At 34.8% G+C, this 117439-nt stretch overlaps 6 protein-coding genes and 1 long non-coding RNA gene across 7 annotated transcripts in view; 4 read left to right on the forward strand and 3 right to left on the reverse strand.

Moving 5' to 3' along the window:
- The window catches only part of LOC123667755 (cytosolic carboxypeptidase 6), a 5799-nt gene extending 2387 nt beyond the window's left edge, over positions 1 to 3412 (reverse strand). The window contains 6 exon segments of the mRNA XM_045601595.1: positions 34 to 101; positions 1463 to 1628; positions 1712 to 1928; positions 2461 to 2555; positions 3040 to 3287; positions 3355 to 3412. Coding sequence (XP_045457551.1) covers positions 34 to 101; positions 1463 to 1628; positions 1712 to 1928; positions 2461 to 2555; positions 3040 to 3287; positions 3355 to 3412 — 852 coding nt within the window.
- A 23439-nt stretch (positions 3413 to 26851) lies between these two features.
- LOC123669208 (probable G-protein coupled receptor 158) lies at positions 26852 to 38708 on the reverse strand. The gene is made up of 10 exons (XM_045602834.1): positions 38562 to 38708; positions 37320 to 37838; positions 33727 to 33957; positions 33256 to 33324; positions 32866 to 33033; positions 32188 to 32391; positions 30984 to 31187; positions 29343 to 29540; positions 27468 to 27488; positions 26852 to 27004 (listed from the first exon to the last, which is right to left on the reverse strand). Exons 1-10 carry the CDS (start codon positions 38706 to 38708, stop codon positions 26852 to 26854), a joined length of 1914 nt encoding a protein of 637 aa, XP_045458790.1.
- Positions 38709 to 44005: 5297 nt separating this feature from the next.
- On the forward strand, positions 44006 to 49136 carry LOC123667764 (myrosinase 1-like). The gene is made up of 6 exons (XM_045601606.1): positions 44006 to 44025; positions 45375 to 45514; positions 45874 to 46538; positions 46942 to 47241; positions 48448 to 48686; positions 48974 to 49136. The coding sequence occupies exons 1-6, from the start codon at positions 44006 to 44008 to the stop codon at positions 49134 to 49136; spliced, it is 1527 nt and encodes a 508-aa protein (XP_045457562.1).
- A 657-nt stretch (positions 49137 to 49793) lies between these two features.
- Positions 49794 to 51329, reverse strand: LOC123667774. Its single transcript, XM_045601616.1, has 3 exons — positions 51068 to 51329; positions 50549 to 50614; positions 49794 to 50251 (listed from the first exon to the last, which is right to left on the reverse strand). The coding sequence occupies exons 1-3, from the start codon at positions 51327 to 51329 to the stop codon at positions 49794 to 49796; spliced, it is 786 nt and encodes a 261-aa protein (XP_045457572.1).
- Positions 51330 to 51926: 597 nt separating this feature from the next.
- Positions 51927 to 68317, forward strand: LOC123669547. The gene is made up of 3 exons (XR_006745771.1): positions 51927 to 51938; positions 59781 to 59784; positions 68206 to 68317. It is a non-coding gene; the product is annotated as an uncharacterized LOC123669547 (long non-coding RNA).
- Positions 68318 to 71602: 3285 nt separating this feature from the next.
- On the forward strand, positions 71603 to 77762 carry LOC123667785 (myrosinase 1-like). Its single transcript, XM_045601627.1, has 6 exons — positions 71603 to 71622; positions 73644 to 73783; positions 74145 to 74809; positions 75211 to 75510; positions 76949 to 77187; positions 77475 to 77762. Exons 1-6 carry the CDS (start codon positions 71603 to 71605, stop codon positions 77635 to 77637), a joined length of 1527 nt encoding a protein of 508 aa, XP_045457583.1. The 3' UTR covers positions 77638 to 77762.
- Positions 77763 to 83260: 5498 nt separating this feature from the next.
- On the forward strand, positions 83261 to 106754 carry LOC123667795 (lactase-phlorizin hydrolase-like). Its single transcript, XM_045601636.1, has 13 exons — positions 83261 to 83286; positions 84528 to 84661; positions 85041 to 85079; positions 87452 to 88125; positions 88222 to 88530; positions 88603 to 88841; positions 90500 to 90632; positions 102632 to 102696; positions 103106 to 103239; positions 104033 to 104460; positions 104795 to 105103; positions 105176 to 105414; positions 106522 to 106754. The coding sequence occupies exons 1-13, from the start codon at positions 83261 to 83263 to the stop codon at positions 106682 to 106684; spliced, it is 2892 nt and encodes a 963-aa protein (XP_045457592.1). The 3' UTR covers positions 106685 to 106754.
- The last annotated feature ends 10685 nt before the right edge of the window (positions 106755 to 117439 follow it).

Genomic DNA, 117439 nt, shown 5'->3' on the forward strand with positions numbered 1-117439 from the left:
ACATATAAGGACATACTTATATTTATGTTGTACCTGGATGACAATTCCATTTCGTAGGGCGATTGCTTTTTCTGAAGAACTTACGATGTAGTCTAAAAAACCTGAAACGTATGTTAATATTATAGAAGTATATTTATAACTAGCTATAACCGCAACTTCATCCGCGTGGAATTTAACAAAATAGTTATTATTCAGTTGGCAGTGTTTAAAAAATCTAAAATAAAAGTAGCCTATGTTACTCATTACACCAGTTATCTGCCAGTGAAAGTCCCGTCAAAATCGATCCAGTCGTTTCAGAGATTAGCCGGAACAAATAGACAGACGGACAGATAGACAGACAAAAATGATAAAAAAAATGTTATTTTGGTATATGTACCGTGTTAACATACATATGAATTTAGTAAAAAGCGGTTATTTTAATATTACAAACAGACACTCCAATTTTATTTATTTGTATAGATATAGATAGTTTACATGATATACGGATCCATATAATGTGTGTACCTACATATAATGTGTTTTTAGGACACCTTAAAAGTTAATGACTATGAATTTTTCCTGAGGAAGAATCTTTGAGATTTATCTCAATATATATATATATATTTTGAGGGGATATACATTTTGGGAGTTTGTTTTATAATACACTAACTATTGCCCGCGACTAGGTCCGCGTGGTTATGAAGATATGCATTACTATCAAGATGTTTAACGCAAATTATTTTTTTACTTCAGTCACTTGAAATGACTATCACACTGAGTAACTTTTTAAAAGGCACTATTTAGTATAATTTAATTTAAACCCCCTTAGCAGTGGAATATCGCAAAAGTCGTTCATAGCGGACATCTACTAACTTTAATTTACCTCCCTGCTAAATTTCACCTTTGTCCACCCTGGATAAATGGACCATCCAGCGGTTATTGAGTTCTCGTGATGAGTGAGTCAGTGACCTTACTAGCTGTGCACCGCGGTTTCACCCGCGTTAATTTGAGGAAAGTAGTTGCCTATAACCTTCATCACTATATCTTCTAATGATTGTCCCATAAAAATTCAACACAATTATCTAAACAAAAAGAATTTGATCGCAATAAATTGTCGTGTTTTATAAAAAAATGTTTGGGTATTTCATATCTATCTGGGCGTTAGGTACTCGGACACGGTAAACATGCTTTTTCCCGCGTAAAACCCCGATTTAGCGGAAATTTCGGGATAAAAAGGAGCGTATGTTTTGCCCCCCAACCTTTTTTGTCTTCTAATGACTATTCCATAAAAATCGATTCAGCCGCTCCAAAGATAAGCCAACAGAAAGACAGACAAAAATTAGAGACTACGGTACAGTACGTGAAATGATGATTATAATAATAATAGTAACTACGAAAATGAAAAGAACGGATCGTCAGAGAATGCACAAACACCGCGACACGAGAATTTTATATATTAGATATATAGATATATGAATTTTACCTTGGCAGATAAATGAAGCTGGCTGTTCTCCGCCATGAGCTCTCACTAAAACAAGAACAACACGCCTCTTTGTTTCGCCCAGTCTTCCTTTCGTTACGATTTCTTCTTTACTTTCTTCTTTTGGAGCACATTCTCCTATAGTTATTAAATCTATTCGACGTTTTTGCTATAAAATGAAATGACATTAAAAACGACATAGAACTTAATAATAATGCTTAGTAAATAAAAAATATCAATAAGTTGGTTGACCGTTGTTTGAGCAATGCTTTCTCTAGTAGCAAAAGTCTGTGCTTTTTTTTCCCACAAACTCAGATGTTTTTGCAATCTTGAATAAGAATAAGGAGCAGCTGCTGCGAACTGGTATATATCCTCTTCTTTATCAAATCCAAAGGCTAGACTAAGTATCTTTCGACCTCGGTGAACTAGCGACCGATGGTAAAATAGTAGCCGACGTGGAATACGTTGCCTAGAATAAATTGAAATATTTCAAGTTATTTACTGATTTTAATGTTACAATTACTAAAAAAATTATTTACAAATAAGTACTACAAATAAAAAAAAAGAAAAACAGTGTACCCTCACTTCATCACTTCGGCCTATCGCAGTCCACTGCTGGTCATAGGGTTCACGCCATTTTTGGCGCGAGCCTGTGGAGACAGGCTCGCGCCAAAAATGGCGTGAACTCAAGTGTGTTGCTAATAGTTACCACGCTGGGCAGGCGGGTTGGTGACTGCAGGGCTTGTTTTGTCGCACCGAAGACGCTCTGCCCATCTTCGGCCTGTGTATTTCAAAGTCAGCAGTTGGATGGTTATCCCGCCATCGATCGGCTTTTTAAGTTCTAAGGTGGTAGTGGAACTGTGTTATCCCTTAGTCGCCTCTTACGACCACCAAGCTAAGATAGGGGGTAAAACATTGTAGAGGTAAGTTCAATTAATATAAATATTTAATAATAAGTTTATTCAGCAAAAGTAATTACAAGGTATTTATACCTATCTCACCATTTCGGTCTGGAAGATGATCGTACTAACGGAGTCATGTTTTCGTTGAAAAGAGTATATTCTTTTCCTAAATTCACTATATTGAATATAACACGCTGAAAATATCAGTTACATATCAGTAAGGCATTGTTATTATCTATACAAATAAATAAAATTGGAGTGTCTGTTTGTAATATTAAAATAACCGCTTTTTACTAAAAGCATATGGATGTATACATGGTACATGTACCAAAATAACATTTTTTTAAATTTTTGTCTTTCTGTCTGTCTGTTTGTTCCGGCTAATCTCTGAAACAACTTGGCCGATTTTGACAGGACTTTCGCTGGCAGATAGCTGATGTAATAAGGAGTAACTTAGGTTACTTTTATTTAAGAAAATTATTTACTTTATAACTGCGAACTGAACAATAACTTTTTTGTTAAATTCCATGTGGACGAAGTCGGGGTACAGCTAGTAAAAGAATAAAAAATTGTATTAAGTATTTTCGTTACGGTGCAGAAAGGTCAATTACCTATTATTTTAAAAGATAAAATATGCGATTGCAATGAGTAAGGAAAAATAAAATTAATATTATTTACCTGATCTTGTTTGACGTTTTCAACAGTAAAATTAAACCAGAAACGTGAGCGAGGTCTACACGTATCAGGTCTGATAAACAAATCATACTCGAGCTCGGTGATATGATCAGCGCGCCCTAGGTTTCCACACTCGAACGCTGCGTCGAAACACAAATGACCCCGCTTAGCTTTTCCGCTGTGGCCAGGAGGGCGGACGATAAGGCGATTGAGATTTCCTAGTCCACCCTCTCCATCACTTTCTTCGCTATCTGTAAAGTTTGCTATCCTTTGAACTTATTGCAAAATGAAGTATGAAGTTTTTTTAATTAAAAATACCGTTTCTGGGTCGATAATATATCGTAGTGTGTTCAAGATCCTCAATTAATGCTTCCATTAGTTTTTATTTTATTTTATTTTAACGATAATAATTCAAAAAATATTCAATATTGATATATCAATTAATAATATTATTATTGAAAGTGTATTGAGTATGTAGTTTCCACTCGAATGCTCTGAAGAGAGTATACTGAATTTCTAGCGAACCAACATAGAAAACCGTTTACCTCACACGCCATCAGCTAATATTAAAAACCTACATTCAATTTATAGTACTTCAGGAAAACTAAGCACATTTAAATATAAATCAATTACCCATATATAATACATTTAAAGATATGTACCAAAAAATACTTTAATTTAATAAAATTAGTCTACGGAACTATTAAACATTAAATACCTTAAAATTTCAAGTGTCCATGCAAAGTAGGTACCTACTTATATACACAATTGAACATTACGTCAAAATATTTTTTCCTGTCAATGTTGACGTAAAAAACCCGTTTTCAAAGAATACATTCACCCACAATATTTAAATCGGTATCCCATAGCCGTAGCTCATTACATTATGGAATAACCTGAGTCTCTAAGTTTGGGCTGCCAAATGGGAACGCATTGATGTCTTTAATCCAAATTATGCCTATGACTATCCGCGTCTTTATATACTTCTAAATAATTTAGGATGCCATTATATAAATACAACATCATCATTACTTATAGGTTACATTAAATAAAAAAACCCGTTGCATTTTTTCGGCGTTTAAAATCAAGTTGATTGTTAAGCTTTTTTTGTACTCATTACAATAAAGCACCGCAAACGTCGTTATCATTTAAGTTTTCCTATCAATTTCAAACTAAGGGATCCCTATCAATCAATTCCGAAGTTGCTGTTCCGAGACACTCTTCCTAATGGTTTTCTTAAAAATCAATACAGCATAATAATCGTAATTTTTCTTTTTCCAAATTAAACATTAACGACAATGGGTTCATAGAATTATCATTGCAGCAGGACAACAATAACCTGGGTTTCTTTATAAACATAACTTATTCACAAATCATTTTATTAAAACGTTAACAACAGATAGGTACAATTTGTTTACACTTTTATTATGGTAATGATTGCAGTCGGTTGGTGGAAATGCTGCTACCACCCGGTGATCACTATGATTTGTCACAGGATATGTAAATACTTAATTCAATAATTTTTCTATAAAAGTTCATTAATCATAATTATAATATACCAACCAGATTCTACCTTACGATTAGAAACAAGTTCAGTTACGAACAAATAATTAGTATCACTAAAATTTAACCGTAGGTATTTAATAATTTGTTATTCTTTGTACCAACCAATGAGAATAGAGACAAACTAAACAAATATTCAAAAAATAGTTAGCATAAGTATGCTACCTATTTTTTTAATATTTGTTTAGTATGCTCCATATTTTGAGCAGGAAATTCCTGCTCAAAGCCCGACAAGGGTAGTACCTCGACCTTACTGAAGATCACAGCAAAATAATACTGTTTTCAAGCAGTATTGTGTTCCTGTTGGTGAGTATGGTGACCAGAGGTCCTGGGGGATTGGGGATTGGGTCGGCAACGGGCTTACGATGCTTCTGGTGTTGCGGGTGTCTATAAGATACGGTAATCGCTTACCATCAGGTGAGCCGTATGCTTGTTTGCCGACCTAGTGACATAAAAATAAATAAAAAAAACCTCTTTTTTTAGCAAAAGTTAGCACCTATATACTTAAAGTTGGCAGCAAGTAAACCTAAATTGATTTTCAATGATACTGCACAGTTGTGTGTTACGAGTAAATTGAATTCCATTTTACGACTGACAACCATAATCTTGTTCCAATATCTTTTCTAAAATTGAAATAAAACTGCTGATGTCCGATGAAGTCTTAATCTACATTTTAGAATTAAAAAATAGAAATATAAGGTGAGTATTGCCTATTTAACCCAAGTCACATTTGTGGTGATGAACATCTTAAGTTTTATATTCATAAGATATTAAGGGACACGATAAGACTAAAAATCATTGTGTCCTTCAGAATTTTTTTCGCGTTTTTACTACCTTCAAATCAGTCATAGGTACTAAACATAGGGTCTAAGTTCTACCTGTACTTACCTACTCTTAGAAAATTAATAACGTTTTGGAGTTTTTTAACCGCAGTAGAATACTGATGATCTTCAAAATTCGATACCTAAATTTATATTCTGTCTAAAATGTTATAAGAATCTACAGTTTAGTGTAATATTAAAATTTATCGTATAAGGAGCTAATTTCGTACTGTATCGTATTTCCGCCTTACACCCTACGTATTTCACGTAAACGATAAAGGTATTTCTTATAAAGAACTTTAGTCACGCAATCTTCACATGCATTTTCCTTACAAAATATCCGATAGTAACCACATATAAGTACTGCAAATTCAACCAATGTTTATTACTATAGCTTTCATTTTAAATTTCTATACCACTTATATTCATTTGTGCGTAACCATTTAGTCGAATGAATTGTACCAAGTAGGTACTACTTAAAAAAATATTTATAGAAAAACTAGCTGACCATGCAAACGTTGTTTTACCATATATGTTATTAACACCCTTAATCGCCTCCCCTCTTATAAAGAATAGATGTTGTCCGATTCTCAGAGCTACCCGATATGTAGACACAATTTCATAAAAATCGGTCCAGTCGTTTCGGAGGAGTATTTTAACTAACATTGTGACACGAGAATTTTATATCATTTACTTTCTATTTACTAAATTATCAAAAAGAACACAGTTTAGGAAGATAAATTAGAAAAAAACTTTTACATTTATTATAAATTTTTATTGTAAAAAAATGTGTGACCGGTGCGACACGCGACTTCAGTGAATTTACTCCTCAAGTAAAAGAAGAAGAAGAAGTACGATTACCGTGATATTTAAAAATTAAATAAATCAAATTATAATTAAGGGAGGACGAGGAAAGTTGAAACAATTTTTAACATTAAGACATATAACTTTAAAAATAAACGATAGTGACGACGCGTTGGCGCAACGTTCACAGCACTGGTTTGTGGCTGTTGCGCTGGCGATTGCGGATTCGATCCCCACACATAACAAATATTTATTGTATTGTTTGTATTGGATTGTTTATACAGATGTTTACCGTGGTCTGGGTGTTTGTGCAGTCTCCCCACCGTGCCTCGAAGAGCACGTTAAGCCGTCGGTCCTGGTTGTTATCGTCGGTGTTACACTTGTTAGCGATCATTACTCCTAGTTTGGAATATATCCGCCAACCCGCATTGGAGTAGCATGGTGGATTAAGCTCTGATCCTTCTCCTACATGGGGAAAGAAGCCCATGCCCAGCAGTGAGATAATACAGGCTGAAGCGGTAGTAAGTATTTTATATGTTGTATACTAAATAAAACTTTATTTAATTAAGTAAACAAATTGGTCCAACAAACAATGCCATTATTTCCTATAAAAAGTCAACTTAAAGGCAACTGGTAATTATGGTTTAACTCTCCTACTAGTGAGGTAAGTTGAAACAGTGGTCTAGGAGCGGTGAAACTTATATTTCCTTTATTGTTAGATAAAACAAATTTAAAAATAAATATTACAATAAAGCGCACGTAACCTTTTTTTTTGTTTCAACTGCTGCTAATATTTTTATATAAAAAATTTGTCTTTCACTGGCATATCAGTTATTATAGCATTTATAACCGACTTAACCTTTCATCCATTTTGAGCACTATTACAAACTGCACTTTAGTACAAACTGCACTGGTTGCAGTAAAAGCATCCTCCAAAGCTATATTTAGAATATCTCGAGTTTTATAATCGTTAAGAGCTTTAGTTAATGTAATATTGCGATAATCTAATGTCACCACGTTGAGACAATCATTATCGAGAGTGTTGCCGTGAATATTAGACGGACGTGTGCAGTCATATTCATACATTCATTGTCAAATGGATGTTTTGATAAATTCTGTGTATATTAATACGCTAAGGTTAAGATGTTTGCCTCCCTTCTTAGAAAAAACCTCACAATTACTCCACATAAATTATACCTATATCATTTTATTGAATGGAATGAATTTGGAATAAAAGTAATATAGGGGAACACCGGGCAAGACGGGGTGGTGGGCAAGACGGGGCATCAGGCTTTTCAGGTGATTTAAATTGATCAATCTCATTCGCTCTGCCATCTCGCTATTAGCCGCCACGAGAGCTCTTAGTCACACGAGTACTAACACGGCGGCTATTCATTTGTTTTAGTTATCGTCGAAAAGTAGATTTCGTTTGTTCGTATTAAAATTTCTTATATATACGTTTCGTAGTGCATGAAACTTGTATTTGGTGAATTTTAAGCGGCACCTCGGTTAATTCTATTTACAGTACATTGCAGTAACAGGTAATAACTTGTTTTGTTATGAAACACTATTCAATTTTTTTTTGTTTTAATATTAATTTTGAAACGAATCAACGGGCAAGATGGGGTATCTGATACCCATCTTGCCTGACACGATTTTGATTATTTATATTTTTTTTATATATTGTTTTAGGATGGTTTATATTTAAAAAAAGTCATATATGTTTATAAAAGAAACTCAGGAAGAGGAAAACGGTCAAGGGAAGCACTGAATAAGGCGATAGAAGTTGTTTTGAAGCGAGAAATGGGATATATGTTGGCTGCAAAATCTTTCTTAGTCCCACAAACTACATTAGAATGAAAGGTAAAAAAGGCTAAAAAAGAATGTAAAGGTATCTTTGGGTACCAGTATTCTCGCAAAAAGAAGAAGAAGAGGATGAGCTTGATGGATTATTTACTAGACATAGAGAGCGGGTTTTATTAAACTGTAGATACTGTGGCAGCACCTCTTACAACAACTGCAACGAGCACTGCAGTTGTTGTTACAGATCCTGCTACTTCAACAGTTGTGACAACTAGTACAACTGAAATTAACACATATTTAAATTTGAGTCCTTCCCCTAGATTTTCTTATTGGCCTAATTTAGTGCATTACCCAACCCAAAGCAACTATTACCTCTTCTAGTGACCAAAAAGACATTAAAAGTGACGAAAAAACGCGGTAAAACTACTATCATAACTTTTTCAGCCCATAAACAGAAGTTGTTAGAGTTAAGTTAGAAGAGTTTATTTAAAAAAAAATGTGACAGAAAAGCTAAAAAAGCAAAACAAGAAATCAGACAGAGAAAAAAGGAGCGAAAACAGAAAAAGGAAGGGAAACAAAACCTATTTCAAGACCAAAGCCACAAAAAAATATAATCGAAAGAAACGTACTAGACAGTCGTCTTCTGAAAATAGTGATGTTGATACCGAAAACACTCCATGCCTATATTCAACAGGGTTATATTTCGACTCCAAGAAAGGTTGGATTGCTTATTCTTCTTGTGGTAATTGGTTACATTATGGCTGCGCAGGGGTGGATGATAATGATGCCGAAGCAACATTCATTTGCGAGTTCTGCACTCCTGAATAGTCGAGAGAATGGCTATACCCCATCTTGCCCATTAGGCCCACCCCATCTTACCCGACCTATCGGGCATGATGGGGTGATATGTCATATTTTACATTTTGTTATATTATTAACAATTCTATGGTGCTGTGTTCCTGATTTCAATTTAATATGTAAGATTGATAACTACAAGCCTGATTAAGAATAAATATGATTATGAAACCATGAACCCCTACGATTTCTGGAGCTTTAAACCTTAACTACCCCATCTTGCCCGGTGTTCCCCTACCTATATTTAGCTCTCAGATACCTATTTTCTTGTTAATTTAACAGTGACTTTTGTTAATTTTTGGTGAGATTTTAGAGTAAATAATAAAAGACTGCCTAACAGTACAAATAAACGAGTGGAAATGTCTTTTGCATTTTTTTTTCAGTAGATGCAGTGTGCTCCACATGATTCTGTGTAACCCCAGAGATGATCCAAAGTGACCCACCCCCAGGTCATAGTGGATCATTTCATATTTTTTAAAAAAGTTGTTATTACTTGTAAGTTTATGTAGTAATTGATGACGAGGATTGCGGAAAACCGGGATATCTGACGCGAACTTGGGGAGGCCTCTGTCCAGCAGTGGACTGCAATAGGCTGAACTGACTGACTGACTTATGTAGTAATTGCCAATCAGTACAATTTTCTTTAAAGATTAGGTACCCGTACTATGATAAATTATTATCAGAGATTAGTTAACGTGGCATGATTTGCAGATTTACGGGGCTTTGAAAAAAAATGATCCACTGTTACCCAATCTCGCCTACTATTCAAATCTTGAAATAGAAAAGTTATGATAAAATAGCAAATGAAACAAAATTGAGGTGAAGCTATTATAAGAGTTAAAACTTGCTTCTATCGATTTTTGATCGAAAATATAAATTTTGGCGCGTAAGCGACTACTGAGAGGGCTGGCGGCAAATAAATATCAGATTATAAAATAAAAAAACATTCCAATACATTATACAAATTCTTTTAAATTTATGTTATATCGTCAGTCAAATGGTAATATTACATTTTAAAACACATAATAATAATTAAGAAACATATTTTTTGTAATTACATACTCCGACAGTTATGTCAACGATATTTCAGATTAAAAGTGTAGTATAACGCTATTAATATAACAAAGAAGGTACTTACCCGACATTTTTATAGTATTTATAAGATAGCCTTTTCTTGGTTATCCTTATGGTTATGTTATGAATGGAAATTCAGGGGATAAAATATGATTTGCTCTTACTTATATGCACAGTTAAATTGTAGTAATGCGAAATTGGTTGTATGTGTATGGTGTGGTTCCACTTGTTGTTGCCATGATACGACCCAATGCGACATTTTGTTCCCTAATAATAAAAATAATAAAAAGTATTTGTAGATAAATTATCATCATTCATAGTTGCTAGGTAACAGTATTCGTTCCATTCAGAGCCCTAGAGACCATCAGTTGAAATTAACAATAATCACGCGTTCAGCAATTGTAGGTGTTTGTTTCAAATGCTATTTCAATTGATATTCATATAATTGATGGACATGGAATAAAATTTTCGTTTATATTTATTGACGCGCGAAAGTAAAGGTTCTGAGAGATCGTTTAATGCACATTCATTGCCTAATTGTACATACTCAAATGACTGAAACAAAATGCCGCTGGAGCTAATAAGATTGATTATGGTTACTTCAGTGTGATTGATGTAGACGTAGGCTATAGCAGGAAATATTTTGCTCAAAAGCTGGACGATCTCCGACTGGGTAGTACAATACGTACTACCCAGTCGGAGATCGTACAGAAAGTCACAATTAAATACTGCAACAAGTAGTATTGTCTTTCTGTTGTTAGCAAGATAACCAGAGCTTTTGCTGAGGGTCCGGGGTAAAAGATCAACATCGCGTTTGCAATGTTTCCGGAATCGCAGTTGTATAAAAATTACTTAACTTTCCATCAGGTTAGCTGTACGCTTGTTTGCCTCCCTAATGATACAAACATTCTACATTTTACTTCTTTTGCTATTACCATTAATGTAATGTTATGGTCATTCGCAAATTAATATTTTCAACTAAGGTACGGCACAGCAACTAAGGTAGAGCACAGCAGGAAATTTCCTGGTCAAAAAAATGGAACAACCCGCCTGGGGCAGTACCTCGACCTTACAGATCACAGCTAAATAATACTGCTTTCAAGCAGTGTTTGTGTTCCTGTTGGTTAGTAAGATGACCAGAGCTCCTGGGGAGAATTGGGATTTGGATGCTTCTGGTGTTACAGACTTTAATAAGCTACGGTAATCGATTACCACCAGGTGAGTCGTACGCTTGTTTGCCGACTTAGTTATTTAAAAGAATATATTAATTAATTCATTAATTTATTAATTTATTTATTTAATGCATAAAAACTTAAAACTAACATTACAGTGAACCCAATGCGTTAGTTAAGTTGACTACAAATTCTACATCTGTCTAGAGATTTTTGCATACAAATAACATTATCATTAACAATTAATTTAAACAAATCGATAAAATCAATTAAAAATAATAATAAAATTTGAAGTCTAATTAATTAAATATTCAAATTTAAAAAAAATCATAAAACAAACATTCAATAATAATTTATGTTAACAAATTAGTACATTTGTATGAATTAAACTAGCTGCGCCTGCGATTTTGTGCGCGTGGGATTTAACAAAAAAGTTATTGTTCAGTTCGCAGAGTTATAAAATAAATAAATTTATAAAATAAAAGTAGCCTAAGTTACTCCATACTACATCAGCTATCTGCCAGTGAAAGTCCCGTCAAAATCGATCCGGCCGTTTCAGATTAGCCGGAACAAACAGACAGACAGACAAAATTGTAATAAATGTAATTTTGGTATATGTACCGTGTATACATCCATATTTATTTAATGAAAAGCGGACACTCTTTTCATTTATTTGCATAGATTAAAATCAATTTCAGTATGTCAGATTGAATAAAAAATGTCCATACTTAATAAAATTTTAAAGACTAAACCATTACCGAAACAATTACATACGTACACATTTTATAACAAACACTAGTGAACTCATCCAGTGTACAACCAAACAGATCCACATGGCATGCCGCCGCGTTGAGCACTCGCACCGCCCGCGTCAGCGGCGTGTCTCGCAGCACCCAGCAAGTTGGAGAGCACTGGCGTCAGCGGCAGCGCCACCAGCGGCGGCCGCCGCTGCAAAGCTCGACACTGCCAGGTGGCGCGAGGAGCCTCAACTCTTCCAGAATTGGCGAACTGTCTAACACACCGCGTCTACCTTTATCAGGTATTTGGTGAGAGCGACTTCGCACCGTGTTTCCAAGTCCTCCAGAGATCCCACCATACCTATAACGATACAGCAAGGGATAGCCTGGGTACACTCTATACATTTTAAGGTAGAGAAACCTAGTGAACTTATGTTGGATCCGTTCCATCATAAGTTTATACTTGAACTCACCCGGAGACCATACAACCGAGTTAAACTCCAAATGACTCCTCACCAGTGCCTTATTTTGGATGCGTTCCATCATAAGTTTATACTTGAACTCATCCGGAGACCATACAACCGAGTTACACTCTAAATGACTCCTTACCAGTGCCTCGTATAATGCACGAAAAGCGGTTACATTGGTAAAGCTTCCCGCTTGCCTCAGTATGAAACCGAGGTTTCGGTACGCCTTTTCGCATACCTCGGCTATATGCCTCTGAAAGTTGAGATCAGAGGTAAATCAGACACCTAGATCCCTCACCTCTGTGACAAATATAAAGGAAATAAATTTTTGTTGTAATATCTAACATTATAAGGTTTGTTACAAAGTTCGTCCATTACAACTTTTTTTTTGGTTCATTTAACGATTTGGCTTATACGAAGTTGACTTTAAAATCCCGGAGCGAGCACACACGCCTCAAAAGTCTGCCTACCTGTACATAGGTATAAAGAGATCGCGCGCACGCAGACTGGTCACTGGACCACAACTATGAACCAGAAATAAGTGTACCACTCTCTATCGATGTGGGACATTAAAGTTGTTAAAATACCATATTTAGGTAAGGCTTTAAATTAAGAACCGTCGAATTATCTAAGCTCAAAATTAACCGTTTACGGCATAATTTCGTTACAAAAAAAATATAACCCTGACCTATCTAACTACCAAATTAGACTGTTTATCGACATAATTTAGTTACAAAAAAAAGTAACCCTAACCTATCTAACTTCGAAATGCGCTTCTTAATCTAAAGCCTAGCCCATATTTACTTTAAAAATTACATTATTATTATATACATACTAGCTGTGCCCGTAACTTCGTCCGCGTAGAATCTAACAAAAAAGTTATTGTTCAGATCGCAGTTATAAAGTAAACTTCTAAAATAAAAGTAGCCTAAGTTACTCCTTATTACATTAGCTATTTGCTTATGTAACGAAAAAATTAACAATAAAATGTATTGACTTAATCAGTTATAGTTTTTTAACTTAAATTTCTTCTTTACTCTTTACTTACTTTACTTGACTTTGGGGAGTGAGCTGGTAAATGCGTGACGAGAACGAGCATGGGAGATATAAGTTAGACGGAGCTAAAGAAGTTTTACTTCAGTCGTGTGTTCTAAAGCACAGTATGTACTCGTTTTATTATCTATCTTTTATTTTTCTGACTACACATGACATATAAAGAAGCTAAAACAATTATTAATCAATTCTCTCAACAAAAACAAAAAAAAACTTAAACAAAAAAAAAACATTTTTTTTAAGAAACACCTCACACTTGACGGTACTAACCAGGATTTACTCCTGTGCCGTGGATCCGAAAACACACAATACCTAAGCACAAAGCCCTAGACTACGGCAAACATCTGTATGATCAATACGAACATATGCCATGTGCGGGAATCGAAACCGCGACCGATAGTGCAACAGCCATAAGTTAGAGCCATTATTTAACAATTTGTCAAATCTCGCTCAAATTTAACTGACATGACAAGCACCACTTTCAAATAAAAAACAGTTATCAAAGCATGATACGGCACACTATTAAAATTTATGAAACAAATAAAAAATACAACGAATTTAAATAATTGTGTTTGCAGGCAACCGAAAAACAACCGACCTCAATTATATCGTTACTTGTCGATAACGTAGGTAGATGAAAAATTAGTCAAATAAATACGCATTATCAAAGATTGCTCCAAAAGTTGTAATCAGATCTCGGTGCAATTTAAATGTGGCAACATGATAAACATCGGCTTTCGATTAAATTAAAAATTATCAAAATCGGTACACCCAGTAAAAAGTTAAGCAGATTTTCGAGTTTCCCTCGATTTCTCGGAGATCCCATCATCAAATCCTGGTTTCCTTATCATGGTACCACACTTATGATATATCATTTCCAACAATTCCCAAATTCATACAATTAGGCACAAATATCGGTGGAAATCAAACCCAAGGTCGGTCTTACATGCACTACTTCACCAGAATAGTTGTTTTATTAGAATATAAGTAAATAACAAATATAAATCTTATCAGTAGTATTATGATTCCATAACCATTAACATAAAATAAAATATAGACATTCGCCAAATATTCGTATCGTTTCGCGCGAATGAGAATATTCGTACATTACTAGCTAGGTACGTACTCATCACCACAGCCTATTGCAGTCCACTGCCGGACATAGGCCTCCACAAGTTCGCGCCAAAAATGACGCAAACTCATGTGTGTTGCCCATAGTCACCACGCTGGGCAGGCGGGTTGGTGACCGCAGGGCTGGATTTGTCGTACCGAAGACGCTGCTGCCCGTCTTCGGCCTGTGTATTTCAAGCCAGCAGTTGGATGGTTATCCCGCTATCGGTCGGCTTTATAAGTTCCAAGGTGGTAGTGGAACTGTGTTATCCCTTAGTCGCCTCTTACGACACTCACGGGAAGAGAGGGGGTGGCTATGTGCTTTAATGCCGTAGCCACACTCATCATATGACCCTATTGTTGTAGCAAAGGCATTTAATACGCAACTTACCGCTAACGAATTGATGCAGGAAAAGAATCGTGCAAAATTCGCATTCAAAAATTAAGTCAAATAGATATATTTTAAATTCATATTTTTCCAAAGTATATTTACTTTTCTAAAGATTTATTGTAATTATACTTTTACATTTAAAATTAAAAAGGGGTTGTGTACAAATTATTCAACTGCTATTCGGTATAATAAAATAAATAGTGAACAACTCTAAAGCTACTAAATAAGTAACTAGTACCTGTAGGGTATCATTTAAATAAAATATATCTATATGTATATAGTTTCTTTATTTAACAAATATATTTGTAATAATATTAAAATCTTTCTGTCATCACAACGCCTCACGCATCGCAAACATATAATAAATAAGCTCAAAATAACTATAAAATAATATACATACACATTTCCGTTTTACTTACATACTCATAACTATCTAATATTTACAGTCTTTTTATTTTAATACGTTCTTATTTATTACACAAATTTAGGTAACAACAATGTTTTTAATAAAAGGAAGAAATTGGTTTGGGGCGAAAAGAAGATTGATCGAAGATATACAATTAAGTGTTACATGCAAAGACAAGTTACCGAAACAATTTGCTTTGGCCAAACTATTAAAAGCGCAAAGTATTTCTGGCATTATGAAAATTAAATATATCAACGCATATAAAATTCTAGTAACTTTTAACTCGGAAGATTCAGCAAATAAGTTTTTGAATTGCGACGGACTTAGAAGTATGGGTTGGAAGAGTCAAAAAACATGGGAGGTGGGGACGTCTTATGGGATAGTTAAAGACATCGACTTAGATTTATCGGAGGAAAATCTGATGGAATATTTACGAAGTGATATCGAAATTGTATCAGTTAAGAGGCTTAGTCGTAGAAGTGGTAACGAGTGGACGCCCAGTGAATCTATCAGGGTTGGGTTTAAAGGCTCTTCTTTACCTTCACACATATTTATATTGGATTTGAGAATTAAAGTTGAACCTTTCATATTTCCGGTCACTCAATGCTCCAACTGTTGGAGATATGGACATACAAAAACCTTATGCCCATCTAATAAAACTATATGCCCAAAGTGCAGTGGCCACCATGAAAATTGCGAAGTTACTACATTCAAATGCGTCAACTGTGGGGAGAATCATTTGGCCCTGTCAAAATCGTGTCAAAAATATAAAAAAGAAAAAAGAATCAGAGAGCTCATGTCTGAATTTAATGTTACGTATAGAAAGGCGTTGTTACTATATGTGCCTCCTACTCCTCAACGAATCTCAATGAATGATAACCCTAGTGCTAATTTAGAAATAGTTAATGTAAGTGAACCTTCGATTTCTTCGCGACCTACTTTTGCTGAAGCAGTGATATCGGGCCCTCTTACGAAAAAAAAAGAGATTCCCAAAAAAAGGGCGGCAAAAATAAATACTAAGAAGCATACTGGACAAGATTTAATAGAAGAAGTCACGCTTATGGAAGTTTCTCAGGATACGAACACAGAAGAAGAGGTAGAAGGTTCTCACTCTTCAGAATCAGACGAAGAAACTCATAACGAACCTGAAACTGAAGAGCGCCCAGTGTCTTTGGTTGAGCTCATCCAGAAAATTCGTAAGATTTTTATTTTAAAGAAATTGAGTGTTTTTTCTAAAATTAAAAAGTCTTTACAAGTTATAGTGGACTGGGTTATGACATTTGTTTCAAAGTGTGTCAAATTTATCAGACTTTTTCAAAAATATATCTTTATTTATAAATGGATAGTAGTTCTGTAAAACAATTAAATTTAAATATAGTTCAGTGGAATGCACGTAGTATTAGACCTAAGTTACTGTCTTTTAAGAATTTGCTGATCCAAGAGAGGATTCATGTTGCAGCTGTTACAGAGACATGGTTGGACTCAGAATACAGATTTAATATTAGAGATTATAATATATATAGACTAGATAGAAATGTTGCATACGGAGGTGTGGCTCTAATAGTACATAAATCTATCTCTTCACAAATTGTTAATTTTCAAAATAACCATATAGGCATGGAAATTATTTGGATTAAAGTGTCTAATTGCGACCAGTTGGAAAATATTATAGGAATTTATTGTCCCCATGAAATCAGTACGGCGCAGGCTGACTGGGATTTCTTATTCAATCTTTCAACAACGAAAACAATTATTTTAGGCGACTTCAACGGTCATCATACAACTTGGTCTCACAGGACTGACAATCGTGGTCTTCAAATCGTTAATTCATTTTTAGATTCTAATTTCGTTGTTTTAAATGATGGTTCTCCCACAAGGTTTCAACTGGTTGAAGGTATCTTAAGAGAGTCGTCTCCAGACATAACTTTCGTGTCTTCGGATATTTCGCTACACTTTGACTGGCAGGTTTTAAGTGAATCACTAGGAAGTGACCATTTATTTATTAAAATTACTACTAGTATATTTGTAATTACTAATCATCGTAAAAAAAGAAATTTTAAATCAGCAAATTGGCAGTTCTATTCTTTATATTTAGAAAAAGCATTCTCTGACCTCATTTTACCAAATAATATTCAGACTGCTTACGATGTTTTTATTAATTTAATCAATGAAGCAGCAGATTTGTTTATTCCTTTTATAAAAATTTGTCAAAAACCTGAAAGCAAGTTTACTCCAAAACCTTACTGGAATGCAAAATTATCTAAAGCTGTTGCTATTCCTAGACTTTATCTTAGTATTTTCAGGCGTAATCCCACTCCAGATAACCTAAATAAGTTCTTAGACGCTGTTAGGGAATCACAAAGGCTCATAAGGCACGCAGAGAGGAACGGATGGTCAAGCTTCTGCAATTCGGTTAGTGAAAATACTTCTGCTAATCAGATGTGGAGTAAGATGAAGTGGATGAAAGGGCGGAAACAATCTTCCCTAACCATTGATAAAGTCAAAGCCAATAGTCTCCTATGCAAGCTATGTCCTGATTTTGTTTCTCCGTCGAAACCTGTCTTCCGGTCTACTAATCCTTCTTTAGAAATTCCCATTACGATTTTTGAATTAAGCAATTGCATGAAATCAAAAGATACAGCTCCCGGAGAAGACGAAATTTATATATTTAATAATTATGTTAAAACATCTTCCTGAAAATGCAAAATTATTCATGTTAAAATTATTCAATAGCATCTTAGATTCTGGTATTGTACCTTCTCAATGGAGACAAATACGTGTTATTCCAATCTCAAAACCGGGACGTGATCCCCAATCCGACTTGGCTTTTCGTCCAATTTCATTAATATCATGTATTTGCAAAATATTTTATATTTTATTAAAGAATAGAATTGAGTGGTTTTTAGAAAAAAATCATTTACTTTCAGACAATACTTTTGGATTCAGAAAGTCTAGGTCATGCTTGGATAGTCTAGTCCGTTTAGTCTCTATAATTCAAATTGGGTTTGCAACAGGTTATTCGACTATAGGATGTTTTGTGGATATAGACAATGCCTACAATAATGTTGACCTCTTGTTTTTGGTGGAGACAATGGATCGTCTTCAGATCGGTACACAAATATGTTTGTACATTTGGAACTTTCTCATTGAAAGACGTATTCAGATTATTGCTGATAATACAAACTTTGTTAGGACTTGCAGTCGTGGCCTTGCACAAGGCGACCCACTGTCACCGCTTTTGTTTAATATAGCCACTATTGATATATGCAAACGAATCAAGTCAGCAATGATTATGCAATACGCGGATGACTTTGTTTTATTTAGCTCAGGAAACGATATTTTACAAGCTTCGACCAACTTACAGTCTGACTTGGACTTATTATGTATTCTTTTGTCCGATATTGGTTTGAATCTGTCTCCATCCAAGAGCAAGGTTTGTATTTTTAAAAAACGACCATTTAGGGGTACGGTTGAACTTAAAGTAAGCAATATAATTCTGGATACAGTGGAGAGCGTTAAGTATTTAGGGTTGTGGCTTGACCGTTCTCTTAGATGGGGTAAACATGTGAGCGAGACTAAAGATAAATGCATAAAATTTTTAAATATATGTAAAGTTTTGGCTGGTTCAGGTTGGGGAATACATCCTAAGCACCTTCGTAGAATATATATTTCAATCATCCGCAGTCGTATGGATTATGCTAGCTTTTTATATAATGATAGTGCCCAGTTACACGTAAGAAAACTTGACTGCATTCAAAATCAAGCTATGCGTATAATAGGTGGATTTATCAAAAGCACTCCTATCCATGTCATGGAAAGTGAGCTTTCATTACAGCCATTATGTCTTCGTAGAGAGTATTTGGGCCATAAGTTTTATCTTAAAAATAAATCTTTTAAAATAAATTCAATTGTTACATTACTAAATCATTTAAACGATTCAATGGCATCTATTCGTTGGAACAGAAAGAAAAAACCCTTACTGGTCTCCATTCATAATTATCTCAAAAATACCTCTATTAATATCAGTTCACAGTTGGAAATGTTTTCTTTAAACATATGGATAACCGGAATTAATTTACAGAATTTTATAAAATCAAATATTAATGATATCCATAATCCTAAACGTACTTTCTCTAATTTACAATTAAATTCATTTTACCGTAAGATGTCTTCAGAGAGTTACAATGGGTTCTATAAGGTTTTTACGGATGGGTCCAAAGATAGTTACGGAGGTGGGGCGGCGTTTTACGATTCTCAAATTAATTTTAAAGCCAAATTCCAAATTAACCATGATCTGTCTATAATGCACATAGAATTAATAGCTATAGCAGATGCCTTGTCTTATATCAAATCTATCAATGGGAATAATTTCGTCATATTTACAGATGCTAAAAGCGCATTGCAACATTTAGCTCGGTGTACCTCGACTTTTCGAGGAATCCCTGTAGCTTACGATATAATAAAATTAATTTCGGAACTAAACACCTCCACTAAATCTGTATATCTTCAATGGATCCCTTCGCATTGTGGTATTGTTGAAAATGAAATTGTTGATGAGCTTGCAAAACAAGCATGTACAGAAGGCGTTGTAGTCAATACTAAACCTAGTTATAATTACGACTCGTCCATCCGCTCTAGATTAGGTAGAACATAGGATACGTTACAATGTATAAGATTCATAGAAATAAGCAAGAGACGCAAACTCAGCGTCTGGTCGGCCCACCCTGACATCCGCTGGGCACAAGACTGTAGTAGTTAAGACAGAGACATTAAAGCCTCCAAATCGGTTACATGTCTTTCATTTTTTTATTTAAATTAAGTTAGTTAATAGTAAATTAATATAAATTGTTTCCAAACGCTCCGAAACCAAAAGTGGCGCAGCCGGTGAGGATTCTCTTATAGACTCCGTAGTTTTCGTGTTTTTCGACGTCGAAATTCGTCTACAAAAATTACGCGAATATTCTACGTGAGCAGAGATCCTTCGAACCAAATAAATATTCTTTTGTGTCTCGAGAAGCAAAGAAGACAGAATATGGGAGTAGCGGTCATTTGGTGAGTCAATCTTTTCGCCAATCCTTGTTCCCGTAATCCTCCTATATTTTTCATATAAGTTATTAAGTTATTGTTATTCTTGAGATCAAACCTTGCTCATTATAACGTTGTGAAATTGATATCTCCGTATGAAATTATTCGGTCTTATCTTTCTTAGAATAGGAATATAGAGTAGTAAGGAACATAGATACTTCATTAAATTAAATATTAAAGTTCGAATTGTATTAAAGAAATTAAATAATATTAAATTTTTATAATATTAATGTTAGCATATTTCATTTTATAGAATTAAATTTTGAATTGAATTAAATAAAAATTAATTAATAAATTGTTATAACATTAGGTTTATGATATTTTTTTTAAGAAAATAAAATTGAAATTGAATGAAATAAATTAAATTAATAAAATTTTATTATATTAAAGTGTTATGATATTTTATTTAAGAGAATAAAATTAAAATTGAATTGAATAAATCAAATTAATAAATTGTTATAATATTAAAGTGTTATGATATTTCATTTAAGAAAATAAAATGTAAAATTGAATTAAATAAATTAAATTAATAAACTGTTATAATATTAAAGTATTATGATACATAATTTTATAAAATTAAATTTTGAATTGAATTAAATTAATTAAATAATATTAAATTGTTATATAATTACATATAATAAGTTTAAATTTATATTAAAAGTTTAAATTTTAATAAATACTTAAATGATTTTACAATACATTATTTTATAAATTTACAAATTATATTTTACAATTTTTGTTTAATTTCTAAATTTGATTTTTATTATCATTTTATTTTATTGTGTGTTTTTATTGTATGAGTGATTTTTTTTTTCTCTTTTGAAAGTGTTTTATATTTAAGACAGTTGCATCCTCTGATCATTTCATTACTCTATAATCATGACAACCACAGCCGTATCACTAATACCAAAAGAAATTTTAGATCTAATTCCGCTATATAGTGGTGATAAAAGACAGTTAAATCTTTATTTACAAAGATGTCAATACGTGATTGAACGTTATAATGGTAACGAGGAACAAAATCTTTACGTTTTTCATGCTTTAACGAGTAGACTAAGAGATGATGCAGCTGCGCTTTTATCTGAACGAGAGGACATTGTAACATGGTCCACTTTAAAAACTCTGTTAATCCAACATTTTGGAGACCCTCGCAGTGAAGAGTGCATTAATATTGAGTTAGAATCTTTAAAAATTAATCCAGGTGAAACCTTTCTCGAATTTTGTAATAGAATACAAGGTGTTCGTTCATTATTAATGTCGAAGGTCAATTCAATCCATGATCCAGATTTAAAACTTGCGAAGTCGGTTATTTATAATAATACAGCTTTAAATGTGTTTTTATATAACCTCCCGGAAAATATGGTGCGTATAGTTAGGCTTAAATCACCCACAACTTTAGAAGCAGCCTTAAGTATTGTTCTCGAGGAAATAAACTTCTTAGAGCAATATAAAATGCGTAATCGTATACATGGTAATAGCCAAATTATGGGTTCAAGGCCATCAATGACACAACAATTTGATCACAAGCCCAGCTTACCTTTTTATCCTAAATTCAATTTCAATAATTCTCAAAAGACACCTCAAATTCAGGGTCAAGGTCAACTACCAAGGCCATCGTTCGGTTATAGACCTCAGTTAGGTTTCCAATCGCAGGAATTGGGGTACAGACCGTCGCAACAATTTGGGTACAGACCTTCGAAACAATTTGGATACAGGTCTCCGCAACAATTTGGATACAGGCCTCCGCAAGAACTTGGATACAGATCTCCGCAACATTTTGGATACAAACCTCCACAGCAATTCGGGTATAAGCCCCCACAACAACTAGGGTACGAACTCCCTCAGCAATTCGGCTACAAGCCACCACAACCTCAACAACAAACCAATGATGTATCTATGAGGACAGCTCAGCCAAAAATGCAACAAGAATTTAATTTAAATAAATTAACCATGACTAACTATGAAAAGAATTTTCCCTGTGATGAACATTATTATTACGACAATGAATGTTCAAATGATATCAATTACAGTTATGATGCTGATGCTCTGTCTAGGATAAAAATTAACGCCTTAAATTCAGATGAAGAAAATCAGTCACAACTAGTTAATGTTGATCAAAGCCTAGATTGCGGTGATTTACCAACAATCACTATATCAAATTTAAGTCAAACAGCAACAGCTAGTTCTGTAGAAATTCCTAATGAAAATGTAAATGAAAATGTAAATGAAAATGGCTATCCTGTGCGATCAGAGTCTAGTAGATCGGAAACGATTCATTCAGACTTGAATCCAGGGCTATCTGGAATACCAATTTTGAATGAGGCCATAGACACCAAACCTAACCAGATTTTAGTTTTTCCATGGCTCAAAAACGATATGCAAGTAACAGATCTATTGCGTGATAAACAGAAGGTCTTACAAGTTTTCTTACCAACAGGCAAACCTAAGTTAATAAAAGAATTTTTAAAACCCATTAAACCTGTTCTGCAGCTGACAAAAACCCAGGATGCCCCGTTTCAGGAAATGGTTAAGGAACATGCAAAACGGATCAGAGTATTGTTAACGGATAAGATGGTAGCAAAAAGGAAAAGGGTTAGGAAAAAGAGAAGTGATGAAGCTAACATTGAGTTTCCTGAAGGAGAAATTGTTTTTGCAAAGGACGTTAACAAGCGTAAAGGCAAAGATAAACCAAGATATGTGAAAGCAAGAGTTATAGGACGTGCCGAGGGAAATATCTTACCCCTAAAAGTTGGAGACAGAAACACCAAAACTCCTATTAACGTTAAACGTCCTCCACAGGTTCTGCTGCACCATGGTAAAGGAAGGGAAAGCAAACATTCAAACCGACCACTGGACTATAGTTAAGCTTGTAAGATTAGAACAAACTAGTAATGATTTAAATCACATTTTCATAAATTACCAACAAATGTGTGGGATAATTGATTTGAATGCATCATACTCTTAAGAACTAACAAGCACTAAGATCCATAGACTTTTTACGCGATATAACAATAGAAAAATACAGACAACTAGTACCATAGAAACGTTCTAAGAGAGGTTTTATAAATCCTTTTGGTTCCGTAATAAAAATAATAATAATTACTAATCTGGATCATAATGATGCGGTTAAATACGATGAACTTATCTCAAATCTAAATACCTAACAACCAAATTATTATTTCAAAGAAACTGACAACAGTCTCTAAAATGTTTGATCGTTTTATTAATATAACTGAAAGATGTATCTGTGAAGCAGAATAATTGAATTTTTGTAACTTATCTTACGGAACTATTTATTGTATTTACAAGCAACTTTCGTACTATATTTGTTAGACTAAGTGAGATGGAAATAGCATTAGTATTAAGTCTCTATATTACATCAACCAATTATAGATAACTCCGATTATAATTATTTTAAGATTATTCATTACCAATATTTCATGAACCACAAAACAAATCTGTAACCATTATTCCCAAATATCCTTACCTTTTGGCGAAAGGAATAAAGTACTTACCGCTTGTAAAACCGTACTGTTCATTGTCGACCAGCGACCAATACCTATGCACCAACGAGCTCTAATAGAATCAAATGTCGCTAAGAAGATCCGAATTAAAAATGCATATGACTCTATCTAGTGCAAGAGTACTCAACATGAAAGGAATAAGTTTAGATGAAGTGAAATATATGGCCTTTTCGTTGAAACATAGTGCAGTGATTAAAAGTGTTTTGAATGATAAGAAAGACAATAACTTCAGTGAAATTTTAGGATATGTTACATTAGTTCTAGTAATTTTAAGTCTTTTGTTTTTTTTATTTTATATAATATGGCTCAAATCGCCAAAATGTTTATCATTTAAGCAAAATCATCGGAATGAATCTCAAATCGATCCTTCCGATAATTTTCCTCTTAGGGATGGAGGAGTTATAATTACGACTCGTCCATCCGCTCTAGATTAGGTAGAACATAGGATACGTTACAATGTATAAGATTCATAGAAATAAGCAAGAGACGCAAACTCAGCGTCTGGTCGGCCCACCCTGACATCCGCTGGGCACAAGACTGTAGTAGTTAAGACAGAGACATTAAAGCCTCCAAATCGGTTACATGTCTTTCATTTTTTTATTTAAATTAAGTTAGTTAATAGTAAATTAATATAAATTGTTTCCAAACGCTCCGAAACCAAAAGTACCTTTTTATAGCGAGTGTTTATTTACCTCTAAAAATCGTTGTTTGGAATTGTGGAAGGAATATTTTGATGAAAGGTCTACCAAAAAGGGTATTTGGTACAAAACCATACAGCCTGAACCGATGAGTTCTCCTTGGATCAGCAATAGTTTAAGCAGATTAGATATAGTAATAGCCTTAAGAATGCGCTCCGGACACATCCCATTGAACAAGTTTGCTTATTTGATGAATAAAACTAATAGTCCGAATTGTGAGGAGTGTGATAAAATTGAAGACGTTTATCATATTGTTATGGAATGTATCCGGAATGAACCATTACGAAATGAAATATTTATGTCTCATAATATTATAAGAGAAGTCGGTGGAATAAACTGCGTCTTGGCATTCCCTTTATCCAAGGAGGCCAGGGCTCTGTATAAACTGGTTAGATTGGGTTTGAGAGTGAGATGAGCGATCATCTTCTCTCAAGACCAGTTTCTAGTTTAAGAAGACGTATAGAGTGTCATAGTCGCTTTTTGTGACCAAGCTCTTTAAAATAAAGATTAAAAAAAAAAAAAAGAAATTGGTTTCGATCGATCTTTTTTTTATATATTCAATGTGTAATCTACACCAATCAAGTTACTAATTTTTATAGACAGACTGAAATTTCATAAACCTAGGGGTAGTAAGGGTAAGTTTGATAGCAAGTAAAGACGTAAGTAGGTAGGAGTGCTAATCATCATTACAGAAAATATTTTTTCTATCACAATGCTAGACGGGCTGTTGTTGAAATTTTAGCTTAAATAGATTGTTTTAATAATATGAAAATAATTCGTTTATAATTATTCATGCTGGGCTATGAAAAAAATTCTCTTCAGGTTACCTGTACAATAATAATTTTCTTTATCATATAACTCTTAGAACTGGTTTTCGCCTACCAGTGGCGTAGCGGCTTTTATATTATTTATCGCACATAAAAACAACATCAAAATATTGTTTTAGACAAAATAAAGTAATTCAGTATATAATCCCTTTTTAAATTTTGTATAATTTAAAGTATATTTTAGACCACCAGATATATATGTGAGTAATGAGAATAATATTATGATAGAAAAAAAATAGCACGTACAATTTATGACCGGTGTAGGCTGGATGAGGATCGCGAAAAACCGGGATGTCTGGCGCGAACTTGGGGAGGCCTATGTCCAGCAGTGGACTGCAATAGGCTGAACTGAATTGTACAATTTATATTTCTTTACCTATTTTTTTTATAAATAGTAGCTGCATATATAAGTAATATATAAGTAAATACGGTAAAAATATATAATAGTTACAAACGTTAAAAACAACATCAAAGGCTTAAAGACAGTCTGTATAATTAAGTAGCAAACAGATAGTATAAGATAGTTAATAATGGACTCATATTACTTTACGGTACGGAAACAACAATAACACATACAGACGTAGATACATTACAGACGTAATACATTAAGTATATAGTTATATGTTCTAAATATGTATGGGTACATAAAATATTCGAAGATTAACAGATACTGAGACACAATATTATTTACATCATAACATAGATAAAACATTGTTTCAAACGACAATATATTTAAACAACACAGAGAAGTAGCTTGATCTAATTTAAACCCTATAATTTTATTGCAGTAATTATCAAATTATTTTATTTCTATTAAGTAATACGAAGAATTAACAACTAAAATTAACAAATATAATAAAATACAGGTGATATAGATGAAAATATATAAAAAAATATATTGAAATATAATATATTTATTTATAAATATATTGAAATTAAGAACCAGTAATAAATACTGTTTAAATATATATTTGAGATAATATTTTATGTATTTATTTTATAATGAAACAAATTAAGCGACAAATTGCAATACAAACTAAAAAAAGAGAGCCATATAAAAAGCTTTATTTTATTAGACAATGTTATTGAGACAAGAAATATTTGTAACATTTAGATCACAAAGTATGTAAACATCGATTTTTAAGAATATATTTTAACATAAGACTATCAAGTTATACACATATAGATGAGGACCTGATTTGTATAACAATTCAATTCCGTTTTTATTTTAACAAGAAAACTCCACCGGAGTTTATTAAAAGGTTCATTTTCATTTACACTTTTTAGTTTGAACTCTTAAGCCATGAATGGACTACTCGTTCAGGTGACAGGACATACGTGTAGTCTTGCAACGTTTACGTGCGTAAATGTGTGTGACACTCACAACGGGAACGTTCAGTCCGCATGGCTTTACATGAAATAAAATCACGCCTGTGTGTCTCCGTCCGTGTAGTGCGATGGGCCCTCAGCGGAACACACCGAGTCCTCCGGAGTACGTGACCCGTCTCCCACCTCACTCGCCTCCACCGCGCTTGCGCTGCCTCCTTTGTTCTTCCCCCCACGACGAGCTTGTAGAGCCTGAACAGTAAAAACTCTATAATATAACCATATATTTAACACGTATATGTATAAATAATACGTTTTAAGGTACATATATACGTATATATTTTCCTTTAAATATAGCGGGATATAGCAAACACGTGTACGAAAGCCTTCGTGTAAATATGTATGTGAATATGTGAATTCTGTTTTGTTTCGTAACAATTTTGTTTCGCTAAGGAATATAAAGAAATAGCGTGTGTGGGAAAGGAAGCTTATCTTTCAGCGGAAACTGTTTTATGTTTTTGTTTAGGTTTGAATTTTTTACGTTTATTCCGCAAAACAGATAAAGCGTATACTTTACGAATAAATAAATATATAGAGCGTTGTGATTCGTTACATAACTGAGTGCGGGGGCCACTGTTGCGAGGGTCGCAGACGACATCAAGGGGCATGCGGGTGCTTCAATTGTGCACATGCGATATACTTCACTTATCCTTACCTTTTCACGACTGCCTTTTTTCTAAAGTCGGAAGGAATATGAAACATTGTATTAATGAGAGTGATTGTACACCATGATAACAAGAATGCCTAATTCACATCAATCATATCATTTCAGGTTTTAAGGGGAGAGGTTATTTCATATATGGTTGTTTACAGGGTAACACAGTAATAAAGGCTTAAATATAGTAAAAAACTATCAAAGGAAGGTAACAAAATCTAGAGAGAGGTACCTAGAACCTACTCGGACAAGGAAGTGAAACAGAAAACAATTAATGAATTCCTACTTGATTTATTAAAATATGAGGTCATATTAAAAATCTTGTAAAAATATATATTAATATAGGTTGTAATATTAGTATTGGTAATTACATTTTTTACTTTTATAAATATAGATACTTTTGTATTCACAAACACTTCAAATACAACCATTCAAATACAAAAATAAAACCATTTTTGGCACAGAAAATTTGTCATTGCATGCGTTGCGTATTATAGAACTACCCTTGACTACTTGAGCTACTTATTCCAAAGACAGTTAAGCAAATACTCGCGTTTTTACTTTATCATCATCATCACTTCAGCCCATCGCAGTCCACTGCTGGACATAGGCCTCCACAAGTTCGCGCCAAAAAGGGCGTGAACTCGTGTGTGTTGCCCATAGTCACCACGCCGGGCAGGCGGATTGGTGACCGCAGGGCTGACTTTGTAGCACCGAAGACGCCGCTGCCTGTCTTCGGCCTGTGTATTTCAAAGCCAGCAGTTGGGTGGCTATCCCGCCATCGGTCGGCTTTTTGAGTTCTAAGGTGGTAGTGGAACTGTGTTATCTGTTAGTCGCCTCTTACGACGCACACGGGAAAAGAGGGGGTGGCTATATTCTTCATTGCTATAACCACACAGCACTTTTACTTTATACTGGCTAGTTTTTGGTATATATAGGAGACACAATAAATATAGACAAAACTCACTGCAGATTTAAAGATAGAAGAAGAGAAGAAGATTTTTAGGAACACAAGTGTATAAATTACCATGGTGAGTTTCGCATGATGCGGAAACAATTATAGAGAAATAAAAACAATAAGAAGGTAGAGTTTCTATTTCTGTTGTATAAATTATATTTTATCCATATGTCATATATATTAATACGCTAAAGATTAAGATGTTCGCCTCTCTTTTAAGAAAAACACCTCATAATTACTCCACAAAAATTATATAACTTACATAGAAAATTATTTTTATTTTTATTTTATTTATATTAAATTCTTGTGTCACAATGTTACTTACAGTACTCCTCCGAAACGGGTGGACAGATTTTTATGAAATTTTGTGTGCATATCGGGTAGGTCTGAGAATCGGCCAACATCTATTTTTCATACCTCTAAGTTATAAGGGGGGAGTGATTCCGGGGGCTAATAGCATATATGGCAAAACAACGTTTGCCGGGGTTAGCTAGTTATTTTATAGATAGTTGCTTGCTCTACCGGCATCCACAACTAAAAATGTATTATTGCTTTTGTTTTTGTAAATTATATTTATATATATACATTGAGACAATACAGCAATGCTGCCATATGACGGCTTTAATTTTTAAATAACGTCAACATAACATATTGTTTATCAAGAAGTTTTCCAATAAATAATAAAAAATTAAATATTTTTTGTAATTTTGTAAAGGATAATTATTATACCTACTTATTTAGCGAATTATTCGCGCAGGTATTGATAGTTTATTTATAAATACGTCTATTTGAAAACATAAGCCGATTACAATTATATTATATACAATTTCAAATAACGTTATTAGATACTTTTTTTATAATAATTTAGTAGTTTATCCTTTACAATCTGTCAGTGTATTTTATTTTAGGATTTATACCTGCAACGAGAACCGCCTGTGAGGCGGTTTCCGCCCCCCGCGTCGTTTGCTGATATGCGGGTTGTCGCGCCGTAACGTCTGGTTGCGCAATATTTCCAGCTGCATATACAACCGCTTCAGCTCTGCACGTACTTCCTCAGACGTGGGTTCCTCTTCGCCCTCCACACCGAACCCCTCAGCTGGGCCGCGGCGTGATACCTGTAGCGTTTTACTCTCATAATATTATTAATAAACTCACGAGATAAAGTTCTAGACTAAAAAAAATCCAAATATTCAACAAACGCTTACAGGATTTAATAACGTAAATTATTAGTAAGCCTGCAGACAGTTTGCTTCATGTTTAGTTTTGTTTCCACTTATAAACACTTGCACTATCAGTGGAGGTGAAAATGCGTTATTAGGTAAAATAATTGTGTTTGCTGGCCAACGATAAAAACTCGATTTCAATTATATCGACAAGTAATACAACGTAGGTAGACGAATAAATAGTCAAGTACCAGTAAAAAGTTATGCGGATTTTCGAGGTTTCCCTCGATTTCTCTGGGATACCATCATCGGATCGTGGTATCCTTATCATGATACCACACGTAGGATATCTCCTTTCCAAAAAAAAATGAATTATTAATATCGGTTCATATATATATATATATATATATATATATATATATATATATATATATATCCTAACCTCCCCCTTTTTTAAGTCTGTTAAAAATAGGATGAATTTAAGAAAATGGAGAAGTGACGTTGGCTTTTGGCTAGCTAGGTTTTGCCAAAGATTTTTTGTGACTGTTTGAGATATGTATTTACCACAATTGAGTTTAATTGTATTTTTATTGTCATAACCTATTCTTTTACCTTTGCAAAACTAACTGCTTTAATACGTCGACTTGGTAAACGACGCACGTTGTTAAACAAATATGGTACTAAAGGTAGGTAATGAAATTAGGTTTGACTCAATACCTTAAAATAGAACTCTAATTTACATATGTGATGAGTCATAAATTTCATTGTAGTAGGGCATTGTAGAAAATGTCATGCTTAAAGTAGCTCAATTGAGGAAGTACCTCAACCAACAGATGTCTGTAGTAACCGCTTACCATCAGGTTGGTCCTACACGCTGGTTTGGCGAATTAGCTGTATATATAAAATAAAATTTTGAATTGAAGTATGGCATAGCAGTAAATACCCTGCTTAGTATTAGAGTAGCCTTACTGGGGAAGTACCTTAACCTTATAGAAAATTATACACAAATATTACTAAACTCAAGTAATGCGATGTGATTCTGTGGTTATTAATATGATCAAATCTTCTGAGGAATGTCAGACAGGAAATGCTTTTGCAATACTTCTAGTGTTGCAGGCGACTATAGGTTACGGTAATCGCTTATCATCATGAATACCGTAAGCTTGATTGCCGACCTAGTTCAATAATTCGTATCGTAGGACATGCAATTCGTAACGCTTCGCTACCTAACGGCGAGTACAACTACACTGGGCGCGTTTCAGATGATTGGGAACGCCGCCGTCTCAACATCATCCTGAGTTGCAGGCATTTACAGAGTATGGAAATTCTTACCATCAGGTGGACTGTATGCTAGTTTTTCACCCTAGTTGAAAAAAATAGAAAGAGACAGGGCACCTCCTGCGCAAGTGAGCGCGCGCGGTACCCGTGCCACAGGCGCGGGGCGAGCACGCAGGCGAGCGCGGCGCCGGCGGACAGGTGCGCGCGCGCCGCCGCCGCCAGCGCCGAGCGCTCCGGCGCTGCGCCCGCCAGCGCCGCCGCGCGCCACGCCGCGCCGCACAGCCCCTCCGCCCACAGTGCCGCCGCCAGCCAGCCGCGCTCCTGCCAGTCACACCACAGTATAATTATTAATATTTGCACACCGTAAGGTAAAATATGTTTGTATTATACTAATGTTAACATTGTACAACTTCATCACCATGTTCTTGAAATAAACGATTATTATTATTAATATTATTATTACTAGCGACCCGCCCCGGCTTTGCACGGGTGCAATGCTGATACTTAATATACTACAGAATGTCTTTAACAATGTTAATATATGTTAAGCTAGCTTATAGCATAGTTATTAACATAGTAACAATAACATTCAAATATGCGTCGTTAGATTACACGTTACAGAATGCGTTTAAGAAATAAAGGTTCACTGCTCGTTCCCCGTAGGTGATAGCGTTATAATATGTAGTCTTTTTGTTGATCCGACTTCTTAATAATATTCGTGCCAAATTTGAAGTAAATCCATGCAGTTCTTTTTAAGTGTATCCACTTTTTGATAATATTAAAATTTAAATAATTCTATCACCCTATTTAATAATCGTTTCAATGAATTCGATAAACCATTGATTTAGCCTGGCGAGCTTGATACTCGTATAAAATCATTGGCAATAGGAACTGAGATCTTTATTGATTGCGCAGAAAAATGCCAATACTTGAAAATAAAATCTTTAAAATGGAATAGCCGACAAGGGAATGCAAAATTGAGTTTAATTACATTACAGCACTTTTTTAAGAAATGAAAGTTTGCTATCAGTCATTGACATGGAGACTAGCTTTTTTTTTATTTTATTTTTTGGTCGAATACACAGTTTATAGAAGATATTAACGATATTAGGCCCGTGGTATGAAATAAATATGAGGAATGAAATTCTGTGAAATAGCAGTGACGAGACTGGCGGTTTATGGCACAACATATACTGAGAGAAAGAGATATATTTTTTAATATCACGGTAATCGTTCTTCGGGAGTAAGCATCAGTTGCGAGTCGGAGTTGACATATATTATTTAGTAATTTGAATTTGCAATAAATATCCATAAATATTACTTGAAAGGGAACGTTAGCGTTCCTGGCTGCGTGCGCGATCCGCAAGCCCGCAGCGAGCAGCAGCAGCTCGGCGGCGGCGGTGACGTGGTGCCAGGCGGCGCGCGCGCAACCCGCGCTTGCGTCCTCATCGCACGCCGTCGTCGCAGTGAACGCCGACAGGTAGCAAGCTGCGCCCAGCACCATCGCTGCTACTATCCTCAGCACCTGCAATTTTAAATATTACTAGTGAACTCGGCGTACATTACACTGCCCGGAATAGCTGCTATCAAATACCAGATTGCTTATATAGCAACAGAAGCGCCACCTAGTGGGTTCATTTGTACTTTCAAACTATCCATGAACCCATCGAATTTTTTTTGCCCCGCTCCATGCGAGACCGCCTACCGACCTGCCACCGAGTTGAGCCAGTGCGGACAGCGGTGGTGACGATTGGGACGACACGGAGGAAAACACTCGACGTTACCATGATCAAGGGAGGGACCACCTGTTAGGGATTGACCGACGATGGGAATAATACTTGGCCAGGCGAAGACCCCAAAGACTATAAAACCCTTACTCATTAGGGCCTTCTGGTATTGCAGGTATCCATAGGCTATGGTGTCCACTTACCATCAAGCAGACCTTACCCACGCTTGTTTGGTAAACAGGTATTATAAAAACGTTCGTTATCAAGCGTACCTCAGAGTCCCTCGGTGTCCAGCGGTGCGCCTTCCTCGTGCGGAACTCCGCGAGCAGCACCCACAACCGCAGCACGACGGAGCCGTAGCACGCCACGAAACCCAGCTCGCGCAGCCACGCGCCCGCTACGCATCGCCAGCGTGCTACTGATATGTACTGAGACGCCGCCTGGTATTATTAACCTTGCTCTTAATACTGATATTACGCAGATATACAATTTAAATGCAGTTTTTTTTAATGTTAAGTACGATTCAAGTTGTGTGTCTGAAAAGCTCATATTGAATTCTGATATACGAATAGAATATATAGATAAGAATGTTTGCCTGATTTTTGGAAAGTTTGTTACTTGTTTACAGGAGTTATCTTGATTTAATAATGAAAACGTCTTACCGAAGCATACATCAGCATTGCACCCAGAAGAACCACTTCTAGCACGGTCCACATGCTCATTGCAACCGCCTGAAAGGATAGCAGACGTAACGTAAATTTGTCAATGATCCCTAGAATCAGTGAATAAATTATGAATTACAATTTCTTTAAACCTGAAAAAACAACAACAATTTGACCGTTTGACAACGTATAAAGAAGATTGAATATTATCCGTATCAATACAATCAAGAAAAATTATTTTTCTTTTAAGTTCGACCTTAAAAATGTTTTTTTAAATATTGTCAGTTGGTATGGAGCACGTCATGAGATTGTTCAACTGTTTTAGGTATATTAGGCACGTACTGAAGACTTAGTGAAGTAGTTTTGCTTTGTTTTTATTTAACTTAAAAAACGAAACTATAATAGTTACTACATATTTTTATTTTTGGAACATGGTTAAACTGTATCTGTTTACTTAAATGTTTAACGTACTTTACATTTTCTTTTTCTGAAAATAATTAATCCAATAACGAGACAGAGCAGCATGCCAGCGAGGTTGGCGGCCAGTAAAGAAGCGCGATAGGCATCGGCGAGGCAGGCGACTGGGTTGCTGCCCAGACCACACGGCGTGCATTTCATATGTCCACTTTTAGAGAGGGTGGACTTTCCAATCCATCCTCCACCATTTGCGTGCCAATGACCCGAGCTGCATTTACAATTATACTGAAATAACAAAAAAAAAAAACATTTACATACTTTTATCTAAAACCGACAATTTTGTCTGAATGTGACAATTGTTATAGTAATAATAATAATCAATGATCAGGTTTTCTTTACTTTAAAATTTAAATTAATAATAGACTAAATGTTACAAAACATATCATTGGTTATATAATATATATATCAGTTACTAGTTGTGCTCGCGACTTCACCCGCGTGGAATAGTAACTTTTCATGTTCATCGTGATTCTTTAAATTGGCATAACTTTTTTATTTATGAACCGATTGACATGAAATAAACAATAAATGTTAAACTAAGCTGGCTACAATATATCACAAAGAATCACATCTAAAACGGATAAGCCATTTCTGAGCTTAGCGTGCGCAAATGCACAGACAAACAGACAAAAATTCTGACAATCATTGTTTTAGGTGCTAGTTGCGTTGATAAAGGCATAATATTTTTTCACATATATGTATATTAAATGTAAACGACCCGTTACATTTTTATTATATGTATTGATTGTGTTTGATATTCAATAAAGACAAACAATATTAATTTATAGTTTATTTCTCAATTTGATTGACTCTTGTGTGTCAAATATATGGTAGTGTGTGTTGCGGGATGTGGTCAGAACTTGCAATAGTCAAATTGAAATTAGCTCCAGAACAGACAAGAGCATATTCGATCTATCCCGTTTCAGAGCTAAGAGACAAGTTTCCAGGCTCTCTGTTCTAGACGTTTTATATGCCGATGATGTTTGACTTATGGCCGACTCAATAGAGTCTCTTCAAGTCTATGTGGACTCCTTACACACGTCGTGCCGCAGGTTTGGTCTGGTTATAAGCACCAGCAAAACTCAGGTTTTAAAGCAACCTGCTCGTGGTTGTCTTGCTGACCAATCCGCTATCAACTTGGATGGCTCTGCATTGGAGGAAGTCCCATACTTCAAATACTTAGGCAGCAGACTAAAGCACGACAACACACTAGAATCAGAAATACCAGCCCGAATAGCAGGTGCTGCAGCGGCCTTTGGCAAACTTAAATCCCGTGTCTGGAATTCACACGACTTCAAATTGCAAACTAAAATATTAGTGTATAAAGCGATTGTCCTGCCCACATTATTGTACGCTTCAGAGACCTGGTGCTGCTATAAAGCAGATATCAAGAAGTTAGACACATTTCACCTCAAATGTCTAAGATCCATATTGCACATTAAGTGGCAGGACCGAATTTCAAACACCGAAGTATTGCGTCGTACAGGTATGTCTGGAATTGAAGCTCTCATAATGAAAAGTCAACTGAGATGGAGCGGTCACGTCCTACGCATGCCCGATAGCAGACTACCGAAGGCAGTCTTCTATTCTGAGCTTTCAAACGGAAAGCGAAAACAAGGCGGGCAATACCTTCGCTATAAAGACGTGCTTAAACGCAATCTTGTGGCTTGTCATATACTAACTGAGAGTTGGGAGAGTCTGGCACGTCAAAGACCGGAATGGCGTCGAACCATTCACAAAAGTGTCGACCGTTTTGAATCTGCGCGTCTAGAAGACCTTGATGCGAAACGCCAAGTACGGAAGACTAGGCCAAAACCCTCCTACATTTACACATACGATTCGGCTGGCCAACTATACTGTGCATCTTGCAACCGAGTCTTCAAATCTAAATTCGGTTTCGCTAGCCATATTAGAGCCCACCAGCGTAATTTATAGGAGTCGCCGTCACCGGATACGGTGTGGACGACATCATCAGTGTGTGTAATGTTTTTTTTTATTGATTTAATGTATTTTTATGCATAATCTAAAAAAAAGTACCTGGATGACCTAGCTCAGCTCGGTATTTTTAGTAAATCGTGAAGGATTAGTAGTAGAAGAGAAAGTTAAAATGATTCGCTGCCGGTTTGGATGAAGTCTTTTTTAAACCGACTTCAAAAAAGGAGGAGATTCAGCCGGAGGAAGCTCAATATATACATATATACATATATACATATATATATTTTTAATGTATGTTCGGGGATAACTTCGTCGTTTATGAAAAGATTTTGATAATTCTTTTTTTGTTGGAAAGGAGATATTCCTGGTGTGTTACCATGATAAGGAAACCAGAATCTGATGATGGGATCCCAGAGAAATCGAGAGAAACTCTCGAAAATCCGCATAACTTTTTACTGGGTGTACCGATTTTGATGATTTTTAACTTAATCGAAAGCCGATGTTTATCATGTGGTCATATTTCATCGAGATCTGATTACAACTTTTGGAGTAATCTTTGATAATGCGTATTTCTTGACTATTTTTTCGTGTACCTACATTGCATTACTTGTCGATGTAATTGAAGTCGATTTTTTTTTCGTTTGCCTACAAACACAACTATTGATAATGAATGAACACAAAATAAAAATAAAAAATGACGAATAATTAAAAATTGATACAAAATACACAATTTCAAGATTGAGAGTAATTGCTTCTCAAAAACTGATAGGCGCTCCAACGAATCGTGTTTTTCTGGAAATCATATTTAAATTCGAATTACATATTTATAAAATATGAATAAATTTTTTTTTTTACCGACAATAATAAAAAATAAGAACTGCCTATTTAAATAAAAAATAACGAGTACGATTAGAAAAAAAAGAAAAAATAATTGATCAGGGACATGGGGATTTGAACTGTGATCTTCTCGGTTGATCCCGACCGGCTGATTTCCCACCGAGCTATTGCAACTAAATTGATAGATGCGAAATTTATCTACGTATTCTAACGATATTTTTTCAGTCCCTAAAAACAGGGATAAAATGACATTTTTCTAAAAATGAATCCTAGCTAGATGGATTTATCTCTTAAAAATCGTTGGAGCCGTTTCCGAGATTCAGATTATATATATATATATATATATATACAAGAATTGCTCGTTTAATAGTATATAAGATAAGATAAGATATTAGAATTCTGCACTCCTTCTCTAAGGGTACAAAGTTTTTGTTTCATGTATGAATATATAGAAGGTATTCTCGTAATATATTACTATCTACTTTAGTTACGAATGCGAAAAAAATGAGTGTGCTTTAGACCACATAACTGAAGTAAAACTTACGTAACGTAACTCTCATCTTTCTATCTTCACTAACTTATCATATTTTATTTGTTTGTTAAAAAATACAAAAACACATACTTAACACTTATTCATAAGCGAAAACTCCCAAGAAGATTATTAACTTCATTTAGGACTTTTTTAACCATCCAATGTCCCTCTCAGTTCGCCTCGCCCGATCACACTTTTCGTAACATTTTCGTCATTCACCAAGTTACTTTCTAAGTCAAGCGTGCATAAAATAGTTTTACTTCAAAAACATCAAGTTGCTCACCTCAAGTTTAAGGTCTTTATTTTCAGACGGAAAAGCTTCGCAATCCGTTGTAACTGGGTCACATAAAGGTGGTCCGCCTAACCATTCGTACATTGCTTCTTCACATGGTAGAGCGGTTATACGGCGAAAAATAGCGGCAGCAGCACGAGCTGTTCCACTACCACGTGCCGCTGCCGTGCCGCCCCACCAGCCCGGACTGCCCTCGCATGAGTACCACGCATTTGACCACAGCACAAGGCTTGCATTCCAGGCTGAAGCCAATGTTCGCCAGAATTGTTGAAGAGTGGCTGAGTTGTTTTGCTGGAATATAATTAGTCTCGATGGTTCTGCGATGTATAATATGCCAAGATGTAGTTGCGGAGCTCCGAGTGCGACAGCAGCTGGTGGTGGATTGAGAGGAGCCCGCGCTGCGGCTCGTGCAAGAGCGGCTGCTCTTACTTCGTCCGCTGCACCCTGCTCTACCAGCTCGGATAAAGCTCGGGCGGTTTGTGCAACAGCAGCCTCATAATCACGTACATTCTGTAAAACCATATCACTCATATTTGTACTTTGTTTTTATTCAAATAAGTTATGCTAGTCTGCATTGCCATAAACAAAAATTATACAGCCAAAATAATAGCATGGTATTATGTCTCCCCAGTAATTTAAGCCACAAACTACATGAACCTTAACATTATTTACGTTACGACTTTACCAATTTTCATATGTACAAATGAAATTAGTAAAATTCAAAATCAGGAATTCATAAGAATCTTATTTTGAAAAAAAAATGAATAAAGATAACTTATTAAATTTTTATATTTGTGTGAAAGGATTAGGAGCAAGTTTCGAATAAGAGTAATTTAAATCGCTAGCTGCTGTGTGGTTACGGCAGTAAAGAACATAGCTACGAGAGGGGTCTCCGTAGGTGTCGTAAGAGGCGACTAAGAGATAGCACAGTTCCACTACCACCTTGGAACTTATAAAGCTGACCGATGGCTTGATAACCATATTACGGGCTTTTAAATACACAGGCTGAAGACGGGCAGCAGCGTCTTCGGAGTAACGAAGCCAGCCCTGCGGTCACTAACCTGTCTGCTCAGCTTGGTGACTATGGGCAAAACACACGAGCTCGCGCCATTTTTGGCACGAACTTGGGGAGGCCTATGTCCAGCAGTGGACTGCGATAGGCTGAAGTGAGTGTGAAAATCGCTAGCTTACCGTTAAAAACGTTCATGTAAATTTATTATAGATTTTGTTTACTTGTGGTAGAGGTGGTGTTTTCTTCAGCAGTAGCGGGTCGCAAGAGATAGGAGCGGATGAGGGCGCGGGCGGCGGGCTGGCGGGCGCGGCGGCGCACGCGCACCACGCCAGCGCCAACGCCGCACACCGCGCCCACCGCGCCCCCATCGCTCGCCTGCACCTCGCTCTCTAAACAAAGTTAAAAAAAATTGTAAGCTAGGGTAAAAATAAAAGTAGATTACAATATATTATGAGTTTCATGGAGATAGTGCCCAGCAAGAAATATCCTGCTCAAAATCTGCAGTAGCCTGACTGGGGAAGGAACCTCAAACTTGGAGAAGATCGGAGTCAAATGATACTGTTTTTAACCGACTTCAAAAAAAAAGCAGGAGGTTACTCAATTCGACCGTATATCTTAATATATATAAATCTCGTGTCACAATGTTTGTCCTCAATGGACTCCTAAACTACTTAACCGATTTTAGTCAAATTTGCACACCGTGTGCAGTTTGATCCAACTTAAAAGATAGGCTATATCTTATTTTGATATATTATGTTATTATTATATTTCAGAAAAAAATATGGTGATACGAAGTTCGCCAGGTCAGCTAGTGTATATATATATTTTTTTATGTATGTTCGGGGATAACTCCGTCGTTTATGAACCGATTTTGATAATTCTTGTTTCGTTGGAAAGGAGATATCCCTAGTTTGGTAACACTATTTTGGTTTCCATGATAAAGAAACCAGGATCTGATGATTGGGATGCCAGAGAAATCGAGGGAAACTCTCGAAAAGCCGCATAACTTTTTACTGGGTGTACCGATTTTGATGATTGTTAATTTAATCGAAAGCCGATGTTTATCATGAGGTCAGATTTAAATTTCATCGAAATCTGATTACAACTTTTGGCTGTTTGATATTGCGTTTTTACTCGAACAATATTTTTGTATACCTACGTTGTATTACTTGTCGATATAATTGAAGGCGGTTTTTCTTCGTTTGCCTGCAAACACAATTATCAAGTAGTGTTTGTTGTGAGGTAAATGATTACGGTCAGCAACGCATTTGTGATGCTTCTGATGTTGCTATAGTACCGGTCTGATGATTTCCATGGGCAATATTTACCGTTTACCATTGAAAGACTGTATGTAGCATATAACGTACTTGCTGGTCATCTTATAAAAATTAAATCTCATTTCACTAGATTTAAATTTTATTTAAGTTACAGAACGGTTTTTAAATGAAGAGAAATTTTATTAGTATAGCTAAGATAATGAACATTTTTATTTATTTTCCTTCATTAATGGCACAAATGATAATTTCTAAATTATTTTTATCATACACGAAGTTTAATGAAAATTTACGATTTATCACAATTTATCACATTATTGCGATATTATCACAAGCTAGTTTCCTTTAAAATGCATAGTTTAAAAATGACTATCAATATATTTAAATAAAAATCTATATAAATAAAAATGAATGTTGCTAAGCGTATAACTCGAGAATGGCTCGACCAATTCGCTTAATTTATATTCCTTAAAGCTACGGAAGGTTTTAATACTGAAAAAAAAATTAAAAAAGGAATGAAATTTTTATTATTAACTTTTGATACAACGAAGTCTGCCCGGGCAGCTAGTTATAAATAAAATAATATCTTCACTTTTATGTATTATTTTCACTTATATGTGCCCGCGACTTCGTCCGCGTGGAATTTAACAAAATTGTTATTTTTTAGCTCGCAGTTATAAAATAAAATAAAAATCTAAAATAAAAATAGCCTAAGTTACTCCTTATTACATCAGCTATCTGCCAGTAAAAGTCCGTTAATAATCGGTCCAACCGTTTCAGATATTAGCCGGAACAAACAGACAGACAGACAATAATTGTAAAAAATGTTATTTTGATATATGTACCGTGTATACATCCATATACATTTAGTAAAAGCGGTTATTTTAATATTATAAACAGACTCTCCAATTTTATTTATTTGTATAGATTGTATTCTATTAACTCATTTATATACGAGTTATATTTTTAGGGATCTTATAATTATGAATAATAAGAAGCTTCAGCCTGTAGTATCCTACTGCTGGGCATAGGCCTCTGTCCCCATGTAGGAGAAGGATCAGAGCTTAATCCACCACGCTGTTTTAATGCGGGTTGGTAGATATATTCACTACTATGAGTAACGATTGCTATCACCTGATACAACCGGGACCGACGGCTTAACGTGCTATCCGAGGCACGGTGGAGAGACCCACAAGGACTGCACAAACACCCAGACCACAGCAAACATCTGTATGGCCAATACAAAATAATGTTTGTGGTGTGCGGGGCCAAACCCGCAACCGCCAGCGCAACAGCCGTAAACCAGTGCTGTGACCGTTGCGCCAACGCATCGTCATTCTGTAACCCCATATATTTTTTAATTATAAGAAGCCCATATATTTTTTAATTATAAGAAATATTATGTATTATATAGAAAATATATTATGTATAACGAAGATGTATCTCTAGAGTAGGATTCTTAATAAAGTAACGTCAGCAATATGACGTGACTATCTTCGATATAATCATGTTCGTGCTATACGTCGTGATAATTCATTTTATAATAAAACTATTTTCGATATATAAAACAATAATTTTACAACACTTTTATCAATAGCTTTAACGTTATATTCGGTAAAAATATTTCAAGGAATACAAATTCTAACATTAAAATACTCCAGTAATATTAATAGTCTGACGACTCGAATACGAATAAAAAATGGATGTAGCGCGACCGTCAGATAGACACAGCACCAAACATGGAAGCATCGTTCCTTTTTCGTAAAATCGAACGATATATGAACATTTCGTCTCATATTTCACCTATTTTCGTGCATCACGAAAATGGCTTAAACACAAATTGTAGAATGTACTGTCGCGTTGATATAATTTATGAAATAAAGTAGAAGAAACTCGTAGAAACGTGTTTTTGACATCGGAAAGTGTCTCGCACCGACATGTGGAACTAATGACTTGACTGTGGACTTAATTTTTTTGGAATTCAACAAAAAAGTTATTTTTCAGTTCGCAGAGCTATAAAATAAATAAATTTCTATAATAAAAATAACCTAAAGCTACTCCTTATTACATCAGCTATCTGCCAGTGAAAGTCCCGTCAAAATCGACCCAGCCGTTTCAGAGATTAGCCGGAAAAAACAGGCAGACAGACAGACAGACACACAAAAATTGAGTATATATATATATTAAATACTCAGGAACTAATATCGTCTCCTTTTTCTTAGTTTCATCGTTTCTTTCTTAATCGGCTATTAAATATGGAAGAAGCAGTTGTGTGTAGGTAGTTTTAAGGAAAACTGTGTACATCGCTATACTTGCGATTCAAATCAAATAAAAGGATCTTACATATGACCGAATTCCTTATATTAAAAATATCCAAATCATTAATGACAGTAGTTAGTATTTGTACAAACATTTGTTTCCAGTCTAGACGTCTGTCCTTGTAGGTCTCTCCATCATACCCCGGAGAGAAAGTTAACCTGTCAGTCTCGGTTGTTATCACAAACACCTGATAGCAATCGCTACTCACAGTTGGGAATATATTCCTACCCTTCTCCTACATAGAGAAAATGGTCTATGAACAGCAGAGGGATGTGTGTGAGAATTTGATTTTTTTTATTCGGCCTGTAACATTACTGGCAACATAAAAAAAATATTATGATAAAACTTATTAGACGCACTAGTAGTTGGTTCACTTATTTGATTTTAGAAGCGGTCACATATCACGTTATAGGTACGTCATAATTACGTTTACTATAAAACGCTCAAAGTCAGAAGGCGTACTTTAAAATAATTGAAGCCATGTTAGATACTGGCGGATGTGAGATGCACAATTTGATATATTGTTTACATTGATTTTAATATTAGAACCATTTAAGTGTTTTAGAAAGATTTATTATATACTGAATTCAAATAGACGGGACATTATGGATTTAAAAAAAAATATTATCGAATGGATAAATATCATGAAGTTCAAGTGTAGGTACGTCAAGAATAGCTCACGTGAAACTACTTAAGTCTTAGATACGAGTATATACGTGATAAGATACTATAGGGTTGTACCTTAAAGTAGAAAAGCAAACATTACATAAATATTATACTCGTACTTATGATATTAAATATATTTCTCTGGCATTACATTGCTTTCACTAGCCCGTTGGTTTAGTTTGCTGTGAGAGTCACTTTTTGCTCCGGTGGTTATGGGTACCATTTCCACCTCGAGTCTGGGTATGATATATGTATTAATTTTATAAAAATACTAGCTGACCCCGCAAACGTTGTTTGCTATACATTTTATTAACCCCCTTAATCCCCTCAACCCTTATAACTTAGGGGTAATAGATGTTGGCCGGTTCTCAGACCTTCCCGATATGCACACAAAATTTCATAAAAATCTGTCCACCCGTTCCGGAGGAGTATTTTAACTAACATTGTGACAGTAGAATTTTATATGTAAGATTGCTTATTTGTATTTATCAAAAAAAAAAAATTGTATTGTAAATTGTATCAGCCGTCGCTGATATGGCTACAATTCTTTGATTGGCTGTTTCCTATAACTCATCTTAAACCTTAGGAATACAGGATATTCAGTCTGAACTCAATTTTTTTATGTAATTATACCCTTTGCATAAGTAAATTTTTGTAATTGGTACCTTTTGTTTAAAAAAATGTTCATTTGAAACAAAGCTTATTATTATTATCTGCTGTGTGTGTACGGCAGTAAAGATTATAGCTACCCCCCTCTCTTCCCGTGGGTGTCGTAAAAGGCGAGTAAGCAACAACACAGCTCCACTACCGCATTGGAACTTAAAAAGTCAACTGATGGCGGGCTAACCATCCTATCGCTAGCTTTGAAATAAAGACAATGAAGACGGGCAGCATCGTCTTCGGTGCGATAAAGCCAGCCTTGCGTTCATCTACCCGCCTGCCCAGCGTGGTGACAATGGGCAAAACAAATGAGTTCACGCCATTTTTGGCGCGAGGCCTATGTCCAGCAGTGAACTGCGATAGGCTGATTAGCCTTACGCATCACTTCGAAGTGATGATGACGATTATGATGATTATTATTATTATTATTATTACTATACAAAAAATAATAATAATATATTTTCATCTCTCTACAGCCCAGCTAAGTTTTGGGTTGTATTACGGAAGTACTTAGATGTTCACATACTTATCCAAATGTACACGATGTGTCATCAAACTTCACCGATAAAAATAGCAAACCAATATTGTGACTTATCTTATTTATCAATAGTAAGGTTTTCGAGGTGACTATGTTAAATGGCTTAAGATATGAGTCATAGATACAAAACTAAACTATCGAAGTCACTATATAAATGGATTTCGTGTGAGGTGACTTGACACAGTTGACTAAGGGTGTACGCGTAAAGATGTTACTGTCCCAAATACTGTAAGTAAGAATATAATTGTTAACTTTTTTTTGTATATTTATTAAGAAAATAGGGTACTAATTTCTTTGATTGTATAATTTTCTTGTTTTCTTTGAAGTTTGCCTATTTGATACTGGCTATAAAACTTTAAAATATTTTTAATATGAATAATAGATCTGTGAAGATAAAATAATGGCAAAAATCAAATAGATGTTTTACAATTAAGATAATAATTGAAAATATATTCTCTATATAGGTATTTCTCTCTGTCATTTGTACGCTCTGTCATTTCACAATGTGTAAATTTGTTGAATCATCAATCAATCTTACATCTATTCAACGTTAGAGAGTAAGTCTTATGGTTTAAGGGTTAATCCTGTAAAAACATAAGTTTATTGTCGTCGGCAGTTAGAAGTTAATTTCACGTATCAACTGGACGCAAATTCCACCATTGATAATTGATGGTATTTGTTTACCGATAAGTTATAAGGTTAAAAACTTCGGAGTTACTTTTGATAAATATCTTTCTTGGATTCCTCGTGTTAATGAAGTAAATAAAAAATCGTTTGCCACGATAAAATCCCTGAAAAGGCTACGGTTACTTTCTGCCTATTTCCACGTTACAACACACCCACAAAGTTATGATAGTGCAATCTCTTCTTTTTCCCATTCTTGATTACGTAAACAAACTTGACCGGCTACAAAACCTCTGCATTCGGTTTATATTTGGACTTCACAAATGTGACCTCCATAAATTTCGAAAAAAACTTAAGTGGCTTCCTATACGACTTCGCAGGAATACTCACATCTTGACCCTTCTTTATACTATTCTCTTCAGCCCTACTGCTCCACACTATTCAAAGAAATCGATTTGATTTTCTCTGTAATTCTCACGAACTGCCTCTCTGTTCGAAAGAAAGTCTGACATTGAAGATCCCTCCCCATTTTTCATGCTTTTATTCTAAATCGTTTACACTGTCTATTAAGAGTGCTCAAATATTAGAGACATTTAAAAAACTTATAAAAGAAATGTATTTATCGTCATAATGAATGTCAAACAATTTTTATAGTGGTACTTTATGCTACTACTTTCATTTTAAATTTATCAAGTTATTTATACGAGTATAATATGTACATGTGTATGTTTATTTGTATGTCTCTGTATTATATTCCTGTTTACATAAAAAAAATCCAATAAAAATATAAATAAAATTTTTAGCTTCTAAATGAAAAAGAATCATCAAAATCTGTACGCCCAGTAAAAAGTTATAAAGTAACAAATTTAAAAAATTCAGTAAAATTGAATACCTCCCTCTTTTATGAAGTCGGTTAAAATACACTCAAATTGAGAATGTTTTCCATTCGACAGACTTTGTGTTGCTTGCTTTGTTTTAACTGAAAGCAAGACGAAAAATATTTATCGACAAGAAGTTAGAAAATTCCCAGATCAAATGCTTTTTGGTTCAGCGACTGCTGCGTATCAAATCGAGGGAGCTTGGAACGAAGACGGTAGATATGCAAGCATACCAACATAAATACTCTTTATAAAACAATAGCCGATACTATAACTTTTAAAATCTTGTCTTTATTCATCTATTTTTTTTTTCTGGTCTTTTGATCAATTTTTCTTGCATCAAAGATAAAGATAAATCTTCGTGTAGGTTACATCATGATACACTTCTAGAGAAGTGAATTTTTTACACTATGAACAACCGATGTAACTAAAACATTACAAATTATTTAACCTTAATATCAGATGTATTTGTTTTTAATATGAAGACTGAGATCAATTTTGCGATATAAGTTAGTTTGTCTAATAACACTTTTTATATTTATCTACAGCTGTTAATGACAAGGAATATTTTCAGGAAAATCAGAAAATATATGGGATCGTTTAAGTCATCAGGACCCATGCCGTATTACAGAGTGTCACACAGGGGATATTGCTGCTAATTCTTACTATTCGTATAAAAGAGACGTGGAAATGATACGAGAACTCGGTCTTGACTTCTACAGATTTTCACTGTCGTGGACGAGAATTCTTCCAACTAGCTTCCCAGACAAGATTAATGAAAAAGGGGTCGAGTACTACAATAACTTAATTAACGAATTGCTTACATACAATATTGAACCTATGGTAACAATATACCACTGGGACTTGCCTCAGAAGTTACAAGAACTCGGTGGTTGGGCTAATCCTCACATTGTAGATTGGTATACAGATTACGCCAGAGTGGTTTTTGAGTTATTTGGAGATAAAGTTAAATATTGGTTTACAATAAATGAACCACGACAAATATGTGATATGGGGTATGGCACAGCAGTATTTGCTCCCTTATTAAATGAATCTGGATATGCTGATTATCTTTGCTCCAAACATATCTTATTAGCCCATGCCAAAGCTTATCACCTATATAATGATGAATACAGATCTAAGCAAGGTGGCACTATTGGGATAGTTATTAGTGCATCTTGGCTCGAACCAGAGTCTGATGAGCATACTGAAGCTGCAGAAGATGCGAGACAGTTTGAGGTACATTTGTATATACAAATTTACTAGCTGTGCCTGCAACTTCGTCCGGGTGGAATTTAAAAAAAAAATTAATTAGTTCGCAATAATAAATACATTTATAAAATATAAGTAGCCTGTGTTACTCCTTAATACATCATCTATCAGCCAGTGAAAGTCCCGTCAAAATCGGTCCAGCCGTTTCAGAGATTAGCCGGAACAAACAGACAGACAGACAGACAAAAATTGCAAAAAATGTTATTTTGGTATATGTACCGTGTATACATCCATACGCATTTAGTAAAAAGCGGTTATTTCAATATTACAAACAGACACTCCCATTTTATTTATTTGTATAGATGTTATATCTTATTAATTGTTAATTTATGTTATCAATAGCTGTTATTCACATTATTGATAATTTCAGTGGGGCATTTACGCCAATCCTATCTTTTCTGAAAAAGGAGGCTTTCCTGAAGTAATGAAGCAAAAAGTAGCACTTAAAAGCATGATTCAAGGATTTCCGCGATCAAGACTCCCCGAATTTACTCCCGAAGAAGTCGAATTTGTAAAAGGAACCTCTGATTTCTTTGGGCTAAATCATTATAGTTCATCATTTGTATATAGAAATGAGTCTGTTTATGGGTATCATAGAGAACCATCTTTAAATGACGATGTCAGCGTTATTTCATATGAAGATAGCTCATGGGAAGGATATCACACTAAGGTAAGTATAATAATAAGTCTGAAATGTAATAAACACATTTCAGATTAATTCTAAATTTATAAGCAACGAACTTTTGTTTTTTGAAAGTTATTCAAAGCCGACAAGTCTTTAGAAATAAGTCGTGTCCAAATGTCTTATACTAATTGTAAAAACGTAACTAAGAAGCAGTTTAGTACATACATATATTTAGGTATGACCTGAACCTATTTGACGTCAGTGAATGTGCGTGTACCATGTCTAAGCACCGGCGATTTGCGAGTTCGATTCTCGCTCGGGATGGATATTCGTATTTGTACAAATATTTGTTTCTGGTTTGGATATCTGTCCTTGTGGGTCTCCCCACCGTGCCTCGGAGAGTACGTAACCTAAACAAGTGGTCCCACAACTCTGGTCGAGTCCTGAACGCAACCGAATCCAAGCACATAATATTACTTTACGCGTGAAATAAGCTAGTCACAAAAAACCTAGTTGCTCATGACAATAACTGCCTGCATAATAAAACGAATCACTTGTCGTACAATTATCCAATAATTGGAACTGTATACAATGTAGCTTGGCTCCACAGACTGAAAAAGTCATTGATAAAGTTCGTGATATACTTGGAAAGATTTAAAATTAAAAGGATTAGGAGAAAGAGAGGAGAAGGAGAAATTATTAAATATAAAATTACAGATATTTAGTACTAGACTGAACTATATAGCGTTTACTAACCCAATAGTGAGCTACGGCCTCTTCAGCTACAGATGAACCAAACACTTTTCTTTCTAAAATATATGATCTCCAATTAGGCACGCACTTTAAAACACGTACTCTCGCCTAAAATTAAATATAAATTTTCCTCTTACCACTTGCAACTTTTCTAGCATTGTAGGGTATTGCCTGTTACAGTTTAATAAATCTAAAATTCTTTTAGAGGATATACCTAAAATTAAATAAACAATAAATAATAAGTAAGTTGATCTATATAATAAGTTGATCTTCTATGTATTCTTATTTTTTTTCTGTTTCTATTCACTTTATGTTTTCTATGTTTATGCGGTGTGGTGTCGCTGAGTAGAAAAGCACCACCTCCTTCCTTCCCGTGGGGGTCGTAAAAGGCGACCGAGGGATAAACTTGGCTCAAAATCATTAGAGTCCTGGAAAAGGAAAACTTCATTTGAAACCCGGAATGGAGTCTATTTCATAATTTATAGTCATAATTTTCAGATGGTACCATGGGGCTTCTACAAGCTTTTAACAAAAATAAGAGAAGACTATGACAATCCACCTATTCTTATTGCTGAAAATGGTTACGACTCTCTAAGAAGTCTCAAAGATGACGATCGTGTTAAATATTATAGACAGTATCTCGATGCAGTCCTAGACGCTATAGAAGAAGGTTCTGATATAATTGCATATACTGCGTGGAGCTTAATGGACAGTTTTGAATGGGTGAGAGGATATAAGTAAGTTATAATTTATATGACACATCATCGTATTTTTTACCGTAGTAAATTCAGTAAATTTCTTAATCTTAACAAAAGTACTTATACAGTAAAACGCTTACTATTTCTACTAGTTATTAATATATTTGTACTAATCAGAACCGTGTATCTAGGATTACTACAAATATGTTTAATAATAAAGGGTCAATAAGTGAGCCCTGGCTATACCTGACGTATACGTAATTTATGTAAGTTATATCTAAGGTTTTATTACGAGATACACCTATTACAAAATTTCTTTGTTTTAGTGTCCGATTTGGTTTATACGAAGTGGATTATGAGAGCCCGGAGCGGACTCGCACGCCTCGCAAGTCTGCGTACGTGTACAAAGAGATCGCGCGTACACACACACTGGACCACAACTATGAACCAGACATAAGTGTACCACTCTCTATCGATGAAGGACATTAACGTTGTTAAAGATCTTAATTGTTTTTTAATTCACTTTCGTCATTATTATATGAATTTCATTATTAACGACAATTTATACAATACACGAAACCAAAGAAATTAATAATAAAAATATTTACTCAAGTATGTTTTTTTAATTATTTAACTTTTTTTGTCGTATCAACTCAGAAACTTTTGTGGGCTTATAGTCCAGTCATTACGTCGGAAAAATCGGGTTAGAAATGCAAATGAACCGAGAAAGCCAAATTTTGGATATTACGTGGGGGGTGGCTAGAAAAGCTTAAGTTCAAATTGTCGACCAAAATAGCCTTGTGGGTTTTCCGCCATCTTGAAAAAAGGGTTAAGCTCAGTTTTGTTATCATAACTCGGTTCCCCGTTGAGATACGAAAATTTTTATATTAGAATTTACACGACTCGAAGAGTGTACAGAGGAGGAACTTCAACAGCAGCCAGGACCATCAAAACGGAGAAAAACGTGTGACAATAATGACTACGTGTAATTATTATTTTTGCTGCATAAAAAATTTTTGATTAATAAATTTCATGTTTTTGATTTATAATTTGGCTGGTTTATTCATTTATTTCGTATAGCAATAATTCCCTTAACCAATAATTCCCTTAAACAATAATTCCCTTAAGCAAATAATTCATTCATTTTTACGTATAATGCTGTCGCATCTGTTCAACTCTTTGGTAGCGTGTAAGCCGCAGCGTGTTTGCATATGTGAAATCTTCACATGCCGGTGATGTCAAAGTGCGACCGACCAGGAAATGAGCCGGGCTGAGAGGAAGATAATCCGTGGGATCCGAAGACATAGGTGATAAAGGCCGTGAATTGAGTATTGCTTCTATTTGCGCCAATACTGTACTCAATTCTTCATACGTGAGATTCGCATTTCCCACGACTCGACGGAGGTGGTGTTTGCATGATCGTACCCCAGCCTCCCACAGACCACCAAAATGAGCAGCATAAGGTACAATAAAGCGAAATTTAATTTGTTCTTTACTAGCGTAATTAATAATGTCTGAACTACATTTTGATAAAAACCTGGCAAAGTCATTCATGAGACCCACAAAGTTCCTACCATTATCGGAAAATATCTCGTCCGGTTTACCTCGACGAGAAATAAAACGTTTTAAAGCCAAAAGATAACCATCGGAAGTCAAATCAGTCACTAGCTCCAAGTGAACAGCACGCGTTACAAAACAAACAAATAAACAAATATAACATTTAATCTTACGCGCTCCTCTACCCTTTCGATTGAGCATGAAAATTAGACCCGCGTAATCGACACCGCATTTGAAAAATGGGTAAGTGGGACTAATACGTTCAGTAGGTAAGTTACCCATTTGAGGAGTAAGAGTTTTACCTCTTAGCCGTGTACAAATAACACATTCGTGCGTTATCTTACGCGCAAGATTCCTACCTCCTATTGGCCACCACTCTTCACGAATGTTATACAACAAAGCTTGAGGACCTGCATGTAATAATTTTATGTGTTCATAACGGAACAACAATTTGGTGAAGTGATGATTACTGATTAATAAAATAGGGTGCCTTTTGTTATATGAGAACGTATTTGAATACGTCAATCGACCTCCAACGCGTAAAATACTGTCTTTATCAATAAAAATGTTAAGTTTACTCAGATTATGTTTAGACTGAAGTTTATGATTATTAAGTAGTAAATTATACTCATTTGGAAATGATTCTATTTGCGATATTTTGACTAATAATTTTACCGACTCTCTTAACTCATTCACACTTATAACCTCGCCTCGCCCTTTATTTTTACTTTTATTGCGAACATTATGTATGAAACGCAACACGTACGACACGGCGCGTACTAAGCGCATTCGATTTGAAAATCTTTCAAAATCAATAAATTGATTGGATTGATTATTATCAGTGGTTACGAACGTCAGCTGACACCCTTTTGTTTCGGGCAAATCGTCAGCTGTTAGGGGAAGTGGCTGATATATGTTTGTAGTGTCAATATTTACATCGTGAAGAAACTCGGGCCCCGTCCACCATAGATTTGAATTCACCAATTCTTCTAACGCCATACCACGTGACACTAGATCAGCTGGATTATGTTTCCCGCTGACATGACGCCATGGCAGTTCTCCTGTTAGTTCGTGTATCTCGGCCACTCTGTTTTGGACAAATGTTTGTAATAAATTAGGCGACATACGCAACCAACCTATTACTATCGTTGAATCCGTCCAAAAGTTAATAGAATCGAACCTACGATGAATAGATGAAACTACCTTGTCGTATAGTCTCGCTCCTAATAGCGCGCCACACAGTTCTAAGCGCGGTATGCTTACTGAATTTAAAGGTGCTACCTTGCCCTTCGCGCAGAGCAATCGTACAGAAACATTCAAGTCGTCACTAACTGTGCGAACATAAATACAAGTGCCATAAGCTAATTGTGAAGCGTCTGTAAATATGTGCAATTCCGTGAGAGTATGCTTATGGTTTTCTCCTAGTACATAACGCGGCACACGGATAGTATTGAGAACATTAGCGAGGGACGATATAAACCGGTTCCACGTACGAGTGACGACATCGGGCACTGCATCGTTCACGTCAATTTTAAGTAGCCATAGACGCTGTAATAAAATCTTCGCTTGCGTAATGCTGGGGCTAATTAGCCCGAGAGGATCGAATATTTGAGAAATATGAGATAAAATAATACGTTTAGTTATACATTTAGAATTATTATCATTAAAATCAATTTGTGTATTAAAATGAAGTTCGTCTGTCTTATTAAACCAGCCTAATGTTTTATTACTACTGTTATTGTTAAAAGATAATTCATTTAATGCGTTATAATTATTTGATGCGTGGAGATTTTCTTGTGAAAAATTAAAGGTCCACTTTCGAAGTGGAAAACAACCTGACATCAATGTTTTGGCAGTTTCATTGCATAAATACAATAATTTCGTCAGGTCGTCATCGCCAGTAATAAGATCGTCAACGAAAAAATCTTCTTTTATTATTCTCTGGACGTCAGGATCAGCACTTTCGGTGCCCAGCTGTTTTAAACAACGTATACTCAAAAAAGGAGCAGATGCTGTACCATAAGTGACGGTGTTTAGACGGTAAATACCGAGCGGCTGCGAAGGATCGTCTCGCCAGAGAATAAGTTGTAGATGACGCTGCTGCTCCTCAACCAGCACCTGCCGGTACATCTTCTCAACGTCAGCGCACGCCACATACCGGTGTTGCCTGAAGCGTAAAAGGATAGCTAGTAAGTCACCTTGTATGGGCTCTCCTACACGCTGGATGTCGTTGAGAGATAAGCCTGAGCTCGAAGTGGCGCTGGCGTCAAATACTACACGCAACTTCGTAGTTACACTATGTTCACGCAAAACCCCATGATGAGGCATGAAATAGTGTGGGTTGCTATAAGATGTGATCTTAGTCATATGCCCCATATTTTCATATTCATGCATAAAATCGCTATAAAGTTTTTTGTACGTTTCTGAACGTTGTAATCGTTTTTCCAGCATCAAAAAGCATCGTTCTGCTTGAGGAAACGTGTCTCCCAAGACCTCAGGTGACCGTTTAAACGGAATACAAACGCAGAACCTACCGTCACTGTTTCGCGTAGTGGTTGTGACGAAATGATTCTCGCACGCTTGCTCCTCATCAGTCCGTGCGCCCTGATGCTTGGGTAGCTCCTCCAGTTCCCAGACCTGTCGTAACAATGTGTCTAATGTGCTTGAGTAGTTGCACTGGATATGGCCAAATTGGTTGCGTGAATTGTAATGTATGGGACCTGATATTACCCAGCCGAATAATGTATTATGTAAATAAGGTCCATTATGTAGCCTTATTTTACCGTTAGTAAGCAAGTCCCAAAATATGTCTGCGCCGATCAGAATGTCTATATTTTGAGACTGCAAAAACTGTGGATCCGCCAATTGAATGTTGTCTGGAATACAGAAATGTTTGTGTGAGAAATTATCAATAACTGGGACCTTACACGTAATTTCTGGTAGTACAAAACATTGAATGGTTGTAGTGTAGGCATTTATGCGCGATTTTATTGTCAGCTCGCATCTTTCACTACATTGCGTAACTGAATTACCTACACCTCTAATCTCGTGAGCGGACTGTATTAATTTTGCGTTTATTAAATCACAAAATGATTTTGTAACAAAACAGCGCTGACTACCACTGTCCAATAAAGCGCGTGCGATGTATATACGATTGTCGCTTGCCACTTCGATGACTGCAGTCGACAGCAATACAGGTTGCAATGCATGTGAATGAGACGCAAGTGATTTTGTTTGTGGATCATTCGTATCGATAGGCTCGATCCCCATGTGTGCGTGATTTATAGAAAAGGATTGAGCGGCGAGTAGTGTCGCGCTGCGACGGCTCGGGTCTATAGCTCTCAACTCATCAGTTTGCATTGACGACTGCATCGTTACGGAGGTTGAATGTAAATTGTCAGTATGAATAAGTGTATTATGTTTCTTATTACATCTTTTGCAGTGGCCGAATTTACACTGATCCACAGTATGCCCTGAATGCAAGCAATTTTTGCAAAGGTTATTATCGCGTATTAGTTTTAATTTAGTGTTTAAATTAGCTTCTATGAACTTAGTACAAGAATAAAGCGGGTGTGTAAGTTTGCACATTACACAAGGCCTGTAAAACTTAGTAGTTGGTTGATCTTGTCCGTTATTGGTAGAAACGTTACAATGTGACCTGTGATGGTGATAATTAATATTTTGTTTTTTAACTTCAGTCGGATCTTTGCTATGTGATGCTTGCAAAGTTTCTAACATATCAGCTCGACTATTTAGAAATTGTATTAGGTGGTTTAGCGATAACTTTATATGACTATCGCTAGCATACAGATTGCCTTTGTGTTGTTCCCACTCGCGTTCAGTGATTTTATCTAGTTTAGACACCAAAATGTATATAATTAGCGTATCCCAAGTGTCAGCCGGTTCGCCTAATAACTTCAAAGCTCTTAAATTCTTTAACGTGCAATCAATTAATGTTCTTATTAAAATATGTGATTCTTTTGCAAACGATTGAATATTGAAAATAGATTTAATATGATTTTGAATTAACAACCTATTATTGTTGTAACGATTTTGTAAAAGCTCCCATGCGATTATATAATTATCAGATGTTAATTCTAATGTCGGCCATTCCCCGATTAGCAAATTTTTCGTGTCCGGGCTTGTTTAAACCGTAATATCATAATATTCAATCATGCACTTTTTTATATATTTTAGATAGCATCCGTACCTAGCTGTAAAAAAAAATATTGGCTTCTGTTTTAAGTAATTAAGACTAAATTAATTTAACTTATGTTCAAAAAACCTCTGTTCTCTAATTACCGTGGCGTGTCCGCACACCAACTTAATCTTAAAACTTGCTTGTAATTTTTATAGCGTATAGATTTACTTTGATCCATTCAACGTTTTAAACGATATTAAACAGCGTGTATCGCATAACAAAATATCAACTCAATAGAACCAGTCTACAAATAATTATTATGAAGTAATCGTATGTCCAATGGAAACTTCTAATTACCGTAACATCTGCTGTTCTCGAGTGCACATCCCTAAATAAAAGTATTTGGCACATCACTACCGTACGCATCGCGTCTCCTCAGTGTGTACCGAGGTCCATCAGCAGTTGTATGACTCTCAGTTTAGTGTACCGCCAATGAAGCACGTGAGTATATAATTACCGTAGCCTTGGTTAAAAACTTTTCTAATTACCGTTGTTCTTATTTTAATACTACATTTTTAAGATAGACCGAAGTTGATCATGTAAATGGAGACAGTACTTTGGCCTCCGTACGTTGTAATAAGCTAGAATTTGTATACTGTGTCGGTTTGAAACATTTTTATGAAAATGTATCGTTTTCTAATTACCGTATACTAGTTACCATATGTTTATAATTACCGTTGTATGAAAAAGTAATACTTGTTTACCGCGGTTTTCGTAGATTATTATTATTATTGTCCGTAAATATGTCTATATTATATGCTGACCATTCATCAAATTATTTAATTTATAAGATAGGAAAACCTAAAAAGACCAAAGAGGAAGTTAAAGAAAATAGAAGGCTTGTCGCGCGACAATGCCGAGAACGAATTAAAAATGCCCCTTTTTGTATTAGCAATCAAAAAAAAAAAAAAAAAGAGAGAAGGGTACAATAAAAAAAAAAATACTGCCTATCTGCGAAATGTCACCAAAAGCCGGAAGAAAACTCAAAAAAGAGGTAGAGAAAATTTCAGAGCTTACTATAAAAGACAAAAGGAATAGGGAAAATTGAAAACAATCGAGGAAGAAGTGACCTTAGATATAGAGGTGCTTGATAACAATATAACAGATCCTCTTGAAACTTTGTCACACCACATTTCAATGATTTATCATACTCGTTGCGCTAAAAAGTACACTAAAAGAGTACAAAATTGTCCCGAAAATCCCAAATCAAAAAAAGAAGATAATCAGCAAGACGAATTTTTTCTGCAGTCGACTTCTTTTGAAAAAGAATTAGTTCCCTTGAAGAAGACACCAAATTTTAAACCTTCTTTAACCACATCAACGCCGCGTCCATCTAGTGCTCTGTCATCATCTTCTACTGAAAGTATGTTATTTTATTATTAATCAATAATAAGCATTTGACCGAAAATAAAGATACAAGTGTGAATATTACGGAACGAGCGTCTTCCTTGTGTTCAACACCAACTTCACCAACTTCACCATCTTCAAAGATAACTGTCGAGAAACCGATACGTAAAAAAATTCTCACTCTTATTGTTATTTAGAAAGCATGTATAGAAAACAAATAAAGAAATGTCATATTTGAGACAAAACAATAGAGCTAAGAAGGGCAAAAGAAAAGTACAGGAAGCAAGCATTAAGACTGAAATATAAAACACGCTACATCCAAAACCAAAACAAAGTCATGATAAAGAAATAGAACCAAAGTATTTACATAATAATAATATAGGGACTACTGTAGAGAAAACCAAACAAGACGTCCAAATTTTTGTAGAGCAAGATGAGATCAGTCACATTTGTCCTGGCAAGAAAGAATATATTTCAAGAAAAACGTGGCGTGAACTCATGTGTCTTGCCTTGTCTTGCCCATAGTCACCACGCTGGGCAGGCGGGTTGGAGACCGCAGGGCTGGCTTGGTTGCACCTAAGACGCTGCTGCCCGTCTTCGGCCTGTGTATTTCAAAACCAGTAGTTGGATGATTATCCCGCCATCGGTCGGCACTTTCAAGTTCCAGGGTGGTAGTGGAACTGTGTAATCCCTTAGTCACCTCTTACAATACTCACGGGAAGAGAGGGAGTGGCTATATTCTTACTGCCGTAACCACACAGTATATTTTCTAATTACCGTTACATTAAATATAAAAATTTTCTAATTACCATACCCATAAATTTTTTAAGTCTCATTATCTAGAAAACCACAATTAACTGTTACATGCCAAAATAATTATTGAATTCGTATTTTTGATTTGTTTCATATTTTAATGTGTTTAAGTCAAATCAGTGAAAAATAAAAAACGTCACGGTAATTAGGCAAAGAACGCCGAACTGGAGAATGACCGATGTATTTATTATTAGCAATGCGCTGTCTAACAAAGACGTTTTTAAATAATAAAATTTTTGTACTTCACTAAGTTCGTTTGAATTGTGAACAAGTGAAATAAACGTGTCTCTAAATTCGAGCCAATTTTCATACGAACCATCAAATTTAGGCATAGTTATAGTCGGTAATCTTATGGATTGTAAGGCGTTAGGATTATTGCTATGACCTTGTGAGCTAGTGAAAGTGGAATTTGAACTTACCAACGACTCGGCAAGAGCCCGGGCACTGTAAAAACTATTTTCAAATTGTTCCCGATGCAATAGTTGTTCCTCAAGGTTGGACTCGGGAACAGTTTCCTCGATTTTACTTTGAATATCGTTGAATTCACGAAATAAGGATGTAGCCCCCTCGGTGCGCAACTTTAATTCGGTACTTAAATTTGTAGGCTGTTCAGATCGACAACTGGATAAATAAGTGGAGAACTTTGTAAGTCTCGCTTTGAGAATGCCACGCTTTTTGGCAAGGTCACGAATTAAAACCACGACATTTTCATCATCGATGCCCTTATATGGAGATTTATCGCGCTTATTAATGCTATCCATACTCATTTTAGCAGTCCAAAGAAGGAAAGGATACTCACGTTTGTGCAAAATAAGATTATACCACCACAGCCTATGCTTGCTCCGGCACACAGCTGACTCCTGAGGTGACACACGGGAAATCCTTAGCGTATAATATGATTACTCCGATGTCCTGGCCTCTTAATGCGTATTTGGTTGGTAGGTACAGTCCTGAAATCTGCATACGCGCCTTCCAGATTGCGAACGTTCTCCGCCGATTCTTTTAAATCCGTCTCGAAGACCAAAATTATGTAGGGAATTCAGCGTATTATCCCTTACATGGATTTGCGAAATATTATAAAGAAAACTTGTAATCGTTTTGTTTTAGCGTTTTATTCCTCGTTCGTTAGTTAGTAGTTACAAAAATGTGAATGGTATTTTTAATTTAATTTATACAATCTGATTGGTTAGTGTTAACTTTTAACCGTCTTAAATAACGAGTAAAGCGCCACCGTCTGCCTCCTTAACTTGTCGGCAGATGGCACCGCGGATGCCCGAACATATATATATATAGATACAAAATGTTGGCCGAATAGCCAGCAGTAGCCGGCAGACGTCCTGCCCGGAGAACAGCTACCAAATTAATAGCTTACATACCGATAGCAGCGCCACCTCCCAGGTCCGATTGAAATAAAAACTACCCAAGTAAATAACAGATGCTGACAAAATTTGATAAAAATTGGTTCAGTAGTTTTGGAGTTACATACCGATAGCAGCGCCACCTACCGGGTTCAATTGAGATCAAAACTACCATATCTTCCAAGTCAGACCAAATTACAGATGCTTACAAAACTTGATAAAAATTGGTTCAGTAGTTCGGAACTACATACCGATAGCAGCGCCACCTACCGGGTCCAATTGAGATAAAAACTACCATCTTCCAAGTTAGACCAAATTACAGATGCTTACAAAACTTGATAAAAATTGTTTAATAGTTTCGGAGCTACAAATCGATAGCAGCGAACTATAGTTTAAAAACGGGAATTTCCCATTGTTAACGAACCTCTTGTGGGTGGAATTTCTTAAAATCCGTTCTTAGCTGACCTCTACTCGGCAAAAGGAATATTCCTACCAAATTTCAAGTCCTTATGGTTCCAGAGATATCGTGATAAGCTAATATACATATAGGTATAAAATCTCTTATATATAATATGTACCTATATTACCTTTTTTACAGCTATACAAACAAATAAAATTGGAGTGTCTGTTTGTAATATTAAAATAACCGCTTTTTACTAAATGCATATGGATGTATACACGGTACATATACTAAAATAACATCTCTTACAATTTTTGTCTCTCTGTCTGTTTGTTCCGGCAAATCTCTGAAACTACTGGACCGATTTTGACGGAATTTCACTGGCAGATAGCTGAAGTAGTAAGGAGTAACTTAGGATACTTTAATAGTTTGACGTAAGGACGATGATTGTATGGGAAAAAGTCTATTAAAAAAATATCAAAATGGCTGACAACTTGTAATTAAATTTCCATTTAATTGTGATATCAAAATCGATATTATAATCTAAATATATTAACTATCGGTCACCAACCCGCCTATATAGTCCACTGCTGGACATAGGCCTCCACAAGTTCACGCCAAAAACAACGTGAACTCATGTGTTTTGCCCATAGTCACCACGCTGGGCAGACAGGTTGGTGACCGCAGTGCTGGCTTGTCGCACCGAAGAAGCTACTGCTCGTCTTCGGCCTGTGTATTTCAAAGCTAGCAGTTGGATGGTTATCCCGCCACCGGTCGGCTTTTTAAGTTCCAAGGTGGTAGCGGAACTGTGTTATCCCTTAGTCGCCTCTTACGACACCCACGGGAAGAGAGGGGGTGGCTATATTCTTTAGTACCGTAGCCACACAGTACATTAATATAGTACGGCTAGATATTATTTTCTCAATAACCACATGAGGAATTACATCGGAACAAATTGTTTGTTTATCATTATTTTTACCTAGGTTGATAATTGACAAAACAATCGAGTGAAATAAACGTTTCAATATAAATATTTCTTCTCGGATGAAATATTGATAAATGAAAAAAATGTAAAGTATTTCGTATTTATTAAATTTATAAAATGTGAAATATTGACGCGATATTATTAAAAATTGATTTGAAAATCGACACTGCTACATCGCTAAAAGATGACCTTCAAACTAGCGGTTTTTTGCATGTCGTTTCAGTAACCGAGTCACCTGAATTTTACAGTTAAGTCGGTTAAAGAAGTTGGGTGTGCTGGAAGATTGGGTGTGCTGGAAGAAATCTCTCACAGGGATAAGCACACCCATTATACGTGTGTCTCCATGACAAAATATTGTGTATAATCTTGTACGTATAAAAAATTGTTAAATAAATAAATAAATAAATAAATTAAAGAACCTCGTTTTCTTCTCAACATTTTTTTTTAATCTGTGGCTTTTAAAATTACTCAGTAATGTTTAGCTGTACGTATTACTGCTTCATTGTTTTCGCTTATAATTTCGCCTATGATATGCCTATTTGCTAGGTGCATGACCATAGCTCCACTCGAGTTATGAACTAATAGTCAAATTGAAAAATTTAAACAGGTTCTTTATTTTCATAATTTTTTTGTTTTCTTGAATTTACATTTGTGTTTTTATTTATATGTTTATTATTTATTTATATTATTATTATTAGATTGTAGGGTTCACTTTGTTTTGCCTATTTGATGATCCTTCTCTATATTGTTTTAAAATCTCCTCTACCCCTAGGTTGTCTGGAAGAAATCGCTTACCTAGCGATAAGACCGCCTTTGTCCATATTATTGTTTTTTAAGTTTAATTTTTAAGATACCTATGTATGTCAACTTGCATACACAATAAAATATATTTCTTCTTCTTCTTAAATTTTTAATTATTGTCGAATTTCGACCTCTGGGCGACCATTAGTTTATATGAAATTCTTAATAAAATACGATTTTTTTTTATTATTATTATTAAATTAGGATAAATTTCACAAGTAAAAAATTTTATATTTCAAATTACTAATTAAGATAATATATTATTGTGTCAAAAACATTTACCAATTTCCAAATGCCTGTATTCTCTCTTATTATCAATACTGAAATTAAGGCTATTATACTACTTACTTTCGCCGTCTTAAGCTGCTGCTATCCACTTTTCTTTTTGATTTATTTTCCGTTTCGCTCACTTTTTCTGCTAGTATTTGTACTACGACACAGCAACTCCTCTAGTCTTATATATAAAAATGAATCGTAAAATATGTTAGTAAGCGCATAACTCAACAACGCCTGGACCAATTTTAACAATTCTTTTTTTTAAATGTTTGTTGAAGCCCAAGGATGGTTTTTACGGTGAAAAAAATTCGAATAATTTCCGGGGAAACCCTAAAAACAGCCCTTTTCTTTTTTCCATACAAACGTTTTCTAACTTAAATGTAGAGTCAATTTGAACTTTATTGCCATTCAATAAAGTTCATATTAAATTACAAGTACTCACTGTTGTCTAAGCAATTTAAGTGTATTCCTAACGTCAAAGAGTCAATTTGCACTTTATTATCGTTGCACAATGTTCAAATTCAATTATATCTATCAAAACAGTGTGCGTGTTCGCGTTGGACGATCTAATGTCGCGTTCCGAAACTCAACAAAAGTGATAATATCGCGACTCCGACCAAATTGAATAGTCAAAAAATGTAAGAGCTATATATAGATCTGATTAGTACTGATTTTAAAGCCCTCTAGCAGACATCCCAGTCGGGGTTTTTAATTGGGTCACAGAAGAGTGGCCAAAGTTCGTGGAAGCGAAGATGCTTTGGTCACCCGAGCTGAACCTCACACACCACCCTATCATCAGGGTGACGGGTCTGTTCAGGAGAATTTTTTGCGCCGACTATAAAATAGGTAGGAACAAAAAACTGCCACATTCCAAATCTTTTTGACAGAACAAAGTCTGTCGGGTCCGCTAATTATTAATAAAAACGATTTAGATATCACCAGATAAAATGAATTAGTTTAAAAGTCACATAAGAAAGAAAGAAAAACAGAAAAAAAAGAGAAATAGAAACATTTTATTACTTTGATCGAGTATGCACAATTGGAATAATTTAAATACAAATTTAAAATATGAACTACCTTATTAAATTAAGCTTCATGTAATTCCATCTTACAAGCCTTCCAATCTACTATCCTATCAGTTTTTAAATTTTAGTTAATTTTTTTTATGTCACTAGGTCAGCAAACAAGCGTACGGCTCACCTGATGGTAAGCGATTACCGTAGCTTATAGACGCCTGCAACACCAGAAGCATCGCAAGCGCTTTGCCGACCCAATCCCCAATCCCCCCAGGAGCTCTGGTCACCTTACTCACCAACAGGAACACAATACTGTTTGAAAACAGTATTATTTTGCTGTGATCTTCTGTAAGGTCGAGGTACTACCCCAGTCGGGCTGCTCCATATTTTGAGCAGGAAATTCCTGCTGTGCCCTACCTCAGTTGAATTGGAGTACGTAGCCAGCCTATGCATGTCTATGGACAGTATGTTATTGTAATTTCCCCTTATTGGATTTACCTGTTTTTCAGAGATCAATTTCAGCTCCGAGCACCCCTCGCAAATCTGCGTACGTTTACAAAGAGATCGTTCGCACACTCACATTGGACTATCAATATGAACCTGACATGAGTGTACCACTTTCTATCGACGAAGAACATTAATAAAGTTACAAAATATACTATAAAACAAACTAATCATTAAATTATGTATATTCTAAAATGTCTTGTAATTAACGAAAATATCATTAGACATGCAATTGTGAAAATAGAAGCCAAAGTCAATATTGAATGAGGCATCGTTCTCGACATCACCATCCAAATAACTGAGAATAACTGTATGAACCTGTGTGAATACCAGACGTAACAAAGCTCGTAAAAGTTTATTAGTGTATACTCCCAACACAGGTAAATAATGGCCAAATAAGATGTAAAACTCATATTGGCTTTGGCAGATATCAGGTAGCAAGGGCGCACAAAATTCTATCTTCGACCTATAATAAAATGTCGTGCTTCTAACTTCCAGTATAATCGACAAACTTTTGAGATAAATTTATATTAAAAATAGATTCTACTTATTAACTTATTTATTTTTTATCAGCCTGCTCGCGTCTAAGAATAAAGATAAACATTTATAATTTCAGAAGCAGTTACATAAAGATTAACGCAAAAGAATACGCACTTTCCTACAAAATTTTAATCACCAATGGGGGTGAAGCCCAATTGAAACGACGAAAAATGACGATGATTAAAAAATGACGAATTTCTATACAAATTTCCATCCCCTCTTTCACCCCTATCTACAAACGCCAATCTTAACCACACCGATCATTCTCCTTCGTGTCTTTTCTATTCTACCTGACATTGGCAAAATCTACAGTGCTTTTAATCCTTATATCCATTATTAAATCCAACAGTTAAATTGAATCATGAATTAAAAAAAAAATCGCACTAAAATAATAAAAATTGACTATAAAAATAGTGGTTCTTTAAATGTTATATTTCGTAAAATTCTGGATATTTTTGCCAACATATTCGTCCTTATGAGACTCTATTAAGAATTTTATCAATAAATTTGAGACAGCAGACTCGGTACACAATGTGCCAACATCAACACGTGTTCCTTGGGGTCGTCCTAGTAAAAATCATCGCAGCCGTGGGCAACATTGTTAAAGATCCGAATTTTTCAACTTCTCGACCTTCTCAACAATTGAGGCTATCCACAAAACTACCTAGCGAATTCTGAATGAATTTGTTTTTTGTACTTTCTCACCTACATAAGTGAACAAATTTTTTAATAAAAATTATTTTATTTTTATTTATTTATTTATTACAAATATTTGGTACATAACAAAAACAATTTGTAACGATAATAACTACATTAGTATAAAACTGTGTCGCAGTCATTAACGCCCTCCTCACAAAGCGTCGTATCACAAAGATGACCAAATGTTACAAAACATAAACATAAATACAATGAAACCAGGAATAATAAAGATCAAATAACAATAAAATAACTATGATAAAACAAAGATAATAAAAAGGGATGCATGATGTGGTATTTAGAAACGTGTGTTGTGTGTAAGTACGAAATGTTTTTGTGTGTGTGTGTGTGTGTGTGTGTGTGTGTATGTGTGTATGTGTGTGTGTATGTGTGTGTGTATGTGTGTTTGTTAGAATATGTGGATACGTTTCACTTTGTTCACTTATAAAAACACTAAAAATGTCTAGCTAGGTTACAGTGACCAAAAGTTTTTCCGTTTGATTATCATTTAATTTCAATAACCAGTTTGTCAATTTAGACTTACATACACGATAAGTTAGGGGGTAAATATTTAATTGTTTATTAATTTTATTGTACAGTATGGGACTCAAATAATAATACTGACGAAATGAAGAGACTCTGTGACAAAATTGTACAGGGCATACGCTATCACAACTCCGTTTTCCTGACAAAAACCGTTCATCAAATGGGGTGAATTTGTGTTTACGGAGAACAGAGCAAAGGACAAATAATTGTCGAACTATTTATACGCCACAAATCTCGTACAGTTCTGTTGTTGGGACACGGATAGGTCTCGATATCATAATCTTTAGGATACATCTCTGCACTCTTTCCAGTTGAAACAAGATTGTCTTGGTTGCACCATCCCAAACCGGTATGCAGTAAGCAAGTAACGATTGCACAAGGGCATAATAAACCATCTTCATAATTTGGAAACTAGCATTTGATCTTAATTGTCTAAAGATGTACGTAAGTTTACGCAACCGGGAGGCAATAGCTTGTATCTGATTCTTTCAGGTAAGATTTTCATCAACGAGTACACCTAGATATTTTACAATGCAAGAGCGAGTTATATTGCTACAGCTGCAAATACCATGTCCGAGATAGCATTTATGTGCGGTTATAGAGAAGGAATTGGAGGGTAAGGAGCGCTTGCAGCCAAATGTCATAAACACAGTCTTACCCAAATTTAAAGTCAGGATGTTGTTAGACAACCAACTTGTCACGACAGTGAGAGCAATTTCGCTATGTCCACGCGTCTCAGTCCAATTTTTACCATGGACGAGAAGGACAGTGTCATCTGCATATGATTCAATTTTGCAGTTTGGTATTTTAAGATTACAGAGGTCATTAACGTATATCAAGAAAAGAGTGGGGCCCAATATACTACCCTGTGGTACTCCATACGTAAGATTCGCCTCATCACTGATGACACTGTTTATTTTAACTTTTTGCGTTCTTTCAGATAGATAGCTTTTCAGGAGGTTTAGTATCTATATAAATATAAATGAATGTTACTAAGCGCATAACTCGAGAATGGCTCGACCAATTTGGCTTATTTTTTTTTGTATGTTCCTTAAGGCCCACGGAAAGATTAATATAATAATATAAAAAAAAATAATAAAAAATGTATGTAAATAAAAATGTATTATCTTTTGACAGAAAAAAGTCTGTCCGGGCAGCTAGTAATGTAATAAATAAAAAGGGTGTGTGTGTATCAGCCCCCGTAAACACGTACAAAACGTAACTCTCTCTCTCTTTCTATCTTCACTAGGTTTAGGTTTAAAGAACTTTATTTCTCATAAGAATTTAACACTCACTTAAAATAAGATACAATGACATTTTTATACATTTGCAAGAATACAGTTTTAACATCTGGGCCGTTGGAAGGCTTTCTTATTTACTATAGTGAGGATATAATATGATTTTTTAGTTTGGTTTTAAATATGTTCATATTATCACATAGTTTTATTACACTTGGTAGTTTATTAAACAGCTGTACTCCTTCAAACAGAATTGTTTTTTTACCATAATTTGTTCTTACATTATCAATATGAAGTTTATATTTGTTCCTTAAATTCGAAATATGCGATCTCTCATAAATACTCATTTCCGACTGCACGGAACCTGATTTAATTTTTTTGATTAGAATGCACGTATTGTATACGTAAAGTTGTGATATATTCATTATTTTTGTGTTTTTGTGTACAATATCGTTAGAATACGAAGGTAAATTTCGCAATTATCAATAAATCAGCCGGTCGGGATCGATCAAGAAGACCACGGTCACGGTTCAAATCCCCATGTCTCTAGTTCGATTATTTTGTACCCTTTTTTCTAATTGCAATAATGATTTTTTATTTAAATAACCAGTGCATAATATCTAGTATGTCGGAGCTCTTAGCGCTAAAACCGAATATAAAAATCATCATATCAAAAATTTCGATCTAGCGGGTACATCGTTCCATAGCTTAATTGGCTAGAGCGTCGACACGGTCAGTCGGAGACGCGTGTTCGGACCCCGCTGGAGCGTTTAATTTTTGATATGATATTCAAAAATGTATAGAATTCCTAATGTGTGGGGTAACACAAAAATAAAATCGTAGATATTACAAAATAGCACGGTGTCGTCTCCTGTCAAAGATTTTCATTGTAATATGAAACTTTGAATAGTTACGGGTTTCTGTAAAGAGCTCACTAAAGACGGCGCCACGGTTCGCTTAAACCGAATATAAAAATCATCATATCAAAAATTTCGATCTACGGGGGTACATCGTTCCATAGCTTAACTGGCTAGAGCGCCGACACGGTCAGTCGGAGACGCGGGTTCGAACCCCGCTGGAGCGGTCGATTTTTGATATGATAGGTATTCAAAAATGTTTAGAACCAGTACATATTTTTTATTATTATGTCGGTAAAATCGGAAAATATTATTCATATTTTATCAATATGTTATTCGTATTTAAATATGATTTACTAAAAAGTACCGAGCTAAGCTCGGTCACCCAGATACTATTTATAACACTAGCTGTGCCTACGATTTCGTCCGCGCGAAATAGTGACTTTAGACAGCATTTTTTTGGATATATGTATCTTTTGGTTTATTTTGGATTACAAACACCGCCGCTTGGGTATTTACATTTTCAAGGTGATTCTTTAAATTGACATAACATTTTTATTTATGAACCGATTGACATGAAACAAACACTAAATGTTAAGCTAAGCTTGCCATAATATATGAGTAAAAATCACATCCAAATCGGATAAGCTGTTTCTGAGATTAGCCTGCACAAACGCACAGACAAACAGACAAAAATTCTAACAATCAGTGTTATTTGCCTCGATAAAGGTCCCAATAATATTGTTTCTCATATATCTTCCATGTACAGACAGCGATCCGTTACATTTTTATAATAATATATTATAATATATACATAATAAATATATTATATACATAAAGATAATATATACATATAGTATTGATTGATGATGTTGATTATTACGTATATTCATAAGAATATTGATTTTTTTGACATAAATAGTATTAATCGCAGTGTAAACACGAGAAGAAATAACCAAATATAACCTCGTTTCCGATTCCGACTGCGCAAAGTTAACGTCTCCTTTATAGATTATGGTATTCGCATATGTAATAAAATCCCACTAACGATTTTTACGGATTAAATCATTATAGTTCATACGTAGTCTATAGAAATGACTCTGTTAATGGATATCATAATTCTCCGTCTCAGCTTGATGATCTCGGAGCTGTTTTATATACAAATAGTACATGGGAATCAGCAAATAATTCCTGGTTAAAGGTGAGTGAATGCATGCATAGATTCAAGTGATAGTATGACTCAGACGCTTCATCTGTTTAACAATTTGATTAGGTAGTTCCATGGGGCTTCTACAAGCTACTGACGAAACTTCGAGAAGACTACGACAATCCTCCTATATTTATAACCGACAACGGTTTTTCAACCCGAAACGGTCTTGAAGATGATCATCGAGTAGCTTATTATAGAGATTATCTCGACGCGACGCTTGATGCTGTGGAAGAAGGATCAGATATTAGAGCTTATACGGCGTGGAGCTTAATGGATAATTTTGAATGGTTGGATGGATATGGGTGAGTAGGCGAGGAAGATAGATAAACTCTTAAGTTTAAAATTTAAATCTTTATTTAATTTAAAATCTTAATTTTAGTAACTTAATTCTCAAATGAAATGAAAATATTTATTTCGCAATAATGCACACTTAACGAACATAAAAAAATCTACATTCTCGAAAAAAAATAACAAAATAAAAATATTAGGTTAGGTTATGTTAGAAATATTTATTATTATTTTAAATTAATCAATTGAAATTTTTCAACTTCTAAACACAAGGGACAGTACAAACAATAAGTCAACAAGCTTAAAAAAATATTTTGGAAAATTGAATAGATTCTGATATATCATAAGTATATAGAGTATAAAGAGTAGGCACTAAAAATAATTTATACCTACTCGTGTTTTTACTACTCAGTGATGTATCAAAATTACTCGTAAAGCGATTTAATTTTAGTAGTACTTTGAACATATCATGTATGTACATATAGTGTACTTCATAATGGTTACTGCAATTGAAATAAATAAAATAAAGTTCGGGTATACCTAAGTACATAACGGCGCGTTGGTGCAACGGTCACAGCACTAGCTTGCTCCCGACTAGAAAAAAGATCGGGCTCAACCAGATGATGTATCTGGACCGGATCAGGATAGAATGAGGCATGTCAGATCCGGCAAGCTCTATCAGCACCAGGTCTGGTCCAGACAAGGATATCCTGATGTAAAATATAATCAAGTATGGTAAGGCATACTGAATCAGGACCCGGTCCGGTCCTGATCAAGATAGCCTGATGTAAAATATAATCAAGTATGGTAAGGCATACTGGATCAGGACCCGGTCCGTTTCAGATCAGGATAGCCTGATGTAAAATATAATCAAGTATGGTAAGGCATACTGGATCAGGTCCCGGTCCGGTCCAGATCAGGGTAGTGTACGGATGGGACTGAGGAGTGTTAATTTAAAAAGACGTATTCATAGCAAAACTGCATGTTTATTACTGACATTTAAATATAAGGCTTATAAGGTACACAACATACCTATACTACATGCTTAGAACGTATACAACATACTATAGAAACAAAAAAAAAATTAAGTAAAATTACATTAGTATTTTTTTTTTTTTTTGAATAAAAACGTCGTTACATAGGTTGATCAACTTATACCACTTATCTAAATAAGTACTAAGTAAAGGGAAGAAGATATATGCTTAATTATAATACAACTTAGTGTTGTTTTTGTGTACAGTTTTCTCTGCACTTGTATAAAATTATTACATTAGGGTTCATTTCCTTAACAACTAAATATGATCCAATATAAAGATGATCAAACTTTTTTCTATTTTCATTTCTTATTAAAACAAAATCTCCTTTTTTGTATGAGATAGGATTAACATAACCATCATATCTTAATTTTCGCATATCCTTAGATTTAGATAAATTTTCTCTCGCTTGCATTTGAGACTTTTGTAAGCGAAACTTAAGTTCGTATATAGGATAACTTGAATAATTATTTAATGGCTCTAAAGAGTTTACTAAGTTACTAGGGATGTTACAAGGTTTTCCATAAACTAATTCATATGGAGTATATTTGGTTTCAGTATGTACTGTAGTATTATAGGCAAAACACCAATATGGTAGCCATGTACTCCACTCGCGTGGTTCATTTTTAGTCTGAATTCTGAGAAATGATATTAAATGTTTGCGATTATTTTCTAAAGATCCTATTGTCTCGTGGTGATAAGGGGTAGAAAACATAGGTTTGATATTTAAAATTTTACAAACCTCACGCATTGTTTGCGAAACGAACTCGGTGCCTCTGTCACTTAAAATTTCTCAAGGTATGCCATGCTGTAAAATAAATTTACTTACCAATGTTGATGCTACGGTGTTTGTTTCCTTGTTTTCGAGCGGACAAGCCTGTATAAATTTCGTTAAATTGCACTGAACAGTAAGTATATAAGTACAGTTATATAAATCTCCATCTAAAGGACCTACTAAATCTACAAGAATACGATCAAATGATGACCCACTGGTTTCGGTAATCACCGTGAGTTCTTTAATGTACTTAAAATGCTTTTGCCGTTGGCATAGATCACATTTTCGTACAAACTCCGTCACATCCTTTTCTAATCCTGTCCAAAAATATTTCTGTCTAATATTATTAATCATACGTCGAATTCCAGCATGTCCACTTGTGGCCAACAAGTGATAGCCATTGAAGATAACGCGTTTGTCGTCATTTGATATTATTTTCCTTACGCCTTGTATTACGTGTAATCTTAGTCCGGACCATTCTTTACTTTTATTTATACATTTACTTAACTTCTTTATAATTTCTATATTTTCATTTGTACGTACAATATATAAATTATTTATTTTTAATTTTTTACTAATTAAACACAGATCCCTCGCAAAGACACGTCGTGTACATTGTGATTGAGCCCCTGGTTTTACAAATAATATTTTTTCATTTGGTAAATACGCAAAATACTTGTTTTCTTCTGTCACACCACTTTAACACTTCTGCCAGTTTGTCTTGCTAACAAAATTTAACTCCACATAATCCTTCGGTTTTCTGAAAACTTCTACCACTCTTGGTTGATCAGACCAATCGTAATTTGAAGCCTCATCATCCGATTGATTTTGCGTTGTTGCTTTATTTGCTCTATTACGCATTGGCCTAGTCATTACCATCATCCTAATGTTAGCGTGTAAATCTTTCAATTCGTCACTTGTCACTCTTATACGAGATAACGCGTCTGCAGCTACGTTATCACGCCCTCTTACATACTCTATTATAAAATCATACTCTTCCAGCTGTAATCTAAACTTCATCAAACGACTAGATGGATTTGTCATACTTGTACTAAAAAGCGATATTAAAGGTTTGTGGTCGGTTTCAACTATAAATTTTCTCCCGTATAGATATGGCCGAAAGTATTTAATGGACCATACAATAGATAACAACTCTTTTTCTACTATCGGGTAATTACATTCAGCTTTATTAAGCGTGCGACTTGCAAAAGCCACCGGTCGGCGGTATTGGTTACATAAAACGGATCCTATTGCATATCCAGAAGCGTTAGTCTGAATATGAATATGTTGTCATTGTTTAGTATGGGATATTGCAACAAAGGTGGTGATATTAATGATTCTTTTATTTTTATAAAAGCTTCTTGACAATTTGTGTCCCACGAGAAAATTACATTTTTGCGCGTAAGCTTATTTAAACGTATACATAACTTAGCGAATTGTGGTATAAATTTTCTATAATAGTTAGCAAATGCTATGAATCGTTTTACTTCTTCTGCTGATTTTGGAATGGGATGATTTTCTATTATTTTTGACTTATTTGGGTCGGGTCGAATTCCGTCAGACGAAACTATATGTCCGAGATAAAGTAACTCTTTTTGTAGGAAAACACATTTCGCCGGATTTAATTTTAAATTACCTTTTCGGAGCTGTTCAAATATTGCGATTAAATTTTGATTATGTTGTTGTAAATTTCGTCCGAAACATACTAAATCACCCAAATAAATGAGACATTTTTCATAATTTAAACCAGACATCGCTACTGTCATAGCTCTAGAAAAGGCATTGGGACTTGTTTTTAACCCCATAATGAAACGTATGCCACGTTTCATTTGGTATTGTCCTGTGTGGGTGGTGAATGCAGTATATTTTCGGCTTTCTGGATCTAACGTTAGTTGATAATATAAAAAATAAACGGAAATAAATATCATAATAATTATGTTAAGTAACATATTTATAATATCAATTCGCTTTTTTTTTGTTAAACAATTTTTTCAAGAATATACATTCGTGTTTTTTAAAAGGACCGGACCGAACCGGCCGATCAGGATGAGATGAGATTTCCTGATCTGGACCCGATCAGGAAATCTCATCTCATCCTGATCAGGTCCAGACCAAACATCTGCGTTACATGCCTTATCTAGTCCTAATCAGGCATTCCTGGTCCGGCTTCTAAGGAAGACGAAAAAATGAAAATATTATTACTATACAAAAAATAATAATAATACATTTTCATCTCTCTACAGCCTAGCTAAGTTTTGGGTTGTATTACGCAAGTACTTAGATGTTAACATACTTATCCAAATGTACACGACATGTCATCAAACTTCACCGATAAAAATATCAAAACAATATTGTGACTTATCTTATTTATAAATAGTAAGATTTTCGAGATGATTATGTTAAATGGCTTAAGATATGAGTGATAGATACAAAACAAAACTGTCGAAGTCACTATATAAATGGATTTCGTGTGAGGTGACTTGACACAGTTGACTAGGGGTGTACGCGTAAAGATGTTACTGTCCCAAATACTGTAAGTAAGAATATAATTGTTAACATTTTTTTTTGTATATTTATTAAGAAAATAGGGTAGTAATTTCTTTGATTATATAATTTTCTTGTTTTCTTTGAAGTTTGCATATTTGATACTGGCTATAAAATTTTAAAATATTTTTAATATTAATAATAGATCTGTAAAGATAAAATAATGGCAAAAATCAAATAGATGTTTCACAATTAAAATAATGATTGAAAACAATAAAGGAAACTTCAGCAACACAGCGATCTCTTCCTGGTAAACTTTGGGCAAAGGACTATCATAGGGAGTGTGGGATGGGGCGCAAAATTTTTATGTAAACAGGAATATAATACAGATATTTTTGGCTCGAACTTGTGGAGGTCTATGTCCAGTAGTGGACTGCGATGGGCTGATGTGATGTGATTATATATTTTATAATAATTTGATAAGAAAGGGGACAACACCTTGCGGCGTGCCTGCTTTACTCATACACCAGTCGGAGGAATAACCATCAATGTATAATGTAGTATTAAAAGCATTACTGAAATCAAGTAAAATTAATACTGTGATGAGTTGATTATCCATACCTAATCTGATTTCATCCGTAATTTTAACTAAAGCAGTAGGCGTTCTATGACCATGCCGAAAACCAGATAGAATAGGATTGAAGAGGTTGTGTTGAAGAAGAAAAGACTGGCTTTGTCGCACCGAAGACGCTGCTGCCCGTCTTCGGCCTTGTATTTTAAAGCCAGCAGTTGAATGATGGTTATCCCACCATCGGTCGGCTTTTTAAGTTCCAAGGTGGTAGTGGAACTGTATTATCCCTGAGTCGTCTCTTAAGACACTCACGGTAAGAGAGGGGGTGGCTATATTCTTTAATGCCGTAACCACACAGCATCAAACTCTCACATCTCTTCTCTCTGTCATTTGTACGCTCTGTTATTTCACAATGTGTAAATTTGTTGAATCATCAATCAATCTTACATCTATTCAATGGTTTAAGGGTTAATCCTGTAAAATCATAAGTTTACTGTCGTCGGCAGTTAGAAGTTAATTGCACGTAGCAACTGGACGCAAATTCCACCATTGATAATTGATGGTATTTGTTTACCGATAAGTTATAAGGTTAAAAACTTCGGAGTTACTTTTGATAAATATCTTTCTTGGATTCCTCGTGTTAATGAAGTAAGTAGAAAATCGTTTGCCACGATGAAATCCCTGAAAAGGCTATGTAACTTTCTCCCTATTTCCACTAAAGTTATGATAGTGCAATCTCTTCTTTTTCCCATTCTTGATTACGTAAACAAACTTGACCGGCTACAAAACCTCTGCATTCGGTTTATATTTGGACTTCGCAAATGTGACCTCCATAAATTTCGAAAAAACCTTAAGTGGCTTCCTATACGACTTCGCAGGAATACTCATATCTTGACCCTCCATTATACTATTCTCTTCAGCCCTACTGTGGAGACACTATTCAAAAAAATCGATTTGAGTTTCTCTGTAATTCTCACGAACTGCCTCTCTGTTCGAAAGAAAGTCTGACATTGAAGATCCCTCCCCATTTTTCATGCTTTTATTCTAAATCGTTTACACTGTCTATTATGAGTGCTCAAATATTAGAGACATTTAAAAAACTCATAAAAGAAATGTATTTATCGTCATAATGAATGTCAAACAATTTTTATAGTGGTACTTTATGCTACTGATGTTTTGTCTTTCATTTTAAATTTATCAAGTTATTTATAGACATATATGTGTTTGTGTAAATATATATATATATATACCAGTATAATATGTACATGTGTATGTTTATTTGTATGTCTCTGTATTATATTCCTGTTTACATAAAAAAATTCCAATAAAAATATAAATAAAATTTTTAGCTTCTAAATGAAAAAGAATCATCAAAATCTGTACGCCCAGTAAAAAGTTATAAAGTAACAAATTTAAAAAATTCAGTAAAATTGAATACCTCCCTCTTTTATGAAGTCGGTTAAAATACACTCAAATTGAGAATGTTTTCCATTCGACAGACTTTGTGTTGCTTGCTTTGTTTTAACTGAAAGCAAGACGAAAAATATTTATCGACAAGAAGTTAGAAAATTCCCAGATCAAATGCTTTTTGGTTCTGCGACTGCTGCGTATCAAATCGAGGGAGCTTGGAACGAAGACGGTAGATATGCAAGCATACCAACATAAATACTCTTTATAAAACAATAGCCGATACTATAACTTTTAAAATCGTGTCTTTATTCATCTATTTTTTTTTCTGGTCTTTTGATCAATTTTTCTTGCATCAAAGATAAAGATAAATCTTCGTGTAGGTTACATCATGATACACTTCTAGAGAAGTGAAATTTTTACACTATGAACAACCGATGTAACTAAAACATTACAAATTATTTAACCTTAATATCAGATGTATTTGTTTTTAATATGAAGACTGAGATCAATTTTACGATATAAGTTAGTTTGTCTAATAACACTTTGGATATTAGACATCTACAGCTGTTAATGACAAGGAATATTTGCAGGAAAATCAGAAAATATATGGGATCGTTTAAGTCATCAGGACCCATGCCGTATTACAGAGTGTCACACAGGGGATATTGCTGCTAATTCTTACTATTCGTATAAAAGAGACGTGGAAATGATACGAGAACTCGGTCTTGACTTCTACAGATTTTCACTGTCGTGGACGAGAATTCTTCCAACTAGCTTCCCAGACAAGATTAATGAAAAAGGGGTCGAGTACTACAATAACTTAATTAACGAATTGCTTACATACAATATTGAACCTATGGTAACAATATACCACTGGGACTTGCCTCAGAAGTTACAAGAACTCGGTGGTTGGGCTAATCCTCACATTGTAGATTGGTATACAGATTACGCCAGAGTGGTTTTTGAGTTATTTGGAGACAAAGTTAAATATTGGTTTACAATAAATGAACCACGACAAATATGTGATATGGGGTATGGCACAGCAGCATTTGCTCCCTTATTAAATGAATCTGGATATGGTGATTATCTTTGCTCGAAACATATCTTATTAGCCCATGCCAAAGCTTATCACCTATATAATGATGAATACAGATCTAAGCAAGGTGGCACTATTGGGATAGTTATTAGTGCATCTTGGCTCGAACCAGAGTCTGATGAGCATGCTGAAGCTGCAGAAGATGCGAGACAGTTTGAGGTACATTTGTATATAGAAATTTACTAGCTGAGCCTGCAACTTCGGCCGGGTGGAATTTAAAAAAATAATAATTAGTTCGCAATAATAAATAAATTTATAAAATATAAGTGGCCTGTGTTACTCCTTAATACATCATCTATCAGCCAGTGAAAGTCCCGTCAAAATCGGCCCAGCCGTTTCAGAGATTAGCCGGAACAAACAGACAGACAGACAGACAAAAATTGTAAAAAATGTTATTTTGGTATATGTACCGTGTATACATCCATACGCATTTAGTAAAAAGCGGTTATTTCAATATTACAAACAGACACTCCCATTTTATTTATTTGTATAGATGTTATATCTTATTAATTGTAATTTATGTTATCAATAGCTGTTATTCACATTATTGATAATTTCAGTGGGGCATTTACGCCAATCCTATCTTTTCTGAAAAAGGAGGCTTTCCTGAAGTAATGAAGCAAAAAGTAGCACTTAAAAGCATGATTCAAGGATTTCCGCGATCAAGACTCCCCGAATTTACTCCCGAAGAAGTCGAATTTGTAAAAGGAACCTCTGATTTCTTTGGTCTAAATCATTATAGTTCATCATTTGTCTATAGAAATGAGTCTGTTTATGGGTATCATAGAGAACCATCTTTAAATGACGATGTCAGCGTTATTTCATATAAAGATAGCTCATGGGAAGGATATCACACTAAGGTAAGTATAATAATAAGTCTGAAATAAACACATTTTAGATTAATTCTAAATTTATAAGCAACAAACTTTTTTTTTGAAAGTCTTTCAAAGCCGACAGACAAGTCTTTAGAAATAAGTCGTGTCCAAATGTCTTATACTAATTGTAAAAACGTAACTGAGAAGTAGTTTAGTACATACATATATTTAGGTATGACCGGAACTTATTTGACGTCAGTGAATGTGCGTGTATCATGTCTAAGCACCGGCGATTTGCGAGTTCGATTCCCGCTCGGGATGGATATTCTTATTTGTACAAATTTTGTTTCTGGTTTGGATATCTGTCCGTGTGGGTCTCCCCACCGTGCCTCGGAGAGTACGTAACCTAAACAAGTGGTCCCACAACTCTGGTCGAGTCCTGAACGCAACCGAATCCAAACACATAATATCACTTTACGCGTGAAATAAGCTATTCACAAAAAACCTAGTTGCTCATGACAATAACTGCCTGCTTAATAAAACGAATCACTTGTCGTACAATTATCCAATGATTGGAACTGTATACAATGTAGCTTGGTTTACTGATAGATAATGCCTTCAGTTGGGGTTCACAGACTGAAAAAGTCATTGATAAAGTTCGTGATATCCTTGGAAAGATAAAAATTATTAAATATAAAATGACAGATATTTAATACTAGATTGAACTGTATAGCGTTTGCTAACCCAATAGTGAGCTACGGCCTCTTCAGCTATAGATGAACCAAACACTTTTCTTTCTAAAATATATGATCTCCAATTAGGCACGAACTTTAAAACACGTACTCTCGCCTAAAATTAAATATAAATTTTCCTCTTACCACTTGCAACTTTTCTAGCATTTAGGGTATTGCCTGTTACAGTTTAATAAATCTAAAATTATTTTAGAGGATATACCTAAAATTAAATAATCAATAAATAATAAATAAGTTGATCTATATAATAAGTTGATCTTCTATGTATTCTTATTTTTTTTTTCTGTTTCTATTCACTTTATGTTTTCTATGTTTATGCGGTGTGGTGTCGCTGAGTAGAAAAGCACCACCTCCTTCCTTCCCGTGGGGGTCGTAAAAGGCGACCGAGGGATAAACTTGGCTCAAAATCATTAGAGTCCTGGAAAAGGAAAACTTCATTTGAAACCTGGAATGGAGTCTCCGTCAAGCATTCGTGGCATAGCTCTAAATTGCGAAAGACTCCTGCAGCCGAACTGGCACCACACGTATCGACTCGTCGTTCCTGTGGGCCTAGCCGGCGAGGTCGAGAGGGTGGCTCAGAGCTTAGGCAGCTCTGTGTTTTCCTGAAGAGTGTCCTAGGTGACACAGTGTCTGTCTGACACTGTCTTAATCGTCTGCAATAGACGGACTAAGGCCAATAGACAATAGCCAATTTCTATGTTTATTTCATAATTTATAGTCATAATTTTCAGATGGCACCATGGGGCTTCTACAAGCTTTTAACAAAAATAAGAGAAGACTACGACAATCCACCTATTTTTATTGCTGAAAACGGTTACGGCTCTCTAAGAAGTCTCGCAGATGACGATCGTGTTAAATATTATAGACAGTATCTCGATGCGGTCCTAGACGTTATAGAAGAAGGTTCTGATATAATTGCATATACTGCGTGGAGCTTAATGGACAATTTTGAATGGATGGAAGGATATACGTAAGTTATAATTTATATGACACATCATCGTATTTTTTACCATAGTAAATTCAGTAAATTTCTTAATCTTAACAAAAGTACTTATACAGTAAAACGCTTACTATTTCTACTAGTAATTAATATATTTGTATTAATCAGAACCGTGTATCTAGGATTACTACAAATATGTTTAATAATAAAGGGTCAATAAGTGAGCCCTGGCTATACCTGACGTATACGTAATTTATGTAAGTTATATCTAAGGTTTTATTACGAGATACACCTATTACAAAATTTCTTTGTTTCAGTGTCCGATTTGGTTTATACGAAGTGGATTATGAGAGCCCGGAGCGGACTCGCACGCCTCGCAAGTCTGCGTACGTGTACAAAGAGATCGCGCGCACACACACACTGGACCACAATTATGAACCAGACATAAGTGTACCACTCTCTATCGATGAAGGACATTAACGTTGTTAAAGATCTTAATTGTTTTTTAATTCACTTTGTCATTATTATATGGATTTCATTATTAACGACAATTTATACAATACACGAAACCAAAGAAATTAATAATAAAAATATTTACTCAAGTATGTTTTTCAATTTTATTTGAAAACTAACTGACCCCGCAAACGTTTTTCCATGTATGTTATTAACCCCATTTAACTTTTTTTGTCGTATCAACTCAAAAACCTTTGTGGGCTCATGCACAACACTTTGATGAAGATCATGACACATAACAGCGCCACCTACCGGGTTCAATTGAGATAAAAACCACCATATCTTCCAAGTCAGACCAAATTACAGATGCTTACAAAATTTGATAAAAATTGGTTCAGTAGTTCGGAACTACATACCGATAGCAGCGCCACCTACCGGGTCCAATTGAGATAAAAACTACCATCTTCCAAGTTAGACCAAATTATAGATGCTTACAAAACTTGATAAAAATTGTTTAATAGTTTCGGAGCTACAAACTGATAGCAGCGAACTATAGTTTAAAAACGGGAATTTCCCATTGTTAACGAACCTCTTGTGGGTGGAATTTCTTAAAATCCGTTTTTAGCTGACCTCTACTCGGCAAAAGGAATATTCCTACCAAATTTCAAGTCCTTATGGTTCCAGAGATATCGTGATAAGCTAATATACATATAGGTATAAAATCTCTTATATATAATATGTACCTATATTACCTTTTTTACAGCTATACAAACAAATAAAATTGGAGTGTCTGTTTGTAATATTAAAATAACCGCTTTTTACTAAATGCATATGGATGTATACACGGTACATATACTAAAATAACATCTCTTACAATTTTTGTCTCTCTGTCTGTTTGTTCCGGCAAATCTCTGAAACTACTGGACCGATTTTGACGGAATTTCACTGGCAGATAGCTGAAGTAGTAAGGAGTAACTTAGGATACTTTAATAGTTTGACGTAAGGACGATGATTGTATGGGAAAAAGTCTATTAAAAAAATATCAAAATGGCTGACAACTTGTAATTAAATTCCCATTTAACTGTGATATCAAAATCGATATTATAATCTAAATATATCTAAATTACTTGCCCTAACGCTTTAATAATAATGAAAAAAATTAAATATTAAATAATTATTATGAGCCAAATTAATCTTTTGCGCTATCTGAATTAAGACTCGATGGCACACACGCACACACCTATGTCCTTACATTAAGCCTTAGTAACTAGGGAGGGGCTACTGGGTTGTACCTGAGATGTTTTATAACTGTAGTATATATGTAGTTTGCACGGTAGAAATATTATTTCTATGTTTAAATAAAGGGGTAAAGGGGGTATTTAGAACTTGTTTTTTGAGTGCGAGTAAATGGTCAACCAAGTGCTTACGTGTGTTTCCTTTGTCCCAGTTAATTAATATAATACGGCTAGATATTATTATTTTCTCAATAACCACATAAAGAATTACATCGGAACAAATTGTTTGTTTATCATTATTTTTACCTAGGTTGATAATTGACAAAACAATCGAGTGAAATAAACGTTTCAATATAAATATTTCTTCTCGGATGAAATATTGATAAATGAAAAAAATGTAAAGTATATCGTATTTATTAAGTTTATAAAATGTGAAATATTGACGCGATATTATTAAAAATTGATTTGAAAATCGACACTGCTACATCGCTAAAAGATGACCTTCAAACTGGCGGTTTTTTTTAATGTCGTTTCAGTAACCGAGTCACCTGAATTATACAGTTAAGTCGGTTAAAGAACTTCGTGTTCTTCTCAACATTTTTTTTAAATCTGTGGTTTTTAAAATTACTTAATAATGTTTAGTTGTACGTATTACTGCTTCATTGTTTTCGCTTATATTTTCGCCTATGATATGCCTATTTGCTAGGTGCATGACCATAGCTCAACTCGAGGTATGAACTAAAAGATACGCTATCTGAATTCAGTATACTAATGATATTTGACAATAACAATTTTTTTGTTGTTAAAATAACAATCAATATGTGAAAAAAATGTAGTGAAGCAATTAAGTGCCATTTTATATTGAATTGAACATCTAAAAAAAAAACATAAGTATCATTGATAAACAAATTATTTAATATTTAGTACATGTTTATTTAGGTTACTTAAATTTTAAAGCATAAGTAGACCAAAAATTAATTTAAAGTAAAGAATAAAAATAAAAAGGTAATTTAATAGCTGAAACTTGAACATAATGCAAAATATTGTGCAACATTAATATTTTTTTTTAAATTTAATAAACACGTCATGTTTAATGTAAGGAGTAGCAAAATATTTTTCATCACTACATAGTATAAAACAAAGTCGCTTTCTCTGTCCCTGCACATGTATGTACGCTTAAATCTTTAAAACTACGCAACGGATTTTGATGCGGTTCTTTTTAATAGATAGATTGATTCAAGAGGAAGGTTTATATGTATAATAACATCCATTAAATAGTGGAGAAATACTGTTATTTTTAACCGACTTCCAAAAAAGGAGGAGGTTCTCAATTCGACTGTATTTTTTTTTTTTTTTATGTATGTTACATCAGAACTGTTGCCCGTGTGGACCGATTTCGACAAATTTTGTTTTAATCGAAAGATGGTGTGTGCCAATTGGTCCCATTTAAATTTATTTGAGATCTAACAACTACTTTTCGAGTTATATCTAATAATGTGTTTTTACTTGACGCTTTTTTCGTCGACCTGCGTTGTATTATACCGCATAACTTTCTACTGGATATACCGATTTTGATAATTCTTTTTTTGTTGGAAAGGGGATATTTCTAGTTTAGTACCGTGATAAGAAAACTAGGATCTGATGATGGGATCCCAGAGGAATCGAGGGAAACTCTCGAAAATCCGTAATAACTTTTTACTGGGTGTACCGATTTTGATAATTTTTAATTTAATCGGTAGCTGATGTTTATCATGTGGTCACATATAATTTTTATCGAGATCTGATAACTACTTTTTGAGTAATCTTTAATAACGCGTAGTTGCTTGACTATTTTTTCGTCGATCTACGTTGTATTACTTGTCGATTTAATTGAAGTCGGTTTTTTTTTTCGTTTGCGAGCAAACACAATTATTGAGTTTTCTAATGTTATGTTGTAAATAATAATTATTTTTTTTCGCTTAAATTGCAAACGCAGGCTGAATCCTACGAGATTTATTAAAATAATGTACTAAGTATTGTACACATTGAAACGGTCTACAGAAAACTCCGCGATGGTATATACCTATCTCTTATGGATATCCCACAATAAGATTATTTTGTCATTTACCTTTTACGACAAATAATGGCTAATTTTCGAAGCGATTTTAACCAATACAGCATTAATCCTTATCCAATTAAATCCCTTAAATATATTTTTTTATTTAATATAGATCTATATGGCCCTTTACAGCATATGATTTAAATGAATATTTTCGAAGATATTACAGATTTAAAAATCGCGGTACGTAGCGTTTGCGGCGATTCCGGCCGGCTTTTACTCTAAGTTAACGCGTGCGGGCGGAATAAATCAAAACTACTGGATCGATTTTAATCATTTTTTCAGTGAATGACATAGGCTATAATTATATTTTATACCCGTGCGAAGCCGGAGCGGGTCGCTAGTTATCTATATACGTAGGCAACGATTACCGTGATATTAAACCATACGGATATTATAATTAAAAAAAACGTGTGTACTTTAGACCACACGACTGAAGTAAAACTAAAAGAACTGAAGTGAAAGTAAGAAGTACAAAACGTAACTCTCTCTCTCTCTCTTTCTATCTTCACTAACTTATATTGCCCTCTCAAATTCCATTCACCTCGCCCGATCACACTTTTTGAAACGCTCTCGTCACGCATTTACCAGCTTACTCCGCAAATAAGTGGGTTATCTGAATAAAATCTAGAAATGGCTAATTAGCCATAAGTCCGCCCATTGTACTTCACTGTCTGTCCCCACCTTTGTGCTTTATTTGTGATATATTTTTGGTATACAATAAAGTGTAAAATAAACCTGGGTGATCGAGCTCGGTATTTTTAGTAAATGTTTCGTGTTTCGTGTTTTTTGGAAATCATATTTAAATACGAATTACATATTGATAAAATATGAATAATATTTTTCGACTTTAATGACATAATATTGAAAAATATGAACTGGTTATTTAAATAAAAAAATCATGAGTGGAAATAAAAAAAAATTGATCTGGAGATATGGGGATTAGAACCGTGGTCTTCTCGATCGATCCCGACCCGATTTGCCACCTGAGCTAATACAACTTTATTGGCAATTGTAAAATTTACCTTTGTAGAATACGATATTGTAGCCAGTTTTTCATTGACTAAAAACAGGGATGAAACGAAATTTTCTAAAAATGAATCCTAGCTAAATCGATTTATCGCCCCCGAAGCCCAAAGAAACAAAAAGAACAGGTTCAAAGGAGTTTTACTCCAAAAAAAAAATTTTACGACTCTAATGAAAATCCATATGAATGTTACAATTCGCAATTTACTATTTGAAAATGTGCGACCCTCTAAAGCCTCTTCAAAAGATAACATACAACGGCTAGTGATATGAAATAAGTAACAAGAAAACATGGCAATGTAACTATCGAAAACTGCTTATAAGATAAGATTGCAAAATATTGTATTTTAAGAAAAGAATCAGAAAAAGTGACGATAAATATAATAGTTTCACAATATTATGAAATTCTTCACTAGGAGAAATTAAGTCATACATTTACATTTATTTTGAAATTATTTACTTATCACATAAGTTCTCTCTAAATTTACACTTAATTTAAACGATAGAGGGAGATGAGCCGCCGTCGATCGTGGTGGATTAAGCTCTGATCCTTCTCATACATGGGGAAAGAGGCCTATGCCCAGTAGTGGGATATTACAGGCTGACGAGTATGAAATGAACATAATTATATATACAACACAACGTATTAATCATACTTCAGTTATGTTACAAATTAGCTGTGCCCGCGACTTCGTCCGCGTGGAATTTAACAAAACAGTTATTGTTTACTTTGCCGAGTTATTAAATAAAAATAAATAAATAAAAAAAGTAGCCTAAGTTACTCCTTATCACATCAGCAAAAGAAAGCGAAAACCTTACTATTATTAATATCTCACCTTCGTTTCGCCGACGATATTGTCATCCTTGCTGATATGTTGGATGGACTAAGCCAAATGCTGGGTGGACTAAACAAGTCCTCCGACAAGTCAGTCTCGATATGAATTTGGACAAAACGAAAGTTATGTTTGAGAACCAAGTCATACCGAGATCGGTATCGGTCGATGGTATCCTTCTCGTAGTTTTTCAGAATTGTATCTACCTAGGCCACACCATTCAACTAGGCCGAAACAACTTCAAAAAGGAAGCTGATAGGTAGGGTTGGTCAGGGCGGCGTTTGGCAGGATCCGTCGAGACTTCAGTTCGAAGATTCCGCAATAGCGCGCTTAAAGACAAAAGTTTTCGAACAATGCGTCCTGACGCCGAGACGTAGACATTGACGCAGAGGCTAGTCCACAATTTTAAAGTAGCTCAATGGCAATGTTTGGGATCTCTCTCAAAGATAAGATCAGAAATGAGACTATCCACAAGAGAACAAAAGTAAGCGACATAGCCCTCAGAATTAGCAAGTTGAAATGGCAGTAGGCTGGTCACCTGTGTCGCAGGAGCAACGGCCGCTGGAGCAGACGTGTCCTAGAGTGGAGACCGCGTGTTGACAAACGCAGTGTGGAACGTCCTTCGACTCGCTGGACTGACGATCTACGTAAGATCGATCGAAGAGTGATTTGTTTTCAAATTCATTGCATATCACGTAAGTTGTCTCTAAATCTACATCTACGTAAAACAATTATTTACATTGAAAGATATGATATGAGATGAAGGAATGGACACTCCACACACCGCCGAAGCCGTCGGACTGCGTTAAAGCATTTTGCAGCGATAAAAAAAATTGGTTGTCCGTAAAGTTGGTTTACAGACGATAGTTTAACGTGACAGCGTTATAACAAAACATCTCCTCGGACGTATAGGCCAATCAAGTGATGATAGTATATGGAATATAGATAGATGCGGCGCAAACTACCATCATTAAGCGTGACGGAACAATGAGAGTAACGCAACGAGTCATCCTTTTCCTGCATGCCGCCGGCGTTCACCGATTTATTAGACGTTGTCACGTCAAAAGTAATGGGTCGTTTTACATTGTTTTGCATTACATCACACTTTATACTCGTATCAAAAAAAAAAACACTTTACATAACACAAACTTAAGTATACGTCAGTTTAAAAGAGTCTAAACAATATCATTATTTTAATCGTTATCAATTGTGAGATATGGTTTAAAAAACATATAAAACGTTGATATTTCAAAAACTAGGTAAAGTTGAAAACGCTGTCCGATAGACGTGTACCTACTACACTCATGATGATATGGCTATCCCATTTATTGTAAGTAATGGTTTAAAATTCCTTTTATATTTTTTTTTTTTTTTTGTCAAAAAACTAATAAACCTATAATTTACAACATTTTTCTATTCTATGAAGTCGAAGGATGTGAACGTGATACCGTGAGCTTACATTTATGCACGTCTTAACTTCTTTTAAAATGTAACATACTTCAGCACTTACAAATTTAGTGATGCCAGTTTGCATTTGAACCTAGCGTTATCTAGTATTCAAGTATTTTATTCAGCACGTCACATACTCTTTTTAAGATTTAAGATAAAAATACCTAGAATTGATGTGGTATAATTTAAGGGCAATATTTTTTATTCTTCATATAATTCGTAGTTGCCCTACAGATTATTCCATATATGTGATAAACGAAAATATTTATTTAACAGATTTTATGGTGTTTGCTTTTGTTTGGCTGAGAGCAAAACAACAAATCGACATGAACCAAGAAAATTTCCAGACGGAATGCTATTCGGTACAGCTACTTCTTCATATCAAGTCGAAGGCGGCTGGGACGCAGATGGTATTTTTTCGTCTATTCTTTATTATTTTAAATAAAATTGCTTTATTTAATTTAAATTCTAAATATTATCATACCAACAACACTTAAAAATATATACTATACAAGACGAAAAATTAACCCAAAATGTTTTTCTTGAGGTATACATAATAACAATTGCGTCACAATATCTATCTAATACTATTAAACGAGCAATTCTTGTATATATATAATCTCTTAATAATCTTTGTATCTTAATCTTTCTTGTATATATGTAATCTGAATCAAGGAAACGGCTCCAACGATTTTCATGAAATTTAGTATGCATGGGATTTCTTGGGGGGCGAAAAATAATAAAGCTAGGATTCATTTTTAAAAAATGTCGTTTTATCCCTGTTTTTAGACATTGAAAATATTGCTACAATATCGTTAGAATACGAAGGTAAATTTCGCAGTTATCAATAAACCAGCCGGTCGGGATCGATCAAGAAGACCACGGCCACGGTTCAAATCCCTATGTCTCCAGTTCGATTATTTTGTACCCTTTTTTCTAATTGCAACAATGATTTTTTATTTAAATAACCAGTGCATAATATCTAGTATTTTATTGTTGTGTTACCCACACATTAGGAATGCTAAATATTTTTGAATATCATATCAAAAATTGACCGTTCGCCGTGGCGCCGTCTATAGTGAGCTCTTTACAGAAACCCGTAACTATTCAAAGTTTCATATTACAATGAAAATCTTTGACAGGAGACGACACCGTGCTATTTTGTAATATCTACGATTTTATTTTTGTGTTACCCACACATTAGGAATTCTAAACATTTTTTAATATCATATCAAAAATTGACCGCTCCAGCAGGGTTCGAACCCGCGTCTCCGACTGACCGTGTCGGCGCTCTTAGCGCTTAAACCGAATATAAAAATCATCATATCAAAAATTTCGATCTAGCGGGTACATCGTTCCATAGCTTAATTGGCTAGAGCGCCGACACGGTCAGTCGGAGACGCGGGTTCGAACCCCGCTGGAGCGGTCGATTTTTGATTATGATATTCAAACATGTTTAGAACCAGTGCATATTTTTTATTATCATGTCGGTAAAATCGGAAAATATTATTCATATTTTATCAATATGTCAACACTAGCGTTGTCATACGCAATTAGAAAGGAATTTATAAACAACAGATGCAACGATCGCGCCACCTAGCACATCGTTCGATAGTCATCTACCCTCATTTATTATATTACTCGAATTATTCTGACGTGTACGAAACGAACGGTGCAACCGTCGCTAAGGCAGTCTTGGCTCTGGCTTGGCACGATACACTTGTTGTATCCTGCTAGTAACTTAACCTAGACTCGTTCAATAATTAATTTGTGCAAACGAATTAATTGTTATCTATTACGATTAATTTGGCTAGGCGAGGCGTATAACTCGAGCAGTGAAGGTGAGCGTTGATGCGCATCTCAAAGGGGATCTCCTTAAACCTACACCTGGGTCGCAAGTCCTAGGCACTGCTCTGAGTTACTCCCTCCGCAACACGATAGACTCGATCGGAACTCTGAAGAGCGTGCACGCATACACGTGTTCGGTGTACGTTACAATTTTGTTATAATCTTTGTAAGTACTACCTACATAATATTTATTGTAAAGAGTACGAGTATAACCTACGCCCGCGCCCTGCGAATATAGAAGAGGACCTTCCAAAATAGTCGAAAGACTACAAATATGTTTTTCGTATTTAAATATGATTTACTAAAAAGTACCGAGCTAAGCTCGGTCACCCAGATACTATTTATAACACTAGCTGTGCCTACGATTTCATCCGCGCGAAATAGTGACTTTAGACAGCATTTTTTGGATATATGTATCTTTTGGTTTATTTTGGATTACAAACACCACCGTTTGGGTATTTACATATTCAAGACGATTCTTTACATTGACATAACATTTTTATTTATGAACCGATTGACATGAAACAAACACTAAATGTTAAGCTAAGCTTGCCATAATATATGAGTAAAAATCACATCTAAATCGGATAAGCCGTTTCTGAGATTAGCCTGCACAAATGCACAGACAAAGAGACAAAAATTCTAACAATCAGTGTTATTTGCCTTGATATGGTCCCAATAGTATTTTTTCTCATATATCTTCCATGTACAGACAGCGATCCGTTACATTTTTATAATAATCAACATCATCAATCAATACATATAGTATTGATTGATGATGTTGATTATTACGTATATTCATAAGAATATTGATTGTTTTGACATAAATAGTATTAATCGCAGTGTAAACACGAGAAGGAATAACCTAATATAACCTCGTTTCCGATTCCGACTGCGCAAAGTTAACGTCTCCTTTTTGGATTATGGTATTCGCATATGTAATAAAATCCCACTAACGATATTGAAATTATCTGAGAATAACATTAAAGTTAATTAAATTAAAAATCCGACCGATGCTGGATAACCGTCCAACTGCTGTCTTTGAAATACACAGACCAAAAACGGGCAGCAGCGTACGGTGCGACAAAGCCAGCCCTGCGGTGACAAAGCCAGCCCTACGGTTACCAACCCACCTGCCAGACGTGGTGACTATGGTCAAAACACATGAGTTCACACCATTTTTGCGTGAACTTGTCCTACTGTGTGTTGTGTGTTGTGTGCAGGCCTTTGTCCAGCAGATGACTGCGATAGGCTTGAAGTGTAATAAAAAATACAGGTTTTAATTAAAAACAAAATAAAATTGGTTTTAGTCAATTGTTAAATATACAATGACCATACATTTTACTAAATAAAAATTGCAGGAAAAACTGAAAATATATGGGATAATTTATCACATCAGAAGCCATGCGTCATCGAAGACTGTCACACTGGCGACATAGCTGACAATTCTTACTACTCGTACAAAAGAGACGTGGAAATGTTAAGAGAACTAGGAGTCGACTTCTACAGATTTTCACTGTCGTGGGCGAGAATTCTACCTACCAGCTTCCCAGACAAGATAAATGAGAAAGGAGTTGAATACTACAATAATCTAATTAACGAGTTGCTTAAATACAATATTCAACCCATGGTAACAATATATCACTGGGATTTGCCTCAGAAGTTGCAAAATCTTGGCGGCTGGATTAACCCTCTAATTGTAGACTGGTTTACTGATTACGCTAGAGTGGCTTTTGAGTTGTTTGGAGACAAAGTTAAATATTGGTTTACAATAAATGAACCACGATCGGTTTGTTTTCATGGATACGCTAATGAAAGATTAGCTCCGTTGTATAATATTTCTGGAATTGCAGAATACATTTGCTATAAAAATATCCTGTTAGCTCATGCCAATGCTTATCACTTGTATAATAATGAATATAGATCTAAAATTAATGGGACTATTGGAATTGTTGCTTATACGAGTTGGTTTGAACCAGAGTCTGAAGAGCATGCGGAAGCTGCAGAAGATGCCAGTAAATTTGAGGTAGATTTCTATGTGTAGATATGCGACAATTTGAAGTATGTTTTTTATATATTTTTGCAAGATATTTTTGAAACGGTACAATTTTTTTTCTTTCAGTGGGGCGTTTTTGTTGATCCTATATTTTCAAAAAAGGGAGATTTTCCTCAGGTTTTGAAAGATAGGATAGCTATTAAAAGTTTGGCTCAAGGCTTTCCACGATCCAGGCTACCCCTATTCACGCCCGAAGAAGTTGAACTAATCAAGGGAAGCTCGGATTTCTACGGATTAAATCATTATAGTTCATACGTAGTCTATAGAAATGACTCTGTTAATGGATATTATAATTCTCCGTCTCAGCTTGATGATCTCGGAGCTGTCTTATATACAAATAGTACATGGGAATCAGCTAATAATTCTTGGTTAAAGGTGAGTGAATGTATGCATAGATTCAAATGATAGTATGACTCAGACGCTTCATGTGTTTAACAATTTGATTAGGTAGTTCCATGGGGCTTCTACAAGCTACTGACGAAAATTCGAGAAGACTACAACAATCCTCCTATACTTATAACCGAGAACGGTTTTTCAACACGAAACGGTCTTGAAGATGATCGTCGAGTAGCTTATTATAGAGATTATCTCGACGCGATGCTTAATGCTGTGGAAGAAGGATCAGATATTAGAGCTTATACGGCGTGGAGCCTAATGGATAATTTTGAATGGATGGATGGATATGGGTGAGTAGGCGAAGACAGATAAACTTAAGATTTTAGTAACTTAATTCTCAAATGAAATGATATGAAAATATTTATTTTGCAATAATGCACACTTAACGAACATAAAAAATCTACATTCTCGAAAAAAATTAACAAAATAAAAAGTTTAGGTTAGGTTATCCTTGACAACGAGAGATCGTGGCAGGCGGTGGTCTCCTTCTGCGAAGCGGTAATGACGCAGAAGGAGACCGCGGAGTGGGCCAGAGAGGAAGACGCCTCTGCTGGCCCACTCCGGCGCAGACGTACGGGGGCAAGGAGAAGGCGGTTTGCCCCCCCTCCCCCTCGTAATAGTGGGGTCGGCGGCCGATAGTCGGGGGACTTCGGCCGGCCGGACGACACGACCCCATACGTCTGAGGGGTGGCCTTGTTGTGAGCGAGGCCACCCCACCATCATGCCGGGGCCCGGAAGCTTTGTCCGGGCCTACCGCTGAGGCGAGGTGGCGAATGCTAGCGCGACCCCTCTCGCCCCACCCAGGCGGATGACTGCTAACACGTGGTGGTTTTTAGTCAGTAGGAGTCTGACACAACCCTCTGGCGCCCCCGCGCTGGAGGGTATCCATGATGGATTTTCCCCACGTAAAAAAAATAGAAATATTTATTATTATTATAAATTAATCAATTGAAATTTTTCAACTTCTAAACATCAGGTACAGTACAAACAATAAGTCAACAAGCTCAAAAATATTTTGGAAAATTGAATAGATTCTGATGTATCATAAGTATATAGAGTATAAAGAGTAGGCACTAAAAATAATTTATACCTACTCGTGTTTTTACTACTCAGTGATGTATCAAAATTACTCGTATAGCGATTTAATTTTAGTAGTACTTTGAACATATCATGTATGTACATATAGTGTACTTCATAATGGTTACTGCAATTGAAATAGATAAAATAAAGTTCGGGTATAAGTACATAACGGCGCGTTGGTGCAACGGTCACAGCACTAGCTTTCTGCGCTAGTGGTTGCGGGTTTGATTCCCGCACATGGCAAACATTTGTACTGGCCATACAGATGTTTGCCGTGGTCTGTGTGTTTGTGCTGTACTTGTGGATCTCTCCACCTTGCCTTGGAGAGCACGTTAAGCCGTCGGTCCCGGTTGTTATCTTATATGTACACATGATAGCGATCGTTACTCATAATAGGGAATATATCCGCCAACCCACATTGGAGCAAAGTGGTGGATTAAGCTCTGATCTTTCTCCTGCATGGGGAAAGAGGCCTATGTCCAGCAGTAGGATATTACAGGCAGAAGATATGCGAGCGAGCGATAAATACATAGCGATAAATATATATATACATATTAAATTTCTTAAAACGAATGGATTCTTGATAAAAACAATTTAGATATAATCAAATAAAGTGAAATACATAAGGAAGAAAAAAAACCACTGATTACTTCGAACGAATTTGCACAGTTAGAATAATTTAAATTCAAATTTAAAATATTAACTTCTTTATTTAAATTAAGCATCGCTTAATTCCAAGGCTTCAAATCTACTGTCCTATCAATCTTCCAATATTAGTAAAATGGAGTAGGAGTGGGTAGCTAAGATATACATGTCTCTGGACAATATGTTATGGTAACTTTTTTTAATTTTTTTACGTGTCTTTCAGAGATCGATTTGGTTTGTATGAAGTGGACTATGACAGCCCCGAGCGGACTCGCACCCCTCGCAAATCTGCGTACGTTTACAAAGAGATCGTTCGCACACGCACATTGGACTATCAATATGAACCTGACATGAGTGTACCACTTTCTATTGACGAAGGACATTAATTAAAAATGTAATAAAGTTATAAAATATGTTATAAAAACAAACTACTCATTATATTCTATATATTCTAAATCGTCCTGTCATTAACAAAAATCCCATCAAAAACGTAAATGTGAAATAAGAGCCAAAGTCAATATCGAATAAGGTTGGTGTTCACACAGGACGTAATTCAAGCTGGAGATTCGATTCAGATATTTTTACGTACAAGCTATATTATATTTGCAAGTTAGTGTACTTCCTGTTTGTATTAAATAAATAAACAAACACCTCACACTCAACGGTCCCCACTGGATTTTCTCCTGAGCGTGTAATTGACGTTTACTAATAGACTGATGTATTTTTTAATAGCCCAAGAGCCCACGAGAATTAGACCTTCAGCATTTTATAAAAGATAAAAGTTTCTAAGCGTATGCTCCCAACACAGGTAAGCAATGGCTAAATAAGAAGTTAAACTTATATTGGCTTAATAGATATTAGGCTGCAAAGGCGCACAAAATCTATCTTCGATCTTTAATAAAATGTCGTGCTTCTAACTTCCAATATAATCGACAAACTTTTAAGATAAATTTCTATCAAAACTAGATTCTACTTATTAATTTATTTTTTATGAGCCAGCTCGCGTCTAAGGATAAAGGTAGACATTTATAATTTCAAAAGCAGTTACAATAAAGATTTACGCAAAAGAAAGACGCACTTTCCTACAAAATATCAATCACCCATAAGGGTAAAGCCCAATGGAAACTTTTAACATCAAAACGAATTTCTATACAAATTTCCATCCCCTCTTTCAACCCTACAAAGGTATTTCTACAAACGCTAATCTCAACAACACCGATCATTCTCCTTCGTGTCTTTTCTATTTTACCTGGCATTGACAAAATCGACAGTGCTTTTAATTCTTATATCCATTAATAAATCCAAGAATTAAGTTGAATCATGAAAAAAAATCGCACTAAAATAATAAAAATTGTTTATGAAAATAGTGGATCTGTAAATGTTATATTTCGTAAAATTCTGGATATTTTTGTCAACATCATCGTCCTTGTGAGACTCTGTTAAGAATTTTGTCAACAAATTTGAGACGGCAGACTCGGTACGTAATGTTCCAACACCAACACGTGTTTGACGGGGTCGTTCAAGAAGAAATCATCGCAGCCGTGGGCCACAGTGTTGAAGATCCGAATTTTTCAATTTTTCGACCTTTTCAACAATTGAGGCTATCCACAAAACAACATAGAGAATTTTGAATGAATTTTTCTTTTTGTAGTTTCTCACCTACATAAGTATACATTTTTTTTTTAAATTAATAAATAATTATAATAATTTCTATAATTCTTTCAGATAGATAGCTTTTCAGGAGGTTTAGTATCTATATAAATAAAAATGAATGTTGCTAAGCGCATAACTCGAGAATGGCTCGACCAATTCGGCTAATTTATTTTTTTGTATGTTCCTTAAGGCCCACGGAAGGATTAATATAATAATTTAAAAATAATTAATAAAAAATGTGCCTATATAAATAAAAATTTATTAACTTTTGACAGAACAAAGTCTGTCCGTGCAGCTAGTAATGTAATAAATAAAAAGGGTGTACGTGTATCAAGCCCTGGCGCACGACTAGAGTTTACTCTTCAGAACGATTATCGATATTAAATATTAAAATGTTATATGAAAAGAATAAATTATTATTAATTAAAATAGTATAATTCTAAAATCATAACATAAATTGAGGGTAATACACACACAGCACAGCGTAAAATATTTCATAGGCTGTGGTAGTAGCAAGTTTTAGAAATAAAAAAGGACATGGGTTTCAAAAGCCCGTGGATGTAGCTTAATTATATTTAAAAAAAAAAAAAAAAAAAAACATAAATTAACGTTTGCTTTTCGTATTGGTATAGTAAATTCCGGTCAAAACGCGTGATAATGGTTTAAAAAGTAAGATAATCTATTCTATATATGACTGACAATACCCCATATCAGATAGAAAACTCATGTACAAACATAATTATCTGAACCTAGTTGGAGACCGCCGATTTTGGGACGACTACACGCGACACTACACTAGAACGGCTTCCGTCTATTACAGAAGTTGTCGATTTGTGATGTTAATGGTGTATCAGACATCCATAGACAATGGTATCCGCATATCATCACGCAGGATGTCATTATTCAACGACCCTAGTGGTGTAGAAAAAAGAATAACATATAAATATAAGATATGTGTGGCGACATCTATCGTCCCTTTCATTTTCTCTTTGGTCAATGATATGAGTGTAATGTGATCAGTCACTGGAAATATTTGCAGATTATACTGTTTTTGTTTCTGTTATTATTTCAATAACAAATGATTCCCCGTAAATAATTTGCAATCTGGTTATAACAACCTAAACTAGTGATTCCACGATTCTGGTGTAGTCGTGAAAGCAACCAAACCCTGACATAAGATTACTTTACCCGTGGAATAAGTTATTCACAAAAAAAAACTAGATGCGCATGACCATAACTTCCTGCATAATAAAACAAATCACTTGTCGTGCAATTTTATAATAATTGAAACTGTATACATGTAGCTTGGTTTACTCAATGCCTTCAGTTGGGGTCCATAGACTGAAAAAATCACTGGTAAATTTCGTAATTTAAATAGAATGAGGCATGCCAGATCCGGCAAGCTCTATCAGCCCCGGTCCGGTCCAGATAACGACAGCCTGATGTAAAATATAATCAAGTATGGTAAGGCATACTGGATCAGGACACGGTCCGATCCACATCAGGATAGCCTGAAAGAAATTACGCGAACTGAGCCTGAATCGCGCTATTAATATTTTTAAGCGCACTTAGTATACATACAGTTATTAGGACAGTCTAGCAGGGATTCCATTTCTAGATAGTGGAGCAGTCGTAAGTAATAGGAAATAGTTAATTAGTAGTTAATTATTAGAAGTTGATAAATAAAATTTAATTAATAATAATAATTAATTAATAACATAAAAATAAATAAAAATAATTAATATTTAAAGTAAAAACATAAATAAATAATACATTGGAAAAAATAAACGGGAATAAATATCATAATAATTATGTTAAGTAACATATTTATAATATCAATTCGCTTTTTTCTTTGTTAAACAATTTTTTCAAGAACATACATTCGTGTTTTTTAAAAGGACCGGACCGAACTGGCTGATCATGATGAGATGAAATTTCCTGATCTGGACCGGATCAGGAAATCTCATCTCATCCTGATCAGGTCCAAACCAATCATCTGCGTTACATGCCTTATCTAGTCCTGATCAGGCATGCCTGGTCCGGTCCTTCTAAGGAAGACGAAAAAATTTCTACTCGGGATCATCTATCTGCCAGTGAAAGTCCCGTCAAAATCGGTCCAGTCATTTCAGAGATTAGCCGGAACAAACAGACAGACAAAAATCCCAAAAAAAAATGTTACTTTTGTATATGTACTGAGTATACATCCATTGCATTTAGTAAAAAGCGGTTATTTTAATATTACAAATTATTTGTATTATTTTATTATATTGTATAGATAAAATGACAGATATTTAAAACTAGACTGAACTGTATAGCGGTTACTAATCCAATAGTGAGCTACGGCCTCTTCAGCTACGGATGAACCAAACACTTTTCTTACTAAAATATATGATCTCCAATTACGCATTTTAAAGCACGTACTCTCGCCCAACATCCTACTAATATTATAAACGCGAAAGTTTGTATGTATGGATGTATGGATGTTTGTTCCTCTTTCACGCAAAACTACCGTATGGATTTTATTGAAAGTTTACAATAATATAGCTTGCATAGATTTGGAATAACACATAGGCTATAATTTTTAAAAATAGTGTGTGAATTGTTCAAAATATAACGATAATTGTGTGTAATAAGTAAGTCGGAAATAAATCTGCCATCTGCGAGCTATTCTGGCGTACGCTGCAAAAACTGTAGAGTTTACATATAAGAGAAATGTTTATCATTTATAGTAAGACTTTATCTCAAAAACAGTGAAACATAAATACAATAAAAATCGATAATATATTTCTAATGCACATTTAGTAGTAACAAATTGATTTTTATATCGTGGAACCAATTTTGATGAATTTTGGTATAAAAATAGATATTAAGAAGATAATAAGCTGCTCGAAGTACTTACCTGCACAGACAAAGTCGCGGGCGGGTACCAGCTAGTTTAATATAAATTTTCCTCTTACCATTTGCAACCTTTAAAGCGTTATATGGTATTGCCTGTTACAATTTAATAAATCTAAGAAACTAATAGAGGATTTACTACCATTAAATACAACAATAAATAATAAGAAAATGCAGTCACTTCGGACGGAAACACTAGATATTGTTAACCGACTTCAAAATGAGGTGGAGGTTCTCAGTTCGACTATGATTTTAATGTGTGTTACCTCAGAGTTTTTGACTAGGTGGATCGATTTCGATGATTTTTAAACGGTTTTATTTAGCTCACCCCGTTTGTTTTATTTTTTATTTATTATTTATTCTTGGGTCAAATTTAGTAATTCAAATTTCACCCTCTTCCTGTCAACCGATTAATCTGAAATTTTGTATACACTTTGGATTTTGGTGACAATACAATTATGTTTATTCATTATCATTATAAATTCAAGATGGCCGCCGCTACAAAATGGCGGATAATTTATGTTTTATTAATCCCATCAATATGGGTATCAAATGAAAGGGCTCAACAAGCAGAATACAATATACTATAAAAAACTGAAATCCAAGATGGCGGCCGCTACAAAATGGCGGATAACGTAGGTTTTATCAATCCCATCAATATGGGTATCAAATGAAAGGGCTCAACAAGCAGAATACAATATACTATAAAAAATTGAAATACAAGATGGCGGCCGCTACAAAATGGCGGATAACGTAGGTTTTATCGATCCCATCAATATGGGTATCAAATGAAAGTGCTCAACCAGTATAATCAATGTACTATATAAAATTAAAATCCAAGATGGCGGCCTCTACAAAATGGCGGTTAACTTAGGTTTTATCAATCCCATCAACATGGGTATCAAATGAAAGGTCTCAACAAGTAGAATACAATTTACTATGCAAAATTGAAATCTAAGCTGGCCGCCGCTACCAAATGTCTGATAACAATTTTTTATCAATCCCACCAATATGGGTATCAAATAAAAGGGCTTGACAAGAAGAATACAGTGCACTATACAACCTCAATATTTAAGATGGGCCTTGCAATAATGAAGCACTAAATGAATTAAACAGAATGCGAAATAAAAACTAAAAACTAGAAAATAAAAATAGGTAAAAAAACTTTTTAAGTTAAACGGTTTTATGTTAAACATACATTGCAATGTTTAAGATAAATGTACTAAAAACCAAAAAATAATAAAATAGATACAGTCGTGGGAATTATAAACATATGCATAGACTAGACTAAAATAAAACCGTGGGGCACGTCAATTGTCTACAAATTATCGACTTAATGTGCGATAGAAGAATCGTTTAATTCGTCGTTAAAATAGGCAGTTGGCCCGCAGACGGTGAGGAAATTACTTACTATTTTCTTGTTCATGGAAATTCCAATAGTTATACACTCCATGTAAATAAAAGAGATGTTTCAACTAGTTTATCGTTGGACATTCACACTGCTGGCTGGCGAGGAATCGTTTCACTGCTCGTAGTTTGTCTTTAATCGACAAAACATATGATAAAAGTACTACTCGCTCACCACTATGAAACCCTAAAACTCGCTTATAATCGAGCTTGCTAGCTTGTTTCCACATTCTAGCCCTACTTATCACACGTCCATCTTTGTCGGTTGAACAACTGCCTAATTATAGTGTAACATTACAAAACAAACATTTTAATCAACGATTGTAGACAATTGACGTGCCCCACGGTTTTATTTTAGTCTAGTCTATGCATATGTTTATAATTCCCACGACTGTATCTATTTTATTATTTTTTGGTTTTTAGTACATTTATCTTAAACATTGCAATGTATGTTTAACATAAAACCGTTTAACTTAAAAAGTTTTTTTACCTATTTTTTCTTTAATCGAAAGGTGTTGCATCTGATAAGTAGTTTTTGAGTTATCTCTACAATGCATATTTACTTGACTTTTTTTTGTCTACCTGTGTTTTAGTCGGTTTAGGCGTTCAAGTCGGTTTTTTTCGTTTACGATCAAACACAATTATTATAATTACTAGTGGTCGCCTAGTGGTCGGAATGCGACCATAATTAATTTAAAATATAAGTTTGAACATTAAGCAAAAGAATAAATATGCGTGTGTATGTCAAATACATAGTAGTATGTGTAATGTTGATTTGTAATGATTTAATGTATTTTATATGCATAATTTTAAAAATTTGCTACAATTCTACACTTCTTCTCTATATGAACAATAATTGTGAGAAATTTCACACTCCTGCGTTCGCGCAATTTTCGTAAAAAGCGGTGCAAAGTTTTTGCTTAACTTATTAAGTACCTGGGTGACCGAGCTTAGCTTGGTTTTTTAGTAAATCGTGTTTTTTGGAAATTATATTAAATATGAATAAAAGGGGGTACCCCGTAAAAAGGGGTACAAAGTTTTGGCTTCAGGTATTAATATAAACTATATAGTGGTCGCCAAGCAGTCAAAACCGCAGACCATAAATAAAAAATTATATTAAAAAAATACTGAAAATAAAAAACCTTTTTTTAACTTTTCAATTTGACAACAACTTTGAGAATCCACAAAAGGGTTATAATATGCGTGTGTGTGTCAAATACATGCTAATGTGTGTAATGTTTATTTATTTTAATGATTTAATATATTTTTATGCATAATTAAAAAAAATATTAGAACTCTGCATTCTTTATCTATGTAAACCATAAGTGTACGAAATTTCATACACCTCCATCCGCGCAATTTTCGTAAAAGGAGTACAAAGTTTTTCTTCACGTATTAATATAAAGATTAATTATTATATATTATTATTATTGACAACGCGGATATTATAAAAAAATGTGTATATTAAAAAAAACCGTGTGGTGTCATGGGAAACCATATAGAGACGAAGTTCCTTATTCATCATTACAGCCTATACAGTCCACTGCTGGACATAGGCCTTCATAAGTTTACGCCAAAAATAACGTAAACTCATGTGTTTTGCCCATAGTCACCACGCTGGGCAGGCGGGTTGGTGACCGCAGATCTGGCTTTGTCGCACCGAAGACGCTGCTGCCCGTCTTCGGCCTGTGTATTTCAAAGCCAGCAGTTGGGTGGTTATCCCACCACTGGTCGGCTTTTTAAGTCCCAAGGTGGTAGCGGAACTATGTTATCCCTTAGTCGCCTCTTACGACACCCACGGGAAGAGAGGGGGTGGCTATATTCTTTAGTACCGTAGCCACACAGTACAGTTCCTTATTGTAAAATATTTATATCTTATACTATTAAACGAGCAATTCTTGTATATATATATATATATATATATATATATATATATATATATGTATATATATAATCTGAATCTCGGAAACGGCTCCAAAGATTTTCATAAAATTTAGTGTACAGGAGGTTTCGGGGGAGATAAATCCATCTAGCTAGGATTCATTTTTAGAAAATGTCGTTTTATCCCTGTTTTTAGGAAATGAAAAAAATATCGTTAGAATACGAAGGTAAATTTCGAATTTATCAATTTAGTTGCAATAGCTCGGTGGGAAATCGGCCGGTCGGAATCAACCGAGAAGATCATGGTTCAAATCCCCATGTCCCTGAAAAAAAATTTTTTTTTTTTTTCTAATTGCACTCTTTATTTTTTATTTAAATAGGCAGTTATTATTTTTTATTATTATGTCGGTAAAATCGAAAAATATTATTCATATTTTATCATTATTATTTTTTATTTTTGATTTTTTATATTTATTTATATTTTTTATTATTGTTGGTAAAAAAAAATATTATTCACATTTTATAAATATGTAATTCGTATTTAAATATGATTTCCAAAAAAAAACACGATTTGTTGGAGCGCCTATCAGTTTTGAGAAGCAATTACTCTCAATCTTGTAATTGTGTGTGACACGCGTTGGCGCAACACTTACGCCATGGATTGTACCTGTTGCGCTGGCGGGTTCGTCCCCGCACGTGACAAACATTTGTATTGGCCATACAGGTGTTTGCCGTGGTCTGGGTGTTTGTGCAGTCCTTGTGGGTCTCCCCACCATGCCTCGGAGAGCACGTTAAGCCGTCGGCCCCGGTTGTTATCATGTACACCTGATAGCGATCGTTACTCGCTTAGTAGGGAATATATCCGCCAACCCGCATTGTAGTAGCGTGGTGGATTAAGCTCTGATGCTTCTCCTACATGAGGAAAGAGGCCTATGCCCAATAGTGGGATATTACAGGCTGAAGCGTTGTAATTGTGTATTTTGTATCAATTTTTAATATATCGTTATTTTTTATTTTTATTTTGCGTTAATTAATTATTAATAATTGTGTTTGCAGGCAAACGAAAAAAAAACCGACTTCAATTATATCGACAAGTAATACAACGTAGGTATACGAAAAAATAGTCAAGAAATACGCACTATCAAAGATTACTCCAAAAGTTGTAATCAGATCTCGATGAAATATGACCACATGATAAACATCGGCTTTCGATTAAGTTAAAAATCATCAAAATCAGTACACCCAGTAGTATTTTAAGTATTATGTAGTTAATGTAAAGTTATGCGGATTTTCGAGAGTTTCCCTCGATTTCTCTAGGATCCCATCATCAGATCCTGGTTTCCTTATCTTGCTACCACACCAGGGATATCTCCTTTCCACCAAAAAAAGAATCATCAAAATCTTTTCATAAACAACGAAGTTATATCCCGAACATACATTAAAATATATAGTTAAGGATTAATGCTGTATTGGTAAAAATCGCTTTGAAAATTAGCCATTATTTGTCGTAAAAAGTAAATGACAAAAAAATGTTATTGTGGGATATCCATAAGAGATAGACATATACCATAGCGGAGATTTCTGTAGAACTTTTCAATGTGTCTAATACTTAGTACATTATTTTGATAAATCTCGTAGGGTTCAGGCTGCATTTGCAATGTAAGCGGAAAAAATGTAATTATTTACCACATCACATTAGAAACCTCAAAAATAACAGTATTTTTCCACTATTTAATGGATGTTATTATACATATAAACCTTCCTCTTTAATTACTCTATCTATTTAAAAAAACCGCATCAAAATCCGTTGCGTAGTTTTAAAGATTTAAGCATACATAGGGACATAGGGACAGAGAAAGCGACTTTGTTTTATACTATGTAGTGATATATATATATATATATATATATAGCTCATTTCTTAAGTTTACAGGAGAGGACTCTTAATTTTTTCTTTTCGCTTTTAGTTACTCATTTCTGGATTACTATTTATAGTAGGTTTGAAATCTTTATAAAATTAATAGTTAACTTTCTTTGGTATAGTTTAAAAATCTTATATTAAATTATCAAAAAGTCCTAATAAAAGACATAACAAAAAAGTGTCCTGAATTGTGACTTTGTTGCACCGAAGGTGGGATATATATATATATTGAGTTTCCTTCAGCCGAATTGAGTAACCTCCTCCTTTTTTGAAGTCGGTTAAAAAAGACTTCATCCAAACCGGCAGCGAATCATTTTAACTCTCTCTTCTACTAATCCTTCACGATTTACTAAAAATACCGAGCTGAGCTCGGTCACCCAGGTACTCAAGTTCTATTCGAGGTATAAAGAAAATAATTATTTTACTTATTTGGGTATACATTTTTATTATGATTTTTTAATCGATAAAAACTGAAAGAAAAACTACTTTCATTTACAAAATTATCTTAACATCTTTATTTTATTTACAATGATTTATAAAAATATATAATAATTATCGACTGATATAATAATAATAATAGTAAACTGCAATCATAATAACAGTCATCACGTAGATTATACATTAGATACTGTATAGCAATCATACATAGACTATACATAAAAATCTTACGCTTTTTTAACGTTACGGATGTTTTTGCCGACTAGGGTACCCCTCCGCAACGCCCATATAGGAAGCCCCATAAGGAAGTTCGTTCCAAAAATCTAACGAATATAATGAAAATTCATAAGAATGTTACAATTCGCAATTATACTATTCAAAAATGCGCGACATGAAAACATGAAAATGTAACTATCGAAAATTGCTTACAAGAGGTATTCAAGATAAGATTGCTCAATGTTGTTTTTAAGAAAAGAATCAAATAAAAACGTGTATGAGATTACTTGTTAAGATAAATATAATAGTGTCATAATAGTTTCTTCTTTCCTAATAGAAATATATCACACTTCAGCCAATCGCAGTCCACTGCTGGACATAGGCCTTCACAAGTTCGCGCCGAAAATGGCGCGAAATGGCGTAACATGTGTGGCTACGGCAGTAAAGAATATAGCCACCCCCTCTCTTCCCGTGGTTGTTGTAAGAGACGACTCGGGGATAACACAGTTCTACTATCACCTTGGAACTTAAAAAGCTGACCGATGGCGGGATAGCCATCCAACTGCTGGCTTTGAAATACACAGGCCAGAGACGGGCAGGCGGGCTTGAAGACAAAAGTCTTGCTAGACATAGGCATCCCCAAGTTCGCGCCAAACATCCCGGTTTTCCGCAATCCTGGAGGACATTTCACACTGCGTTTGCCAAGACGCGGTCTCCACTCTAGGACACACCTGCTCCAACGGCCATTTTTCTCGCGACTTAGGTGTCCAACCCACTGCCACTTCAACTTGCTAATTCTATGAGCTATGTCGGTTACTTTCGTTCTCTCGCGGATAGACTTATCCTATCTTTGAGAGGAATCCCAAGCATAGGCCGTTCCATTGCACGTTGACCAGGCCCTCTGCAGTGTCTTTGTCAGTGGGTCGGCACCATATGTTAACACAGGTAGGACGCATTGCTCGAAGACTTTTGTCTTCAAGCATTTCGAAACCTTCAAAGTGAAGACTCCGCAATTCGACGAAGCCTACCAAACGCTGCCCAGCCCAACCGGATCCTCCTATTGGCGTCCTTCCCGAAGTTGTTGCGGCCAAGTTGGATGGTATGGCCTAGGTAAACATAATCCTGAACAACTTCGAGAAGGGTACCATCGACCGATACTAGTCTCGATTTGGTTATTAAACATAGCTTTCGTTTTGTCCAGGTTCATACCGAAACCGAATCGTCGGAAGGACTCGTTTAAGCCGCCCAGCATTTGGCCTAGCTCATTCAACATGTCCGCAAAGATGACGATATCGTCGGCGAAACAAAGGTGAGAGATGTATTCGCTGTTAACTAGTCTCCTAACGCACAAAGATGATGACATTTTTGAAAAAGTGGAGATACTCGTAAATCGACATTTGAGTCGTTAAGATATGTTTACAATATGAAGATTCGAGAATTGACTATAAAACAGCTTTGACTCATTTGAAAAAGGTTGGCTATACAAAAAAGCTCGATATGAATTTTTCCGTGTGACTCTCCGCAATAGAATGGGAAAAGGGCGCCGTTCCTTCCACTCCTCACTGAGGTAAACCGTGAGCGCTCTAAAGTTAAAGGTAGCGTCCCACTAAAACGATAAGGGTGTCGCTGCGTATTTTTAGTGGGTATTCCTTTTCGTTCTGTTTGAAAGGCGAGCCCCACACTCCACACACTGCCGAAACCGTTGGGGGTGCGTTAAAGCATTTCGCAGCGATAAAAAAATGACATGGGATGATTAACGTTATTTTGGATTACATGATACTTTATACTTATCACTCTTATCAGATGTTAAAAACATTTTACATAACACAAACTTAAGTATAAGCCAGTTTAAAAGTATCTAAATAATATCATAATTTTAATCGCTATCAATTGTAAGATATGGTTGAAGAAAATATAAAACGGTGATATTTCTAAAATTATGTAAAGTTGAACACGCTGTCCGAGAGACGGGTACCTACCACACTCATGATGATATGGCTATTCCATTTAATGTGAGTAATAGTTTAAAATTTCTTTACGTAACAAATATTTTTTCTAATAACAAATATATAATTTACAACATTTTTCTATTCTATGAAGGCGAAGGATTGGACCGTGCTACCGAGGGTTTGAATTTATGCACGTCTTAATTTCTTTTAAAACGGTAACATACTTCACCACTTGCAAACTTAGTGATGCCATTTTGGATTTGGCTCTAGCGTCATCTGGAATTCACATATTTTACTCAGCGGGCCATATAGCCTCTTTACATATGAGAATAAAAGTACCTAGAATTTGATGTAATCAATACTATTGGAAGGTATAATTTAAACGCAAAATTAGTTATTCTTCATATAACTCGTCGTTGCCTTACAGATCATTCAATAATATGTGATATATACTAAAATATTTATTTAACAGATTTTACGGTGTTTGCTTTTGTTTGGCTGAGAACAAAACAACAAATCGACATGAACCAAGAAAATTTCCAGACGGAATGCTATTCGGTACAGCTACTTCTTCATATCAAGTCGAAGGCGGCTGGAACGCAGATGGTATTTTTTCGTCTATTCTTTATTTTTTTTTTTAAATAAAATTGCTTTATTTAATTTAAATTCTAAATATATATCAATAAAACATATCACAATAAACTCAATATTCTTAGCGCCACACAGTTCGTCCATCCCTGTGGGATGTTTTTCATGAGGTAGACATATTAACAATTGCGTTACAATATATTTATAACAATATTATGTATATTCACAAGATTATCGATTGTTTACAAAGTTATCAGGTGGGAAATCGGCCGGTACCGAAACAAGGTGAAGACCCCAGTTCAAACCCACGTCAATATATCCAAATCGATTTTTCATCATCATCATTACAGCCTATACAGTCCACTGCTGGACATAGGCCTCCACAAGTTTACGCCAAAAATAACGTGAACTCATGTGTTTTGCCCATAGTCACCACGCTGGGCAGGCGGTTTTTATTCCCTTATTTTTCGATTTGCACTCGTGATTATTTATTTAAATAACCAGGTCATATTTTTTATTATTATCTCTGTAAGGTCGAAAACTTTGTAAAACTTTTTTGAACTTATTTATTGCGAATGATTTGCACAGGTGTAGCTAGTATATATACGCTAAAGTTAAAATGATTGCCTACTTTTTTAGAAAAAACCTCACAGTTATTCCACATAAATTACATATCTTCATTTTATAGATAATTACTTGCTCTACCGGCATCCACAATTAAAAAATTTAAACTTTTTTAAAAGGAAGGCTAGGTATGCTTTAAGGTCGATTATGAAATATACAATTACCATACATTTTATTAAAACTGCAGGAAAAACTGAAAATATATGGGATCATTTAACACATCAGAAGCCATGCGTCATCGAAGACTGCCATACTGGCGACATAGCTGACAATTCTTACTACTCGTACAAAAGAGACGTGGAAATGTTAAGAGAACTAGGAGTCGACTTCTACAGATTTTCACTGTCGTGGGCGAGAATTCTACCTACCAGCTTCCCAGACAAGATAAATGAGAAAGGAGTTGAATACTACAATAATCTAATTAACGAGTTGCTTAAATACAATATTCAACCCATGGTAACAATATATCACTGGGATTTGCCTCAGAAGTTGCAAAATCTTGGTGGTTGGACTAACCCTCTCATTGTAGACTGGTTTACTGATTACGCTAGAGTGGCTTTTGAGTTGTTTGGAGACAAAGTTAAATATTGGTTTACAATAAATGAACCACGATCGGTTTGTTATCTCGGATACGCTACTGCACAATTAGCTCCGCTTTATAATACATCTGGAATTGCAGAATACCTTTGCTATAAAAATATTTTGTTAGCACATGCCAATGCATATCACTTGTATAATAATGAATACAGATCTAAAATGAATGGCACTATTGGAATTGTTGTTAATATGAGTTGGTTCGAACCAGAGTCTGAAGAGCATGCGGAAGCTGCAGAAGATGCCAGTGAATTTGAGGTAGATTTCTATATGTAGATATGCGACAATTTAAAGTATGTTTTTTATAACATATTTATGCAACATATTTTTGAAACAGTACTTTTTTTTCTTTCAGTGGGGCATTTTTGTTAATCCTATATTTTCAAAAAAAGGTGATTTTCCTGAGGTTTTTAAAGATAGGATAGCTATTAAAAGTTTGGCTCAAGGCTTTCCAAGATCCAGGCTACCCCTTTTCACACCCGAAGAAGTTGAACTAATCAAGGGAAGCTCGGATTTCTACGGATTAAATCATTATAGTGCACACGTAGTCTATAGAAATGACTCTGTTAATGGATATTATGATTCTCCTTCTCAGTCTGATGATCTCGGGGTTATTTTATATAAAAACAGTACATGGGAATCAGCTCATAATTCTTGGTTAAAGGTGAGTGAATGCATGCATAGATTCAAGTGATAGTATGACTCATGCGGTTCATGTGTTTAATGATTTGATTAGGCAGTTCCACGGGGCTTCTACAAGCTACTGACGAAAATTCGAGAAGACTACGACAATCCTCCTATACTTATAACCGAGAACGGTTTTTCAACCCGAAACGGTCTTGAAGATGATCGTCGAGTAGCTTATTATAGAGATTATCTCGACGCGATGCTTGATGCTGTGGAAGAAGGATCAGATATTAGAGCTTATACGGCGTGGAGCTTAATGGATAATTTTGAATGGTTGGATGGATATGGGTGAGTAGGCGAGATGATAAATGAAATGAAATGAAAATATTAATTTCGCAATAATAGACACTTATCTACATTCACGAAAAAAGACTATCAAAACAAAAAGTTTAGGTAGCAATTATAAATTAATCAATTGAAAAAGTTTCAACTTCTAAACATTAGGTACAGTACAAACAATAAGTCAAAAAGCAAAAAAAAATTTGAAAAATTAAATAGGTTCTGATATATCATATATAGAGTATATAGAGTAGGCACTAAAAATAATTTATACCTACTCGTGTTTTTACTACTCAATAATGTACCAAAATTATACGTATAGCGATTTAATTTTAGTTGTACTTTTAACATATGTGTAGCGACATCTATCTCACGACATACAAACTAGAGAAAACTGACGTATCCTACATCGTGATATCAAAGTTATCAGAGCGATTAAGTATATATACAAGAACCCGACAACAACCGTCGAGGCAGTACCAGACACAACACCCGTCTGTCTGGTCGGAGGATCCTCCCATTTCGATGGGGGATGAGGAATTTCACACCCGTTCCACTCATTCCCCAAATATGTATATACATATAGTGTACTTCATAATGGTTACTGCGATTTAAATTGACAAAATTAAGTTCGGGTTTAAGTAAGGTTAAATACAGCAATAATATGTAATGGTTGTGGCTGTTGCGCTGACACAAATGCACATGACAAACATTTGTATTGGCCATACAGATGTTTGCCATAGTCTGGGTGTTGGGGCAGTTCTCTCCCACCCCTCTCCGAGGCACGATGGGAGACCCACAAGACGTTAAGCCGTCTGTCCTGCGTGTTATCATGTACACCTGATAGTAATCTTTACTCATAGTAGGGAATATATCCGCCAACCCGCATTGGAGCAGCGTGATGGATTAAGGATCGGATCCTTACATGGGTAAAGAAGCTTATGCCCAGCAGTGGGATATTACCTCTAAAGCGTTAATTCAATATCACATGGCTTCTAATCTACTATCTAATCAATCTTCCAATTTTAGTTAAATTGGAGTAGGTAGCTAAGATATACATGTCTCTGGACAATATGCTATGGTAACTTTTATTCATTTTTTTTACGTGTTTTTCAGAGATCGATTTGGTTTGTATGAAGTGGACTATGATAGCCCCGAGCGGACTCGCACCCCTCGCAAATCTGCGTACGTTTACAAAGAGATCGTTCGCACACGCACATTGGACTATCAATATGAACCTGACATGAGTGTACCACTTTCTATCGACGAAGGACATTAATTAAAAATGTAATAAAGTTATAAAAAATGTTATAAAAACAAACTACTCATTATATTCTATATATTCTAAATCGTCTTGTCATTAACGACAATCCCATCAAAAACGTAAATGTGAAATGATGCCAAATTCAATATCGAATAAGGTTGGTGTTCACACAGGACGTAATTCAAGCCGAAGATTCGATTCAGATATTTTTACGTACAAGCTATATTATATTTGCAAGTTAGTGTACTTCCTGTTTGTATTAAATAAATAAACAAACACCTCGAACTCAACGGTCCCTACTGGATTTTCTCCTGAGCGTGTAATTGGCATATACTATTAGACTGGTGTATTTTATTAATAGCCCAAGAGCCCGCGAAGATTAGACCTTCAGCATTTTATAAAAGATAAAAGTTTCTAAGCGTATGCTCTCAACACAGGTAAACAATGACCAAAAAAGAAGTTGAATTCATATTGGTAGCAAAGGCGCAAAATGTCATGCTTCTAACTTCCAATATGATCGACAAACTTTTAAGATAAATTTCTATTAAAACTAGATTCTACTAATTAATTAATTTATTTTTTATCAGCCTGCTCGCGTCTAAGAACAAAGGTAATTTATAATTTCAAAAGCAATCTAAGAATAAAGATAGACATTCATAATTTACAGAATGTCAATCACCAATGGAGGTGAAGCCTAATCGAACCGTTAACATCAAAAATGACGAACTTCTATACAAACTTTCATCCCTCTTTCAACCTTATAAAGTAATATAATATATATAAGGATTGCTACCCGACCACCGACATAGCCCACAGAATTAGCAAGTTGAAGTGGCAGTGGGCTGGTCATCTGTGTCGCAGGACCGATGGCCGTTGGAGTAGACGGGTCCTAGAGTGGAGACCGCGTCTTGGCAAACGCAGTATGGGACGTCCTCCGGCCCGTTGGACCGACGATCTACGTAAGATTGCCAGTGTAGGCTGGATGAGGATTGCGGAAGACCGGGATGTTTGGCGCGAACTTGGGGAGGCCTATGTCCAGCAGTGGACTGCGATAGGCTTAAGTGTGTAAGGATTGCTACAAATGTCGAAACTAGTGTTTACGTATTTTTAATCAGTAGACCAAAACAAATTGTTATATCTCTTATTTTCTTACTAACAAAATATACATTAAAAATTTTCATTATTTCTCTCTTATTGTCTATTTTCATATTAACCCTGTTGCAAAAATCGTTGTTTAGTCGTCTATTACCTATTAGCCTCTCTGTCAAATTTCAAGTTTGTAGTACAAAATATGGACTCATCTTAAGAATTTTCGAGAGCCCTTAGGCCTCTATAGTCTGACCCTGTTGCAAAACCCATTCTTAGTTGACGTCTTATGCTTCAGCCTGTAATATCCCACAGCTAGGCATAGGTTTCTCTCCCCATATAAGAGAAGGATCAGGGCTTAATCCACCACGCTGCTACAATGCGGGTTGGCGGATATATTCCCTACTATGAGAAACGATCACTATCAGTTGTACATGATAACAACCGGGACCGACGGCTTAACGTGCTCTCCAAGGCGCGACGGGGAGACCCACAAGGACAGACACCCAAACCAGAAAGAAATATTTGTATAAATATCCGTCTTGAGCGGGAATCCAACCCGCAAACCGTCGGTGTTTTAGGCGACTACTCGCACCACTACACCAGAATGATAATCCTTGGCGTGGACTGATAGGATAATTTTATAAAAAAATTAATCTCCGACGGTTTAACGTGCTCTTCGAGGCATGGTTTAGAGACCAACAAGGACTGCACAAACACCCAGATTACGGCAAACATCTGTATGGCTAATGTTTGTCATGTGCGAGGATCGAATCCGCAACCGCCAGCGCAACGGAAACAAACCAGTGCTGTGACCGTTGCGCCAACGTGTCGTCTATATATCATACATCAAATATAATAAAGTGATTTTGAGTCAATTTTCTTATAATATGGTTTGTTTTTAACAATAAATATTTAAAATCATTGGTTTATTTAAATATGTATCGCTTTATATTTTAATGGATAGAATGCATCTCCAACAAAATTTGACAAGATCGGTTGAATTTTGTACAAAAATAGCACATGGGAAGTAGATGATTTTTCTTGGTTGACAGTTATACAAAACACTAACTAAAGTTCGAGAATACTATGAATATCCTGCTATGTTTAACTTGATATGAGTGTACCATTCACTATCGTTTATATCGAGGAGATTAAACATTAAAAGCAAATTAAACTGTAAAACTTATGACGAGTAAATTATAATAATATTTGAAATTGATCGGCCACTGTTATTATAATGTAATACAATTATAATGTCAAAAAAGGATCCCTGCTCAATTACTTTCATAAAAAGAAAACGTTGAGTTACTTTTAATTATTTATTGTGTAATTTTATTATATACAACCGTATAAAATATTAGTAGTTTTTAATTATAAAGCCGCCACACATTGCCGAAGACACACTATTAGGAAAAACAGCCACAACTGCGAATTCGTGAGCTCTCAATGATTTACGATGTATAGTGGCATAAACGTTTATGTTCGTTACACAATTACATCTGGCATTTTATTTTTACCATTTTACAAACAGACATAAAAACATACAAAGATTTTTCGATGACTTCATCTTCAATATTCAATAACATACCTAATCAAAAGTAAAAGAAGCGCGAGAAGTAACAAACAATTTATGAATCAAATTTGTGATATAATACGAAATCTATGAAGCAAAATAACTAAGAATTGATTACAAAATTCTAAATCGTTACGAGAATAGATTTTAATGTAGATGTTTTTTGTAAAGATAAAGATATACTGAAAATATATATATACAGTTATTTGTATTGTGTTTATATGAAATATAGGTATAAAATTATTTGTTAAGCATCTGCGGTACCAGCTGTGCGTAGCACAGACTCCGATAGTAAGTCAGATTTGTTTGTTATTTATTATTTAATTACTTAAAAGCAAAAAAATGCAACATGGTGTCATATTTTTAACGTTTCTATAACAATCGCATAAAATAGTGTTTACAAAATGAAACACCACACTACTTATTCTTGGCTGCTAGCCAGCAAGGTCTTCTGCAACATGAACAGGCATTTAACGTATTGTTCCATACACATTCATACATAATTATGTACATATTAGTTATAGACATATTAAATAATCTATATAAATAAAAATGAATGTTGCAAAGTGCATAACTCGAGAATGGCCAATTCAGCTAATTTATTTTTTGTATGTTCCTTAAGGCCCACGGAAGGTTATAATACTAAAAAAAATTTAGGAAAATATTTTTTTTTTTTAAATTTTTACTATTAACTTTTGACAGAACGAAGTCTGTCTCGGCAGCTAGTATATGCAATGATAAATCTTAATTTCAGGTAGGTAGGTTGCAATCAATAAACAATCAAGGAAGGGATACACAAGCATCACGTTTTCCTGTTTATACCATAGTACTCTGTGATCACGTTCACTGTTAAAACTCAGCTAAATATAATAATAAATAACGAATAAGATTCTAAACATTTTTGAATATCATATCAAAAATTGACCGCTCCAGCGGGATTCGAACCCGCGTCTCCGACTGACCGTGTCGGCGCTCTAGCCAATTAAGCTATGGAACGATGTACCCGCTAGAGCGAAATTCTTGATATGATGATTTTTATTTTCGGTTTAAGCGAACCGTGGCGCCGTCTATAGTGAATATAAAAAAAAATCATCATATCAAGAATTTCGCTCTAGCGGGTACATCGTTCCATAGCTTAATTGGCTAGAGCGCCGATACGGTCAGTCGGAGACGCGGGTTCGAATCCCGCTGGAGCGCTCCATTTTTGATATGATATTCAAAAATGTTTAGAATTCCTAATGTGTGGGTACACAAAAATAAAAATCGTACATAACGAATAAGATTTTCTAAGGAAACTTCTTAACAAAGTGACATCAGCAATATGACGTCACTATCTTCAATATGATAATGTTCGTACTATACGTCGAGATAATTCGTTTCATAATAAAACTATTTTCGATACAAAACAATAACTTTTATTTTACAACACTTTTATCAATAGCTTTAACGTTACAGTCGATAACAATATTTCAAGGAACATAATTGTTCTGACATCGTTTTATCTCTTTTAATTTAAACTTTAATGACAGCCACCCATGCGTGGCGTAATTTAACTAAATAGATTTTATAGGAATTTCTTTATTTTATTTATTTGTACTCTTCTATACAAATTCTAACGTTAATACTGAAACAATATAAATGTTAATAATCCGACGAATGGAATAAGAACGAATCTAGCGCGACCGTCGCACCGTATTTAAAGCGACAGACACCGCACCAAACATGGAAGGATCGTTCCGTTTTCGTAAAATCGAACGATATATGAACATTTCGTCTCATATTTCACCGATTTTCGTGATGCACGATATATATAAATGCATGCTTGATATTTCAGTTATGTATAAAAAACATGTACCTTTAGGTGTATGATATACGAACAAAGTATTTTAATGTTATGTGTATTATATACACTTTATTGTACTCAAAAATACAAATAGAAACATAAAATAATAGTAAGATTTATGGCAAAGGTGGACTTATATCATTCTTACGGTCACCGTTTCCTTTTTATAGATACATCAGGTTTGTGTAAGATCAGTTTAGCTTGAGAAAGTAAAGAGTAATATTTCTCAGTGTTATGTTTACAAGGTATGAAAAGCGGGAGATACATTACAGACGGGCTAGAAACAATGTTACAATAAACAAACGTAATTTGGCAACGAAATGTTCTGCGATACATTCTACAAAGTATAGTTTTGATAGTTATTTTATACCGATAATAATAATTGTAATATGTATCTTGTTTTAGAAATTGTTAAACATTAATATACACTCACTACAAACTTAAACTACATATTTTATTGGGTACGTTACAGCACTGTAATCCATTCATTGCTCTATATTTAAATAACAATAAAATGTTCATTTAATTCTTTATTTATTCATTTTAAAACTTGATTACACAACTTAAAATAACACATTACGCAAAAGTTATCTCCCAGGTCTTAAGACGTACAAAATAAAAAAAAAAACAGCGTCAATGCTGTTTTTCTTATAATATATAATATATTTTATATTTTTTTTTTCTTATTATAATATAAAAATGAATCGCAAAAATCGCAATTTTACCAATTCTTTTTTTTTAAATGTTCGTTGAACTCCAAGGATGGTTTTTACAGCAAGAAAAGTCGAATAATTTCCGGAAAAACCCTAAAAACAGCTCTTTTCTTTTTCTCATACAAACGTTTTCTAACTAAAATGTAGAGTCAATTTGAACTTTATTGCTATTCAATAAATTTCATGTTAAATAATATATTAGGGCGCATTTTACGTAAGTTATTACTGATTAAATTGATCTTAATCGTAGACCGTATTTTAATTTACATACAGTAATTTCACATTACCTATTATATTCTTGCGGGGGCGTTAACAATGGAAAATTCCCGTTTTTAAAATATAGCTTCTATCGACTCCAAATTTGGTACGAATCTCTTTTATCTGATGTAGAAATTATCAGTGAGCGGATTTTAGGATAACTCATCCCCAATAAGAATTGCGGGGAACTCTGAAACTACTGAACTAATTTTTATCAAATTTTTTAAGCATCTGTAATTTCGTTCAACTTGGGAGATAGAGTAGTTTTTATCTCAATCGGACCTGCTTGGTGGCGCTGCTATCGGTATGTAAATCAAAAACTACTGAACCAATTTTTATTAAGTTCTGTAAGGATCTGTAATTTGGTCTGACTTGAAAGATATGGTAGTTTTTATCTCAATTGAACCCGGTAGGTGGCGCTGCTATCTGTATGTAGCTCTGAAACTACTGAAATAATTTTTATCAAATTTTTTAAGCATCTGTAATTTGGTCCAACTTGGGGGATAGGGTAGTTTTTATCTCAATTGGACCCGGTAGGTGGCGCTGCTATCGGTCTGTAAGCTATCAAATTTGGTAGCTGTTTTCCGGGCAGGACAACGTCTACCGGGTCCGCTAGTATAATAATAAAAAACTAACAAACAGAAGTAATAACAAAACACAATAAATTAAGATAATAAAAAAAGATTAATCTATTACATATATAAAAGCGAAAGGTCACTCATCACGAAATCTCCGAAACTATAACACCTACAAACTTGAAATTTGGCAGGTAGGCTTCTTATGAGACATAGACATCCGCTAAGAACGGATTTTACGAAACTCAGCCCCTAAAGGGGTAAAACGGGGGTTGGAAGTCTGTATGAAAGTCCAATGTTTTGAAGTAAGAGACTTGAAATTTAAAATGTATGCTCTATAGATGGTTAGAAGGTGTCCAAATAATGTATCTTTATAAATCAACTCCCTTTTGGGGTTAAAACGGGGGATGGTAGGTTGACTCGCTCATCACGAAATCTCAGAAATTATAACAGCTACAGACTTAAAATTAGGGGAGTAGGTTCCTTATAGGGCGTAGATATCCGCTAAGAAAAAATATTATGAAACTCGACCCCTAAGGGGATGAAACGGGGGTTGGGAGTTTCTATGAAAGTCCTATGTTTTTGAAGTAAGAGACTTGAAATTTAAAATGTGTGCTCTATAGATGGTGAGGAGGTGTCCAAATAATGCATTGTAATCTATATATATAAAAGAGAAAGGTCACTGACTCACTCTTCTCGAGAACAGATCCAGGATAGACAAAGATGAAATTTGGCACGGAGGTAGATTATAGTAGTTAGTATATGTTCAAGAAACATTTATGTTGATCATCTTTAAGTAGTACAAAAAAATATTTTTTTACAATATCCAACTTTTACGTTACTAGAATACTTTTTTATTTACCCCTGTCGTCACAGAGTCACGGAGGAGCGTGCGTTACGCTATTCCGTGGGCTCCGTGGCATATATTTATGTAGAACCATATTAAAAACTAAATTGCATGCCGTATATTTTAAACACATTTACACTACAATACTATATTATTACTGCATTATTTCATACCACAATTCTGACGAATTCAAGGAACCATTTTGTTCGACGCAACGCGCGCTTCACGCGGACGTAGTCGCGGGCAACAGTTAGTGTATTATAAAACAAAGTCCCCAAAAGTGTATGTGATCGATTCCTTCAAAATCTACTGAACGGATTTTCATGCGGTTTTACCGATGGAGAGAGGGCTTCTAGAGGAAGGTTTACGGAACGGCTAATCCGATTTTGATGAGAGTTTCACTGGAAGTTTACCGGGAAAACGCTGTGACACACTGATTTCAACGCGGGCGAAGCCGCGGGCACAGATAGTTTGAAATATAGTACACTTTTACTTACACGCACAAATAATATAATATACATACAACATACATTAACATACATACATTGAAACAAAATAACAATTATCCATACAAAAATAAACACATATAGCTATATATTCCATGACATGATCACAATCAAGATAAGCCTAAGACTTTTGAATCGCCAGATGAAAATAAGAGAGGAAAAAATAAGGTAAAGAAGGGCTATGCACTAAGTTTACTTCGATAGAACTTTTTAACGTGATTTTTTAAAGAAAGTTTGAAGGGGTGTTACTAATGCTTATCCGTTATTCATTTCACAATCTAATGGCATTAACAGTGAAATAATTTGACACAAAAGCAGAGAGGTATGGAAAGAATGGGAAGGTATGGAAATAATTAAGCTTTGAGAGTAACGCAGGTAAGAGCGATAAATTATACAGAGAATTCTCAAATTTCGCCGTTCTCTGATGGGCATCCATTAGACCTGGGATCGGTTAGACGAAGTATGGTCATATTTGCGCAGCCCGTAAAGGAAGCGTATACAAGTATTTTGCAATCTTTGCAACTTGGTCATAAGCTTCACGCTTAAGTCTGGGTAGCAAGCATCGCTGTAATCAGTAATTGGTAGGCAAAAAGAAACAGTTTACCATGAATCTTGATCCAATTATTATAGCTTGACCCTTAGAGGGGTTGACATTTATAAATGAATAAGAACAAATAAGATCATTATTAATCTTACCAATAATACCATCAAGACAATTAATACTAGTATGAATATAAAGCTGAAAGTCATCAGCGTAAAGGTGGTACTGATAGCAAAGTAAGGACTACGATAAGCTGAAGTATGAACCGTCTGTTGGTTCCTTTCAAACTAATTCGTATATATAAAATTCTCGTATCACAATGTTAAATTTTCTGTGCATATCGGGTAGGTCTGAGAATCGGCCAACATCTACTCTTCACACCCATAAGTTATAAGGGGGGGATTTAGGGGGTTAATGATATATATGACAAAACAACGTTTTCTGTGTTAGCTAGTCTTAGATATAAAGTTCTCGTATCACAATGTTAGTAACCATACTCCTCCGAAACGGCTGGACCGATTTGTATGAAATTTTTGTGTACATATCGGGTAGGTCTGAGAATCGGCCTACATCTATTTTTCATACCCCTAAGTTATAAGGGGGGATTAATTAATAACATTAAATAAAATTAGGTACAGTACTAGGTATTTGGGGATACTTGAATCGTCACTTTAAGTTTGTCATGTTAGTTGTACAAATGACTCCAAATGCAAATTCAGTTTACATTACACCAATAGGTATAATGCAAATCTTTCCGGACTCGGAATTGCAAGCCTAAGTTGATTTAACAATGATTAGGAAAGTACTTTGAAAATAAATATATATTATCGTTTAAACGCATATATAAAGTGTTATAATACAAAATACTCATCGCCAATTATAGAACATATTTCTAGTCATAACCCACTTATCCATTATGAAAATACTTTAACAGTATTCGAAGCGTAACCCAAAAGAGCAGAGATCTCTTTACAAAGTCTCGGGAGTGTTTATCGACGACTCGAGCTGCTCTTCAGCGACACTTTAGACTTAAGCTTGCAAATAAACCATTTTTGAATAGAACTATATTCGCCAATCTGTGTAATCCAATCTTATTTTTAGGGTCCGTACCTAAAAAGGAAAAACAAAACCCCTATAGGATCACTTTGTTTTCCATCTGTCTGTCAAGATTCGTTTTTTCAGGAATGCGTGGATACCTCCACGCTGAAATTAATATCAAATACTCAGGTCTACTATCCCTTAGAGCTGTGAAAAAATCAAACTTGTAAGCCAAAGTAATCAAAAGATACAGCAGTTTATGATGTAAATTTTCGGCGCTCGCAAGAGAATCAAAAACCTACGGGGTAAGTACTTCAGGAGTCTATTTTTAATAATTTTGTTTGTACAAAACCCTCGATGCGCAATTCCAACTTGCATTTGGCCATTTTTTTTTTTCACTAAGTTTCATCTTTAAGAACAGATATTAGGTATATAGTTTCTACAGAAAACATAATGTAATCAATCCAAATCAGTTTGAATTTCAGTCGGGTAAAAGCACTTGATTCCTTTTGTCAAGGTTTACCGACGAAGTCAACAAACATCTTAATGACAAAAAATTGTCTTAGCTCTCTTTATTGATTTCTTCCGTGCTTTTGATACATTGGTACATCGACAGCTAGTTGACAGATTAGATAAATGTGGAGTTCGCGGTCCACTACTGACCTGGTGCAAAAATTACTTCGATAACCGAACCTTTACTGTTAAAGTAGATAATATTTGCAGTAAATATATATCTGTGACTGAGGGTACAGCTCAGGGCTCCATGCTGGGTCAACTTTTTTTTTGTCTTACATCACTGATTTCTCTGGGATCCCATCATCAGATTCTGGTTTCCTTATCATTGTACCAAACTAGGGATATCTCCTTTCCAAAAAAAAAAGAATTATCAAAATCGGTTTATAAACGACGGAACATACATTTAAAATATATATATATATATATATATATATATACGGTCAAATTGAGTAACCTCCTCCTTATTTGAAATCGGTTAACAAAAAATTAAAACAACATTACTTAAATATTTTGAACTAAACATTTACTTAAATTGTATTTTATTGTATTATTGTGTTTATATTACAAATTGTTTTCGTATTTTTTTGTTAAAAGAATTTGAACATTGTCTGTAACCATTATAAATAATGAATGTGTATAGTTAGACTAAGATAGCACAGGTTGAAACCTTAGTGGTTTTTTGTTGCTATTTTTTTAATATTTCGTGTATTACTACTTTTATAAACGATAATAAAAAAAAATAAGGGTACATAATAATGCTATTTTTTATATTGAACCATGTTAATTAGCTTACTATTTTGCTAATATAAGAAGTAGCGTGATAGTGTAGTCTATAGAATTTCACTATAAACGACCTTAAAATACGTAAAATTGTTGATATCGGACTGATGGTTTTTTTTACAAAAAATAAATTGAACTCTTTTAAGATAATAGTTATTAGAATAAATAACATTTTAAAGTATAAACTAGAGATCTTCGGCGTTATCTGTATGTGAGTATCAAAATAATGTCTAACCATAAAAATGACCCATCTATTGTCCAGCTGAGTGCTCAAAGTGATGTGCCTATTTATCTGTCTGTGAACTATTCATTGGACATGGAGGACGCGGCCAGTGTCGCTCCATTTAACATTCTTGCATGCTTCATATATCTTAGATATTTCTTTACAGTCTTACGATTAGAATGCGTTTTCTCAGTGCATTTCAACCATATTTGCATTTTATTGAGAAATTACTGTCGAAATTATTATAAAGTATACTGAATATTTTTTC

This window comes from Melitaea cinxia, chromosome 3, assembly GCF_905220565.1.
Source record: "Melitaea cinxia chromosome 3, ilMelCinx1.1, whole genome shotgun sequence".
NCBI classification, from domain to species: domain Eukaryota; kingdom Metazoa; phylum Arthropoda; class Insecta; order Lepidoptera; family Nymphalidae; genus Melitaea; species Melitaea cinxia.

Coding starts and splice junctions, on each gene's coding strand:
- LOC123667774 (XM_045601616.1), bottom strand. CDS start 51,329: ATGTCGCCTAATTTATTACAAACATTTGTCCAAAACAGAGTGGCCGAG. Junction 50,615..51,067: donor TTTGCCCGAAACAAAAGGGT/GTCAGCTGACGT, acceptor TATTACATGCAG/GTCCTCAAGCTTTGTTGTAT. Junction 50,252..50,548: donor AGGAGGTAGGAATCTTGCGC/GTAAGATAACGC, acceptor TTTCTCGTCGAG/GTAAACCGGACGAGATATTT.
- LOC123669208 (XM_045602834.1), bottom strand. CDS start 38,708: ATGGGGGCGCGGTGGGCGCGGTGTGCGGCGTTGGCGCTGGCGTGGTGC. Junction 33,958..37,319: donor ATAAAGACCTTAAACTTGAG/GTGAGCAACTTG, acceptor TTGTTATTTCAG/TATAATTGTAAATGCAGCTC. Junction 29,541..30,983: donor CGCGCTCACTTGCGCAGGAG/GTGCCCTGTCTC, acceptor AAAACGCTACAG/GTATCACGCCGCGGCCCAGC.
- LOC123667795 (XM_045601636.1), top strand. CDS start 83,261: ATGAGACTATCCACAAGAGAACAAAA. Junction 84,662..85,040: donor AGGCGGCTGGGACGCAGATG/GTATTTTTTCGT, acceptor CCCTGTTTTTAG/ACATTGAAAATATTGCTACA. Junction 102,697..103,105: donor ATATGGCTATTCCATTTAAT/GTGAGTAATAGT, acceptor TTTATTTAACAG/ATTTTACGGTGTTTGCTTTT.
- LOC123667764 (XM_045601606.1), top strand. CDS start 44,006: ATGTTACTGTCCCAAATACT. Junction 47,242..48,447: donor GGGAAGGATATCACACTAAG/GTAAGTATAATA, acceptor CATAATTTTCAG/ATGGTACCATGGGGCTTCTA. Junction 48,687..48,973: donor GAATGGGTGAGAGGATATAA/GTAAGTTATAAT, acceptor TCTTTGTTTTAG/TGTCCGATTTGGTTTATACG.
- LOC123667785 (XM_045601627.1), top strand. CDS start 71,603: ATGTTACTGTCCCAAATACT. Junction 71,623..73,643: donor ATGTTACTGTCCCAAATACT/GTAAGTAAGAAT, acceptor TCCATTCGACAG/ACTTTGTGTTGCTTGCTTTG. Junction 75,511..76,948: donor GGGAAGGATATCACACTAAG/GTAAGTATAATA, acceptor CATAATTTTCAG/ATGGCACCATGGGGCTTCTA.